We start from the raw sequence: 112,437 nt of genomic DNA, 5'->3' as shown, positions 1-112,437 counted from the left end.
AAATCCTTTCTTCCTCTTCCCTCCTTTCATCCCTTCTTCCTTCTTTTCCCTTTCCTTTCCTCCCTCCTTCCTTTCATCCTTTCTTCCCTCCAATTAGGGTAAGGACTTCCTGGAAGGAAGAGTGAGGAGAGTGAGCTGGAGGTTCACAGATGACAGGGTGATCTAGAAAAGGTGGAGTAAATTTTGAAGGAGTTGGTGAACAAACATTTATTAGCTGCCTGATAGATTAAGTAGGTACCTACTATGTGCTAAGGGCTGGGGATATAAAGAAATGCACAAGACAGTCCCTGATCTCAAGCAGCTCAGTCTAAAGAAGATTACAATATGCCAACAACTATGTACAAACAAGATATAGACAGGATAAATTGGAGAGAATCAACAGAGAGAAGGCACTAATGTTAAGGAGGATGGGGGAAGGCTTCCTATAGAAGATGAGATGGTAACTTGAAGAAAGCTGGGGAAGTCAGAAGGTGGAGATGAGGAAGGAGAGATTTCCAGGCATGGGGGATAGATAGTCAATGAAAAGGTCAAGAGTCCAGAGACCCAGTATCTAATATAAAGAACAGCAGTGTCATTAGATAGGAGAATCAATGAAGGGGAGAAAGGTAGAAAGGAGCCAGGTACAAAGGATTTTGTACACCAAACAGAAAAGCACTTTTATATATGATCTTGAAGGTGATGAGGAGACACCAGAATTTACTGAATAGGGAGGAGGTGACTGACATGGTCAGATCTATATCTTATGAAGATCAATTAGCTGAGTAGAGTATGGATCGGAGTGGGGAAGAGATGGGGCAGGAAAGCCCACTGGGGTCTACTAAGATAGTCCAGGCATGAGATGATGAGAGTCCTCATCAGAACAGTCGTAGTGTCAGAGGAAAGACAAGGGGCATATTTGAGATACTTATCAAAAGTAGAAATGGATTATTTAGTAGTGATGGAAGAAGAGAAAGGGTCTGAAAGTATCAGTGGGGACTAAGCAGGAGACAGACTCCTTCTTCTGGTCCTGTGTGCTAGGAGGGTCTGAGAGATGCAGCAATGAGCCTTGGAGAGCATACCAACACATGAGGGATTTTCAGGAGAGAACTAGGTTTCAGTGAGCCACCCCAGGTGATGGAAAAGATATGAAAGGAAAAGATTGTAAGATACAAAGGTAATTGAGAAGAGTTCTAGATGGCACGATGGAGTCTTTGAGCACTCTACTATATTCCAATGGGAACAATTTTCCAAATCCTCAGCTTTTTCATCTGTCAGAAGGGGATAATAAAATCCTGCTCCTCAATGACCTTACTTCTGATCATTTAGAGTTGATGGTCTCTAGCTGCCTGAAGGCAATGATCTCTAAAGTGGAAAGGGGGATGTGGGGTAGGGTGTGAGGCTAGGTCTACCCACCCCTCCAAGGGAAGCTGGTCCTGAATCTACTAGGTCAACCAATCAGAAGATGGGAAAATAGGTAGCATCTCACCCTCTCAGTGGTCATCAGTCATGAAGAACCTGTATGCAGGTCAAGAAGCAACAGTTAGAACTGAGCATGGAACAACTGACTGATTTGAGATCAGAAAAGGAATATGATAAGAATGTACAGTGTCACCTTATTTATTTAACTTATATGCAGAGTACATTATATAAAATGCCAGCCTGGAGGACTTAAAAGCTAGAATTAAGGTTGACAGGATTTGGAATGTCAACAATCTCAGATACGCATATGATACCACTCTAAAGACAGAAAGTAAAGTAAGAAATCTCTTGATGAAAGTGTAAAATCTGGCTTGAAGCTTAATTCCAAAAAAACCTAAGATCTTGACAGCTGGTCCCATCACTTCCTGGCAGATAAAAGAGAGAAGAAATGGAAGCAGGATCAGATTTTATATTCTTGGGACCCAAAATCACTGCAGATGACGATTACATCCATGAAATTTAAAAAATTAAATTAAAAAAATTAAAATTACATCTATGATATTTAAAAAAAATAACCCACATGTTCCTTGGAAGGACAACTATGGTAAATCTAGACAGCATAGTACAAAGTAGAGACATCACCTTGCCAACAAAGGTCCATATAATCAAAGCCATGGTTTTTCCAGTAGTATTGTATGATAGTGAGAGTTGTACTACGAGGAAAGCTCAATCGATAGTCTTGAATTGTGGTGCTAGAGAAGCCTTTTGAGAGTCTCTTGGACTGCAAAGAGATCAAATCAGTCAATAATTAAGGAAACTAATTCAGACTATTCACTGAAAGGTCAAATACTGAAGGTTAAATACTTTGGTTCCATAATAAGGAGACAGAGTTAATTGGTAAAGATCCTGATGTTGGGAATGATTGAAGACAACAGGAAAAATGGGACAGCAGAGGATGAGATGGATAGAGTCATGGAAATAAAGAACATGAATTTAGAAGGACCTGGTGTGCTATGGCCCATGGGATCACAAAGAGTCAGACATGACTGAACAGCATTGTCTCCTTAATATCATATGCAAATATAAAACCTTCTGTTTACCACGTAAAAGATCTTCATCACCGGGCCCCTGCCTAACTTTTCAGTCTTTTTACATCTTGTTCCCCCACAGGTACTCTCCAATCCAATGATGCTGGCTTTCTCTGACACCCAACACTCCAAATCTCAGCTCCCAGCATTTTCACTGGCTGTCCCCCATATCTGGCTCTCCTTTCTCCTCTCTGCCAACTGCCTTTTCTGGCTTTTTATAATCTCAGCTTTTTTTGTGTCAGCATAGCACCTGGCATACCTTAGCGCACCTAGCACACACAACAAACACCTAATGTTTATCAATCTCCGCCAAAGTCCTTCCTTCTACTAGAAATCTTTCCTCTATTCTCCTTAATCTTAGTGCCTTCCCTCTGAAACGATCTTGGATGTATCCCCATGTTGGCCATGTTGGCATCTTGTCTCAGCAATTAGATTGTGAGCTCCTACAGAGCAAGGATCGTCTTTTGCCTTTCTATCTGCAGCTCTTAGCAGGGTAGAGTTAAGGCTCCAGCTAGGTGGGAAAGAAAATAAGCATTTATATACTAAGCACTTTACAAATATGCCATTTGATCCGTACAATAACCCTGCAAGGTAGGTGCTTTATTATCCTAATTTCACAGTAGAGGAAATTGAGATCAGCAAATAAGTGACTTGCCCAGGGTCACACTGCCAGTTAGTATTGGAGGTCTCATTTGAACTCAGGTCTGGGTGATTCCAAAACCAGTACACTGTCTCCTGCAGATAAAGCACTGGGCCTCCTGTCAGTTCAAATCCTTCTTCAGACACTTTAACTGATTGACTCAGGCAAGGCACTTCACCAGGCTGCTAGGTGCTGCTACAGTGGATAGAATTCTAGATCTGGAGTCAGGAAGACTCATCCTCCTGGGTTCAAATCCGGCCTCAGACAGTTACTAGCTGTGTGACCCTGGACAAGTCACTTAACTCTGTTTGCCTCAGTTTCCTCATCTATAAAATGAGCTGAAAAAGGAAATGGCAAACCACTCCAGTATCTTTGCCAAGAAAACTCCAATGGGGTCATAAAGAGTTGAGCACAAATGAAACTACTGAACAGCAGGGCACTTTGCCACTCTCTATCTCAGTTTCCTCCCCAGTAAATTGAAGATAATAATAGCACCTACCTCCCAAGATTGTTGTGAGGATCAGATGGGATATTTGTAAAGCCCTTTTTGCGAACCTTCAAGTATGCTATACATGCTAGTTTCTAGCTATAAAATTAATCAATACTTCCTGGAACATATCAAGCACTTAATAAGTATTGATTGACTCGGTTAGTATAAAATGTAGAAAGAAGCTCAAGTACATATAGTGGTAGTTTGTGCTCAAAAATTTTTATGGATGAAGGTACATGGTCAGAAAATGTTGGAGATCGCTTCCTAAAGGAAACTAATGCGTCATCATTATTTGTGTAGATAGCCTTTCCCAGTTACTAGATTATAGGCTTCTTAAGAACTGTGACTACAGCTCTTCTTTACTTATTCAACAGATAGTCATTGTCTACTGGGTTCAAAGTGCAGGGAAAGCTCCTGTATTTAGGTAAAACTGGAGACACTCAGATAATTAATTCACACAATTGTGCTCAGTTGTGTCCTACCCTTTGTGACTCTGTTTGGGGTTTTCTTTGCAAAGACACTGAAGTGGTTTTCCATTTCCTTCTCATTTTACAGATGAGAAAACTGAGGCAAGCAGGGTTAAATGACTCACCCAGAGTCACACAGCTAGTAAGTATCTGAACCTGGATTTGATCTCAAGTCTTTCTGACTCCAGGTCAGGGGTTCTATCTATTATGTTGCCTAGTGGCTCCTGTAATTGAATTAGAGAGATACAAAAATGAAGTAGGATTGGGGTCAAGGGCCAAATTGCTTTCTACATATTTTCTATTTCACTTTCAGCAAGGATGTGGTTTCCCCCTCCCAACACGCAAAGGGGATATAAGCTTGAGCACAGGCACTGCTATATCTCTCCCTTTCTATCCCTAGCCTCCAGCACCATGCCGAGCACAGAAGAGACCATTACTAAACATTTGTTGAATGAATGAATGAATGGATGGATGGATGGATGGATGGATGGATGGATGGATAAATCTCCTAGCTCCATACCTAATACTTAGTAGGATCTTGATAAATAAATCGTAAGCTTCTTGAGAGCAGGTATTGTTTCGTTGTTGTCTTTGCAACCTAGCACTGTGTCCAATACATACAGGAAGGAAAGGAAGGAAGGAAGGAAGGAAGAGAAGGAAGGAAGGGAATAAGGTAGGAAGAAAGAAAAAAAAAAGGAAGGAAGAAGGGAGGGAGGGAGGAAGGAAGGAAGGAGTAGAAGGCTGGGGAGAGAAAGGGAAAGGAAGGAAGAAGCAAAGATGCTCAGGGATTGTGTGATATTTGTAGGTTCATTACTTATTCAGTACTTGAGTCATTAACATTGGAACTCAGAGAAAACTGCTGATTGAGGTTTCCCAGGACTTGGTCCATTGAGTTACACCAGTAGCAATTTACAGGGTTTTGACCAAGTAGAGAGCCATTCATCAGGAGTTTTAATATCAAAGGGGCCTCAGTGGAGAAAATAAAGGCCAATTCTCATTAATGGCGTAGCCCCGATAAAGTAATTTTGGTGTCCAGAGGCATAATTTACGGTTTTGTTCATCTGGGGACCAAAAGGTACCTTAGCTTTGGTGCTGCCTCTATTGTGGGCTCCATAGAAGGAGAGCCCAAACTTTATTGTCCCTCCTTTGGGAGAAGGGAGTAAGGCTCAGTGATCGGATCAATTAGGCCTCTGTTAAATCCTGTCTGACTCTTCAGAGCTCCTGTTCTAAGGTTTCCTCTCCATTTGTGATGTTCTTCCCAGGCACCAGACTAAGCCCAGCTCAGCATTGAATGGGGAGTGACTCAGCATGGGAGACAGCCAGGGCAAGAGAAATAAGAATGTTGTGCCGGAAACAGCCAACAGACTAGACTAAACTCTAAAGTCTAGAACAGAAAGTGTGTGAAAGGAATGATGGAGGACCAGAAAGGAAGGGCTTTAAATACTAAGCTGAAGTTATATTTTATCCTAGATTTTGAAAGTGAATGACTTTGTTGGAGAGGGTAAAAGCAGGGGGATAAGTAAATCCAGGGCAGAGACTTAGTATGTCAGTGCAAAGAAGGAGGTGGAAGTGAATGGAGAGAGGTTGGAGACAGACATGATAAAGATTTGGCAGCTGACTGGATGTAGGGGTGAGGGAGAAGGTAGAATCAAAGGTAATTGAGGCTTTGAAACTCAGTGCCTAGAAAGATCATGATACCTTCAATAGGAAGAGAGAAGCCTGGAAGATGGGTGACTTTGGTGGGAATTGTAATTTCAGACATGTTGAATTTGAATAACAACCCCTCTTAATTCTAGTGTCTTCCCTCAGTTAACTATTTCTTTTTGATCTTGTATATGTCTTATTTTGCATATATTTGTTTGCATGTAGTCTCCCACTTTAGATTGTAAGGTCCCTGAGGACAGGGATGGTCTTTTGCCTCTTTTTGTATCCCATCCCTGCTTAGGAAAGTACCTGGCTCTTGCAGGCATTGATTGATTCAATGATTGACTGACTATATTAATAGACAATGGCAATTTGGTGTAGTAGATGGGACAAGGGACTTGGAATTGGGAAGACATGAGTTCAAGTCCCACCTCAGATGCTAGCAAGTTGTGTGATGCTGGGCAATTCTCTCAGCCTCAGTTACTTCATTTGTAAAAATGGAATAATAATAGCTTAATGAGGCAGCCTCGGGTAGTGTATTTGGAGTCCAGATGACCTGGTTTCAAATCTCTTCCCAGAGACTATTTGTGTGACCCTAGGCAAGTCTCTTAACATTTATTTTGCCTTGATTTCCTTGTTTGCAAAACAATAGGCTTGGCTCAAATTTCTTCTTTCATTTCTTAATTCATGATTCTTTCTCATAAAGATTGAATACATATGAAATATCTTTCTTAGTAACCTTTTTTTGCATGTTAAATATAGCGATCTTTTCCATTCTTCTGACCTCTTTTCCTTTGAGATATCTTGGAAATAGACCATGAGTTTCCTTTAAAATGACATCATCTCCAGCACAAATTTATTTAGTGTGCATTTGGTCCATTATGGTTACTTTTCCCAATTTCATTTTAAGGGCTATTTCTACTTCCTCAGAGAACACCTGGGATCCCAAAGTGTTGAGGTGTGAACATGACATTTTCAGGGTCATCCATGATAAAGACAGATTACTGGAATATTTGTTCTGTTTCATATCAATTTGTTGTCTATGGCCAATGTCACACAGTTAGTAATGAACACAGGTGCCTATTACTATCTGCCTTCCCTGTAATTATCTTCCCAGTCCCTAAGCTCCCAGACTAGGTGTTATCCTTGACTTTCCTACACCTCTCTCTCCGCGCCCCCCCCCCCCCCGATATTTTGCCTTTGTAACATCTCTTTCATGCAAGTCCTTCTCTCCTCTGATATTGTACCCTGTGGTGGAGGCCTCATCACCTCATGCCTGGAATATTTCAGTCGCTGCTGGGGAGTCTGCCTGCCTCAAGTCTCCCCTTACTCCAATTCCTTCTCTGTTTTCTATTTAGTTACTTTTCAGTTTTGTTTGACTCTTCTTGACCCCCTTTGGGGTTTTCTTGGCAGAGATACTGGAGTAGTTTGCCATTTCCTCCAGCTCATTTTACAGATGAGGAAACTGAGGCAAACAGCGTTCAGTGACTTGCCCAGGGTCACACAAGTGTCTGAGGTCAGATTTGAACTGAGGAAGATGTTTTCCTGACTGCAGCGCTCTATCCACTGTGCCACCTGGTGCCCAGTGTACCACCTCTTCAGCTGCTAAATCAATCTTCCTAAAAGGCAAGTCTGACGGTTTTACCCCACCCACCCTCCCAGTAAACTCCAGTGTCTCCCTATCACCTCCAGAATCAAATATAAATTCCTCTTTCTGTTTGGTGTCATTTGGGATTCCTTTATAAGCTGCTCTTTTCTGCTCCCCCTTTCCAGCCTTCTGACACCTTCCTCCCCTCCACATACTCTTTGACTAGTGACAAGAGTCTCCTGGCTGTTCCATGAACAGGACACTCCATCTCCGGGCTCTGTCCCTTCTCTCTGGCCATTGTTGGTGCCTGGAATGCTCTCCCTTCTCATCTCTCCCTCCTGGCTTCACTAGTTTCCTTCTTATCCCAACTAAAACCCCATCTTCTGAAAGAAGCTTCTCCTGAATCCCTCTGAATTCTAGTGGGTTGATAGGACTGTGGTCAGGATGATGAAAGATCTTAAATTCCTGTTATATGAGGAGAAGCTGAAGAAGGCAAGGGTGTTCAGTCTAAAGAAAGACTTAAAGGGGCCCCAATAGCTGCCTTCAGGTAGTTTAAGGGTTATCACCTGACTTGTCCTGCTTTATCCCAGGGGGCAGAGTGTGGTGCAGTGGAGGTCCTACTAGTATGACATCTAGGTGGTGCAGTGCAGAGAGTGCTAGACTTGAGTCAGGAAGATCTGAATTCAAATCCTATCTCAGACAATTCACTAACTTTGGGCACTAACTGTTTCCTCATCTGTAAATGCCTCCCGGGGCCGTGAGGATCGAATGAGATAACACGTGTAAAGTGCTTTGCCAACCTCAAAGCGCTAAATGAATGCTAGCTATTATTACTGTAAAATATGGACCCATTTCCAAAATTCACTGGGAACCTCCTTCCCAGTGAACATCTTTGTATTGTGGCTCATCTGGTCTTTCTCTAGTCTCTTGCTGCCCTCTTGTGGTCTCTCTTGAGTTCAACCAAGGAGGACCCTGTTTCTCCCTTTTCTGAAGCGAGCCACGCAGAGGAAATGAATCAGTTACAAAATATCCAGGTTGGTAGGACCCAGCTATGGCCAGAGAGAAAGCTCCAGAGGCCACCTGGTCCAGTCTTCCCTGAGCAGGATGGCCCTTTGTAGCATCCATGGCTCTTAGCTTCCGTACAAGGATCTCCAGCACGCTTGATTAGGCAAACTGACTCTTTTGGATTCCTTACGGTTAGCAGATTTTTCTGCCACTTTTAAACAAAATTTGCCTTTTTGCCACACTAATCATCATTCCTCAGGGCCCAAGAGAACGGGTCCATTTGTTCTTCCACTGACAACACTTAAAAATTAGACCGCTCTTCTTGTTGTTCAGTCACCTCCAACTCTTGGTGATCCCCCCATTTGGGGTTTTCTTGGTAAAGATGCTGGAGTGGTTTGCCATTTCCTTCTCCAGCTCATTTTACCGAGTTAAAGTTATTGATTTGAAAACTACAAGAATAAAAAATTTAAAGTAAAGTGTATAACACACAGTTGGTGCTTAATAAATGCTTGTTGATGACTTGAAAAAAGAAAGATCATTCAGAGTGGACCAAGGAAAAGCTTCTGGGGCAAAATATGGGTCAAGCCAAATTAGGGACAGTTGGTCACCCTCTCTATGAGAAAAAGAACAAGCATATATTGGACACCTACCGTGTGCCAGGCACAAATTTTATCTCATTTGATTCTCACAACAACCTTGGGAGGGATTATTATCTCCATTTTACAGTTGAGAAAACTGAGGGTGACAAAGGTGAATCAGAGTCACATAGCTAGTAAGTGTCTGAGGGTAGTTTTTACTCAGGCCTTCTTGACTCCAGGACCAGTGCTGTATCCATTGTGCCTCTTAGCTGCCTGTCAGCACACCCCCTGTATTCTGGGATACTCCTTCCTCATGGTGCGGTAGACAAAGAAGCCAAGTACTCAGTCCCAATCCCCATCTGGTATCGGGAAACTCCTCACCAGCTCCCACACCCTTCTGCAGAAACCAAGCACTGGAGGACTCGACACTTTCACATCTGGAACTCCAGCCCTAGAGGTGCTCATTTAGTGATTCTCATTCTCTCACTTCACTTTGGCCAAAGACCCCCCTAGGTACCATCTCCCCACTCCTCATAACCAACTAGCACCAAAGTGCTGTAAAGACTTCCCTCCATCCTACCTCCCTGACCCAACCCTTTCTACTTCTGGAATTATGTAGTCAATGCTTTCTTGACTCCCAGGAAGAGTGTATTAGTGTCTTATGGTCGGACCTATCAGGTAACAGGAAATAACTTCTCAGTATCTCTTCCAATTTGGATGAAAGCTGAGGACTTGAGGACTGGGACAGTCTACCATTTGCATTTGTATCCCCAGTATTTAGCATAGTGCTTGGCAGGGTTGCAAGCACTTAAGAAATGCGGTTTCATTCATTCATTTGCATTTATTAAGAGCCTATCTATGACAGATGCCAGGCTACGATCTGAACTAAGCAACACGAAGTCTGTAGTGCAAATCTCCTATTGTAGCTACCAGTCCTTCAGTGGTAACCAGGGTAATAAGAATGCAGACATTAAGAAAGCAACAGAGGTGCAGCTTGGTCCCACAGTGGATAGACTACAGGCTCTGGAGTCGAGGACTTGAGTTCAAATGTAGTCTCAGGTATTTACTAGCTGTGTGACCCTGGGCAAGTCACTTAACCTCAAAGAAAGCAACAGGAAAGGGGGAAAAGGTCTATAATGTTGCCAGGTGCTATACCAACGAAGGACTTTACCAATATTATCTCATTTGAGCACCTGAGTTGAGCTCCCAGACTGTGCCTTCCCACTGTAATTTCCCACTTTTTCTATCTATAGCATGGTTGCACTTAGCTCTTTGCATGTTGTCTCCCCCACTGGACTGTGAGCTCCTTGAGATAAGGAGACTAGGCTTTTATCTTTCCTTATCTCCCCAGTGCTCAGCACCGCCCATGAAACTAGTAAGCACTTAACAAAATTTTATTGTTTTCTACAGGCAGGTGGTGAAGTGAATAGAGCAACCAGTCTGGATTCTCTCCCTAGATCTAAGTTCAAATCCATCCTCAGACATTTACTAGCTGTATGACTGTGGTCAAGTCACTTAACCTCTGCTTGCCTCAATTTCCTCATCTGTAAAATGGGAATAATAATAGCACTTACTTCCTGGGGTGGTTGTGAAGATCAAAAGTGCGTAGCACAGTGCCTAGCACGTACCAACCCTTATATGTTATTATCACTACCCTTATTACCTATGTCAACAGGAGCAAGTCACTGAACTATTTTCAGTCTGTTTTCTCATCCTAACAGTGCTTCCCCCGCTACAGGCCACCAGAAACACTTCCAGGAGAGGGGAGAAGGACGTACCTCATCACTACCACAACTGCTGACCAACTGCCCCCAACAGGCCAACGAACCCAGCAGCACCCCGAGACCTGGTCCTGAGTCCAGCCAGCCCAGCTCTCACAGCTATCACCCAGGGAAGGCAATTTCAAGCAGAAAAAGAGCCACGTATCCCACGTGGCTGCCACACTCTACCTGAAGCAGCCCCTTGACCACCATCTCCCCTCAGGTTCTGATGACGGCAGCCCAGGACCCTAAACTCAAGAGGGAAAACATCAAACAACGACATTAGAGAGGGGGCACTGTCACCCGCACCCCAAAACCTGACATTCCTCCATCCAACTTGCTGTTGAAATCTTCCTCCATGTTGTGTCTCCAATGAGAATGGGAGCGCCTTCAGAGCCGGGACTGTCTTACTGCAGTCTGAACCCCAGTGTTTACTCAATGCTTCCTCATTCATTCACTCATTCATTCACTCATCCATGTGTAAAATGAGAGGTTGAGCTAAATGCCTTCTCAGGTCCTTTCTCATAGTCAACATGTGATCTATATAAAAGAACCCAGAGCACAGAAGGCTTTTCAGCTGGGACCCTCTTAAGCCCTGCCAGAGAAGGCTTCCTTCTACATTTCAAGCATCTTTACTGTTCTCTGATCAGTTGGTCCTTTACTGCCGCTGAAACATCAAATCTCTCTCTCTATAAAAAAACAGTCAACTAGCATTTATTAAACACCTACTACGTGCTGGGCACTGTGCTAAGTGTGAGGGATACAAAGAATGACAAAAGACAATCCCCTGCTCTCAAGAAACTGGGAGCCGGGGAGGAGAAGGACAACATGCAAACACATTCAAAGGAGAGAGAGACAGAATAAATTGGAAATTACCCACAGAGGGAAGATGTTCAAATAAAGAGGAATGGGGAAGGGCTTCCTGTGGACTTTTAGATGAGACTTGAAGGAAGCCAAGAGGTTCCAGGCACAGCCGGAAAGCCAGACCACACAAACCTCACACTTTACCTGTTCACTGGGTCCTTGGAACAACAAATCTGTTATTTCAGGGAGCTAAGTGGCTCAGTGGATAAAGCACTGGCGCTGGAGTCAGGAGGACCGGTGTGCAAATCTGGTCTCACACAATAGCTGTGTGACCCTGGCCAAGTCATTTAACCCCATTCACCTCAAAAGAAAGAAATGGTACTTCTGTTTTCACTCTCCCTTTGTGGCTAAGTTTTACCTAGTTTTTAGTGAATTTGAATCCTCAGTCTCTGAATTAGTTGTCAGCAAACCAGATAATTTTTGTTGTTTGGTAGTTTTAGAGTCACGTCTGACTCTTTGTGACCCTATTTGGGGTTTTCTTGGCAGAGATACTGGAGTGGTTTGCCATTTCCTTCTCTAGCTCATTTTAAAGATGATTAAACTGAGATAAACAGAGTTAAGTGACTTGCCCAAGGTCACACAGCTAGTAAGTGTCTGAGGCCAGATTTGAGCTCAGTAAGATGAGTTTTCCTAACAGCAGGCCGTGTCTCTATGCACTATGGAGCCCCCTCACTTCCCTCAAATCTGACCACAGTTGAGATTTAGAAACTTTCTTAGGGAGTTGGGGGCTGGGAAGATAAGAAAATGACAAAATATGGTATAAACACCACAGAGATGTCAACTTTACAAAGCTTTTGCCATGTTGGACCCCATCTGGAAGGTTTTTTGTCCTGTGTCCAATAGCCATAGCTGGAACTAGGATGGGGCAATTGGGGCTTTGTGGTGTGTGTGTGTGTGTGTGTGTGTGTGTGTGTGTGTGTGTGTGTGTGTGTGTGTAATGGGTGGGGGAGTTGGGAGTTCACTAACACAAATAGTACATGATGTGAGCTGGCCCCCTTCCCAGAGTCATCAGCTCTAGCCCTCTCTGTCCCCTTTCCTTTCCACTGTACCTTTAGAAACTCTTCACTACTGGTTGCAAACTCCCCTTTCCTCTCACATTCCTTCCATCTTCTAGTGCTCACTGAAGCACAGCTGTCTCTTGAAGAAACCATGCCTCTTGGCACCCTCTTTAAGGCTAACTGCTCCTTCCTCAATGCCATCCCACCCCTCACATTTACATAGAGGCAGCTAGGCTGCACAGTGGATAGAGTGCTGGGCCTGGAGTCAGGAAGATCTGGGTTCAAATCTGAATTCAGATACTAATTAACTGTGTGAAGTCTGTCTGCCTCAGTTTCCTCATTAGTAAAATGTGGATAATCATAGCACTTACCTCCCAGGGTTGTTGTGAGGATGAAATAAGATATTTGTAAAAAGGGTGTTGTTTCTGCTTGTTCATTCTTCCCTCTCCAAGAGAACCAGTGACATCAAAAGTACTTTGTAAACCTTAAAACACTTCACAAATGCTAGCTGTTAGTACTGTTGTTAAAGCACTTTGAAAACCTTAAAGTGCCAAATAATGCTAGTTATTATTCTTAAACTGCTTTATAAACTTTAAAATGCTATGTAAATACTAGCTATTATTATTAAATCACTTTGTAAGTCTTAAACTACTCTAAATGTTACTTATTATTAAAGAAACATGCAAAACTATAGGTTGACTTTGAGATCATGATACAAGCAAGATGGAGAATTACGTCATTTTTCTCTACTCCTCATGACCTATAAGATCTCTCCAAAAGAATAAAATGCACAAGAAATAAAGCAATTTCAGCTGTCTCCACCATCTAAGATGGGTCAGAGGCCAAAAGCAGCCTGTGGCCCTGTTTTTGTATCAACCTCAAGCTAAGAAGAGTTTTTTATATTTTTGAAGAGTTGAAAAATAATCACAAGAATACTGTTTCATGATGTGAAAATTACATAAGATTCAAATTTCTGTGTCTGTAAATAAAGTTTTATCAAGATACAGTTTCACTCAGCTCAGTAGTTTACATACGGCTGCTTTTGTGCTACAAGGGCAGAGTTGAGTCTTGGAGAAAGAAACTACATGGGATGTCCTCATGGCTCTCACCATGCATTGTTAGGCACTGCAAATCACAGTGACAGTTAAAACTCAACAGCGTTTTTCATACATATCATGTCAAAAGAAAGTAACAAAAAGAAGGAAAAATGACAAGTCTTTGAGCTCAGGATCAAAATTGAAATTTTTTTCTGAACCAGAAGAACTGGTCTCAATCTCTAGTCTCAAACACTGAATAGCTTTGGAAATTGGTTTTTGCTATAGATTTGATAATGTTTCTTAAAGAATTCAATCTAAAATTACAAGACAATGTGGCATACACCCACACACATATAATTTGACAGTAACTAATGTTTTTTGAATCACAAGTCACGTCAAGCTGCTTCATACCCCTCCCATGCTATCAAAAGTTAAGGAAGAGAGATTTTCATTTTGCAGTGGATATATTTTCTGAGTTCAAACTACAGTTCCAGCAGTATTTTTTGGATTTCAGTGTAAGTACAAAAGAAATTTCCATATTTCAAATCCATTTACCTATGCAACTGAGGAGCTTGCACCTAACTTTCAAATGGAAGTGATTAAGCTACAGTGTAATGATATGTTCAAAGGCAAATACCAAGAGAAGAATATGATAGAGTACCCTAACATCATAACCCCACTTTTACCTCTTGGCCAGCAAAGCCTAAAATACTTACCGAATGATTCTTTACAACAAGTTTGCCACTCCGTAGTCTGTGCTAGCCAGAAACCAGCAGCGTGGGAGGGGCAGCCAGTTATTTTGCTGCTGGCAGATACATAAAATAAGGGTGTGAAAGTGAAACAGAAATGGAAAGCCAGTAGTCTTATCTCCTTCACCTTTTTGTTCTTTAACCTTGATTCGTTTTTGTGCCACTCATGGGTGCATCAAAGGAGTTTCAGCCCTACATGGCACCTTTGGGATTTTGCTGGAATTTTGAGGTTACATAATAATAATCAGGGATTTAACAGGAATGAAAAAGAATTGTTTAATCTTAAACTATATAGTTCTTTAGGCACAAGAAGGAAAGTAGTTAGACAACAGACTGAATTATATTCCAATGCACTAGCCATAGCTAGGCATAGCTGGTTCTCTAGATAAGTGCAGCGGCTCAAAGTCCTTGACCACACACACACACACACACACACACACACACACACACACACACACACACACACACACACACACACACACACACACACACACACACACACTTCATTCTCTCATCATGGAGAGGCTTATTAGCCTCTACATTCCAGCACGCGGGAGCAGAGAACAACAGATGACCCTGAAGAGGTTTTAAGACCAGAAAATGCTAGCCAAGGGCAATTTAGTGACCACAAGGCCAAGAGAACTTGGAAAGATTTCAAAACCTAAGAAAAGAGGTCAAGTAAATTTGCAGTCCTAAAGTAGTTACTAGCTATTGATTTATTTTTTGTCTTTAATATGGGAGAGGGGCAGAAGACAGCAAGGAGAAATGTCAGAGAAAAGCAGAGGACAGCTTCACGCATCTTCCCTGGAGTTTAGATGGAAGATATTGCCATGACAGCTTCCTGGGGCTCAATATTAGGTCAATGTTCTAAGCCATGGTGGATTCCAAGGAAGTCATATAGGGATTCAAACCCCAAGAAAGTGTATTCCTTTCTTTTGCATATAAGAGACAGAGGGGTATGAAATGGGTGAGGGATAGTCTCATTTGGAAGCCAAGGACTACTTTCTATCATACAACAAACATTTCATTCAACAAACATTGTATTGAGATGCATGTAATAAAAAAAGATTTGTTTTTTTTTTTTTAAAAGAAGATGAACCGGTGATAGGTATTATAGACAATTACCAGTAAGTATCATACTTGTGATTTCTTTGATGCCTCATTGGTGAGAGAGGAAAATATTGATATAGTGGACACACAGAGTATTGGAAGGGATTCAAGGACCCATACACAATTGGGAAGAAGGGAATCCATGGGCTAGAAAGTGAAGGGGCTCAAGCGATATTTCTCCTAGGCTTTGTGGACCCTTGTTCCTCTCCCAGATGAGATTTGGGCTAAGATTCACTTAGCCCAAGATGTTTTGTTAACAGTTGGCTGCAATGAATAGTTAACTGTTAGGCACTAGAATTTTCAGTACCTCTTAATGTGTTTGATGAGTTTCTCTTTCCTTTATAAAATTAATCAATAAGCATTTATTAAATGGCTACTATGTACCAGGCATTGTGCTAAGCACTAGAGGTACAAATATGAAAAAGTCTGCCCTCAAGGAGTTTACAATCTAATGGGGAAGACAACACACACAAAAGGGAGCTGAAAGGCAAAGGAGGGTGAGGAAGAGAAGGCACCCACGTCATGATGGAGAAATCCAGAAGAAAGCAGACGGGTGTGAAATAAGGTGAGGGCTAGTCTGAGCTGACATTTTTCAGTCATGTCCAACTCTCCATGATCCCATTTGGGGTTTTCTTGGCAAAGATACTAGAGTGGTTTTTCATTTCCTTCTCCAGCTCATTTTTACAGATGAGGAAACTGAGGCAGACAGAAATTAAGTGACTTGCCCAGGGTCACAAAGTTAGTAAGTCTCTGAGACCAGACTGGAATTCAGGTCCATGATCTATCCATTATGTCACCCAGCCGCAGGGAATACAAAGATTCCTAAGAAAAGGTACCTGCTCTCAAGAAGTCTACAATCCCAAAAGAAAGATGAGGGAGGTGCAGGAGTAATAATAAAACAGACTAGAATGATATACACATAAGCTCAGTTCTTGAGCTATGCAAAAACCAAGAGAAGATCTCCAATTTCCCAACAGTTCTTATAGGAAAGGATCTTCAAGTATCCTAAAACGCAGGGTATATAATGTGCATTTCATTCATTCACCAAATGACTGAGTCCACTAAAAATTTCCTCTTGTCTAATCTCAACTGAGCCAAGGACCCTATTCCTTTACTTTAGTGAAATAACTCCTCATATTGTATGTTTTAAAATCCCATTGACATCAGTGCCCATTCTCTCCTCCTGATGCTTAATCACTTGAAGTTGATACAATCTCAAAAGATAATGAGTTTCCTGGTGATGACGTTTCCTGGGGGCATAGATATGGAGAAGTCCAAGTCAAGGAGTATTGCTGGTTGGAAATGAAGAGCTGGCTGGTCTGAGTCCTTTCTTTAAATGGCAGCTTTGGAGGAATTCTTTGCTCTGTCCTCCTTCCCTCCAACAAGAAGGCTGAGGTTATTGAGGGTACCCATGTCCATGGTCAGCCTCGCCATGAAGAAGCCCCCCGCATACTGAATGGACCCCATCTACCCCCTAGCAAACTTAGGAGCATGGACAAGACACATGGATAAACAGGCATGAATGCTCTGTGCTCTGAAGAAACAGGAAATACCCATATCACCAGCCATGTTCCCATCATGTGAAATTATGTGGCTTATGTTTTGCACTGGAATTACACTAGCCTCTAGGAGCTGTTTGGTATCTCGTTCAGCAATACTGAATAGATAGTAGCAGACATGGTACCAAACACTCACATTTGGAAATGAACTGTGTTTAGGCTGTCTTCAATCAAACAACCATAACCAAGAGAAGAAATTAGGAGGGATGGGAAAGGCTTCCTGGAGAAGGTGGGACATTAGCTGGAATCTGAAGGAAAACAGTGACTGCAGGAGGCAGGTGAGGAGCGAGAGTATTCTAGGCCTGGGGGACACAGACAAGAGTCAGAGGATGAAGGGCTCTTGTATGAGTAACAGCAAGTAGTCAGCATCACTAGATCAAAGGGTACAGGGGCAGGAGGAGGAGACGGCAAAGGTTCGAAAGGGCTTTAGATGCCAAACAGGGGTTTTATATTTGATTTGATCCTGGAGGTGACAGCGAGCCACTGGAGTTTACTGACTATGCAGGGGACATGGTCCAACCTGTGCTTTAGGAAAATGACTTCAGCAGCTGAGCAGAGGACGGACTGCAGTGGGGACAGGCTTGTGGCAGGCTGTGCGAGTAGTCTAAGGAACAGGGCCCTCTCTATTACAGAGAAGTAGCCGCATCGGAGGACAGGGACAGGGAGTGGTATTCAAGAGAAGTCACAGAGGTAAAACTGGCAGGAGATCATATATGGGGGTAGGGACAGATAGTGAGAAGTCAAGGATGATGCTGAGTTCACTGGCCTGGGGGACTGGGAGGATGGTCTTGCCTTCAACAATAACAGGGCAGTTTAGAGAGAAAGATAATGAGTTCATTTTTGGACATACTGAGTTTAAGAAGTCTCCTGGACGTCCCGTTTGAGATGTCTAATAGATAATGTTGGAAATGTGAGACTGGAGGTGAGCAGAGAAGCTAGGGCTGAGCAAGTAGATCTGAAAATCACCAGCATAGAGAGAAATGATGACTGAATCCATGGCAGCTGAGATCACCAAGTGAAGTCACATGGAGGAAGAAGGATTTGTATCTGACTGCACTGGGCTTAGGCACTCAACCAATAAAGATATTTGGTGCTGGTGCTGATGCCTTCTGACAACCTTACATAGAGAGGAAAAGAAAGGAAGGTGAGGTTCTCTTGAAGCTGTGGAATCTCTTTCTAAATGTGCCTCTGGGCCCTAGAACCAGGGCTTCCTGAAGGCACAGGGGTGATCAGCTCTTTCGTTCCCTCCTGGAATTTTTCACAAAGTAAAAGACAAGGCATAAATAAAAAAGTTTTATTAAATCATTTAGACTTGAAAGAAGTCACAATAGTTTAACACACTTTTATGTGTGTTCTGTACACCACCAACCCAAATGGATTGATTCAGCATTTTTATAAATAAAAATGAACATATTTACAGTGAAAAATAAAACCGTATTAGGCAGATAAGTTAGATAATTAAGCAGTAGTCTACAATCAGGTTTCAAAAAGTACCAGTCTACAAGATTATGTTTAGACATATGATTTCATTAGGTTGGAAATCTTTCATAATTCTAAGAATTAGCTGTAATATATGTTCATTTCTTACTAAGATTTTTTTGCCTCCAAAAAAACCCTAGTGCCTATGGCCAATTTACATCAAAAGCTTCATTTCCCTCTACTGGAGTGCAAATATAAAACGCATTTAACCTTTGCTTAGGACCATCTAAGATATGGAACTATAATACCACAGATACCCCTAGAAAACTAGCTTTGGACAGAGGTTTCTCTACCATTGTGCTACCTGCCCTGTAAATGATGCAGATTGCTAACTGACCCAACCAGGACAAAAAGGGAGTCTGCTTTTGGGAAGCCCATTTCAAAATCACCATCATGTCCTCAAAGAGTAAAATTTCTACAACAATAGAATCATGGCATGTGGAGACCTTTCTCTGTGCTATAAAAATATCGCAATCCTATATACATTTAGGAATCCCTTTCCCTTCCCTGGGGGTGGGCTTTAAAGAGATCCCAGCGCGTGAAAGAACAAAGGACGTCAGAAGTAGGAAGAGTGGCCAGCCAGGGCGGGGGGACTCCCAGGGAGAAGTTCAGGGACTGCCTGAAGAACAAACATTGATCGACATTCTCATGCCTTGCCTAAGAAGGCCATTGAAATCTGCCTTACCCAAAACAGACCAAATTTAAAAGACCCAAGAACATGATTCTCAAGTGTAAGAAATAGATAGGATGTAGCTCTTGGGGCTGGAGGGGGTTGGAGGGGCCAGGCTGGCCCAGGAGGGCCATGGCCAGCAGGGCTGACAGGACACCACTACTTGCTCGGCTGCCTTGAATGCTTCATTCCTGATGAGCTTAGGGAGCGGGACCTCTGCCTGAGCACAGTTTTTCCTGGGAGCTCCAAGTCTTCAAATAAAGGGTTTTCAATGATGTCTGTGGCCTCAGGTCGCTCAGTCGGAGATGGAGAAAGCATGTGTTGAACCATCGTGTACTGAAACATTAAGGAAATAAAATTTAGAATAAAAGAATTAAGGTGAGCTCAGGAAGCAAGGTTTCATATAAGTCAACAGCGTTTGGCTTTCTGACAATGAATGCCTAATTACTGAACCAGGTACTCTCAAATGCATAAAGATTTTCACAATCTGCTGGAGAACTTGGGCTGTTGTATCAAGTCTGACTCTAGCTTTGTCTTTGGCTGGGATACTTCTATTTTCCCTGGCATATGATTTTTACCATTATTTTGTCCTCCCCCAATAATATTCCATCTCCCAATTCTGGGCCTTGGCACAAGGTGTCCCTTTATGCCTAGAATTTGCTTCCTTCGCATCTTGGCCTCTCAGAATCCCTCACATCCTTCAAGCTTCATTCAAGCTCATTCAGCTCCCACAGGCCTCTCCTGACACCGCCGTGTTTTCAGTCCCTCTCCTCTGTATCCATATTGCTTTCCCGCAATGGAATGGAAGCTGCAGGGTGGGCAGTCAATGGATTCCCAGGGCTTCCCTGAGGACCTGCCTGGCACACTGACCTTGCCAGCCCTTCTTTCCTATTCTACACTACCATTTACTGTGCTACTCCCTGCTATGCATGTCCTCAATGATAAAGAAAGCTTTTTATAAATACAAGTGAATAAAAATTCTTATTAACAATTTGAACCTAAGAACTGTGTGAAGTGGGCAGTGCACCATTGCCTCCAATTTAGATGACCCTAAGAGGTTAACCAACTGGTCTGCCCAGAATCCCACCGATAAAGGGTGGAGACAGAACTGAAACAAAACTCAAGTTTTCAGACTTTCACCTTCAAGAAATCTGTGACTTTTGTCAATGTGGGTAATCCCCTTTGTCATCATGTGCCCAAGGAAATGGTTTTGTAAGTTAACCATGGCCACTCCAATCAAATAGTGGTGAGTCTCTCCAAAGTAAGCCAGGCTAACCCAGGAATGACAGACACAATCTGAATTCAGGCATCTACCACTGGCATAATCTTTGTAAGTCCACAAAGAAGGAAAGGTAAACTTTCCTCTTGGGTGGAGGCTCAGAGTCTAAGGTTTCCCACTCTATCAAGCTATTTGTTTCAAATCCTCAAAATTCACCAAGAAACATGAATGCAGAGCATCGTCCTAACACTTAAAAGAGAACAATCCATTCCATTGTTCCTTCAGGGACTCATTTTGACTTCTCTTCCTGCTAGAAATATAAAGGAATAGTTGTGTTCAAAAGCACTGCCCCTCTCTTACTGGATGTAGTGTGGCATTAAAAAAATAATAATAAATAGGTTTTAATGAAGTTATCTCAACTGAATGTCCAAATTCCTGGGTATACATTGAATTGTCTTAATTAATTCTCTATGTCAGGACCAGATCAGCTGGCCAGGGGTAAAACGGGGAGTGTTTGTGTGTCTCTCTCTCCTCCCGCCCTCATCTCTTCCCCACCCCAGACACTGATGGCATTTAAAAGAGAAAGAAGGTGCAGAAAGTCCAAGGAACAGAAAGTGCAGAATGAACCAGGACAATTTTAAAAGGGAAAAGAGTCTGAAAGGAGTGATACCAGACAAAGGGAAAGACAGACTTCCTGACACAATCAAGAGAGCAATCTTTCCAGACAAAGATGGCTGTGCCACCTGGAAGCAGAGAGTGAGGCGGGGGGGGGCTTAGAAGGAACTGCACTCCACTGGAGTGCCAAATGTCAGCTCATCCACGGCCTACCCAGGTAACCTTGGGCTTTTCCCTTCACACCTTAACTAATAACAGCTAACAATAATAGCTAATATTCATATTGCACCTACTATGTGGCAGGCACTGTGCTTTATAAATATTATCTCATTTAATCCTCATGATAACCCTGGATGAAGGCTGTGAAGAATTCTTCAAAGATACACAAACCTGAAAGGCAGGTGCTGTTCTGATCCCTGTTTTACAGGTGGGGAAACTGAGGCTCAGACAGATTTAAGTGCCTTGCCCCAGTTAAGAACCCAGCTAGTAAGTGACCAAGGCTGGATCTGAACTCAGGTCTTCCTGACTCTAGACTTAGCTCTCTATTCACTGTGCCAGGTTTCTTTGTCCTCAATAGAAGAAGTTTGAATGAGATGATTTTAAAGGATCTTTACAGCTCCACAACCCATCATTCATAGTCAGGTAGTCCACACACACTTTTATGAAGGACTGACTGCATGCCATGCACTGTGTTAAGAGCTACAGAGACAAAGAAAGGCAAAAACCCAGTCTCTGCCTCAGGCAGCTCACATTCTAATGGAAGAGACAACATGCAAACAGATGTGGTGAAAATGGAAAGTTATCTCAGAGAAAGACAGGGAAAGGCCTCTTGTAGAGGATGGGATTGGAGGTGGGTCTTGAAAGCAGGAAGGAGAGGTGAGGAGGGCTCTGGCCAGGTATCAGGGATCAGCCACATCAAGAAGACAAAACATAAGCAAAAGAGTAAAGTATAAGAACACTGGATGGAAAGGGAATGACTTGGTCAGACTTATGTTTCAGGAACATTCGCTCTGGCATCTGAGAGACCAAACAACAGGATACTGCAATAGACCGGAGGTGAGGTGGTGACAACCTGTACCAGGCCTGTAGGCATATGTATGGAGAGAAGGGCATCCAAAGGAGATGCTGTAAAAGTAGAGATGAAAAGGCTAGACAGCAGCATATGACGGCGAAGTGAGTGCACACAAGGAGCTGTGGGTGACATCAGGGTTGCCAGTCTGGGGACCAGGACGAAGGTGGGACCCTCCACAATGACAGAGATGGCAGGAGAAATACTAATGGTGTCAATGATGTCATCAGTAACAATAATAATGGGATGATAATGATGGTGGGACAAGATAAGGAGTTTTGTTCTGGATGTGGTGAGTGTAAGATGTCTATGGCGAGAAGTCCAAAAGGCAGTCAGTGCTCAGGAGAGAGGTTGGGGGGGATACATAGAGATGAAAACTGAACCCAAGGGAGCTGATGAGGTACCAAGCAAGAAGAGAAAAGTGGGTCCAGGACAGAGCCTTAGGGACATCTGCAGTTAGTGGCCACGATCTGGATGAAGAATCAGAAAAACCAACTGAGAAAGAGCATTTGGAAAGGCAGAAAGAGAGTCAGGAGAGAACAACACCACGAAAACCTAGAGGAAAGAAAATCTGGAAGGTGACTGACAGGCTCGAGAGGTCAAGAAGGGTCAGGGCTCTGAAAAGGACTTAAGATTTGCCCATTCAGAAATCACTGGTGACTTTGGAGAAAATATTTTGAGCCTGAAGATGAGGCTGCTGCAGCCACGTTTGCAGAGAGCTGAGGATCAGAGAGAGGAAAGGACGTGGGAGCACAGATTGTGGATGGCTTTCTTAAGGAGTTTATCTAACAGGGGGATGAGATATAGGACAAGAGCAAGCAGTGATGAAGTATCAAGGGAAGCTTCTTTAAAGACAGGGGAAACATCGGCATTTACATAGACAACAGGAAAGGAGCCAATGCACAGGAAGGGGCTGAAGATTAGAGCAGAGAGAGGACTGTAGAGGGGGTGATCTGTTGGAGAAGACATGATGGGAGGCGATCACTTGTGCATCTAGAGAGGTGTGCCCTGGCAAGGGGAAGAGTCATGTCTCCATAAGACACAGAGGTAAAGGAGAAGGGGGTGGAAGATGTCTGAGGAATGTGAGGATGAAGAGGGAAGCATTAGGAGCTCTAAGAGAATGGCCTCAATTTTTTCACAGAAAAAAAGAGGCAATAAATAGAGATAAAAATACTTTACTTAAAACTTCTATTATTTAATGCAAGGATGGACTAGATTCTCTGTGTGTGTATATAATAGGAGGGCAAAAGGAGAATAAAGAAACAGAACTGGTACATAATCACTAAAGCTAGATTGTTCACACACTCTATGTACTTGAGATTTTTAAGCTTATAAATGGTCCATCTATGTATGATAAGATAAATTTGCAGCAAGTAGTCTATTTGCAGATGGGCCTGCCCATTGCATGGAAAACTATTAGCTTACAGCTTACAGCTCACACAGTGAAGTGAATTAACTGCTAGCTCCACAACTCCTGTCAAGCTGCAGGAACTTAGGCATGTCTGTTCCCCATTTTGCTAATTACTCCAGTAGAGAGAATAATACTCAGACTGTCTACCAGACCAGGATGTTGTAGATTTTAGATGGTGTCAGGAAGACAAAGATGAGGGAAGAAAGATGCCTTCCTGAAGGATAAACCCAGAGCATCTCAAGAAGGCAGCAGGGGAAAGAAAAGGGACTGGAGGCTGCGGTGGGAAAGGCAGCTTTGGCATCGATCTGGTCTAATGTCAGTCCTTATGAAGGGAGGCAAGGGAGAAGCAGCTGGAAAGGATGAAGGAAATGGAGACAACAGGCCTAGAACTCAAGGAGAAAAGGACAGGGTGGGCAGGGACCACCAGGTAAGCTGAAGAAAGGAAAAGAAAAACTGAAAAAAAAAAAAAAAGCTTAAGTAAATTCACACAAATGTGGGCAAACGTAAATAGTGGAATGATTCAAATGTAATCTGTAAATTCTCTCTCCTCTAGGTTTTCGTGATGCTTTTCTCTCCTGGCTCTCTTCCTGCCTTTCCAAATGTTCTTTCTCAGGTGTTGTTGCTTTTTCTGGTTTTTCATCCAGATCATGGCCACTGACTGCAGATGTAACATTTACAGATGTAAAAAGTGGAATGGTACAAAAAGCTAAAGGCAAACAGCTTCAGAGCTCTGGGGGGAAAGAACTGGACAAAGAGGGAAAAAGGAAGACCGAGCACTTTCATACAAGTATTTATTTCATTACTTTTGAACTCAATACATTTTAAAACCCTTCATTATGAAATCTGACAAGAAACTAAAATATGATTGAGTGGAGAACTCTTTAGTGGGATACTGGAGAATTATTAATAGTGTGATATGCAAACATCTTTTTCTCACTAAAAAAGCACAGCCTGTAAGGCTAAAACATGCAAGTGCTATAAGAAGTTAAGCATGTGTCCTACAAGTATTTATGATCACAGTCTCAGAAAGAGCAGAGCAGGTAGTTTAATGTTACATGTGGGAGGCAAGATGGCACCACGGGAGAATCCCTGCCTTGGGCATCAAGAGAGCTGGGCTCTCACCCCATGGCTGCCGGTGCTTACTCAGTAACCTGGGGCAAGTCACTTCAGTTTTTGAGCCTTAATTTGCTTATCTACAAAATGAGAGGGAGAGACTGGAATCTAGTTCCCTACCCCTGGACTAGATGATCTCAAGAGGCCCTTTCCAGCTGTACCATCCGGGACTTCTAAAGAACAAGGGGGATGAGTGAGTACAAACATACTTACTTCTTGAGGATATTTCTGAGCAAACAGTGGTGGAAATTTGAGATTCCTCACGTCACTTAATGTCTGAAAAAGAAAAAAAAGGGCTGAGTATCTTCTCATTTTGAAGACAAAACTTTTTTTGATAGATAGAATGACCATGAGGAAAGGTGTGAAAGGAAATCAAAGGAAAAGTTGACATCTCTGCCAAAACCATTTGTCGAGCTTCGATGCAGAGTTCCAATATACGCTGCATCAAGAGATCAAACTCAGGCAAATAATGCAAATGTAATTAGATCCCAGTGGTGCAGGAAAAGCCTGTGACACATGGCACTGACTCTGGGAGAGCACAAGAGATGAAAGGGCTTTTGCCAAAGAGTCCATCATTCATGGATTTATTCAGAAGAGGCATATTACCTCCCCCCAGGGGAGAAACATTCCTGAGCTGTCTACTCACTAAACGCCATGTCAATGTTATATTACATACTTAATAGGCAACTGTCATCTTTGGTTGTGAGGGCCTGGAACATGGAGGAGCTGTATGCATATCTATTCCTCTCTCCACCTTCCCTGATGAGGAAAACTAGTTTTCAGAAGCCACCAGCATGGTACAGTGGGATTTAGAATCGAAGGCCCTGGGTTCGAGTGCAGGCTCTGATAGGGGGCCAGTGATTTCATGTTTGGCTTTGGACTAGATGGTCTCTACAGTCCCTTCCTCTTCTGAGCCCTATGTCCTAGTGGACTGGACAGGCCTTTAGATATCATCCATTTTAAAGGATAGGCCAGAATGCCGAGTCACCTAAGCCATGACTACACTGTGGAGAAACCTAAATTGTTGACACAAAAGAAGAAAGACACTCCAATGAACTGGGAGAGTCTCCGTGTGGGCCCCTAGATGAGGGAGGGGCGTGCCCACACCCAAGGATAGTGAAGGCCCAGAGAAAAGCCTGGGTCTGGACTGGAGAAAGTGAAGGGCATTTCAGAAATGCGCTGAATTTAAAAAAGAATAAAAATTAGAGCCTAGATTTAACAAGTAAGGCTTTTTGTCAACGTATCTTCAAACTCACTGTTTTAAATTCAATGAAAGCAGTTTGTACAAACTAGATTTGTTGTTTTTAAGCACTGGAATCAGGCCTTTCTTGGCCTATGGGTCCCGCTTGCCAGCATGCATTTAAGTGTTTCTAGAGATGGCTAAACAAACCGTGGCATGAGGACACAATGGAATATTCGTACAGAAGTCAGAGAAACATGTGAAGGCTTTTATGAACTTGTGCAGACGGAAGTAAACAGAATCAAAAAAATGATGCCGACGACCACAACAACATAAACAATAAAACAAAACTCAGCACCGAGGCTGTGAGGCCCTATCTTGGCCCTGGAGCAGGAAACACACTCCCTCCTCTCATGGGAGAGCTAGGGGACCTGGGGCTGCAGGCACTGGCGGATGGGGGAGGGCACTCGAAGGCTGCTTTGCTCACCTGGTTCTTCTGTTTTTTATAAAGGAAGGCTCCTAAAGGAGAGGGGAGCTACTGAGGGAAGGGGGAGGAGCAGTGCCATGTGACATAAACAACAGGATGGAAAAACAAAAGGCATTAATATAAACTTATAAAAACATGTATCCAGGGGAGACCAGAAGAATAACTGAGAGTCACATGGGAACAAAAGACTTTGCAGGTGAAGAATGACAGTGCAGTGGCCCATGGCAGTCAGGATCCGAAGGGGCTTTTTTCTGCTGGAGGTGAGGCTCTGAGCACATTCTGCTGTCAGAGAAATCTGATCTCACTAAGGCCAACATGCCAGAGCCAGATGAAAGCGGAACTGGGGTGCTGCCCGGCCAAATCAAGGTCTGATGATGATCGGGGGGATGTGGTCTCTTTAAGTGAAGGCGGTGAAGACAGGTAGGAAAGGAGATGAAAGAGGAAGGAGATCAAACTCATGACACCAAATTACTTAGGCAGTGAATGAAGCCATTGTAGCCAGGATTATAAGTGAGAGGAGGCTCAGAAGGCTGCCTGAGGTGAGATGTCTTCATTTTCAACCACCATTCATCTCAAAATGCAGCAGAAATATTCCAAGAAATTTAGAAAGAGATGTGCCTCCCGCCTCCTGATTGGGTAGTAAAGGCACAAGAGGGGCTCACTGGTGAGGAGGCCTATGCGGGGGAGAGACTACCTTGGCGACCAGCAAGTGATCCCCAGCTCCACCGAGGCGATGGTCACCAGGGACATCTTCACTTCCTGCCCAAGCTCTCTGGGAACACTTAGAAGGGGGTGACAACACAAAGACTAAGGGTCATGGCTAGTTGTGACAGAATCACTGCTAGGAGTGAATTAATTTTGTTTTGAAAACATGACTTTTGTTTTAGGCCTTGGGGCTGAATCCTTTAGAGCCACTTATTGCCACTTGGTTTTGCAGCCCTTTCCTTTCTGAATCCAGTTCTCTTCCCTCCCCCCACACCTTCCCCTCTCCAGAAAACCATCCCTTGGAACAAAGAATGAGGAAAAAAGCAGTTCAGCCAAACTAACAGAGACCTCCATGCAGGCTGACCAGTGCCCACCATGCTCCATACTCAGGAAAGAAAGGCACACATCATTTTTCTCATGTGTAGCCCCTGCTCAGGAGCCTTCTCTAGTTGGGGCATGAAGCCCCATGTCCTCCTGCTGCCCTTGAGGATGCAACCATATCTGGCTGCCTGCTTGCTTGCTCCCATGCACACTCTACTTCAGCTGCTCTCTCCCTGTATCCCTCTCCCAGGCCTCTTGTTTCTGTTACATGGCATCATTAACTAAGGCAAACTCTTGGGGAGCTCACAGGGTGATCCTGCAGTAACTGGGACTTGATACACTCCCTGTTCTGTCAAAGGGTCATTGAAGCTCCTAGAAGACTCACCCTCGCTCCAGTCAATAACATGGGGGTCACCTCTGAAGTACAGAAGGCTTTGGGGGCAGCTAGGTGGTGCAGTGGATAGAGCACCAGTGCAGGAGTCAGGAGGACCTGAGTTCAAATCTCACCTCAGACACCTGACACTCACTAGCTGTGTGACCTTGGGTAAGTCACTTAACCCCAACTGCCTCATCCTGGGTCATCTCCAGTCATCCTGATGAATATCTGGTCACTGGATTCAGATGGCTCTGGAGGAGAAGTGAGGCTGGTGACCTGCACTGCCCTCCCTCACTCCAAACAAAGTCAAGTGCAAGTCATGTCATCATTTCTCTGGTGGCAAGGTCTTCTTCGGCAATGAAGGACTAACACACTATAGAAGGCTTCATTGTCCTGGTAGCCCCAGAGCCTGCACTGTTCCTGGCACTTAGCAGGGACTCAATCAAGCTCTGAAGAATGAATGTCATAACCTGCTCTTCTAACTCTCCGAATCCATCCTTCAACTCCTGACCTCCTCATCGCACTTAGAGTCCTTATTCTTTCTCACATGTGTTCCTTTCCCTTCCTTAACTAAATGACAAATTTCTTAAAGGGTAAGACAAAGGTTTCTATTTCTGTCTCCCTCAGCCATTTTAGTGCACGCACAGTATGTATTCAGCAAATTGGTAAGTTATAGGAAGAATAAGCAAAATAATAATCCAACTAGTCATAATTTAGAGGCAAAAGATTTAACTGAAATTGAACACAATTTGTGTAAATAATTCTAACGACGACCATTACAACTCTCCCAGGGTAAATCTCATCCTTCACATGACTGCCCTCCTTTATGTCATGTTTCATTTCTAAAGTCGATTACCTTGTTACTTTAAGTCTTTCCTTTAACTTTATCCTTCTATCTTTGATCATTATTTTCATTTCAGTCTTTTTAAAAGAAATACTCACCTTGACCCTCTCCATCTGAGTGCTGAATGGGTAGAGCAGTTCAAACAGGATCAGGCCCAAAGAAAAGATGTCCACTTTATGGGAATAAGTATTCCCATAAATCTGAAATTCAACATGAGATGGGAATTAGTGAAATAAACAGTATCAATGAGGAAATCGGTGAATAAAAAGGCATCAAATAACATTGTGGCATATCTAGTTACCTCTTGGCAGCAAGGACAGTTCATTAAGAATATAAGAATCCTGTCAATCATGTGGCTAGAAGCTAAAAACCCTCCAAGTACGTTCTCCCCCGGTCATGCAGCCTCTCAGAAGCTCAGAACGGGGAGGAGCCTCAGGAACTTTCCAATCTGCTTTATAACCTGCCAGAAAGGTAGCTCAGTGATTGTAAGCAAGTGTTTCCTAACATCAAGCCCAAATTTGTCTCTTAGCAACTTCTAAATTCCCCTAGTTCTTTCAACCAATCCTCATTTGGCATGACCTTAAGGCTCTTCACCATCCAATATACTTTCTCCTGCAACCTCTTAAGCTCATCAATGCCTTTCCTCAAATGTGGAGCCCAAAACTAAACACAGACCTCCAGGCACGGTCCAGCTAGGGCTTAACATATTGAGATGGTCCCCTCCTCCCTCAGTCCTGGACTCACTTTTCCTCAATGCAGCCTAAAATAACAGTAGCTTTGGTGGTTGTCAAATTTCATTGTCGTTTCACAGTCAACTTGGAGTTCATCAAAACCATTAGATCTTTTTAATCAATGGCTGTCAAGCCACATACCTCCTTTTACTCAGGCAGATAATTCCTGAACCCTTACTGCAATTTCATTAGGCTTGACCTAATGCTTCAGCTCTTTATCATGAGGACACTCAACTATCCAGGGCCTCTTTGTGCCACCTTCAAATCCAACAAGCATGACACTCATTCCAAGTCACTGGTAAAAATGTTAAAGAGCCCATACAGGGAGGAGCACAGATCCCAGGGCTGTCCCACTGAAGACTGTCTTCCAAGCTATTACTGCCTGGTTAAAACACTACCCTGAGGCAGCTAGGTGGCACCATAGTGCACAGAATTTGGGGCTGACAATCAGAACAACACATCTTCCCGAGTTTAGATCTAGCCTCAGAAACTTCGTGTTTCTGTGTGGCCCTGAGCAAGTCACTTAACCTGTTTGCCTCAGTTTCCTCATCTGTAACATAAACTGGAGAAGGATATGGCACTTTAGTATCTCTGCCAAGAAAACCCCAAATGGGGTCATGAAGAGTCAGACACAACTGAAATGATCAAACACAACAACAGGGTATGATGAGGTTTTGTTTTTGTCTTTGTTTTCAAAGGATGGCAGGGATGTGGGTATGTAAGTACCAAAGCAGGAAGTAGGTGACAGAAGGAGGCTTGAGGATAGTGCCACCATTCTGAAGGTTCCCACGGTGCATTTCTTACACCAGCAGCCACAGTTTTTTAGCACAAGGTCGTGGAAATGGGCCCCTTGCTTCTTTGTGACCCCCAAACCTCTTTTCTAGAGTGACATATGACAATTCTAGTTGTCCCCCCTCCCCTCTCTTCTCTCTCTTGATCCTTTCCTTCTAAATGACTAAAGCTGTTGGATGCCTTTTCCAGTTCCATTGGGTTTCTTCCTTGAGAAATTCGGTGGGCCTTAAGAGGCATCTGAGGATGATGTGTGTGAGATTCATTGCTTTGTGGATATATGCAAAAATGACCCACATATGAGGTTGTGTGGAATGATGGCAAGCATCAGTCTCAGAGTCAAGAAGTCTCTCTCGTGGGTCTCTTCTTACGTGTCTGACGATGTTCTGAGACCCATCCGAAACGGTCTTCCCTTTGTTCCCCCCTCCAAGTCTTTGCTCAGCTGTCCTGTGGCTAACATGCATCCTTTCCTCACCTTCATACCTCACAGAACTGCTCCATTTCTTCAAAACAGAGCTCTAGAAGCACCTTGGAGAGAAAGCCTTCCTCATCTGCAGTGCTAATGGCCCCTCTCTCAGACTCCTCTATCTGGTTTGATTCTGTATGTACTTTGAATGCATCTGTCTTACCCATTGGAATGTAAATTCTTTGGAAGTCAGGACTTTTCATTCTTTGTACTCATATAGCCAGTACCCAGCTCAGTGCCTGGCACACAGTAGATGCTTAATAAATTCTAGTTGACTGACTGTTGAGTGAAGGTCTCTGTTCAAGGGCTGTCTCTGACAAAGGGTGGCTGTGTGAGTCTGGGTGAGGTGCAGCCTCTCAGGGCTCTGGCCACGCCTCTGAGACTATATATGATGCAAGACAGTGGCCAACCTGCATTGATGAATGGACTTTCCTCACCTGGGAAGTTTCCCATACCAGTGAAATCATCGGGCTGGTCAAAAATGTCAAATAACTCCCTGACATAATGTAGCTAAAATAAGGGCATGAGAGAAAAGAAAAAGAGAAGTCATTTAGCATCCCACAGGAGGAGACTCTGGGCTTTACTTCCTGGCACCCAGAATTATAGCTAGGGACAGAGAAGAGGACTGCCCCTGGCATTACAATACTATCCCCTTGAGTAATGGGAGTTATGAACTTCTTGTAGCCATTTCATAGCCCAGTGTCACTCATAACAAGAAGCCTTGTTTCAAAGAAAAAAGTGCATAAAAATGAGTCTTTTGCTCTTCTTGTGGCCTAGGTCAGGTAATTCCTCGAGGGCCATATTACATCGGATCAACAGACCTTGCCCAGATCAGTTTCCAGGCTGCCACTAACACAAGACAGAGCTGCTGGAAAGAAGTGCAGCTGTCCCTGCCCAGTCCACACGGCCCAGGTCTTTGCCTTCTGGACCTAGTCCAAGCATCTCTGTCTTTTACTTTAACTCTGAGGGGTTTTCTTTGACCAAGTTCTCACTTTTAAGTGGGGCACACAGTGTGTAAGGCTCTTACACACACGTTTATAAGCAGATAGCAGGAGTTCATGACTTTACAGAGTGGATATGCAGTAGCTAGCGACTGTTAGGTTTCCCTCTCAATCTTTAATATGCTGCTCTTTCCAGTTACACTACATTACGGTTGTTGTTCTCAAAGGAAAAACATCTTACCTGCTCTGGGCTCATGTAAAGTTTGGTGCCTACTTGTCCAGTATGCCTGGCATAATCGGGCATTGGGGTCAGAACCGTTTGTTCCTCCTCATCCTGGTCCATGGCAGTCACCAGCCCAAAGTCGCCAACCTTTACCACATCATCCATTGTAAAGAAGATATTAGAAGGCTGAGAAAACAGCAGATGAGGGAGTGAGGAGAGAGGGAAATAATGGAAAATTAACATCCAGAAAGATTACTGGAAAGAAGAGAGAACTTGATCCAAGGCACAGCTCACTCTCAACCATGGTGGTTTTGAAGGTGGCCTGCCCATAAAAAGATAACATTCAATGATGCTCAATTAATCTCATACTTCAAAACACCTGTGAATAGATGTGGAGTCCTTCTACCTTGTGTATTCCTACTGAGGGAAAGCATGATCCCTTAACCTCATTCGTAGACAGTCTCCTTGAGTTTGCTGTGGCCAGAAAATTGATCACCTAGAGGCCAACCTTCCAATGATACTATCTGAACTTAGCTATGCTGCCCTTTGAACCATGTGTACTATTCTGCTCCTTCCTGCCTTTTCTCTCTCACTTTCTCTGTAAATACATAAGTTAAAATAGCAACAAAATCTATCTTGAGAAGTCCCTGAAGTATTCAGAAAGGAAATCAATCAGTTTATGATGGCGCTTGAGCAGCTTCCCAGTATCCAAACACCCCAATCAATAACGGTCCTTTTGCAGATCTATTCCCAAGCAGAGAATGACAAAATCCACGTAACTTACCATTACTTCAAGTTTCCCCTTCCCCAACCTGGGCACCAAAGCAGCTAACAAGCAGCAAGACTGAGGCTACAAGGTCATCATTTCTCTTACCACTACTGTTCTGCCGCAGAAGTGTTCTTAACTTGGCCAAAAGGCAAGCACAAAGAACACCAACTAGAATGGCCAGAGTCAGGGTGCGAGAGACCCCTTGTTCCGACTGTATAGCTGGGGACTGTTTTTCTATCCCTAGTGCCTAGCAGAGTCCCTGGCACATAGTAGGCTCTATTATTGAACTCAATATATCAGAACGCAGAGTTTTCTCAACTAAAGATACAAGGACTCTGCTGCGCTTTCTTTTCTCAAACCCTAGAAACTCTTTCATAAAGGAATGAAAATGGACTCCAAGAAACACAAAGGTCCCTTTCCACAGATTCACTTCCAGGAAGGATAGGCTGATTTCTAGAAAACAAACACAATGGGAAAGATCTCATTCACTCTTTTCGTGGAATTCTGCAATATGTCAGTAAGAAGGCAACATCTCAAACATGATACTATTGAGGGGATCAATCAATGCATTCAGGTCACCTTCATTTTGCCTAACTAGAGTCAGGTGCAAGTCTCCCTGAATAATAGTAAAACAGAACAGTAATGCTATTATTTGATGAAACTTCCCTTACTACCTTCCCTGATTATGGAAAATGCATTTATAGCAGCAACTCGCTCTTTCTACCCAAGCAATAAGCAGTTATTTGTGTAGCCAGAGAGTTACTATTCTCGGAAGTGGAAGATGTCTTTCTCTCCTCCCTTGGTCTTTTCCCTTCCAACCCAACAAATCCATTGGGTGGCCCCTGACCTTCAGTGCTAGGCAGTGACTCCTGATTACTATTGGCCTATCACCACAACCTCTACCCAAACAGCTACCTAACTGCCCCTGCCAAATTCTTAAACTGTCCAGAGAGATCCAGCTTTGACCAAAAAAAAAATATATATATATGTTAAGGATTCATCCCAAGATAAAAAGTAAAAATTCTTGGCTTCAGTTATCTCATCTATAAAATGAAGGAAGTGGAATTATTGTCTCAGCTTCCTTGCAGCTCTTAAATTCCATGACTCATACAGCTAAGGAATGTCAAAGCCAACCACAGGTATGTCTTAGTTTTCTACATGCAATTAGAATGGCTAGATCACCTGTTCCTTAAACTTGATTATCATTATTGTTGTTGTAGGTGGACAATGCATCTAATTACACATGTAATTTTATGATTTTTTTTCAGAACTTCTTAAGCATATGGAACATAATGACTAAGTAGGCAAGTCCTCAGCATTGCCCAGGTTATCTCCAGGCTAAGTAACTGGAGCAGGGTCATACAGTTAGTGTCAGAGGTAGGTGTCCTGACTGCCACCCTAACTCCATCCACAAGCTATGCCATAAGAGAAGTTAAATAAATGTATGCTGAAGGGAATTCCTTTAAAAAGGAAAGGATGACCCATTTTTCTGATGCTGAGGCTGCCTCCCTAACTACTATCCCATGCTGCCTCTTGAGAAATGAGGTTTAGTTCTTCATGGGGGAATGCCAAAAAGCATCATGAGAAATGGGAAGCAGCAAAAGCCGAGAACCAGTGGTCAGTCGCTAATTCTAGCCCATACACTGATCTCTGCCCATGGAACAAAAATCTGTAAGATTAGAAAACAAGCTAAAAATTCAAGCAAGTTAGAACTTACAAAAATGGTTTTAAGAAGTTTAAATTTAAAAAATGTTATTTTGATAACTGACCAGACATGCCTATCAAACACAGCCATGGATCATGTGGAACAAAGCAGTTTAGAGAGAGTAAAACGTGTCAGGGAACCCTGGCATTATCAAGGATTTCGTAGGTGTGTGAGAAATACATGCTGAATTAAAATACAGACACTCACACAGAAGAGAGTGCCACTTCTGACACTCTCCAGCTATGTGGTCATGGACAAGTCATGCAACCTCCCTGATCCTCATTTTCCCCATCTGTGAAATGGAGACGTCATGGGCAGGGAGAGGTTGTGAGGGCCTAATGACATGATGCAGCTTAAGCACTCTGTAAACCTAAAATGCTACGTACACATCTGTAACTATTCTTACAACTAGTAATAATGAAATTACAATTTCATTATAATAAAGAAGAAGTAATAATTCTTACAACTAGTAATGATGAAAAGAGCAGGCCCATTAAGGCAGCGGGTCCTGTGCTCTCATCATTAACGGTGCCTAAGACTGAAGCACATGATTAAATCAGGTTTAACTGGAGGGTAACTTAATCTTTCTGAAAAGGAAGCATAAAGTCATCAGAAAGTTCTGCAGGGCTCTCTTCTTCGGCCACTGCTACAGACAATTATAAATAAAGAAACGGATTCCATGTCCACATCCTTCCTTCCTGACCTGGCAGCAGAGGTGCTAATGATCAGCGCCAAGTACAAAGGTCATAGCAAGCATCTGAGGACAGGGAAGAATTTACTCATCAGATGGGCTGGTCAACATTCTTAGCCCTGAGAAAAAGCAATGTCTTTTGGAAAGGATCCAAAATCGCATGAAATTTCTCATGCAATTCCACAAGATAGCATATCTATCTGGAGTAGAATCACAGCCCTTTGGAGATAGATAGTGACATTCTTCATCATCCTGCCCCTCACAAATGGATGGAGGTTCCCCCCAGGCTTCTTGTTTCTGGGGCCAAACTTTCTGGAAATGACCCAAGAAGAGGAAGGCCTCAAACCCACCTGGCAGACACCCTGAGGAATACACACCTTGAGGTCTCTATGCATAAGTCCTTTACTGTGCAGAAACTCCACAGCCTCTGCTATCTGCAGGAAGATGTGCAGACACACGGCCCTCTCTCTCTCCTCCAGGGCACACCTTCGGTTCATCCAATCCTTGAGATTCTCCTTCCTGCAAAGCTGCATCTGAATATAAAGATACACCTTGGGGGAGCTTGGCTGGAATTTTTCCGCAGTGTTTTTAGTGAGGTCCAAACTTAAGGTTGTTGGTCTTGGAGGAGAGATGGACAAAGGGCTTCCAGAAGGAAATTTCCAGTCGGACTGTTGGAGCCCAGAGAGTTTGCGTGCACACTGGCTGCCATTGTGTAAGGCCACAGGTCTGAGGTCCTTACTGGGGGTATTGTCGCAGCCAGAGTCTTCAAACACGATGGAAGAGGAGGTCCTCTCCCTGGACCTTCGGTAGGGAAGACCTTTGGAAGGACAGAGTTCAAAGGAATGGCCATCTTCATTCCCATCCATAGTGTCATCTTCGACACCACAGTCTGTGAGGCAGCTGTCCTGCAGGTTCCCCACTGGGTCTCCTGAGCCACTCACATCCCCATTGCTAGTAACAGAAAACTCCAGGGGAGAGAAATGACTCTCAGAACTCTCCTGGCCGTAAGAAACCTCTACAGAGAATGACCTCCTCCTCTGAGGGGAAGGTGCAATGATTTCAATATGTTCCTTTGTGGAGAATGGATCCATTCTGCGTATTTTAACTGATGGTGCATCCATCGGACTCGGAGAGCTGAGAGGCCAGTCAGTGCTGTAAGATAATAAAGGCAGGAGAGATTGTTCTGTGGTTAAGGTTCCTTTTATTTTCACCCTTTGTATAATGCATTAGTGATTCACTATGCACAGAGTATCCTGACAACCAGTCATATATTAAACCATTTGATACTAACAGAAAAGATTTTTAAATGAAAGGCAGTGGCATAAAATAGTGAGTTTCATATTGCTAATCCATTTGGACAAGTCAACTTAAAAGGTTGTTCTTTGTCTACGCTCTCAAAAGGAACCATCAGGAGCTGTCATGCCACAGGAGGAAGGTTATTTTTTTTTTTTAAGCTGAAAACCATCTTGGGGAACCTCATGTCTGGGTCCAAGGGCCAAGCTCAGCAATTATCTGTCCACTTTAGATTGTGCCAGAACAGTGTCACATCTTCTGTAACAATATAGCCAAAAAAAGCCCTGAACTGGTCCATTGCTGGCTTTTCTGTCTTCCCTCTCCATTTTGTTAAATGTGTATTTAGCCACTTGCCAGCCTAATTCTCAAAGCCTCTGAAATGTTTCAAATGGTAATGGAGGGAGCAGGGAGGAGATATACATATTTCAGCAGGCCTATACTCTTTCTATGGGGCTACTTCCAAAGAAAGCACGCAAAACTAAAACCAGTAGAGCAGTGCTCTAAGAGAGTGGGGAATTTATCCTCATCCCACTGAGAAGGGGCTGGCGGACATAATCTGAAGTTAGGCCACCCTTCTTATTCCAGAAATTTCCCTCCCTTACAATTCATATTTGTTTTGTTGACCTTATCCCAGATTTTTTCTTTTGCATTATTCACTATAGCTCTACTACCATGATCCCTTCCTGAGGCTAGTGGACTCCCTTTTCACTCAAGCATGGAAAGAATGAATCCATATTAAAGCCAGCAGTAAATCCATTAAAGCATATTTTGTACAAATAAAATTGGCCAATTCATTTGATCACATGTTAGAGGAGGGCAGAGCTAATTCCTTGTTAAGATTTCATTTATTTAAGATGCCTGCTAGGTTGCAGTTTTAAAATGTGCAGTCCAAAAGTGTCTAAGACAGGAGACTTTTAAAGCACTGTTAATTTCCAAAAAGAAAGCATACAAAAAAAGATAATATGTGAACAAAGGGAATTAAAGCAGTCCACAGAATGCTTTATACTTGAGAAACAGCATTTGCAAGCTTCTCATTGAGCTAAATTTCAGAGACACATTTTCTAAGGAAAAGAATTGTTCTCAAAAGTAAATAAAAAAACAAACATGTGTGTATATATGTGCCTGTATGTATGTATGTGTACACACACACACACACACACACACACACAGAGGTGGGGGCCTATAGGCACAAAATATGGAGTAAATTTCTAGACAGGATCAATACACTAGTTAGATTTGTTGCACTGCATTGTCTTTTTCTTTATTTTTCATTCTGTGTCACAAGGAGTGGCTCACTAGGTAATGGAGGGGTATAGGATATATTCAGGAAATAAAGGTGATCTAAAAACAACAAATATCAATGTTTTTTTTTTTTGTTAATTACAAAAAGATTTGGCTGACAAGTGGCCAGCAAAAGTTAAGAAACCTGATCACTAAGAGCAAAGGGCTATTCTTTCAATTTTTAAAATTTTCCCCTAAGACACAGAAAGCCTTCAAACAAAGTAAAAGCCTTCCAAGAAAAGAACATGAGCACGGAAGTCACCTTTCATCTTTCAGCCAAAGCTCGTCCATCTTCTCCTGCCATTTTTCTGGTGGTGCTTCCAACCAAGCATTGAAATATCTCACAATTCCTGGATGTTCAAGCTTGGCTAACGCCTTCACTTCTCGCATCACCTTCTCCCGGGCCAATTCCCTGTCATTAAAGATGTAAAGCACTGGATTGTTCATTCTGACAAATTCACAATAAACAAAAAAGATTTTCTAAATTACCACCCTGCCTTAGTTTCCAATTAGAAAGACAATAATTCACGCAGGGGTATAAAATTAAGTAATCCTAGCTTCTTTGTTTCATACTGCAAGTCTTTTTTTTTTTTTCCATACTGCAAGTCTTAAGAAAAAAAGACAGGTTCTTTCTTTCACAGGGGCCCATGTCAGGTGTCAGGGAAACAATTCCTCAATCAAAACAGTTGGGTTTTTTTTAACAGTTATTTATTCATTCAGCAAATCAATATCTGCCAAGAACTTACTTGAGGTCAATCACTAGGCTAGGTTTTTAGAATAATTCTTTACAAATTTTAAATTCTTGCTTAATCCCCTTAATCAATCAACCAATTTTTATTAAGTACCTGTTGTTGGTCAGTTGTGTCCAAATCTTCTTGACCCTGTGAACCTCTGAACATGGGGCTTTGCAAAGATACTAGAGTGGTTTGCCATTTCCTTCTCCAATGGCAAATAGAGGTTACGTGACTTGCCCAAGGCCACACAGCTAAGAAGTTTATATGTATACATGTATGTGTATAACTATGTGCCATATAAAGGCTATATATAAAAACATATCACATATACAGAATAAATAAAAGTTAATACACATACAAAGCAGTCAAATACAAAGTAGTCTAGGAGGGAGGGAACTAGCAGTTGGTGGGAATATTTCAAGCAGATAATGGTTAAAAAGCTCATTCCATCTGTTTCCGCTGCCCTACCTGGTTTGAACTCATAGAACAAGATGCCCCACCCAGGATGAGCTCATCACTTCTAAAGTCACTACTGCGCTGCTAACTCTAGCCCTGACTGGCATGGCCTCCCTCAGCCTCCTCTTCCCTTCAACTGGGGCTGGAGGGAGAGTCCCAACTCCTCCCAAAGCCTTCTTTTGTCATCTGCTGCCCTGCCTGGTGTCAGCTCCCCAGAACAAGACACACTCTGGCATCCCGTCCCTCTGCTTTCCTGCCTCCTTTTCCAGGTTGTCTTCCCCATTAGATTGTAAGCTCATTGAGGGCAGGCACCATCTTTTTTTTTTTAACTGTGCTTAGCACAGTGTGTGGCACTAGTAGGTGTTTCATGTTTGTTGGTTTGGATGATACTTGAGGTGCATTTTAAAGGAACAGAGGAGCTCTAGGAGTTACAGTTAAGGAAGCCATGCATGTTAGGCACAGGGGAAGTCAATGAAAAGGAAAGGAGATAAGAGATGTGGTGTGGTGAGCCCTAAAGACCAGAAAGAAAGCTGGTGGAGCTGGATCACAGAGTGCAGAGCGGGATAATGTCCAGTGAAGCTGGAAAGGGGAGTGGGGTCAGGCTCTGTAGGCCTTTAAAGGTTACACAGAAGAATATACACTTTATTCTAAAGGTAACAAGAAGCCACTGGAGTTGACAGAGTGGGAAAGTCACACGGTCACAGCTACACTTGAGGAAAACAACTTTGGAGGCAGTGTAGAGGAGAGACTGCACCCCTGAACCACTCAGGACACAATAACCCAAGTGAAGAGTGATGAGGATCTGAGCTAAGGTGGAAGCTGTGTGAGTAGGAAGAAGGGCTTGGATGGTTGAGAAACTGTGGAGGTAGAAAGGGCAAGACTGGGGAACTGAGTGGATATGCAGGATGAGTGAGAGAGAGGATGAGAGACTAATGTTAAATTATGGACCAGAGACACTGGAAGGATGATGGTGCTTTTGACAGAAATAGAGAAGTCTGGAATAAAATGATGAGTTCAGTTTTAGACACGCTGAGTTTAAAACGTCTTGGTGATATCAAACTCAATATGCTAAATAGGCAATATGGAGATAAATCTCAAGGGACAGACTGGGGCATGACATGGAGATCTGGTTTTCGAAAGGACAGAGCATTCAGGGTGTGGAGGAGAGCAAATACAAAGGCATGGAGGTAGGAGCTGAAGCAGTGTGTATGAAAAACAGCAAAAAGGCCAATAGGCAGAACTGTAGAGGCTGGAAGAGAGGTTATGTGTACAAACTCTGGCAGGGCAGGCAGTGCCAAGCTCCACATGCCAAATGGAGGAGATTATATTTAGTTCTGTAGGTAACAGGAGTTTGCTGGGTAGGGGAAGGACATGGTCAGACCCTTGCTTTAGGAAAATCACATAGGCAATTATATGGAAAATGGACTGGGTTGGAGCAGAGACTTGAGTCAAGTAGATCAATGAGAAGGCTGATACGGGAGAGGTCCAGAGATAAGGAGGAACTGAAGTAGGATGGTGGTTGTGTGTGTGTGATTGAGTGAGATGGGGATTGAGACAAAGAGATGCTGTGGAGGTAGAAAAAGCAAGATCTGGTCACTGACTGGATGGATGGGGCAAGTGAGGGGTAGGAGCTGAAAGTGACACTAAGGGTATAAAGCTGGGTTAGCAGAAGGACGGAGGTGGCCTTGGAAGTGAGGATATTTTGAAGAACAACCATGTTGAGTTAGAGATCTCTGGGAGTCACCAAGCCTGAAATGTCTAAAAGGCAGCTGGTAATGTGGGACTGAGGGAGAGAATTGGGCTGTATAAATAGATGTAGGAATCATCTGCATAGAGATGATAATTAAACCCACGGGAGATGGTGAGAAAGCACAAAGAGAAAAGAGAAGAGGCTGAGGATGGAACCCTGGGGGCCAAACCCAGTTAACAGAAAGGACACGGATGAAGACATAGCAAAGCAGGCTGAGAAGGAACAGTGTGACAAGGAGAGAATGCTAAGACATAATCCAGGGAGGGGGCATATCCAGAGAGGTGAGTATCAGAGTGACCCAGAAGGATGACAATGCAGCAAATGTTGGTTTCTTGGTGGCAATTTCTTCTAATACTGGTTTCTGGATAATAATGCCCATTTTCTACATATCTTTCCAGTACTTGGCTTATTTTTCTTTCTGGTTTTTTTTTTTTAATTTTTTAATTTCTTTGTTTTCGAAGTACTTGGCTTATTAAAAGAGTTCAATAAATAACTAATGACAGCAGATTACTAGCCTCAAATAAGAACGCTTGGTTGTCTTCCCGGAAGTCTGACAGTACCTCAGGAAGGTTTTATCACAAAGAATGAGCTGCATACTTCAGTATAAAGTCAATATCCGTTACCTGTTGGGGAGCCGAATTCTTTTGATGGCATAATTACAATCATCAACTTTGTTTCTAGCTTCAAAGACCACTCCAAACCCTCCTCGCCCCATACACTGGATTGGTTCGAAATCTGTTAGGTATCTGAAAAGGAAATTTTAACAACATGTTCTAAATAGCAGAAATTCAGGAACAAAGAGTTCAAGTCTACATCCTCAGGGAACAACCCCCAAGAGCCTAAAAGCTGAAGGGATCTCATCATGCCCGCCACTCCATGTGATCCTTCCTACTTCCCAATCATGTTTCTCTTATCCACACAGACATACACAGCTATCATTTTGGTATACTTAATTCACTCAAACCTCACACATGAAAGACAAAGCTAGACTAGTTATCTTTCTTTACCTCCAATACTTCAAGAATCAGTAATTTCACTGTAAATTCACTGATCCACCAATGCAGATCGCAACCTCTCTAGAATGGAGACAGTCCTAGAGAGCTGCTGTGGCTGGCAGCGATAAGCTCTCCACCTTGAAGTTGTTCCCGGAACAAGTGTGGTTCATCACTGAGTTCAAACTTTGAGGTTTCTGGGGTCCCTGCCACAAGCCTGCCCTCTGCTGGCTCATCCTTTAGAAACCTAGGGTCACCTCCATGTGATGATGAAGAGGATCAAGGATTGTCATCATGACTAAGTTTTACATTCCCTAGTTGCCTTCCATATTAAAAACTTTAAATCAACTTTGGTCAGGAAGATTGTTGCTATTAAGCACAAAAGAGATTCATCTCACAGATGAGGAAACAAAATGTTAAGTTACTTGACCAAGGATCCACAGACAGAGAGTGATCTGTGTGATGAAGCACTATATACATATATAAAAATGATGAAACGTGACATCAACGTGGGCCGCCATTACTATCTGAATTTCAAAGCTACAAAAACACACATCCTAGTTGTCCAATGCCCTTCATTGTCTCTCTGCAAAGCAAATGCTTTTCTATCTTCTTTGGGAATCTAAAAACAAGCTTCTACTTCACTGGGAATAATCTCCCCTTCTAGTAATGTCCAGTAATCTTCATCTGTGCCCTTCCGTCCCATCAGCCACTCAACTACACTCTTGTGCTGCCTACTCTCACTGCTGCTTTACACCAGATAAGTTTGTCAGGAGAGTTGTCTCCTTCTTTGTCTTGGTACATAGACCCAAACTGGATTTCATTCCATTATATCAGAATTATTTTTAGCTGATGAGTTTTCTAATTACCAGTCCTTCTCAACACTGCCAAATGGGATTATTGCATATGGTGGGAGAGCACTGGACAACATGTCCTCTGAAGTCTCCTCCAAGTCTCAGGATTCTCTCATCTACAACCTTTACACGACAACTCAACTAGTTAATTCAGTTGACTAGAGCTTGGTCTTGATGAAGATAAATAATAGATTCAACCTCCTATGAGCATATAGAGCAAACATCATTTGCATCCCTCAATATAACTAGTTAAACTCAAAATGTGAGTCCCTGGCCACAAAGGGACAGATGAAAGAGATGTGTGCCTCCGTACAAATCCATCCCTATCCCTGAAAAAACAACATTCAGTCATTGTCTTGCTAATGGAGGTCGCAATATGAAAGACAGCCCACCATGCAGACATTGTTCACCTTTTAAAAACAGATAATTATCACCTTTTACTTAAAGGGATTATAACTGTTACAAAGGCCCACATGCTGCAAACCAGCCTATTCCCAACCCACTAACGAACATTCAGTTATTCCAGAGTTGCTCATTCAGACCCCTCGTTTCCCTAGCCTTTTATTTGATGACTGCTTGACTGAGGGTCTATTTCAGAATCACATCTTCACCAAAGACCAGATGCAAGAAAAGTTTACCAATGAGCTCAACTGTTCTCAAATCTAAAGGCCTTTTCTCAGTGACTGAGTCATGATGCTCCTGGATCTTTCTCTGCATGACTTTTGGCTCTGCTGATCACTCTGGGCTCACCTGTTAATTGTCTGCCTCAGTCTCTTTTACTGGATCATCTTCTGTCTCCTGCCCCTTAGTGCAGTGCTCCCCAGTGCTCTCTCCTAGGCCTTCTCTGCCATCAGCTCTCATGGTGCCATCATCACCTCTACACAGATGACTTTCAACTGTATACATCCAGTCTCAGACTGGATTATCCTGAGTTTCAGACCTGTGTCACTCCTTATCTGCTATACATCATCACCTATATTTCCCATAGGCATGACAAACTCCTCACCTCCAAAAAGAAGCTCACTATCTCTTGCCCAGATCCCTTCCCTCCTCCACACTTCCTATTTCTCTTGAAAACATCACCATCATTCCAGTCGATACAGGTTCCCAATCTCAGACTTAGCCACAGAATCACAGAAACAGAGTTGGAAGGAACATCAGCGGTCTCTTCTAGTCCAACCCATACACAAAAGGACCATTATAATATACCTGACAAGCAGTCATCCAACCTCTGCCTGTAGATCTCCAAAGGGCTCTCCCTTTTGAAAACCTGTAAGAACTATTCATTTTTCTGGATGTTGCGTGCAGGAAATAAGTGAGAAAATGAGAGGACTTTGACAGATGGAAATTGAACACTTAAAGGGGGGGAAGAAAACTACATCCGGGCTCAGAGCACCTTAGAAAGCGAGTATGCAGTCAAACCCTTTCATTTCTCACACAGAGAACCTGAGGGATGGACAGGTAGGAAGTAGTAGAGTTTGAGCCTGAAGTTGGGCTTCCTGATGCAACAGTCAGGGTTGTCTCCACTATCCAGGTTGTCCCCTAATGAAGGAAAAAGAATAAATATCTTTATAGAAAAAGGTGAAGTTACATTCAGAGGAAGGAGCTGTTACCTCCAATGGTGGCCTGTTCCACTCTGGGAGAGCTCTACCTGTCAGGAAGCTTTTCTTGATGTCCAGCCTCAAATGGCCTCTTTTCAACTTCTGGGGTCAAAGAGAACAAGTTCGATTCCCCCTTCCATAGGAGAGCCTTGGAAATACTTGAGCACAGCTATCATCCCCTCCCCCAAAGCCTTCTCTTCCCTATGCTATCTTCCTGCTTCACTGAATCAAAGCCCTTCACCACGCTGATCGCCCTCCTTTGGGTACAGATGTCCTGGTCCAGAACCAAATACATGATTCCAGGTGAGGTCCAATAAGGGCAGAATACAGTAGGACTCTCACCTCTCTATTCCCAGCAATGAAGGCCCTTCTTAATGTAGTCATGGGTTGTATTAGGTATTAAGACTGCTGATTCATACTGTAGTCCACCAAAACCCCCACATCACACTCATCCAGACCTCTATCAGCTCCTGCCTCAACTACTACTACATCCTCCAAACTCTTTTCCCACTTCCAGCCTCTCCATCTCCATTTCCAGTCAGCTGCCAACATAATCTTCCTAAAACACAAGCTACCCTCTGCTCCAGTACTCTCAGGGGCTCCCTATCTCGAGAATAAAGTAGAAACTACAAAGTCTTTTGCAGCTATGCTCCAATCTGCCTTTCCAGACTTGGAATGTGTAGGGACCGTGTGTCTCATTTTAGATGTTAATTGTAACTTCCATCCCTCAGAACTGTCTACCAGAAATATGAAGGTGGCAGGACTTCCAGCTTCTGTGTATCCTTCTCTATTCCAAATGCTAAGAAGCAATGAGATGATGAAGGGATGGGCAAAGAGAGCAGTTCACTGTCTGACTGGGTGGCACCCAGCAACCAAGCTGGCTTTTTCTGAGAATTCCAATTATCCATGTTTTCACTACCTCCTTTAACTTCCCCAAATCAAAGGTTGAATGACAAACCCAGGAGCCACAGAGTCAGTGCACCTTCCTCTGAATGTAACTTCCCCACCTTCTGTAAAGGTGTTTACTCTGTTTCCTTTGTTAGGGGACAAGCTGGGTAGTAGAAAGAACCCCGGCTATTGCATCAGGGGGGCCCAGGGTCAGGCCCAAACTCTGCTACTTCCTACCTGTGCATCCCTCAGGTCCTCTGTGTGAGAAATGAAAGAGTTCAACTGCATACTCACTCTCTAAGGTGCTATGACACTGGATGCAGTTTTCTCCCCCCACCTGTCTACTGTGCCAAGTGTTCAATTCCCATCTGTCAAAGTCTTCTCATTTTCTCATGTCTTATTTCCTATATGCAACATGCAGAAAAATAAATAGTACTTAAAAGATTAAGCAGCATGGGAGGATAAACATTATATTCCAAACAACAAGTTAAAGCTGCTCAATAATCTTCTAGCAAAAGCAGATAACAAATTTAAGTATTTGATAATGAAGCACAGAAGTTAACAAGTTATGCTAGGTTTCATTATCATTTCTACTCAGATATAATGGACACTCATCATATAGGAAAAACATGTATCTTTAAGATTATGATGCTGGTCTCTTACCTTGATATATATCCAGAGGACTTGGAGTCAGCCCAGCTGCCGTCACTACCCTCACCACTTATGGAGTCATATTTACTATCAGTCTGACACTGAGTTTCAGATTCTTTCCTTTGCTGATATCGATGAGAAAAAAAGAGAGTTGCCCCATTAGCATTTCTATACAGTACTTAATAATCAACAATAAAAAGAAATACCATCCAAAAAAACTATGAAATACATGAGAGTCAACCTACTAAGACATACATAAGACTTATATAGCTACAAAATACTCCTCACAAAAATAAAGGTAAGCAAATAACTTGGAGAGAGATTCACTACTCATTAGAGGGCCAGGTCAATACAATAAAAATGTTAATTACATAGGGCCAGATGTAGCACATCTAGTGTCACTAATGCTCAAAAAATCATTCTGTGCTGTCAATGAAGAGAAATGCTTCCAACGACATAAAAACCAAGTAAGTACCGGCTCTGGTTTTCGTTGTCTTTAGCATAAGATCTAAAATTCTATGACATTAAAGTGAATATGAAAAGGAGGGGTAAAGGAAATCTGTATAGGTTTCCTGTTTCTAAAAACCTTTCAAATTAATCTCATTAAAATTACTTACTCTATGAGGAGTTGGGTGGAACAGTCGGCGCACAATAAAAGTTGTCGCTATGATGCAAAACAGAATGGTCGCAACGATTTCTTTCCACCAGTGCAGAAGGAGGACAGGGTCCTTTTTTCGGGTATTTTTGTTGTAATTGATATTGTCAAAAAATCTCACAGTGATCTGTGTGCTTCGTTTGCTCCTCTCCCTCTTGTAGTATGGCAAATAATAGCCATTATCTTTCCAAAAGAAGTTCATACAAAAAGATTAACTGAAATATCACCTTCAATAAGTTAGGGATAAAAAAGATGAAATGAGCTAATCTTATCTTTTTGTCTGAGTCTGCCTTCAAGCAACTCATCTACAACTGAGTATTTCATTGAAGTGAAAGATCTAGCTACTCAGCCCTGTACCTTCTCAGCAGGTCTAAATAAACAAAAACTGTCCAGTTCATTCCCTATTTGGTTCATTTAAGATTTTGCCAAAGATGGGCCTCCCCTGAAGTTTCCCTCATTGATAAGTAACTTGCACATTATTCTATCATGAAATCCCAGAGCATCAACACATCAACACATAATATCCTACAATAATTAACACAGAACACTTTCCTTTTTAGTGAAGAAAAGCAACTATTTTCATGCCCTAGCAGCTCACTATCTTTCTAACTTCTCACCAGGCTATAATCTCTAACAGAAAATCAAGCCCATGTTCTTCCTGTGGGCCACTGCTAGGCTCCCTTTTACTGCGTGTCTTCCAACACCCAGACAAGCATAAGAAAGACCCATTGTCAGGGACTTCTGGAGGGGGACAGACTAGCTCTGATGATCTCTCCACCCCTGTGACTCTGATGTTCCTTAACCTGAGGCAGCTCACTGGAGAACACAGAGACAGACTCCAATACATGCTGAACACACAACTTCTCATGCCTCAGGGGGCCTCAGAAACTAGATCTTACTGATATTTGTTGATCTACATCAGCAGTTGTTTTCTACCCAGAAGCTCCCTAGATCAATAAAATGATAAATCCCAACCAAAAACTAATGCTAAATATGCCCAAACTATGCTCAAGGAAAAATAATCCCCTCCTCTCACTGTTCTACCTCCAAAACTTCTTTGCATTCTCCTTTATCTGCCTTATAGTAATACCATATGACAATTAGACAATTATCTACCAATTCTCATTTTTTTCTGTTATTTAAAGATCATGGAGGAGAACTCAATGTCTTCATACCAAGGACATTCACACTTACCATATGGATACTGTAAAATGGAAAGTGCCCCATTACTATATTCTTCGTGAGAAAACTTGTCATTACTAAGACATTTGTCAAATTCATCAGAGCCCACCAAGACAGGAGTCCTAGAAGGAGAATCTACAAGAGGGGAAAGTCTCAATCATATGTGATGACATGAATGAAAACTCCCTTACAGTTAAGTATTCTAAATAGGTTCTTGCTGGGGAGATGCAGTTTTTGTCTGGAATATTTCATAATTATTAATGGTGAAGAGACTTTTAAGTAGCATGTTAAAGCATATTTTATGAACCAGTATCATGCAGAGAAGGTCTTAAATTTATAAAATGCCTAAGCAGCCAGAGCAAAGATGCTAATGACTAGGACTTCTGAGAGTCTCAAAACTATACAACAGGGTAAATGTTTTATTACTTACGAATTAAAGGCTTCCATTTGATTGTGGGCAAAGGAATAATTGCGTTCTCATTACTGACAGATTCCAAAGCCTTTGGGTTCGTAGGGAACTTTTCTGAAATCCGGACAGAAGACTGCAGGTACAATTGACCTCTGTACATGCCTAAAGGGTAAATCAGAGGACACTGATCCCACAGACAACGTGTAAGAGGGCGATTTTTTAAATTCTTCTCCCATGAACGACATGCCAGAATCCGCTTTTCAAAAAGAAACAATGTAGGACAGAAAGAACTCACGTTTGGCTAATATGTTATTCTGATAAAACAAGAAAATACTACTTCTTGTGGACCTTGACTGGTGATCAGAACTCAGCCTAAAACATAAACAAATTTGTACTCCCCTCCTCTGGGCACTGAGATATATATCATAGGTCTCAGCTACAAATGTTTAACCAAAAGATAAATATGCAAGCTGCTTCTGGATTTCCTAAGCCACAGTTTACTGCAGGTTCCCTCCTGAACATGTCTGTGGGCGTAACCAGTTACTTGTGCACATGCTACGTCCCCTCAGGAGGGCAAGCATCATTTGGTTTTTTCTCTGTAACCTGCCAGCGAGCACCCTGCACAGAGGAAGGGCTTCAAAAATGTTTGCCAAACTGAATTTAATCTCACTAGAAGAGAAATTACACCACATAACAAACACTAAGGAATTTGTTCTTTTTCCCCTACCTTGTTCTAATCTGAACAAAATGTTATACATACTTCCTAAGTAAGGCTCCCTCCAAATGCTGGCCAGTCAAAGGAACTGACCCATATTTCAAATTACAAATTCATGTAAGAGAGAGGGAGAATGATGGGTCATGCATAAGACGAGCAGAGAAAAAACATCTGAAACACCACTGTGCCTGTTGTGATACAGATGAAATCAAATGAAAAGGAAAGCTATGTCACAACTCAGGGGCCCCATTAGCCAGTGGACCCAGTGTGGTTACAATATTTCTTCCAGGGTTGTTTTGCAGCAGGCAAGCAGAAGGGGACACTCTATCTTTAAGCACTGCCCCTCCTTTTTTTGAGACTGCTGGGAGAAGAAGTTTAGAAAATAATTTTCATGAATCTTTTTCAAATGATAATTACTGAAATTGTGAGAAGCACCATATTAAAAGCTCAGGTTCTGCACTGGCCATAAGAACACTAGCATTCATCAGATTCATGGCGGAATAAATGGTTAGAAAACATGAAGGTGGATTCTACATTTACTAAGCTTCTTTGGTATAAGTCCCCACACTAGATGCAAACAAAACTTAGACAAGACAGTCCCTTCCCATCATTCCCCCTCCCTCTCACAAGGGGATAGGGAGATATGATAAGTAGCCATATCAGAACAAGAGTTGGAATACTAAATGAAAGCAGAGTTTAGACTGAACAACCTGAGATTTGGAGGTTAACTAGGACTACAAAAACTACAACTTCCACTCAGTCTTCCTCTACAAATGTCTGAAGTCCAAAGGAAGTAAGGAAAGCCCATGTCTTCAGGGCCACAATCCCTACAATAAAGGGCATACTCCCCCCTTACCTAAATAGACACTGTTCTCGGTAGCTCCTCGGGCAGCTTCCACAATGTCCTCTTCATCTTCAAAAATGTCACTTTCAGATGAATAACTTGTATCATCAAACAGACTAATTGGAATGACTTTGCCATCTTTAACCAGCCAGGCCGAAGCAATCGGAGTGCAAAACTGAACAAAGAGAAGGTCAGAGCTGGACTTTACCATCCAAGTGGCCTTCTGTGTACCTAATTTATACAACTATACCTAGTATGACTTACAAGAATTCTGGTGCCCGAAGGAACCCCCCTCCCCCAAAGGATGACGGTTCTTCACCTCACCAGAATAAAAGCCCTGCAAATATGACAACCCCTCAGCAATTTTAAGTCTGCCTCTTGAATACCTGATACTCCCATTCCAAATGTCCGCCTTTCTTGCTAAAGGCTAGAACCTTCCAGTCGGTGACGGAGACCTTTATCACAGTGTCCTGAAGGGCAGCTTCCTGTTCCTCCACATCCGAAATGATTTTAGACTCTCCTTTTTTAACACTGGATTTAAAATTACTTTCAATAAATCCAGCTCTAGTTTCCATCTCTGGAACATAGCGCAGTTCAAAGTGGCCAACACTGAAATTCCACCTTAAATTTACAAAGGCACATTTTAGAAATTACATTTGAATAACACAACTAAGCACACCACTCTTCTAGCTTAAAGAAACACATAACAAAGCTTTAGGTTTTGACAAAACAAATCGCACCAATTTTTTTCTCAGTACTTGAACATATTGTTGTGCTGACTTATGTCACTAGAGGGCGCATGAGAGCTTTTAAAAAATCGTTGTATTTCGAAGTTGACTCACTCCTACATTTTGAGCAGGTTTCAGACACTGAGGTTCTTTCCACCCAAATATTATAACTCGGATTCAGAATGGCTTTATAAAAGCAGAACACAGTAAAATAATTGTATGGGTGACCCTACATGGAACCAAGCCACTTGAAATCTGCCATCTCTCTTTTAAAACTCAAGTTCTGCACATGTGTGTAAACCTGTGTAAGTCACTGACTCCTCCAGGCTTTAGATTCTTCACCTGTAAAATGGGTTGGACCAGATGACCTCTAAGGGCCCCATATAGGTTTCAAACCTATATGTCTATGACTCAGACTTTGAGTTTCTGAACCTACCTATCCCAATATGACCAATAACACTGGCTCTTGCAAGATATTGTTTTAATTTTTCAATATTTAAAAAGCCACTGAAAGCCATCTATTTATGTGATATTCCAGGAGTAGAAAAAATCATTTAAATACTGCCAAGGTATTCTCTGTCACGCAGCTATAAAATAGCTGGGTTTGGAAATGAGTCATCCAACTACATGGCTCCTAGTAAAGACTACATTTAGAGGATGGATCTTAAGACATAACAACTTCCTGCTGGTGAAGCCTTGGTTGAACTATGTGTCAAAGTGTACGTTAAGTTCCATGCTGATGCAGCACTCATTACACACTAGATGGACTAAATTCCATCAGGAAGAGGAGTCCTGATGTCAGGTTGTCAGTGGCTATCCAAAATCACTACCACTCATGGTCTGGCCTAAAGGAAAAAGAAGAAACATTCATCATCACCTTGAAAAGGGACTACTTTCAGTGAAGAGAGCAAAATTCTGCATCAGAACAAACAGGTGAGATCTAAAAGCCTGGCTTATTTTGAAATGAGGGAAACAATGATCTGATAATCTCATCATTCTGCAGGCAAATTTAAAGGTGCTTCATGTAAGCACAAGGCAGAATTAAAAATTAGGACATCTAATGAGAAAACATCTCATTCTTGTGCATGACATAAAAATGAACAAGGAGCCAGGTAAACCTGAGTTCCAGTCCTAACTCTGATATACCCTGGCTGTGTGACCCTGGGCAGATCCCTTAACCTTTCAGTGTCCCAGGTAACCCTCTCTAAGAAAATATGTGATGCAGAAGGTGCGAACTGTCATGGGTAGAGTAAGTCTCTCATTTGGAAGTCTGCTAGATCTATTCCCTATCCCCATACATTGTAATATATGATATGAACAATTTCCTATGTGCAAAAAAACTACATCAACAAAAGAAATAACACTAAAACAAGACACACAAAATTATACTTCAAGACCCAAAGGGGCAGTTACCTGGTGAAGAGAAATGAGAATAGTCCAATGGGTAGAACAAACTGAGCAGAAAGTATTGTTAACCAAGTTGTCTTTGTTCAATGGGGCTATCATGAAAAAGATCACACTGTCTATGGAACACCTTGACAAATATAGTCTAGACAAAGTACAACCTACACGAGTCCTTTCATTTGAGAACACTCGGGTAGCCTTGGGATGTCATTAAGGTGCACACTTGTCTCCGAGGATACAGATCACAACCTCTCCAAGCCTCCTCATCCTCTGTGCTCCTGCAAATCCTCAACAAAGCAACCTACTCTAGTTCTGACACTGTACAAGAGCCAATGCTGCATGTGGGTTGTCTGATGGACATGCCCTGACCTTGAAGATGACCGGTTCGCCTCCTTCTTCCATTATACATACTTCTATGATGGTATCTTTTATGACCCTGTTTTTCACTAGTAAAATGCTATACTGACTCACTCCCACTATGCTTCCCTTCATAACTCTTTCAGTGATTTGCAACTGTCATCCTTTGTCAACTGTGACACTCTATGTTTTGCAAACACAGAGCATCCCTGGAAGAATATGGATGCTAAAAAGATGAACCTTTGCTTTGGAGAGAGGCTTAAGGTAATAAAAGCATGGCACAATTCCCCAAATGGAATCCAATCCACTCTTCTCCTCCTATCCATTCTGGGGCCAGTTCACTGTCCATCTATAGTGACTATCCAAGGTTTATTGGACACATTCTCACCTTTAAAGACTGTCCTTACAATTGCACATCATAGACAGAACAAGAGAGACTCTTTATTTACTTGGTTTTTCCCTGAGTTCAAACTCTTTAGTTATTGTGGATCTCATCTAAGAGGCTCTGCAATGTCCTGGGGCTAGATGCAGTCAACACAATTTCTTCTACAAAAAGGAGAATCTGGAGGACTTCATCATCTATAGGGAAATTTCTTCCATTTGCACTCAGGGCCGGACAGCCTTCAATGATGTGATTCGTCAGTTAGTATGATGAAGGATCTCTCTAGTTTAAGTCAGACAAGGACTTGGAAGTGAAAGGGCATTTAGCCCAAAGAAGTAAAAGCATGAGGGGTACATGACAGATCTCTTCAAATATGTGAAGGGCTATCATATGAAAGAAGGATCAGATTTTTTCTGTTTGGCAGAAAGTAGGACCAGGAAAAGGAAGATTTAGGCTTGATAAAAAATACACAATAAAAAACAAATTCTTAATAATTAGAGTTACAAACTGGTCAATAGCCCGGCATTTAGAGTGTCTTAGGCCAGGGGATACAAAGTCAAAAATGAAATTCTTTGCCCTTAAGGAAGAGAATATTTACAAAAATAAGTAGCTAACAAATAAATACAAGTGAAATGGGAATGCATGCCCTGCGTGGCAAAATGGCTCCTTGTTGAACACTGTATTGTAGAAGGAAATCTGAGTCCGGTATGAAGCGCCTTCTCTAGTCTGTGACCTGTACCTCTACCTGTGGCTTTCTTGCACAGGACAGCCTATCACAAGTAGACTACACAGGCACAGACTTCAAGAACTGAGATAATGAGACATGAGAGTAGGGCTCTACGGCTTGCCGTACTTTTAGTATATGACAAGGGATGATGTAAAGACTCCAAAACTTTTAGGTTACTGTTACCCGAGGGGAATATAAAACAAATAAAAAACATTTAGTATGCCATTTTCTCATCTACACAAAATTTATATGAGAACAACTCTATTCATGTACTGAAGGCATCTTTGAGGGGGGCATGAGGAGAGAAAAAGCAGGCCTTCCATCTACACTGCACAACAGAATCTGTCTTTACCAACGCACAATCGATCAAAAATGTAGAGTACAAGACCCCACTGGGCTTATCTTTTAACTCCAGAAAAGCATTTCAGTTGGCAGAGCAAAACACTGCCTTTTAAATAATCTCCCTTAAGAATGTGTCTCCCATGCATATGTCAAAGTTATACAAGATTCCTGGAAAGATGCAACAACAGCAATAACTTTGGTGACCTTCAGGACAGAAAGATCAAGTGGGCTATGAACAAGCCAAAGACGCAGCCAGGGTCATGATGGGGGATGCCCCGTGTAGAGACCAAGTGAAGAGGGATTCCACAGTGAGATCAGAGCGAGGTCCTCCACATGCTCTTCTTTGCACATGATATGGTGCCAATTGCTATCAAGCCCTGGACACCGCAGAACCTCCTGGATGAGATTCATGATCACTCCAGAGTTCAGCCTAATCATTCACAGCAAAAAAAAAACCAAGTGGAAGAAAAGTATCTATTGTCCATGTTATGACATACAAAAGGACAGTCAGCCTACAAAGTCCATTCATCAACCTTTACATCTTAGACAGGCTGCAAGAGACAATGAGTTAAGCCCAGAACTGAACAGAAAGTGGTCTGGATTGCCTTTGGGAAAGTACAAAGTTCATTTTGAGGATCACAGGCTTCTCCCAGAAACACAGGGTCATATTTGTAATCCCTCTGCTGAATGAATTCAAGTTATAGAACTGCTTGAGCAACAGAACTGAGCCCTGTTCCAAGCAAAATGGAGAGGTGTATAGTGGGGTTAAGCAAGTGATAACATATTACAAAGAATTATAGAAAAGTGGCATAAAAGATGGCACCCAACCAATATATGATCTACAAGGTGGAGCAAGTCCCAACCAATGGATGGCCTCCACTTTCCTCAATATCCTTACAAGGGCAAAAGGGCTTAAAGATGGCCCCTCACACATTAAAGGGAAAACAGGCCAGAATGGGCAGGCATGGGTGGTTGTGATCTGTGTCACCAGAAGCCATATCCACATTACCGAGATGAGACAGTCCTTAGGCCGCTCTCTATTAGCACTTGGCAAGGCAAACCTCTAAAAAGAAACGTATGACTCCTGGCCTTACACAAACTTCTGAAAACTAACAAAGCGCTTCCTAAGAATACGCACTTCTCATGGCCGCTCCGAGGTCCAACAGCCCTGACTGTTTTCTGTGTTCGATGCAGAAGGAGAATGTCTTCTTGTTCCAACTCCTCGTCATCCCATCGGCGACAGCCCATGGCTGAACAAATATACTTCACCTAAAAAGTAATGAGCAATGAAAACAGCAAGGCACATACCCGATATCCAAAGGGTACAAATAACAAGAGAACAGAGAAAGCAATATTGGAATGGGAAAAAACCCAAAGCAATAATAAGTGCAACAACTCAGACAGTACTTGAAGGTTTGCAAAAGCACGTTACCGATACGATTTGGTTTAATCCTTACAACCATCGTGTGAGACAGGGGTTATTATTATCACCCTCCTTTTAGAAATGAGGACACTGAGACTCAGAGATGAAGTGGCTTCCCCAAAATCACAGTGAGTCAGTGTCTGAGGTAGAATGTGAACTCAGGTCTTCTTGGATGCCAGTTCAGCTTTCGATTCCCTCTATGTGGCCTTCTCAACAGCTGTTTTACAACATGCTTTCAGACCGATTATTTCATCTGGCCCTCACTGTGCCTCCATTCTCATCCTTCTTTCACAAAAACAGGTCTTTGGTAAGTTAGGGGATATTTCCACACAAGTAAGAAATAAGTCTCCAGAGTGTTGATATAACAAAAGTGTTCGGTGGTGTTGTCAGACACCTTTTGTAACAGCTTAAAAATGTCACCAAATTTTTGCAAAGAAGGAATCTCAGCAGGTACTAAATGAAGACCATCAAAAAAAATAACCCTGCCATGGTATCAATTTATGTAGTAGCACCAAGAATCACAAAGCTGAGGATTCTTAGATTTGGAAGGGTCCATAGAAATCATCTAGTTGCAACCCACAGTTTAAGAAGGGCTGAAGGAGTTGTGAGTGGAAAAAGTTTAAGAAGCCTTGACTAGTCTACTTTGCTCCCTCATTACAAGAGGAAAATTCAGACTTGAGAAAGGTCAGGTGACTTCAGCGGGGTCAGACAAGGAGCGGAGCTCAGGAAGGAAGGGAAGTCAGAACCTTCTGACTCCCAGGGTGGAGATGTTCATGAGGTGACATCATGTCACCTTAACAATCTCACAAGTATATTGGTTGGGAGAGGGGGAGGGCACAGGAAGGAGATACTTTGGCCCTCTCACAAATTCAAAAATAAAATATATGTGAAAACGTCCTTAGATATGGATTCTTTGGTGTGTAATTATCCTAAGTCTATCCATATCATATTGTGATTTACAGACCACAAAGGTAAAGAATTAAGGAGGAGAAGGAGAGTTTTAGGTGATTTAAATCTGTCCAATCAATTGTTACTGCCACAGAGGTTCTAATTTACACTTTCAGCTCTAGGTCACTGTTCTTGGTCTGAAGGATAATCAATTACTTTTGTTAAGTTTCATTTGTTAGGATAAATGAGAACTCACATAATAAAAGCACACATAACAGCACTCTCAGTTCTTCAAAAGAAGAACGTAGAACAACAGACCTTGAGTATCACTTCCTGGACATTCTTCAGCACCATCTATTTTTCCCTATCCCCAAACAGAGATCCCATCTATTCGCTCACCTTTCCACTGTGGGCACTGAGCCCATATGTGGTGAGAGACTTTCCTCCAACCAAAACAACATCATCTCCAAACTTATATGAAGACTCAAGCAGAGACTCCACTGTGAAAGGAACTGCTTCCATGCTTTCCCGTTCTCGGTCCCACTGGAAAAGGTCTCCATCCAGGGAAGGAATGATCATCTTATTGCCAAATACCTAAAATAGTAACACTACTTTTCAAAAGTCAGGAAGTTGAAACCAAGATCATTAGCTGAGGATTTTGACAAAACAAACTATGGGCACGGACATTAGGAAAATTAAATAGAAGCTATATATGCATTTTATTCTATAACTATCATTATGGTAGGCAATTATGGGATTGATCCAAGGATCGGGCTACTCTTGAATATAGGTCATGACCTTAAAATGAGATCCTTTGAAAGGAAAAAAACGTATATGCATATGCTAAAAAGTCACTTAGGCTTTATAAAAACATGATTTGGGGAAAAAACATACATCCTATCTTCAGACCAATATGGTAAGTGTCACCCTCCTCCTCCCTCCAAAAAAAAAAAACCACAAAAACCACTCAAAGATTAAAATTAATAACCTGAGTGATATTTATTTATTTAACAAACAACATAATACAAAGCTAGCATATGTAAGTGCTTATTAAACAAGGTAGGATTACAGATTGGATTGCAATGTTGATGCAATTTCTCCTAAAAAAGATCCAACAGAAAACAAAATTTAGTCACAAATGTTAGTCTACGCCAGAATGTATTAATACTGTTTCTTAGAAACTACTTTCAAGTTCATAATAAAGTTGAGGGGGAGAGCTATTTCCTTTTTTTTTTTTAAATACTTAAAGGAAAGCTAGGTATTCTCTTTTTCGCCTGTTCAGCTGACAGCGTATGACTCCGTACGCTCCCACACTGAGGCGCCATACAGTCAGAAGCACTGATACAGTCTAAGATTCTGACTTCTTTTTCCTTTCTTCGTAATTACAAACGGACGCCAATAAATTCAACAGAAAAAATGACTGTTTCTCTCACTTCAGAAACAGAAAGCATCGCGCCCACAAACAAAACATTATTAATAGGTGGAGAGAACTGTGAACCTGGAGTTTCTTTACACTTGACCTTTTTGGTGAAACAGGAACTTTACAGCTGTATTTATTTTTGAAGCATTAAGCTTATCAGGTTTCACATGATCAAAAGAGAACCTTCTGTAGGAAACAGGATGGTTTCTGAAGCAGCTTTCTGTCAGCAGCAAGGCCAGATAAGGGGCAGTCATCTTATTTAGAGGCAGCTTGGTTCAAAGGCCCAGGCACTAGACTTGCAGCTCCAAGGCCAGGGTTTCCCCTCTGCATTTATGAACTGTGATAATTTAGGCAAGTCACAAAACATCTGGGGGACCTTAATTTCCTAATCTATAAAAGAGTGATAATTTCATCTACCTCCGGGATCAAATGTGGTAACTGTGGGAAAGGTCCTTGTAACCCTTAAGTGCTATATAAATGTCCATAATTATGCTACACTGATAGAAGATTTCAGCTTGGAGATGAGGGCCCTGAGAGCAAATCCTGTACTCCTTTCATCAGAGAGAGAATATCAGACAATTGCTAGGACAGTTGGACAAGATTCAATAAACATTTATTAAATGCTTCCTGGAAAGCAGAAAAGCAAAGCGGACAGAGAGCTGGCCTTGAAGATAAGAAAGCCTGGGGTCACAGTCCAGCTTGGCTACTCACTGGCTCCTCCCTTAGGTCTTCAAGGGACTCAAAGACTCAAGTTACAAAGAAGGTAGCCAACACATGTTAGGTAACAAAGTCAGGATTGGTCCTGACAGACAGATTGGAAGATGCTGATCAAAGCTACTAAGATGAAATAAAATGAAAATAAGCATAAAGTCCTTTTACCTGGGTGAAAGGAAATCAACTTCACAACTATAAGAGGAGAATTGCAAGTCTAGACAGCTTGTGTTTGATTAGGAAGGATCATGGCCTTTTAGTGGACTATCAGTTCAACAGGAGTCAACTGGCTGACAAATTGCAGAATCAGAGAAGCTGGTGGTTAGGAGACCTCAGCTGTGATCTAATCCAACTCATACAGTAAAGGAATTCCTACTAAGACACACCAGACAAACAGCCATGCGTATCCTAGAAGAGGAGATCTCTTACGGTGCACTTTTGAGGAGCAGCCAATAAAAAGTTAACACAGTCTCACGTTGCATTAAGAGATGCCTAGTGTCCAGGACATAAGAGATCGACATCTTGTTGGACTCTCCCTTCGGGGTGGTATTCTTGATTTTTAAAATAATTTTTTAGGGTTTTAAAAAATCATTTATTATTTTATTTTTATCACATTTATTTATTTACCATTTTTTTTCTGGTCCTTAATTTGATTGTCATCAGTTGTCCTGTCTTTAAAATTAGTCATTGTGGTTTCATGTGACCTTTCAAAATTGTGCTTTGTGACTCTTCCGGAGGGAACCTGAATAGAAAGTTGGGCCTTGAGACAGAAAGACCCAAGTTCAAATCCTGTCTCAACCACCTGCTTATGGGGTGATCCTGGGCAAGTTACATAATCTGTCTGCCTCAGTTTCCTCAAGTGTAAAATGGAGATAGTAATAGCACCTACCTCTCAGGGCTGTTCTGAGGATCAAAAGAGATAACACTTGTAAAACGCTTAGCACATGGTGCCTGTCACAGTAGGCACTACAGAAACGCTGGCGGCTATTGGTATTCTTATTATTATTGACAGCTAAGAGGCACAGTGGCCAAAGTGGTCTGGAGTCAGGGAACCAGTGTCAGCCACTTCCCAGCTGTGTGACCTTGGGCAAGTCACTTAACCTTCTTTGCTTCAGTTTCTTCATCTGTAAAATGAGCTAGAGAAGGAAATGGCAAATCGCTCCAGTATCTTTGTCAAAAAAAAAAACCAAAAACCCAAATGGGGTCACAAAGAGTCACTGAACAATAACAATAAATTATCGTTGTTATGATTATGTTCAATTTGAAGGAATAAATCAGAGAAAGATCATCAGCGAGCTGGAAAGCGGCCAGATGAAGACCGTATGACTAAGTGACTGATGAGGGGCCTTGACACCTTGCCCCAGAAAGATCAGCTCGGTGTACTGGGACTCGGTGTACTCGGTGTAACATGGAGAAGAGTTCAGTGATGGCATCACAGCTATCATCAGATACTGGAAGGGCTCATGTGGGAGAGGGATATGTGTCTGGTCCCAGAAGGGAGAACCAGGAATAACGGGTGAAAGAGACAGAGAGGCAAGAGCTTGATGCCACTCAGAACTTCTTAACAATTCTATTCCCTCATGAGTGGGAAGCCCACCCCCTCCCACCCCTGCACTAGAAGCCTTTGGATGAAGGCTGGATGACCATTGCACCATGATGTACAGGGGAATTTATGTGCAGGTTGGACTGGAGGGTCTCTGAGATGCTGTGGTTTCGGTTTTAGATACAATGAGTTTGAGGTGACAAGACACCCAGCTAGGGATATGTAACCAAGCAGTGAGTGTGCAATGAAAACAAGCTTAGGAGATTGCTGTGTTCTCTTCTGAACACTGATATGTTTCTAAACACAGGGAGCCTAACCTAATTGATTTTGGATTTATATTACAGGAAGGGGATCAGTGGCACTATGAAAGCAGAAAAGGCAACTAAGAAAAAGAAAAGTGTAGAGAAGAGAGGGCAAGGACAGAAACTCAGCTTGCCATACTGATGGACCAGGAGAAGAAAGAGAAGCCAGTGAAGAAAGCAGGAAAAGAAAGAGGGGAGAGGCAGGATTTGGTGATAAGGTAACTAGGGACCTTTGAAATGACAAAGTGGTTAAACAGATTTCTAGAGGTTGAGAGGAGAAAAAGAAGAGGAGGAAGAGGAGGGAGGGGAGAGAGGGAGGAGGAAAAAGAAAGTCTCTGAAGCCTCGGCTTATGAGGCAGATGCTGTGAACATGACTGCTCCCACAGCACAGACGAAAAACCAAAGCTCAGAGATGAAAAAGACTTGCTCAAAGTCTCATAGCAAGCACCAGACTAAGGAGCAGAAGTCAGATCTCCTCCAATTCCAAAACCAGCATTTTTTCCATGAAACCACAGGGTCTTCCCAGAAACTTGGCAACAAAGAAGAAGACTCAGGTCAACTGGAGAAGGAAGCAGGGTCAAGGTTCCTGCCTGAGTTTGTGCAAAGTCTTATCAGAGAAGAAAGATCATCTTCACATCTCCTTTGGAATAAGAAAGAAAAGTCCATTTTGAGAACTATAACATCACCGAGGTACATAACTGGATTTTCTAATCTAAGAACCTCAAGATGCAGTAAAAAGATTTATGATAATTAGCACTGTTTGGCTCCTGACTCAGACATTTATTAGCTCCATGAGTCTAATTAAATGTCAACTTGAGCCTCAGTTTACTCATCTATAAAACAGGAATAACACATTACCTACTTCATAGGACTGGTGTGAATTAAACTCAGTGATGTGTATTATAACAACTCACTTCATATATTACCTTCAAGGTTAAAAGGAACTCCACTCACAATAACACTGAAATAGGTGGAGCAAATATTATGTCCATTTTCTAGGTTTACCAGCTCGGACGCAGGCTGGTGTAAGCCAGAAGTCAAACCCAAGACTCCTAGCACACCTTTACTAGCACACCTCACTCTGAAACCATAAAGTACTACTAAGTACAAGTTATTGTAGCAGAAAGTTTTCCTCTTTCATGCTCCTTCCCTTTAAAACTGTTTTTGTTTTCTCCAGTGAAAATCTTTCTAAAATGGATCACACCTTTTCTTCATAACTCTGAATCATCATTAAAAACAAAGAATTCTAAAACTTGAGCTAGAAAGAACCCAGACATCATCTACTCCAGCTTCCTTATTTTTAAAGTGAGGAAACAGTCCCCAGGCCACTCAGGTAGTCAGAGGCAGGATTTGAACCTGGGTCTCCTGATTCCAAAGTCAGAGCTCTTTCAGCAGTACCACATCAAGCAGTCACACTGTGCTTTGCCACTACCTTTGTTACAAGGAATAATGGGCTAGACTATTACACTTTTTTAATTCTAGCTTCTGTTTTCTATAGTTTCTCACTTCTTCCCTTCCTATTAGACTACCAGCTGCCATCTCTTACTGCCCCTGCCTCTAACAAAACCCTTCCTAATTCACTGTAGGATCAATCCATCAGCAAGCATTTATTAAGAGTCTGTGTGACATGGTCCATGAATAAAATGGAATATCACTGTGCTGTCTGAAACAATGGGTGTGATGAACCCGGAGAAGCATGGAAAGAGATCTGAGTGAACGGATACTGAGTGAAGTCAGCAGAGCCAAGAACACAAGATACACAGCAACTACAACAATGTAAATGGAAAGGACAATTATACACCAGAAGATCACAAGTAAACATAGCAAAAAACATCAAGCTCAAGTAGCACTCAAAGGAAGAAAGATGAAGGGACACCCCCATACCCCCTTTGTGGAGGGTGGAGGATGGAGATCCACAGACATGTGGCACATGACATAGACTTTCTCAATGTGTCAATTAGTTGTGCTGACTTTTTTTTCTTCTCTAAAACATCTTCTTGATCCCATGGGAAGGCTCTCTGGGAGGGGGAGGGGAGGGAGCCTGTGTGCCCCCACTGTGCTAGTCTCCATTGTACAAACACAAAAGTGAGACAGCCCTTGCCCTCCAGGAGCTTACCTCCTACAGAGAGGAATTAACAAGTTTACAGAGAAGTAAATACAAAACAATCCACACAAAATAGGTGGAAGGAGGTTTGGGGATGGGGAGCTAAGAGCTGTGGTCATCAGGAAGGGCACTGCACCTTGACCGGAAGGCAGGGGCTTCACAAGCCAGAGGTGAGGAGAGGGAGCCTTCCACTGGAGGGTGGGGGGATGAGACGTGCAATGTTGCAGAGGGGATTAGCATATAGAACAGCTGGCGAGAGCACAGAGGGCATAATGATGAATGATGTGCAGTCAGATGGGAAAGAAAGGCAGCAAGCAGATTATGAAGGACTATAAATTCCAGGAGTATGTTTATCTTATCTCAGAAACTGCAACAACTTCTCAAACAGGGAAGGGATATGGCCATAGCTGCACTTCAAGGAGATGGATTTGGCAGGGATATGGAAGAAGACCCTTAGCCAGCTATTGCAATAGTATAGGTGAGAAGTCAGGCCTGAAGTAGGGTGGCAGCTGTGGTGAGAATGGAAAGCAGGGGCCAGCTGCAAGAGATGTGAAGGAGGTGGAACACTACTCCAATGCTTAGCACAGTGCCTGGCACATGGTAGGTCCTTAATAAATGTTTACTGACTGACAAATGCCCAAATCTAAGAGAAGAGAGATAAGAAGAATCCAGGAGGACTCTTAGGCTGTAAACTTGGGTCCCTGGGAAGGATAGTGCTCCCTTTGACAGAAAGAGGGAAGGGAAATCAGATTCCCCACTTGCTGTAACTAACTGGATCAAGGAAGTAGACTGAATGAAGGCCTGTCCTAGGAATAATGTGAACAAGCTTCATCACTTCTGTTTGGAATGTGCTGAGGCCTTTTCTGGGTACTTCAATGGTCTGTTAAGGACCTAATATGTTCCTAATCAAGCCAGGGCCAAACCTCAGTGTTACCTTTGGTCTCCTTGAGGACAGGAATATTCCCATTAACCCTTCTGCAGCTGCCCAACACCTACCCCATCAAATTCAAACTCTTGAGCCTGACATTCAAGGCCTGCCACTAGAAGCCCCTAAGTGAACCTTGTGGTTTATCTCCCACTTTTCCCTTACATTCACCCTATACTCCAACCAAACTGGACTCTTCTTAATTTCCTTAACATGTCTTATACTTTCATGCCTTTCCTCAGGCTATACCCAGTGTGATTTAGTTATATATATATATATTTTTTGCTCATTGAAAGGGCCATTCCCTGACTACTTCTTAAAGAGGCCTATTCACTCAATGAGTGTTACCTCCCTCTAAATGAGTACCTGAAAAGGCTAAGGTCTCCCACTGGATCCTGGGCCATCTCCAGTCATCCTGATGAATATCTGGTCACTGGATCCAAATGGCTCAGGAGGAGAAAGTGAGGTTGGTGACCTTGCACAGCCCTCCCTCACTCAAAACAAAATCAAGTGCAAGTCATGTCATTATTTCTCTGATGTCATGGTCTTCTTCAGCAAAGAAGGATGAACACAACAACAACTCTCTGCCTAGACTATCTCCCTCTCACCCCCCGCCCCCAACTACTCTACCTGTCAAAATCCTACCCACCCTTTAAGACTTACCTCAAATGGCACCTTTTCTATGAAAATCTTCCCTGAAGTAATCTCTCCCTGCTCTGTAGTCCTATAGCACTTACAGTTAATACAACTCATTTAACACTAGAAGTCAGCCTCTAAGTACGAACGGGTGGGATAGTGCATCGATAGCCAGACTCCTAGGAGTATCAGAATTGGAATCTTGCCTTAGACACTTGAGCTGTGTCTGTGTCCTAGGATCTTGTGAAGAGCTTTGCAAACCTCAGAGTGTTCTATGCTGGCTCTCAATACTGTTATTGTTATTATTTGTGTACTTACACTTACACACACACACACACACCCCTCTAAGTAGCTAAACCCAGAAAACATCATTAAGTACAATACTTCTGTCTGTTCTGAGGACTTTAAGATCTTCGACTGTCCCCATTTCCTCTCCTTTGCTTTTTAGTAATATTCAAAGGCCATCAGCCACTCCCCTCCTCTGATTTTTACTAAAGCTTACATCACTACTTTACTTTTCACATTCTTTTCTTATGTCCATTTTCTCATTAAAGACCACAGGAAAAAAAAAAGACCACAGGTAATATATGAGGAGCTTTCACATACTTCCTCTCCTATAGACATTTTGGAGAGCATCCAACTTTTTGGAGAGTATCCATTTTTGGACACTTAATGAGATCAGCCCACAGCCTACTGGATGCACAGTCTACTGTAATGTGTGATTTGATCAGTTAGATCACTTATATTGCTCTCATGTTACAATACATATATTGTCATGAAACAATAATTTACATGTTAACAGTGCTTTACAGTTTATAAAGAGTTTTTCCATCCATTATTTCACTGGTCTTCCCAATGGCCCTGTAAAGTGGAAAGAGAAGGAATTATCATCCCTATATTTTACAGCTAAGAAAGAATGAGAGGGATAACATGATCTGCCCAAACTCACAAAGCAAATACTTGAATGTCCCCTGACTTATATGTAACCTCTTATTTTTATATCCATGTCTACATATTTTTACACCAAAATACTGAATATCATTTGTGACCAGAATTCAATGATGGGTATTTAAATTACCCTCTGAGTCATATATAATTCTTTAACATGGAAGAAGAAAAATGAATATTATCAAACAAGAAAGGAAATGAAAAAGGGTAGAGAAGCTGGGGAAAAATCCACTTTTTCTCAGTTCTAAAACTTCCAAGTTACTCCTAAATAAGTAATATATTTAGACTACTTTGGTTCCTGAGCAAGACCATGTTCAACAGGAGTGGATTCAGTGAGACCAGACTACCAGGTAGAAAGATAAGGTAAGAGTAATAACTCCCTCAGTCAAGCCACAATGCTAAGTTTCCCTTTGATCTGACTATGTTCTAAAATTAAAGAGAAGTTTCACTGATCCTCTGCTCTACAGGACTGTCAGGGGTAGACCTAAACATGTTCAAACCAGAGGGAAAGGTAAAATACAAAAGGTTCTGAAAATATTGATCTCACTGATACATGAAAAAATTTTAAGATTTCCTCAAAATTGTCCTTTTAGAGAAGTGACAGCTATTTACTAGTATAGATAACTCAGAATACGCCCAAGGAGAGACTGCATTTCCAATTCATCCTATGTAAGATTATGCAATGATTTACTTCTGGATTTTAAAGTCCCTCTTTTGATCTGCTTTTCTTTTATTAGGTGCTTATGATCAGGTAGCCACGTCTGCTAACATTTGCCACCACTTATATAATGTAAAGAATGAGTTTTCTTTCCAACTCCAGCTGTGAACCCAGATGGTGCTTTTCCTGGAAAGCTACAGGAAACAGCACCAGTGTGTACTTCAGGTAGGGAGATGACATCATCCCCTCACAAAGGCATTACCTCACCTCCGAAGCCAAGGAATGAGTCACCCAGAGAGGCAGCTGAAATCTCTTGGTAGAGAAAATGTGGGTTACAGAGATGCATTTCATACATTCCACTGATCTGTCAGATGGTAAGTAGCTATTTGTTCCAATTCACTGCTCAGCAATACGTCCCCTAATTGTTGAGTGATTTGCTTTTCCCATCAGTCATATTTTAAAATGTTAATGTCTGTTTTTTGTCCAAAAAAAGGAGAATGCATTTTCACTCCTTTTTTTTCTTTTTATAAAAATTAAAATTTGCCACATTGGTCAGAAACACAGATGCAAACACCCAATCAGAAAAATCTCTATCTGTATTGTCACCAAGCAGCTAAGCGAAGTGTTTCATCCTCTATTTCTGAGCAAACCAAAAGGCATAATGAAGATAAATGGACCACGTTACTAGGGATATTCAGCATCTTCACTCTGGTTTCAGCAAAGGGGAGCGAGGGCTGGAGTCAGAGTTCCAAATGAAGGTGCAAATGGAGAGAGGAATGGCAAGGGAAGACACAAAGAAAACTGGTAACAGTTACTGTGTCAGAAGACAGACAAACATGACTAAATATAAGTAGAAACTTACTTTACCTGAATGAAAACATGGATCCCCCCACCACCACCCCCCACACACACTTGCCCCGTGTTCAGTATGAAAATAGGCATTCTCAAATACTGGCTGCCTTTTAGCTCTTACAAGAATCTGAACGGCAACACTTTGCAAACCCAGTGATCAGCACATGGTTACCTAATTGTCCTTAATTGTCCCAAAGAGTCTTCAACCTCCAAGTAACTACAGGTTTACCTGGCATGGAAATAAAATGAAAAGAGATAAGAGGGTTATCTGACTTCCAGTACTTTCTGGCACTCGCTGCACTTTCCCTCATTCCCCTTGGCTCACTCCTTGAAGCAGGAAAGTTGGAAGGCTCCTGCTCCCCATTACTGCTTCCAGGTTGTCCCCTACCTTCCTTACCCAGGAACCTCTTTTCCTTTGGGGTTCATGTAATTCACATCTACCACCCAATCAAACTCCTGGTAGTTATTGTCTATAGAATTCCTTCCCTAATGAGTTAGGTACTTGGCACACAATTTTTCTCTCCCGCATAATGCCTGCCCTCATACTAAGGGATTTCAACATACATAGTGACTCTCCCAAAAATTCCCTAAGCACTCAGTTCCCCACCCTACTTCTCTACCCTGCTTCAGCCACACAGGAAGACTGTCATATCCTTGATCTGGTATTACCCACAAACAACCCACCTTGATGTTCAAGAATTCTGAAATCCCCTTATCTGATCATAATATTCCATTTCCACCTCTCCCTCTGCCTTCTTTTGCCAAATCCTACTTTTCATCCACAGTGATCTTCAGTCCCTTGTGCCCCCTCAGTTCTCTCCCAGGCCATGTCTGCTGCACTGGCCTCTCTCTCCTCTTCTCCCCATCTTGACCTCTTGGTGAACCAGTTCCAATTCTACACTGTCCTTCTCTCCTGAATCCTTAGCCCCTTTATCATATCATCAGTAACACTCAACCAAACCTCAGCCTATCACTCTTTGCCTTCACTCCTACACACGTGCTGCTGAACAAAGGTGGAAAAAAAATTGCTCATCTGTTTCTGACTGAGTTCACTACAAATTTATGTAATCCAACCTCAACTGGGCCCTCGCTGCTGGTGGACAATCCTACCGTATACTTCCTTATCAACTCACTCTCCCACTCTCTACAGCAGCTCTTCCAAATCTTTTCATCCCTCTCGAACTTCCCATGGCTCCCCCTCCATCCAGCCCACTCTGTCAGGTGAGAATGTTGACTCATATTTTATAGAAAGAAATAAGGTCCTAGCCATGAGCTCCCTCTTCTCTCCTCTTCCCCACACCCTCCTCCTTCACCCCTATCACATGATGAAATGGCCTTACTCCCTACCAAGGCTCAACCTACTACCTGTTTAAGTGATCCTATTCCAGCCTGTCTCCTCCAACAGACTCCCCTCTGCATTATCCCCACTCTATCTCTTATCTTCCAACTCTCTTGGTCTACTGGTTCATTTCCTACTGCCTAAAAACATGCCCATGTCTTCCCTATCCAAAAAAAAATTCTCACTTGGTTTAAAACTTATGGAAGTAATTGTTGAAAACTGAAAACAAATAAATTATCAAAAAAAATTTTAAAACCCTCACTTGATCCTTCCATCCCTGCTAACTGTATCCCTATAAGTCTTCTGCCCTTTGAAGATAAACTCCTGCAGAAGGTAACTACAATAGTTACCTCCACTTTCTTCCTCTCACTCTCTTGTCTATGCTACTGATTCTCAAATCTATCTATCCTACCACTTCCCACCTCCTAAATTCAAGAAAATTATCTTTCTTTCCTATATACAATAATAGCCCCAGCAACTAGCAAAGTGCCTGGCACACAGTAGGTGCTTAATAAAGGCTTGTTGACTCATCTTGAATTAAAAAAAAAAAATAACCCTTGGAGAAAAAAACTCCTTTAATAGGCAATCATTTTTTAAAATAACCAAAAAGAACCTCAAAAATCATGTCAAACACAATGGTTTATGTCTACAGCTATAATAATGACATTCACAGACAATGTACATTTACTGATGGTAGAAAGGGCCAAGGGGAGAGAAAACTGCCAAGTCCACCCTCCCATTCCCTATTCAGATAAGAGTTTACAATATGCATCATGCATCAGGAGCCCTACTCCCCATCAACCTTTGTGGTAGGGACCCCCTTTTGCAGTCTGGGGAAACCTCTGAACTCCTCAGAATCAGATTTGAGGCCTACATTCAGAACTGAAAGAGGCTTAAACTTCATTTAGGTATTATTGGAAAAAAAAAAAAAGAAACTTTTTTATTCAGTTCAAGTAAAGAGACCTGATGAACTCTATCCATGGAAATTAAGAACCCCTAGCATAGTGGAAAGAGGTCAGGATTTGAAGATATAGGACCTGCGTTCAAATCCCAGCTTTGTCTTTTACCACCTGAATGACTTGGGCAAATCACTTTACTTTCCTCTCAGATGCATCATAGGTAAAAATGAAAGGCCTGATCTACACAGCCTCACAGCATCTAAATCTTCTGAATTCCAAGAGAGATGATACTGCCAGAAAAGTTCTCATGAAGTAGAGCACAAGTCCCTGATACTCTGATCAGAAAACATGGCAGACCAATCAGAGAGGTCATGTCAGAGAAAGGTGCACAGATATGGAAAGTTACTGATCCTTTTTTGGTTTTATTTATTTATTTATTTTGGCCCTGGTATGACTGCTTTGGTATACGGACCTCCCAACAAGGAAACTTCCTCTACCGAGGTTGACTGGCAACCTGGTTGTCTTCTAGGTGCTCAGAGAACCAAGAGATCACTCACTCAGGGCTACAGCACCAGCATCTCTAGAGGATGATCATGATCTTTCTCTTCTGAATTCTGAGACTGGCTCTTTCCAGTAGGCCACACTGCCTCTCACATCAGTTGGAAACCCTTGCTCTATAGTCAGCAGTATCTCAGATAGTACAAGGCATTAGAAGTCACCCTTCCTTCCCAGAAGGTCCTAACTCAAGAAATCCCAGACAGACATGGAGTGGAGCCAGTATCTCAAACAAAATGCTTCTTTGTTCTGTGCTCAGCCCCCAAACCAGAAAATTTTCTCTATTAAAAGACCAGAAGCAAGGGTGACTCATTAATTAGCCCATAAGCCTGCATTGACATGGATGTGAATATTATGCATTTTAAACAATTATCTCCACCTTCTCCAAGGTTAATAAGCAGCAGATACGGTGACTAACAAATTTTGCATCGAAGTCCTTTCCTTGAAGGCCAGTCAAACCCATTTCTTATTTGGCAGTGCACACACTTGAACATTCAGTTCTCAGCACCTTATTCAGCTATAAGCCAAAACTTTTCCCAGGGGGCTAACAAAAACAAAATTAAATCAAAGCCGTATTTCATTTCAATAATTAGTAAAAAAGGCAATTACTTACATAATTATCCAAATGTAGCCCCACTACATGATTGACAGTCATTTTTCAAGACAGAGAAATTGCAATGGTTATGGTGATAGCCAAGTACAGACTAGTAAACTTAATTTCTTTTGATTCAAATAAACACACGACCAAATACAATTCAGTTTGATTTTTAAAGCCAACTATTTAACATACCAAATTAATAGAGCAATAAAATATATTCTGTATTTGTGGAATGTCACAAAAAAAATTTTTTTTGAGACTTACTGAATTTCAATCTACAAGTACAGAAATCTAATAGCTAATAGCTAACACTGATACAGCTCCTTCTCTGTGCCTGGCACTATGCTAAGCACTCTACAAATATTATCTCATTTGATCCTTACAACAACCTTCAGAGGGAGATGCTATAATTATACCCATTTTATAGTTGAGGAAACTGAGGTAGCCAGAGTTGAAGTGACTTGGCCAGGGTCACAAAGCTACGAAGTGTCTGGGGCCAGATCTGAACTCAGGTCTTCCTGACTCCAGGCCCAGTGCTCTCCATATCATCTGAGCCACCAGCTGCTTCAATTTTGCCCAATTTGCAAATTCTTGAGTTTGAAGTATTTTCATCCTGGGCACAATGTATCACTTCATAGGACCACAGACCTAAAGCCAAAAGAGACTTCAGAAGCATCCAAACCAATCTCATTTTATACAGATGAGTCTGAGAAAGGTGAAGAGACGTGTCCACCTGACACCCAGGCAGTAGCATCAGGGGCAGGATTTGAACTCAGTTCCTTTGACTCCAGAGCCAGTGCTTTTTACCACTGGATTATGCAATTCCCCAAGATTTTACCAAATAATTTACTGTGTTTGAATAGAAAGCATCAGCAAACAACTGAATCAATTTTTCTAACATAAATTATTAATCAACCATCTATAGAGAAAAAGTAAGTTTAGTGATTAAGGTAGGAGGAGTTAAAATAACTTTCCATGGTTCATGGAAAGAAAATGCAGGCTTCAAGAGTATTCATGAGCCCTGGTAATTTAAGTACATTATTATTTGCTGGGAAGCCTGGCTTTGTGGCTGGAGAGCTGACCTCCAGATTAGGAGGACCTGAGTTCATATCCCATCTCTGACTCAGACTAGCCATGTGACCCTGTGCAGGTATCTTCCCCTCTCAGTATCCCAGGAAATTCTCTCAGACTCAAAGATACAGAAAAGGCTCTAATGGGCATTAGCAGAGGGAGGGCCTCCCTGGGAGCTCCCTACACAGATGAACTCAACACATTAGATCAGCATCGATCAATTCATCAATTAATAACCATTAAGTATGTAAGCAAAGTCTTTTAAAAGGCTCTTTGAAAACCAACAGGAGAAGGAAGCGCACCAGAATCTCATGGTTTCTGCCCTCATCAGTCAGAAACAAACTCATGCCTCATGGGGTTTAAACATTGCTGAACTAAATCAAAGTCCCCAAACAAACACTACCTATGAAATCATAATTAAAAGGGATGGGGTTGTTCCTTTTGTAAACAGACAATTAGAAAAAAAAAACCCTCTGCATTTTAACATAAGGACAATATATGACAAGTTTTCAGTTAGGGGACAACTGAAGAGGCTCTTCTTCAACAAGTGCACCAAAGATGAACAGATGGGGTATTTCCACTTGGGATTTTCTCTTCTGTAATAACTTTTTCTTGATGTCTTGTTTTTTTTATAATATCAGTTATCTCTGGCATCCTTCCCTTTCCCCCTCCCTTAGAGCCATTCCATATAACAGAGTATTTAAAAAATTCAGCACAACTGACTGATTCATGGAGAAAGTCTTAAAAGCTGAGCCATGTGTGACACCTGTGGAGGGTGGGCTGGGGGAGTACTCTCATATCACTTCACTGAGTCATGTTTGATCTACTACATCATTTTGTTACATTCACTTTTGAGTCTGTGTATGTCGTTGCTCTTTTGATTACATTGTTATAGTCACTATATATTGTTTTCTTGGTGCTGCTGATTTCACCTGCACCAGTTCACATAGATCTTTCCATGCTTCTCTGGATTCATCACACCCCTCACTTCTGACAGCACAATGATATTCTGTTACATTCATCCACCACAATTTGTTTAGCCAATCCTCAATCAACTGGCATTTACTTTGTTTCCAATTCTTTGCTATCACAAAAAGGGCTGCTACAAATATCTTGGTATCTTTGAGGATTATCTTCTTATCAATAAGCCCAGTAATGAATTGTCTGGTTCAAAGAGTATGAGCAGTTTAGTTACTTTACCTGCATAATTCCAAACTGTTTTCCAAAATGGTTGTGTCATTTCACAGCTCTACCAACAATGAATTAGTGTCTGTCATTCTACAATTCCTCCAACATTGATTAATGCCATTTTGTCATCTTTGATAAGGTGTGGGGTATACGGTAAAACCTCAAAGATGTTTTGATTTAAATTTCTCTTACTGTTAGTGATTTGGAGCATCGTTTCATGTGGTTGTGAATACTTCGCAATTCTTCTTATGAGAACTGTTTGTACATATCCTTTGACCACTACTGGTATTTACAATATTATTTTAATGCTTACACAATCTAAGAAACCATATGTGTTATATTCCCTTTGTTTTAGAACAATGGAGTAAAACTTTGCAAACAAAAACTAATATTTTACATGGATGAATTTTTAGGACAGTCTATGAACACTTTGTCAAGGTTGAAACTGCTTATTAATTAGCAGAGGAGATAAAATGAGACTATACATCAAGTGGTTTTTTTCCAGAATTCTTTTAATGTTCATAAATCCTAGCTACCACCTCATCAGGTGTACGTGGCATAGACATCTATTTCACTATATTTCCTTCTTTTTAAAAGTTTTGTTGACGTTTTTGTTTTTTAAACCAGTCAATTCCTGATACAACCCACTGCCTCTGGAACCACACCAGACCACAAGAGGCTGATGGCCTTAGAGTCACCAGAACCTAAGTTTGAATCTCACCTCTGACATCACAAGTGGCATGATTCTGGGAAAGTCCCTTAACCTCTCTGAGCCTCAGTTTCCTAATGTGTAGAATGGTGAGAGCAACAACTACTTCAAATTAAATAATAAATGCACAACATTCAGCAAAGCTTAAATGCTACATAAATGTCAGTCACCACTGACAAGGAAAGAAGCATGTTAGATCATCTGCATTACATTTCATCTGAATTAAGCCGCACTAGTGCAACTAAGTGGCACAGTGAATCGAGTGCAGGGCCTGGAGTCAGGAAGACTCATCTTCTCGATTTCAAATCTAGCCTCAGATACTTACTAGCTGTGTGACCCTGGGCAAGTCACTTAACCCTGTTTGCCTCAGTGGAGCTGGAGCTGGAGAAGGAAATGGAAAACCACTCCAGTATCTTTGCCAAGAAAACCCCAAATGAGATCACAAAGAATTTGACATGAATGAAACAACTGCATAACAATAAATAAATCTGGGGCAGGAGGAAAAGTTAGGCAAATAGAAACTATTTTGCCAAATAATATTATCTTCCTACAGCATACAATTCAACTCCAAACACCATGTAACAGAACATAATATATGTTCTATAACAGATAATAGAACTGTCAATTTCTCTTATTCTCAGAGAAAAATGTTTTTCATTAATAATCAAGCACTGTTTACAGCAAAATAATGAGCACAGGTTTTTCTTTCCACTTTGTGGCTGCAATAGTCTTTGAGAGCTGAAAAGTTCATCATTAGCTTGGGTTAGTTGGGATGACGAAATCAGGGTAAACACACCACTGCACCTAGAACACTTCTGCAGCAAGACTGAAAGAGGGAACTTCTCAACATGCCTTGTTCAGATGTTTGATTGACCTACTGTCAAAAAACCATCACTACTAAAAAATATTTTATTTTGGAAGGTTTTGGGAATATTGTTTGGTTTTTCCCATTTAACAGTATTTTATTTTTTCCAATTACATGTAAAGACAGTTTCCAACATTCACTTTTATAAGATTTTGAGTTCCACATTTTTTTCTCCTTTCTGGCATGTCATCTGATACAGGCTATACATGGACAATCATATTAAACATATTTCCACATTAGTCATGTTGTGAAAGAACATAAGGGGAAGAACGTAAGAACGTAAGGGGAAAACCACAAAAAAGGAAAAAAGTGAAAATAGTCGGCTTCCATCTGCATTCAGACTCCAAAGTTCTTTCTCTGGATGTGGAGAGCATTTTTCATCATGAGTCTTTGGGAATTGTCTTAGATCACTGCATTGCTGAGAAGAGCCAAGTCTATCAAAGTTGGTCATGGCACAATGTTGCTGTTACTATGTACAATGTTTTTCTGGTTCTGTTCATTTCACTCAGCATCAGTTCATGTAGGTCTTTCCAGGTTTTCCTCTACTAAAATGTTCAAAACAACCTTATTTCTTGTTATTAAGTCCTCTCATTCTTTGATCAAAAAGCACACATGTGATTCTAACCACATTCAGTCCCACCTAATAAAGCTTTTGCCTCTCTAGATGTTCTTTAGCCTTCTTATCCAGGCCCTTTGTTAAGTTACTACATGAAAGCCCTGAGGCAGGTTGTTAGAAAGTCATTAAGTCTCCATTATTTACCTTATGAGTTCACAATTTGACAGAAAGCATGTGACGTGTATATATTTCAATTCAGCAAATACTTATGAGTGTCTATTAGGTGCAAGATACATAAACATGAAATAACAAAATCACCATGATGTAGAACAGATAAAAGGCACAAGAAGGGTAGAAACAGGGTGCTATGAAAGGTCTAAGGAAACAACAATAATTTCCAACTGCACATGACCAGGGTAGACTTCATGGAGGGTTTGGCATTTAAGTAGGGCCTTAAAGAATGGGTAGGAGTTTAAGGAGAAATTAGAGAAAGAAGGAGGGAAAGGATAGTTCAAGTATAGGGAAGAAAGCGAGAAAAAATTTGGCAGTGGAAAAGCAATAGACAAACATAAGGGACAAGTAGTTGAGTTTGGCTGGAGCAAAGTGCACGTGGAGAGGGATTATTAGGTAATAAGGCTGGAAATCCAGGGTGGTCTTTGAATGCCTGAATAATAGGGAGATATGCCACAAATGACTGTCTACCACTAGAAGTCCATAAACCCTAGAAATCAGTAGGGATGGCAATGTATTGGCAGGACTCATGACTCAGATTTAGGAGAGATGTTAAGGTTTTACAAAATACTTTCCTCACAACAAGGCCCTGAAATTAGTTGTGCAATTATCACTACCACCATTTAAAGACTTAGAGAATCTTAGAGAGACTAAATGGCCAGCGCATTGTCATATGTCTGGTAATACTCCAAGCCAAGACAGAAACTCAGGTCCTCCTGATTTCAGGTCTAGTGCTCTTTCACACTGCCTAATATTCAGCGATGATTTTACTGAGGTTGATGAACTGAGTTAGGAGGTGACTCCTTGCAATCCAATGCAAGAAGGCAAAATTCCTTCTGAGCTTTCAAAGTTCTAGCAGGCCAGACCAGGAATAGCCAACAAGTCTTATCATTCATGAAAAATAAATAAGGAAAAATGGTGAAAAGCTACCCTCACCACACAATCTCCATCAATGTATTCAAAGAGTATATTTATGATCATGCCAGTCTTATAAATGTTAATTAAGAGTATTAAATGTCAAGAGTTAAGTGGTAACGGACAAGCTGCTTTTCTCTGTGACCCCTCCAGCTGAAAATGAGGTAGAGATTTCCAGGGATCTCAGAAATTAAAAGGGAATACAAGAAATAACAGCTAGTGAAAAAAGAAATTGCTTCCATAAAAGTCAAAGACAATATGATCACTTTTTTGAGGTAACTGGTCCAGGAATACCACCTACACAGCCCTCTGGGTAGCAAATGGGGGGATAAAAATGGGAACAGCTTTATCTTGGAATGGTCAAAGGTATCACAGAGTAAAGAACTCAAAAGAGAATAAAAACTTCTTGGATAACAGGGTAAGGATATGGACCAGGAACAAAGTAAACCCAGATCAACGGATCTCTGTGCAAACAAAAGAAGCTGTCATTAAATACAACTCCTGTGTTGGACTATAAATTCATTGTAAAGTGCTTTGTAACCCTTAAAGTACAATATAAACACGAGCTATCATTATTGTTGTTGAACCCTCACAAGTCCTCATGGCTCTAACATTAGTTGTACTGAACTCAACAAGCACAGATCCTAGATCCTCCATTTTGTCCAGCCAGTACCTGGCCAAGAACCTGTTCTCTCCCCTAAGATACATCTCAGCATCCCCAGTCAGAGCTCCTTTCCTGAGCCTCTTTTGAAAACCTGCACATAGTTTGCTTCTGACAATCTTTTATGACTGTGAAGAATAGGACAGGTAGGCTGCCATCTCAAGGTCATAGACAGGGACCCAGATTCCTCTGGGATGGGAGTGGGGGCAATAAAGACAGGGAACCTACCATGTTATTACAGGCAACCTATTATTTTCAGAATTTTCATTTTTACTTCTTGAAGGACAGAATATGAAAATCTAAATTATCTAAAATGTTACCTCAGGGCCATTCTCCACCTGGACAAGAGTTTGAACTAGTCCATGGTAGAGAGGGGGCCTCTTGATACATAAACTGGTATCTGGGGACCTCTCCTACATGCATAAAACTCCCAAGTTCTATGCAATCTCTGTACGTGAGAGTAGAATGGTAAATCCAAAACAGCTTAGATAAACCAGGGAAGGTGAGACAAAGGAAGATGGGAAAGATGCAATTCCACTGTAATAAAAATAGTTAATAGAGGTACATTTGGAAGTGAGCCACTGAACATGCAGCTTCTCCTATTTCAATAGACACATACACAGGTAGGTTGGTGACACGGGGCATGTGGGGTCCACTTTGAGTTCATGCAAACAAACAGCTCAGCTTCCTTTTCTAGTGCATTCTTGGTTTGCAAACACAAACATGCTTTGCATCACTCTACAGCATTACCTCAGGTGGACAGCAGCTTACAGTCTTCTAGCAGGGGCAAAGTCCTATGTTTGCTGATCATCTCTTAAGTCTCGCTTAAAAGAAAACCAAACACAATCCCAGGAAATCCAAACACAATCAGGTTTAGTTGTAATTACTTTGCATGTAGCATCTGAAAATCTTAATGCACTTTACCACCAAAATGCGTGGCAGCTTGAAGTTAACATAGAAAAAGCATACCCAACATGAGCTTGGTCTCCAGGAAATCTGGTATGGCTTCCTACCCACCACTACATGTTAATATACAAGCAAGAAATATATTTGGGAGTAGATTTTGTACAACATCTCCCCAGGGGATAAAAAAAATCTGGTTGGGTTTCCTGGAAAAACTAAGCAAAATCATGTCCTATATCCTGTTCTGTAGGGCTGTATGAGGATGATAGCTTTCCAAAGAATGGGAATAATCCTTGGCCAAGATTGGTGTCCAGAAGACAAAGGTTCAAGTCCTGAGTGAAACATGTACTAGCTGTGTGACTCAGAGTTGTGTACAAACTCCAACTGGTACCACCTCCAGCAGCTCTCTAAACCTATAAATTACAGATGAGGTTTGCTGGATTGCTGAAGAAATTTTCACACACAAAGAGTTCCCTATACTGATATATTCACAGGTCCAGCCAAAGTCTCTTCTCCCACTCTTCCCCATCCCCCAAATTACAAGTACACAGAGCTTTGTATTTGCAGATGATCATCACACTTTAATTTTTTACCAATCAAGAAACTTTGAAAACTTGGGAGTAAAATCACAGATGGGAAAACTAAAATTAGCTCTAACTTAGGGGGTACAAATTGTTACAAGAAGATCAATAGGAGCCCTCCCTTTGGGAGTGGGGGGGAAATCATAAGGATAAGTGCTACTACTTGCTCATCTTCACTCACTGCTTCAGGGTAGACTTTCTGTATGTGCAACAACATGGGTTAGGAGAGTGACCCATATAAGCAAAGAAAAGTAGCCCCAGAGACATTAAAAGACTTATTCAAGAAGAAGGGGGCTAAAATTTAATACTTCTGAATCTTAATTTGCTCTTCTGAAACAGTATTGTAAAAAATAAAGAGAGGTTTGTGAGAAAACATAGAGAACTGTCAATAGGGCTGTAAAACATGGATTTCCAACCAATTAAACTCATGAGTTTGTTGTTCTAATATAGGTGTGGTTCTTAGAAGCCCTGAGATAATACTCATAAACTGCATATACACCTCAAAAAAGAAAAAACTAGATCAAAATTTAATAGAAAAAAAAGTCTCACCTCTGGTTTGCTGAGGCTGGATGACACCAGGGAGCCAGAGCCTACATCTAAATCCCACTGTTTTCTACCGTGATTGTCAGGATCCAATGCAGCGATTCGTCCATCCAACGTACTGATAATCACCAATGATCTATAATTTTAAAAACAGTCACCAGTCAAAATTTAAAGAACTACTAAGCAAACATTGAATAAACGAAAATACTCTCAATTCTAGAAAGCCCATTCTGAGATAGAAGGCAAGAGGGAGGGAGGGAGAAGAGGGAAGAACACTGATATGGTCACTCTAGCAGGCCTAACATTAAGACAAGAACCTATGGCCCCGAATGATCAGAACAGCCACTCCTAGTCTAGGATCAAGATGGGTCGAGAAATCAAGAAAGGCATTCATGGCCTCAGATCAAGACAGATGTTCATGGGTTAGAATCAAGACAGATACTTATGGGCTAGAATCAAGGCAGGCGCCTATGGCCTAAAATTAGGATAAGGACTTAGGTCCTAGAATTAAGGTAGGCATTTATGAAAAGGAGAGGTAAATCTTTTTTTTCTTTCACTTTTTCTAATTAGTTTGCAACAACTTATCTTCTTTTCATTTGTTGCAAAAATTGCAAATTCAACCATTAATACAAAAAATGATCTGGCAAATATTCTATTCATATCCTTTTCTAAAATACAATAATCTTAATAAGTTCTACAAATCCATGCTTTCCAAAAATCTTATAGGTTATGATTCTTTTTAAAAATTTATTTTGAAATGGAACCCCGAATAAAGTGGGCATTTCCATATACACAGAACAGAAAAGAAGATGGAATGTAAAACTACAGATCTCTATTATGCAGTTTTCTATCTAAGTATATAATAAATTCAACATATAGCTTCAAAATTGTCCTTTTCTGTGAGAAGCTAATTTTCTAATTAAGAGATTAATTTCCCTACAAAACATCTTTTAATTTAATTTCTGAAAAATATTAACTTCATCAATAATAGGTAAACAAATCATAGAACTCAGGAGGACCCAAGAGAACAGCAACAACAAAAATCCCTCCACATTCTCAGTACACTGTACTAAGAACACAGGGAGTAAATTTATATTTGGATATTTTAAAAAGATCTTCATATCTCCAACTTTAAAAACTGACCTTTTCCACTTCAGAAACAGGAAGCCAATTTAGTCTCAACTAACAATATTAACCCTCTGAATTAACCGAAAGGGAAGTTTTGTATCATCAACTCAGTTTATTTCACTGAGTACATTAAATATCCATTATATTCCCAGCAGGTCACTTATTGGAGCAGAATACATGTGGCAAACTGAAACGCTTAACTGGAATTTACTGGAATTATGGCATTATTCCAACTATTCAAAGGGTTTTCACAGTGAAAAAGAGGTAAGATTCTGTCACTCAAAAAGTTTACCAGTTTCAACAGGGGATAAGATAGACTATCACCCTCACATATAAACATATCAATTCTCTTTATGAGCATAGGTATATGTTTTAATGAAGTTTTGGGGTTTAATATCTCAAGTCAAGAACAGCAATTCTGTTACCAACTTCCATTGAACACCTGCTCTGGGTGTGGCTGGATAAAAAATTAGAGCATGAGTTTTCAATTAAGTCATTTTATTTTTAAGTCTCTTTTTAAAGAAACATTAATGGGTAGGTATAACTGGGTATCTTTTTAAAGAAATCTATTTTTATCTTTCCCTACTGAATTTAACTAAGATTTCCATAGGTTCAAGTAGAGTAAAAAAGAGTAAACAAGGCTCCTAAAGCAAAATCACTATGATAAAAAATCCTAGCCTTTGACTAATAACTTTCATTTAACCCAATCTTCGACTTTCTGCTTATAAGTTATTGGGGAAACACTCCCATTTGACTTTCCACATTCCCTGCTTTCTTCCTTATCCTTATGAAAAGCAAAGAGAAGAAATCCACAGAGTAAAATTTGACTGGTCTAACAGTTGTTTGTTTTTTTTTTCCTAATCTAGCCAGCTTCACATTCCAAGGGTTTTTGAAAAACCTCAAAAAGTTGGTGGTGTTACTTTCTCTTTAGAAATGATTAAGAGCTACTTCTCAAATGCTCTGTATTCTCTTACTTCTAACTAATGAATGTAATTCTAATTAACTGCAAAAAATAAAACAACGTGTTTATTACGTTTTTAAAAAGTTAATTCTGTATTTGGAAAAGGAAAAGAAAAAGCATCTCATGTATCACTTAAAACCCCTAAGAAATTAAGTTCTCAACCATAATCTATTTCTACAAAGTTGCCAGATTAATTTTTCCCACTAACAAAATGAGGAAGTATGACATAGACCCATCACCCCACATGCCCTGGCCAGTAGCCCAGCCTTTGTTAATACCCAGCAGCTGGAACCCAAATACCAGCCTGATTTTTTTTTTGGATAGGCACTACTAGTCAACTGCTTCATCCAAACAAGATGCTCAGAATTCTCATTCATTTTAAGGAGAGGTATATCTGGAGAACCAGGATGAATTAGCTATAAGACACACTACTGGAAAGTTTCATGAACTAGCTACTCGGATAGCACTAACCTTAACCTGTGCGAGTGAACTTCTACCAAATACAATAAATGACACAAGCACTAAATGCCTTACGTGTCTTCCTTAGATTCTTCTAGGGAACTCCGTCTGATTATTTCCTTTAGCCTATTAACTCTACCATACATCAGGCCTCTGGGTACTTGAAATAATCCCAGTAGATTAAAAATTCCATTAAGGCAGAGGCTTTTCATTTTTCATCTTTGTAGTCTCTGAACAGAGCAGAATGTCTTATACAACGTCTGTTAAACAAAATTACCTTATTTTTAATATAACTGGTGAATGAAATTAATGACAGAAAAGTATTTTTATGAGCTCTTCTCAGTCATGGTCTCTGGTCAAGCAACGGATTCTATAACAAAAAGCTACATGTAATATCATCACAGGTCCAAATGGAACTAACAGGTGTTATGGGCAGCCAGCAGCATCGGCCAGAGTGAGTTGAACTAAGGGGTATGAAAAATGCCTATTGTTCAGACACGTAGTAGAAAGACCAGTCCACCAATCCACACATCAGTTTTTATTCTTTGTTACAAGAGCTAGCACTCTGGGAGGAGAAGAAAGGGAAGAATACATCAGGAAATGAAGATGATATAGAAACAAAAGTGTAAATAAAAATTTATTTTTAAAAATTCAATTCCAAGAATTGGAAATTGAGGGGATGCCAATCAAGTGAGGGGAATGACTGAACAAGTTGTGGTATATGAATGTAATGGAATACTATTGTGCTATAAGAAATGATGAGCAGGCAGATTCAGAAAAATCTTGGAAAGACTTACATAAACTGATACAAAGTGAAATGAGGAGGACGTTGTACACAGTATCAGCAATACTGTTTGCTGATCAACTATGATTGACTTAGCTGATCCAAGACATGTCCAAAAGACTCGTGATGGAAAATGCTATCCACATCTAGAAAAAGAACTGATGGAGCCTGAATGCAGATTGAAGCATACTATTTTCACTTCATTTTTTTCATGGTTTTATCCTTTTGCAAACTGTTTCTTCTTTCATAAAATGACTAATATGGAAATGTTTTACACAATTGCACATATATAACCTATATCCAATTGCTTACTGTCTTAAAGAGGGCAGAGGGAAGGGAGGGAGAAAATTTGGAACTCAAAATTTTATAAAAAATACATGTTAAAAATTTGTCTTTACATATAATAATTGGAAAAAATAAAATACCATTAAAATTTTTAAAAATGTTTAAAAATTCAATTCCATAGTTTAACTAATGTTCAAATAAGAGCAAGGCAATACCTGATGACATGAGATTGGAAATGCATTTAATTCAACAAGCATTCACTAAACATCTATTACCTACTGGTACCATGCTAGATTCTGTTCATCCTTTGTTTTCAAGAAGACCAAAGACATCATGGGGTAATGTCTTGCCTTGTCCATGAACTGGATTTAAGTGACACGGAGTTCCACAAGGTCATCTGCCTCATTCTGTCTTCTGGAGTCACTGAAGTCCAATGGCAAGACAAAAGTCAAGACAACTGGCAATGGCCTGGGACCCAGTGGATGACCTTGGGTCTTCCATGTTTGGCCAAGCTCTTGGAACCTACTTGGATGTTGGAACAAATTGTTCTCATATGCCCACTGCACTGGGAGACATCTTCACATGCTTAGGGTAGACATCCCCAAACACACATAAAGGTTTGAGGCCTATCAATTACCCTCAACTTGGTTTATCTGGCTTTACCAGGGAGTGGTCACTGCACATGCTGTAGCTTCTTGGAGCCACAGGTGAGAGTTGGGTGGCAGATGGACACCAAAGGTGAATGAGTACCTCTGAAAAGGACTCCTTGGCCCTTCCACTAGTCCTCCCTGAACACCACAACCAGGTTAGATGAGAGGGATACATGTGACACAGACACTGCCCTCAAAGAGTATAATGTAATAAAAAGAAAATAAATATGATTTAGGAGAAAGAATGAAAGCAGTGAAAGCCCTGTAGGTTATATAGAAACCTCAGGCCTCTATAACATAAGTACTTTCTAAAAAAAAAAATAGAAAATTAAAGGATGGTTAGGAACTGGGCACAGCAGCAGCAGCCTCCAAAATAACACTACAAGGAATAGTAAATCTTTTCCCATCTGGTAAGATTTACTATGGGGAAAGATTTACTATGGGGAAAGATTTACTATGGACATGAATCAAAGTTCTTATCCGTAACTCAGTTTTCTGTACCCAGTCAGACCACTGATTTGTCAGAGCTAAAATCTAAATTATAACAAACAAGAAAGAATACAAATGAGAAAAAGATGAGGTATTTAAGAAGATTTAACCTTGAATTAAACCAGCTTGACGTTTAAAAAGAGGAAATGGACAACAGAAATGACAGTGACACTGACTATAATTTCAACCAGAAGTTAGGCCCACATAAATGAATTATTATAAGAACTCAGAAAGCACCTTAGCAAATATTCATCTTATTTGCCAAAGATAACAACAGTTTGGAAAATAAATCCATCTGTAAAATCTTACAAAGAAGAATGATGAACAATTATAAGCAGTATCATTTCATGAAGCAGTGATAGATAAGACCAATCAATGAAAGTTTGTTAAAATAGCCAAGTAGGAAAAGTCATCCCAAGGTCATTTAAGGATGAAAAGACAAAGAAAACCACATAGAAGAAAAATGGAAAAGATTTGCAAAAACTATTACAACAAACTTTATCTTACCTTACCCCTAAAATCACAGCTCCTGGAGTCCTTATAGAAGAAGAAGAAATAGCACCAAATTTAGAGAACAAGGATGGAAAATTATAATAGCCAGAGTTAACAAAGTGGTTTAAGGTTTTCACAACATTTTACAAATGTTATCTCATTTGATCCTCATAATGCATTGCTATTATATCCCTAGTACAAATGGGGGAACTGAGGCAGAAATTCAGAAGTGTCTCAAGCTAGATTTGAACTCAGGTCTTTCTGACTCCAACTCTAGCATTCTATTGATTCATTTAGCTGTCTCAGGAAGAAGCAGCAGAATTGGAGAAGATAATAGAAAGAAGACCAGTGAAAGCATTGAGGGACCTTTGCAAGGTATCGAAACTAGGGGAATGCACCAAAGATGTAGAAAAAAACTCAGCTCTTAATGACATATTTTTAAAAAGAATAAACAAGAAAACAGGTACCACTGACTGACTTATCTGCCTATTTTCCTATCTATACAAAATCTTTATGAGGATCATCTACACATGAATGGAGGGCATCCTTGGTGAGGACACGTAAGGAGCAGGCAGACTTACCCAAGCACAGTAAGAAATGATTCAGAGAAACAGGAAACTGACCTTCCTAAAGTGCAAGTCCAAACATGTCACTCCCCTTCCTGGACCCTACCATTCAACAATGATTACTTGTTAGTCCCTATTACCTCCAGGATCAAACATGAAATCCTGTTTGGTTTCCAAAGCCCTTTACAACCTGGCTCCTTTCCACCGTTCTTACACCTTATTCCACTCCACACACTGGCAGTCTGGTGACAATGGCCCTCCTACTGTTTCTTGGACAAGACACTTCATCCATCCATTAACTGATATTTTCACCCAGAACTACCTCCAGCCTCTCTCTAGCTCCTCTTTTCCTCAGCTTCCTTCAAATCTCAGCTAAGGTCCTCCTTCTGCAAAAAGTCTTTCCCAATCCTCCTTGGTTCCTTCCCTCTGAGATGACCTCCAATTTATCTTGCTTATACACAGTTCTATTTGCATGTTATCTCTCCTCAACAGACTGTGATTTCCTTGGGAGCAAGGACTGGTTTTAGGTGTAATTGTTGTTGTCCTGCCTTTCTTTGTATACCAGGGCTTAGAGCCTGGCATACCACAGGTGCTTAATAAATGCTTATTGAGTGACATGGGGAAATAGGTACAGATTGATGGCTACTGAAATAAACAGAATCAAGAGAATATACACAACTGCTACATTATAAATGAAAAGATCATTTAAAGTAAGCTGACCTCTCAGAAATGGAAAAAACCATGAAAATCCCAGAGATCGTGAAAAACAGATCTATCTCCTCCCTCTCAGCACAGGGTGTGTTCGAGTCCTTTTTTTTTCTTTGTCGTAAGGGAGGGTGGGGAAATGACGAGCATAAACGCAAGCACCAAAAACACAAGCATCAAAAACTGTCAGGAGCTACGTGCTTTCATTCCATAGGACTCTGCCCCTGGAGTTCAAAGGCAAGTATGCTGTGAGGGCTGCAGTAGATGTGGGAGATAGGGATGGCTTGGGCATGTACAGGGGGAAAGAGCAGGGCCACCAAAGAACCAAGGTGAGGTGAGGTGGGGTGGGCCACACCAAAGGGACAACAAATTCACCTGCTTATGTCACTGCATTTGGTACGGAACTCAACAAAATAAACTGGCTGCCCTACGTAGCACAATGTTATGGGAAACACATTTTAATAGCTTATGATAAAAGTAAAAAAAAAAAAATCAAAGAAATCATATCCACTATTCCATAGAAACTTTAAAGGAATAATAATTTTTTTTCAAAAGATAAATTCATAACCAAGATGAGAGAGAGGAGGTCAAGGACAAATTGCTCCAGATATCATCTCTCTGCAAATTCCTAGGTTACAAGTACAAAAAGCAACATCCCAATTCAGAATCCTTTAAACATTGATACAAAAATGGAAAATAATATAAACAGGAAAGTGCCCAGGTACTTTCTGCCAAGAACTATACTCATTTTCCCCGCCCAAAGCAATCAGGATTAAAGTGACTCACCTGGGGTCACACAGCTAATAAGTGCCAAGGTGTTTTAGGCTGAATTTAAACTCAGCTTCCCCTGAACGAAGGGCCGATAATCCATCCACTGCGCCCCCTAGCTGCCCTGTAAAGAACTATACTCATGTTCAACAGGAACAAAAGAGGAAAATGTGATAGCAAATTGTTAAGAACAAGCATCCACCAAAGGTGGAAAGTGAACAAAATAACCTGAAAGTCATGGAAAGCATCAGACATCTTCCATGAATAGTTTTTCATATTCTGAAGTTTCTAAAATGTGGGCAAAAGGGTTATTTTTAAGACACTTATTAAGAAAACCCGAACAATGGTGGGGAGGTATGCCAGCATCATCAGCGCTAACATTCTATACAGCCCTTGCAGCGTGCCAGATCCTGTACTAAGCGCTTCACGGTTATGACCTCATTTGGGACTCACAACCCAGAGAGCTAGATGCTATTATTATCCTCACTTTACAGATGAGCAAACTGAGGCAAACAGTCGAAGTGACTTGCCCTGAGTCACATAGCTAGTAGTGTAAGGCCTAATTTGAACTCAGGTCTTCTTGACTCCAGGCCTGCTGCTCTCCCCACTGCACCACTTAGCTGCCCAATAAATTTAAATCCCTGTCACAGCTCTGCCTGCCAGTCCTTTACAAATGTGTTTCCTCACCTAGAATGCACTGAATTTTACTTGAATGAGTTTGCCAAAATAAGTCGCCAAAGCTAGAGTGACACAACAGATAATTCTTTGGTTTTGGAATTGTTATACTCTCCCTTCCAGAATTCTCCACTTGAAGGTACCAATCCCATTGCAGAAACCCCAGACAGTGTTGTTGTTCAGTCATGTCTGACTCTCCATGACCCCATCTGGGATTTTCTTGGCAGAGATGCTGGAGTGGTTTACCATTCCTTTCTCCAGATCATTTTACAGATGAGGAAACTGAGGCAAACAGGGTGAAGTGATTTGCCCAGGGTCACACTGCTAGTAAGGTGACAGGCTGGATTTGAATTCATGTCTAACTGACTCCAGGCCTAGTCCTCTATCCACTGCATCTTCTAGCTGCCCAGCAAAACTCTTGATTTAAGTTGTAATTGAATCAAAAAAGGACAATTGGAAGCTCCAGGGACTGGCTTTTGTCTTGCTTAGCATCAGCCTGTCACATAATAGGTGCTTAACAAACATTTATTGACTGACTCCTGAAGTGAATTAGATGTTAAAGACCTAATACATTTTTCAAGTAAAACTTAATAGTTGCTTTAAATGTCATATGATTTAACTGGTGATGTTTGACCTTATAGTCTTGGCTTTAGCTCTGTTTTGATTTGGGGCATGGCTAGTCTTGTGATGGCATTTGCTCAAATAAAGGAGGTATAATTTAGAGAGCAATATTTATTTAGTAGGTGAGGACTCAGAAGTAAAGGAATACAAAAAGTACGTTACTATCTTTCAGGAATGGTCTGCACCTGAGGAGGGATTGAAGTTGTTCAGTCATTTTGGTCATGTCTGACTCTTTGTCAGACCATTTGGGGTTTTTTCTTGGCAAAGATACTGGAGGAACTTGCCATTTCCTTCTCCAGCTCATTTTACAGATGAGGCAGAGTTAAGTGACTTGCCCAGGGTCACACAGCTAGCAAGTGATTGAGGCTGGATCTGGACTTGGAAAGGTGAGTCTTCCTGACTCCAGACCTGGCACTCTATTCACTGGGTCACCTAGCTTCCCCAAGTTCAGCTAAAATGAGGAGAAAATATTACCCTTCTCTACCTCTGATGGGCTTTGAGTTTGGCTTCATTCAAGCTGAAAAGAAAACTAAATGAAAAATAAATACTTACTAGAACAACGGTATTTCATTTTTTGCCCTTAAAGCAAATCATACACAAAATGAATCATATGAACTGGATCACAGAAAGAAGACTTGCCCTGAATTCCTGGTCCAGGTCCCATCTCTGAGGTTAACCCTCTATGTGTCCATGGGCAGGCAAGTCACTTCACCATCCTCAACCAGAAAATGAAGGCGTTGGATTGGATGGGCTCTGTTCTAACCCAGACCTAGCTCAGGCCACTCCAGTGACTCAGCCTCAGGATTAGAACATCATGAGATTCTCATGGACCATCAAAGTTAAAACTATAAATTTGCTTAAATATCTAAAAGATTAAAAAAGGATACAATCCCTTTCAGCTGCAGATCTAGGATCCTGGTTAATTTAGTTCTGAGTCTTTTTAATAAAGGTAATAAGTTTAATACGTTTCAGTAGCAGAAATTGTATTTCTTCAATTCTCCCCTCTGACTGTGCACTGCACTATCACAAAGTGACAGCATAAGAGAAAAAAATAGGCATTTAACTCATTAACAATAAACCAAACCCTAAAATCACAGCATTAACCTAATGTGGCCAATTGTCCATTTATGACAATATGGCTGAGGAAAACTATTTCACCCACCACTGTGTTTTCAAAGAACTAATGATTATAAGGCAGGGTATTCTAATAGAGAGAGTGACTTCTATATTCAGATATCATATTAACATTCATTCAACTATCCAATCAGCAAGCATTTATTAAGCACCTTCTATGTTGAAGGCAGTAGGGATACTAAGGGAGAACTAAACAGTCTCTGCCCCCAAGGAGCTTACATTTTACTAGTGAAAAGTAACACTGCACACAAATAATACAAAACAGATACAAAGCAGCAACACTGTACACAAATAATACAAAACAGATACAAAGCAGCAACACTGTACACAAATAATACAAAACAGATACAAAGCAGCAACACTGTACACAAATAATACAAAACAGATACAAAGTAAATGCATAGTCATTTCAAGGGAGATCAAGAAAGGCCTCTTTATAAAAAATGGGACTTGATCTTAACCTTAAAGAGAGCTAGGGTTGAGGAGACAGAGGCAAGAGGGGAGCGAATTGCAGGCTGATGACCAGCCTGTGCCAAGGTGTGGAGTGGGAGACAGGCAGTCTAGTATCGAGAAGAAAAGCAGTGAGTATGAGGTGGAGGCTAACCAGGAAAGGCTTCAAGAGAGAGAATTTTATTTTATCCTCCAGACAACAGGGAACCCAAAGCTACTTTTTTGGGGGGAAGGGAGAGAATGATCATACTCTCACTTTTAAAATACCTATTTGACTGCTAGTGGAGGGTGGTTTGGAGGCCACAGAAGAGAATGGAAGCAGAGAGAGCAATTAAATGGCTATTAATGGTCTAAGCAAGGATCATCAAGAGCTGGACCTAGGGTGGTTGTATTATGAATGGAAAGAAGGGGAGAGATGAAAGTGATCTGAAATAGAACAAAAGACCATTGGCAACATATTGATACTGAGGTTGAGGAAGAGTGACAAATACAAGATGACTCAGTGAGAATCTGGGTGTCAAGCAGGATGGTGGTGCTCTTAACAGAACAGTGGCATTAAGGAAAGTGATGTGTCTGGGGGAAAGATGGAATTCCATTTTGGACATGCTGAGTCTGAGATGCCTCCAGGACATCCAATTTGAAATGTCCAATAGGCAGGTGATGAGGCAGGTCTAAAGTTATGGGAAAATATATGTGCTAGATATATAGAACTGAGAGTCACCGACATAGAAATGATCATTAGACCCTTGGCAGCTGAAGAGGCCACCAAGAGAAGAATAGTAGAACAAGAAGAGTAGGAAAAAAATAGTAGAAAAAGGACCCTAGAAAAAGCAATCGGAGACATCCATGGACGAAGACTGAGAAGTAGGAAAGAGTAGTGTCATAAAAAAACAGGGAGAAATACAAATTGGGGGGGGGGGGTAGTTAGTGGTATTAAATATCACAGAAAGATCAAGAAGGATGAGAACTAAAACAAAGTCATCAAATTAAGCAATTAAGAGCCCATAGGTTGTAACATCAGGTAGAGCAGTTGGAGTTAAGGGATGGAGTTGGAAGGCAGACTGGAATGAGTTGAAAAGTGAGTTCATAAAAGGAGAGGAAAATCACATTAAGTTTGAGGAAACTGAGTCAGGAAAATACTGCAAATCAAGAAAAAGAACCTAACTCCTAGGCCCAGACTCCCTGTAAAACTTCTAGTCAGTCACAAGTAAGCCATACAAACAAAATCCACTGCAGTGATCTTCATATGGTTTTTTTGGCCAAAAACTACTTTGGCCATTTGATAAAATTATATAGATCATCCTGTTTCTGTGGGCTCCTTGCCCTTTTATCCCACTCTATACTCTGATATCTCACTTTCCCAGAGACTCTCAAATGTTTTATTTGCACAGGCCCCCCCCCCCCACCAGAATTGTTAACTCCATCTCATTCCTAGAAAAATAAATCTTCCAGTTCCTACTTCTCACCTTCAGTCCCTGACATTTTAGTGACCTATTCTCCCCTTGAAGATCCCAACACCACAGCAGAGACTCCAGGTGCCACTATGCAAAACACCAACTTAAGTAGTAATCAACTACTTAAGAGCCCTCAGCTCCACCACTAACTTCCTTGTCTCTTAAATTTCTCGCAGGGCACATTAGCAGAGGGTTGTTGAAATCAATGAATTTCTCCTAACCTTTTGAATACTGGACTACAAGTCAGGAAATCTGGGTTCTAATACAGGGTCATCTAACTTCGAGTTCCTCCTTCTGCAGAATATTTGGGTTTGGATTCCTTGCCTGACCCCTGCTAACTGTGGGACTAGTCATTTCCTAAGCCTCCTCATCCATAGATGGGGAGTCTAAGCCTTACCCCAACTCCCTCCCTCTCAGGCTGGCTTTGCCTGCCTTAAAGCTCTATGTCAATAAGAATTATCATTCTGTCCTGCAAATTACTAAACAGGTATGCTCACCTTTAGACCTACTGCTCCATACACATCCTACTGTACAAAAACCACAGCACCAAGATTCCCCTCCCTCTCCAGGGCTCAGTTTGATTTTTTTTCCATACAAAACCTTTCCATAAAGTGATTCCCACCCACAGGCTTCTTACACTTTCATCCCATCCTCTCCACACCTTTACATAAAGCTTTGCAGTTGAACAAAACCTTCAAAAGACTAGTCTGCCACAACAAACTCAAAATCGGACTGATTTTTCAGTCAAAATTGAAAAAGTGAAAATAACCAAAGCCCATGTGAAACCCATCGTTTCTGCTTTGTTGCACAGATTTGCTATTTGCTTTTCAGTATGTGTTGTTTCCTCCAACAAGAGGTAGACTCTGAGGAAGCAGGCATAGCTTGTTTTTTTATCCTTTAAGTCCTCATCACCTTAATAAAGGTGCTGGAAAAAATGCTTTGTTGATTGACTAAAAAAAAAAAATGGGAGGGACATAAGAGTTGAAAGCCCCTCCTACTTTAAATCCTATGTTCTTAAATTGTCTTTTAGGAGGAAAAGCGCATCTCAGAAAATAAACTTTCAAAAACAATTGAATTCTGTGACCAAAACTTAAGGTACAGTAATAACCATTTTGAAACAAATAAAACATTGAAAATTTTATTAAAGAAAATGTTTGCAATCAACAACTAGTCATTATCATGATGATTTCAGAATAGTAAAAGAAAATACATAAAATAGTTTTAGTACCTGTTTACTTATCTATAGGTTTATAAATATTTCTCCTCAGCTACTGGTTATGAATGCTTGGTTAACTCAAGTCTGTTTCCTTAACTCCTCCTCCCTGATACAAACAGGATATGGGCTGTTACAGTGGAACTGACATTTTCCAGTTTTGATGTGTTTTTTTAATGTATTACAAAAATAAAAGGTTGTCTGCACTCTCTACAACAATAACAAGAAAGTGACATCAAACTAAGATGCTTTTATTGTACTTTTTTCTGATTTGTTTTGACTGAATTCTTTTGAAATTGATTTTTAAATAACCTTTTCTACACATCTGATTCATGGAAGAGTTGCAAAAGAATGATAGCTAATACCTTTCCAAGAAGGTCTAACTGAAGTTAATACTGAGGTTTGCTTCAGTACAGTATTAGGAAACAATTTCACCAACGATGGTCTACTTTAAACTGGTCTTCATGTAAAAATCTATTAAACAATTACACAATTTTAGTTCTTATCCAGTTTATCTAAAGAAGCATAAAAATAGTGTAGGGTTACTAGAGGCAGTCAGTCACTAAGCATTTAAGTACCTACAGCAGGCCAGGGATATAGAGAGAACAAAAGACAATCCTTGCCCTTGAGGAACTCACAATCTAATGGGGGAGACAAATAAATAATACACACAAACCACATGTAGGATAAAAAGGAAATAACTATTAGAAAGAAGAGAAGTCAATTAAGAGGAACTGAGATATTAATAAAATTGAAGAAATTAATAAATTAATAATTAATGGTATTAGGAATATTTTATATTATTATATAAAATTTTATTATAAATATGTATGTTGTTTATAAATCATTAAAAATTGAAAAAATTAATACAATTAAAGAAGGTGATATTGCAATAACTTGGAAACAACTACATTGTTAAATTCTTCTTAGTCTTGATTCTGATTTAGAGCATTAGGGTTGGTTTAATCCATTCAACATTTTTCCAGTCAATCTTATTTGTTAAATTGGACAGCATTTCTTACTGGGCTGCTGGGAAGATTGGTTGTCTGCAAAATACTCTGAAATAATCATCACTGGCATGTTACATTTAGAGCAGGCTTTCATTTATTTGATCTTTACAACAACTCTGTGAAATAGAGAGGATATTATCTTCGTTTGAATTTAAGGAACTGAAGCTGTTTTCATTTCTCTGACTTAAACAGCTGGTTATGGTTAGTAAACAAGGATTAGTCATCTACTTAGTCCAGAGTTCATCCCAATTTTCTATCGAAAGTACTGACTGACAGATGCAATTCAGGATGAAATTAACTGACTCAATTGAAAGCAGAATACTGAGGGGTTATAAGATGACTAACACTCTAGAGTAGTGCTCTGTATTATTAAGAAGTAGGAGGCTAATCAACTCAGACAACAGTTAGGGATCCCCGATCCAGAACCACCTTACAAAGTTTACAGTGGAGAGCTGGGGGGTGGGAGGAAAAGAGGTCAGCCAACATTCAAAGAAAATTTTGTAGCATATTTTTAAAAAGTTCCTGCTGAAAAATATCAATACAGATGCAATAGCAAACAGCATCTTTGTGGTCAGATATCTAAATAGTGTTGTTGTTTTTTAAAAGGTAATTTTGCCAAGAAAAGAAGAAAACAATGAATGAAAGAAGGTGAGATCTATTTTCTCTAGCTATGAAACTCTCTTCTCTAAGCATTTCAAACAATGACTGAAAATGCTCAACTATCTCCACCTGACTCTCCAAGAAGCAATCTCACTCCAGTTCCTGAGGTCTTGTAGGCACCATGGGAAGCGATTATTAAATGTGTTCAAGAAAATAACTGCATGTGGCACAGATTGGCATCACCCCAAAACTCTGCCTACCCATAACTTCCAGGGAAGCTTTGTTCCTCCAACATCCCCTCTCTCACCCACTTCCCATTTTTCCTGATCAGAGCTTAGACTTTCATTTGGCTAGGAAAGATACCACGTCCTTAATACAGAGTGGTCTCTAAAGTTACTTTTCAGTTCCAAAATATTTTGCTTCTATGAAATCGAAAGTGAGGTAAAGGCAAGCATAGTGAATCGCTCAACAGCCCCACAGCCCAAACAAACTGCAGTCCCGAGGACGAATCCCACATGCAGTCCTGGGGTTGGGGGAGGGGAGACCGCGACAGTAAAAGAAACTGACCACCGCCGATCTTTGTGTCTAGAGTGTCCTGGCAGGGGATTGCCCTAGGGTTTCCTCCCACTGCCTTCTATTCAAAAGTACAGTTTCCTCGGCAATCATCAAGCACCCACAAGTCTCCAATCTAATTTTGATATTTTTTTTCCTGAACCTGCCAGTCCCCCACCAAGCTACTGTAGGGAAGTTTCCACGTGTATGGAATGAAAGAGTATTTCCAAATCGGTTTCCTCTAATGTTTTGTTATGCCTTTGCAGATGTGGATGGATAGAGGCAAGTCTATACATGTATGCTGCAGGGGAAATAGCAGCAGTCAGGAGAACCCTGGAGTAGCTGTGTGATACTGGACCATCCGCTAACCTTCTCTGGGGCCCACTATTCTTCCTAGATAAAAATAAGAAAATTGGATGAAACGATCTCTAAGCCCCATTCCCAGATAAGCATTTTAGGGCTCTTCTGCCCTGAGTTATTAACACTCTCTCCTTTGTGTTATCTGTGCACACTCAGCACTTCCCAGGAGAATGCAGAGGTAGGGATTGTTTCCTTTCTGTCCTTCTGTCTTCCAGTGCCTCTGCACGTGGTAGACGCTTAATACAAAATTGCTTGCTCAATTGTTGAACTGACCTAGGACCTCTCGGAGCCTATCTCCTCCTCTACCAAGTGGGGATGGATCACACAACATCCCCCCCAACGCTGCCGGAGCAAAAAAGCTGTGACAACTTCCAAGTGCTCCCATTCCCAACACCATTTCTGTTCCCGCCTGCTATCTGAAGGTGGGAAATCAAAGACAGCTGGTTCTAGAAGGCCTGGGTTCAAATCTCGGCTCTACCGCTTTGATCTTGGGCAAGTCGTTTGGCTTTTCTGGGTCTCATTTAACCCTTCGATGGTCTCTTAAAGTCTCTATCCCAGCAATAAATTGGGATGGGCTTGATAGAGAGGAAGAGAGCGGAGTCAGAGGATGCTAGTGTAGAGATGGAAGCGAACTCGGGGGCCTCAAGTCCAGCCCGTTTTGTTGAGGAGAAAACTAAGCTCGGAGAGGTTAAGGTCACACCGAGACAGCATTTGGACTCGGGTCGTCTGAGCCCGGAGCCCGTGCTTTTGCCCCCACGGCAGCGCCCTGAGTTCAAATCTCTGCTTGAGAGGTCAGCGGGCCCCCCTTGGTCTCAGTTTCCCTTTTGTGTACAATAGGGGGGAAGGGAGAAGGTCTGGACCCACGCACCTGCTGCTTTGCCGCAGCTCCTGCTCGTCCTCCAAGTCGGGCTCTCGCGGCTCCTGCTCGCCCGCGGCCGCCGGAAGCGCCTCGGCGTCCTCCACCGTTACCTCGGCGGCGGCCAGCGAGGGCACCGCGGCGGCGGCCGAAGTAGGGGCGGCCGAGGCGCCGAGGCCGAAGGCTGTCCCATCCTGCTCCGCCGCCGGCCCCGGGGACTCGGCGCTGCGCTCCGGGTCCGGGGCTGCGGCCACCGCGGAGGGGCCCAGGGCGGCCGCCGTCCCCGCCGCGAGTCCGAGCAGCAGCAGAGCCAGAGAGAGCGGGCCCCGGCGCGTCGCGCGCTCCATCAGCCGCGCCCCGCCCGCGCGGACATGGAGACCCCGCCGCCGTAACGAAGCTCTTCCCGCTCCTCCAGACAAGCCCCAGGCCGGGCGCAGAAGCACACGGCGGCCGCGCCGACACCCAGACTGCTTTGACAGTCAGCTCTGTTCCCCGGGCCACGTCTAAGGCCCGCCTCCTCTGCCGCCTCCTGCCGCAGAGGCCGCTCATTGGGTAGCCTCCTCGCCCATCTTGGCCCTCCCCGGGAATAGAGCCCATTTATTGGCTCGAATAGCTGTCACTCAGTGTCCTGGGGCAGAGTCTTGGGGGGAGGGCGTGCTTTCTCTGGTTGTCAACACGGAGCTTGCCAATCAAATCGTACTTGGAGCTCCCGGAGCCCTTCGCTCTTCCGGGTGTGACGGACCAATGGAAGACTCATCTCCCCACATTTTTCCTATTTGATTGGCGGTACCTTTAGAACTCGCGAAAATTGGTCTGCACAGGATTGGTCAGAAGCTAAATGATCCCTCCCCCTCAGGCTGGGAATTTGCAAGAATACAGAAAGATGATTGGCTGAAACTAACGCCACTCTGAGGGACGGAGGTTCTCTCCCTCTGAATGGCTGGAAGCATCACTTCATACGTGGCTGATTTTGACTGTAAAGGGGTGGGGCAGTGACCATGACATAACCTGGCAGTTCCCAGGTTAAAGGCAAAGTGGAAGGCGGAGTCCAAGGTGGGGGCGGAGCCAACCTTAAAGGAGTAGCAGCTCTAAAAAAATCTTAAGTTCCTATTATCCCAAGTACTTTATAGTCACTCCTCCAAGAAGGAGCCCATCTCCACAAAGCTGAGCAGCCCAGTGACTTTGTAACAGGAAAAGCACCTAGGAGGATCCCAACTTTGACAATGGCTGTGTGACCTTGGGTAATTCACTGAAGCTCTCTGAATCTACTCCATTGACTGTTAAATGGGTATAACTGACTCCCAGGGTGGTTGTAGAGAAAATGCTTTGTAACCCTTAAAGTGACATAGAAATACAAATTATTATTGCCATTCATTCATTTTCTGTACATCCAAGTTCTGCCACCATCTAATTACATTATCATCTAATCCACATCTCCCCATCTTCTCCACGAGAACTTTTATATAGCACCTACTATGTGCTGGGCACTTTTATCACATTTGATCCTCACAATAACCCTGGAAGGAGGTGCAATTATTATTCCCATTTTTCAGTTGAGGAAAGTAAGGCAAATGGAAATGAAATGAAAAATATTTGCTAAAATTTCAACAAAGTGTATAGTTAACAAGTCTGTCAGAAAAGGACACAAGGTTAGCTTGACATGACCCATTCTTTGATGAAGCCATGCTGGTTCTTGGTCATTCCCTTTTTAGATGTTCACCAATCATCTTTTTAATGAGTCTTAAGTCTAAAGTCGGAAGACGAGTTCAAATATGTCCTCACCCACTGTGTGACCCTGGGCAAGTCACTTAATCTCTTGTCTGTCTGTTTCTACACCTACATCCCAGCTGTTGTGAGGAACAAATGAGATGATATTAGTAAAGTTCTTAGTACAGTGCTTGGAACATAATAGGTGCTTAATAAATGCTTGTTCCCCCAATTCAATTAAATAAATGTTGATTAAGTGCTTTCTGTGTGCAGAGCATTGTGGGGGATAGAAATGGGAATAATTCACTGTTGTTGCTTCTGAGGAGACAAATCAAAGAACCATATAACTTGAGAGTTGGAAAGACCCCAATGGCCCCTCCACCCACACTTCAAAAAAATCTCTTACTATATCAAATCGTGGTCTCATCCAGACTCTTCAATAGTGGGGACGTCCACCACCATCCCTCTGTGGCAGCTCTTTTCCCTTCTGGCCAGCTGTGACCAAGTCTAAATTCACCTCTTTGCCATTTCTACTCTACGTTCCTAGAGCTGCCCTCTGAAGCCACAGAGTCTAATACCTCCTCCATCTAATATCCCCAAGGAGTCTTGAAGACAGCTGTCATGTTCTTCCACTCCAAGTCTGTTCTTCGCCTAGCTTCCCAACCCTTCCCTGCTTTCCTGTTTCATTATGGTACTCTGACTCTCATCCCTTTGAAATCTTGACATGATACTTAATCTTTTCATCTTTCCATTGTCTCCTTCTAGTCCTTTTCCCCCTTGTCCTATCATTGCTCATCCTTTTCCCAACTGAAACCCTGGGTTACCCCCACTATATGCCTTCTCTGCTGAAAACCACTGGACAAGGTCACACAGCTGTGCTTGCTGGGTCCCCTCTGCATTTGTCCTGACTGTTTCATTACAATCTTTTCACTTTTTTCTAATTGACTCCCTATCATATTCTCTACCACAGCTGTTCCAAACCTTCTCTTCTCAAACCAATTACACCAGACCTTTACACCTTCCTTCTCCCCTCATGAACCTGTCTGAGAAAACTGAGACTGTTGGGAATTCCCTTTTGTCCCTATTTGTCCCTCAAATCCCCTCAGCATCGTCTTCCTCTAGTCTCAGAGGAAGACATGGGCTTTTTCCTTGCCAAGACCAAACCTTCTCCCTGTGCTCTTGCTTCATTGCCTTCTAGAAGCTTGTTACTTCTATTGTCCCCTCTAACATGAATAAATACGACTAATGTTTATCTAGCGGTTACTATGTGCTAAGTACTTTACAATTTTTATTTCATTTGATTCTCACAACAGTGATGTGTTGACTCCATCCCATTGTTTCTCTCTGGGTATATCCCAAGCTCTATCTGGGGCTCTCACCACTCTCACTTTGGGTTCAATTCTTATCTCTATATAAGTGACACAGAGAGAGAGGGAGAGTGAGAAAACTCTTTCTTGAGCTCCAGTCCCATACTACCATCTCCCTGGACAACATCTCCTGCCATATGGCTCATCATCAACTCAAAGTCAACGTCCCCAAACCAGGATTCACAATTTTCTTCCCAAAGTCCACTCCTTTTTCTTTAACCTCCCTGTTTCTGCCAGTGGCATCACCATTCTTCCAGTTGCCCAGATTCAACTCTCAGTCTCCCTCAGCCCTGATACCCAATCAGTAGTTAAATCCTGTTTATTGTACTTCCACAACATCTCTGCCATAGGACCCTTCTCCTCTCACATCACACCCGCCATAGTTCAGAGCCTCATCATCTTTCACCTAGACTTGAAGTGTCCAACATACCATCTCACAACACTCCCATGTAGCCCAACCAGAGTAAAATATCATTGGGAAATATTTAACAAAATAAATAAAAATACAATAAAACATAAATAATGTTAATTTGTGATTTTCTAAGTCAATATGCTGCTCACAGGTATTCTTCTACACCTCTTTTCTTTTTGAGTTTGACATCACTGGCCTAGACTATTACAACAGCCTCCTAATTGGTCTCTCTGCCTTTAATCTCTCCCCTTCCCATCCATTCTCCAAAAGTCTTGGCAAATTGGCCTTCCTAGAGCATGGTTCTGACCACATCACTCCCCAGGTGTCAGTCTATCTTTCAAGCTGACTTCATATCACTCCCACTCATGTGCTCTATTGTCCTAGCTAATTGGGCCCACCAGCTATTCGCTGGACTGGGCATTCCATCTCTGGCACCATACTTTTGTATGGGCTATTACCCAGCCCTACAGTGTTCTCCCTAGAGTTCTTCAGAAGATAGCTCATGTTAGTGTTCTCCAGCATCAGGTTTTCCCAAATTACTATCCATTTAGCTAGCCAACCATACAGCTATCTATCCATCCATCTATCTCTATGTCCACACACATATGTATGCACATATAAACACACAATACATACAGGCACACATGTGTATGTATTTGCACATACATGTACAGGTATGTATACATACACATGTGTATATTTATGTTATGTTTGCATTTCCTTATCCTTCTACATGTTGTTTCCATCTAGTAAAAGATGAATTTTTTTGATGGTAGGACTTGTTTGATTTTCTTAAGCATTTACTCTGTCTTAGGAATAGTGTTGTGGAGATGACAAGATAAATATAAGAATGAGTTACTGTCCTCTCTTCTCCTGACCCATGGAATTACAAAAATTTTGGGGTATGAGAAACTGACTTTGCAAGTAATTAAAAGGAAGAGATGACACAAAAGGTTTCTGGGCTGAAGGAAAGCATCAAAGCCGCCATTTACAAGGGCAAGGACCTCTCTTACCTGTTTATCTTTGGAAGGTTCCATCTATTGACCTAGTTGTTGCATCTTTCATTGACTTGACAACTCATACCAACCACTAACTTGATGCTTGAGAAACTCTTGATGGTAAGCTGCAAAGCTGAGCTGTTGAATCATTAATGTGAAAGAGCAGAACTCTCCCAAAGATGGAATGAGAGGAATTTAACTCCATCCACCAAACCCTGGAGGCAGAGGGAAATAGATGCACATCAGCAAGGGGTATTAGGCTAGCCCCAGCTAACACCCTGACAACACCAACTTCATCTGTACAATGAGAACAGTAATATATACACATACATACACATATATATACATACATATATACACATGTATACATACATGCATATATACACATATATACATACACACATATATATAATATATGTATATGTGTGTGTATGTATATATATATATATATATGGTTAGTGCGTGCTAGGTGGGGATTATCCCAGCTCCCATTCTCACTGGCAGGCTGGCTCCCCACAGTGTGACTATTCCCTTTCCTAGAGGTTGTTGTAATGCGAGGGGGCCGTTCTAATACAATTGTACAATTCTATACAGTTCTGTACAGTTCTATTCAGTTCTAATTCTATATAGTTCACAAGCTTCCATTGATGTACTTCCCAACATGATTAGGGGTTAATTATCAATTATTCATCCAGACTTAATTAGTTTTTAGAAATGAGTTTACAGTACAGTAAGAACAACTGATACCAAACTTCCCCCCAAAATCAGTGATGTTCTCCTACCAAGACGTGGAGAAGCCAGGGGAAAGTGGGTTCAAGTTCAGAGAGCATGTGTGATAAGAAGTAAGTCACAGCTCTTTGAAGTCCGTTTGCTGGAATGCTTGAAATATTTCCCCTTCCTGGTCTCTTTGTAGAGCCTTGAATCACTGTCCCATCTGTCCTTGACTCTGGATACAGATACTGCCAGACCAGCAGCTGTTTGGGGGACAGGAGATGTTGCTAGGAAAAAAAGCAAGGAAGATGGGAAATCTAAAATCCTTCAGACCTTTCGAAACTTACAGGATCTTCCTCTAAGTGGGGAAGAAACAGAGACTGAGACTGAGACCTAGGACCTACTCTGTCCCCAGTCAATTGATTTTTTTTTTTTTTGCAAGGCAATTGGGATTAAGTGACTTGACCAGGATCACACAATTAGCAAGTGTCAACATCAGGATTTGAATTCAAGTCCTCCTTGCTACCAGATCAGTGCTATATCCACTACACCACCTAGTTGCCCCTCAACTCCTTTACAAAGTTTACCTGAAATACTCTGAACTCTATGCTAACTCCAACTTCTTGGGACCAAATTGACTTGAACATCTATAATGCCCCACCCCCCCCAAGGTGTGACAAGATTCCTTGGTTTCCTCCAATCTAAATTCACTACAGTTGATCAAAGACTCTTTCCACAATGAGTCTAAAGCTATGACTGATTGATTCAACACAGATGTGTTCTCACCTAGGCAAAGCAGCAGCCCCAGCATCTTGGGACTTATTTTAAGTACAATGGGATGATTTGATGGATTTCTTTCAGTAAGCCCCATCCTTCCATCTATCTGTCAGGGCTACTATGAGAAAAGAAGTTTGTAACCATTAAAGCACTATAGAAATTTGAGTTATTATTATGATTACCTTTCAGAGACAATTATAGGCTGCTTTGAGTGTCTTACCTACTTTCTGGATCTCAGTTATAGAATCACAGACATAAAGTTAGAAGGGACATCAGAGATCATGACTTAGACTAGGCATAGGGAACCTGCAGCTTCCAGACCTTGTGTGGCCCTCTAGGTTCTCAGGTGTGGCCTTTTGACCGAATCCAAACTTCACAGAACAAATCTTATTAAGGGTATTTGTTCTGTGAAGTTTGGATTCGGTCAAAGGGCCAAACTCAAGACCACAGATTTCCCACCCCTAATGGATTCACTCCTTCATCCTGAAAAGAGGAGAAATTGAAGTGAATTTGTCCAAGGTTATGTAATAAGGAGCCCCAAACAGCACTGGATTTGGAATCAGAATTATTGGGTTCTCTCATTCACTATCATTTAGTATTTGTGAGGGGGCAGCTAAGTGGTACAGTGGATAGAGCACCAATGCAGGAGTCAGGAGGACCTGAGTTCAGATCTCACCTCAGACACTTGACACTCACTAGCTGTGTGACCTTGGGCAAGTCACTTAACCCTAATTGCCTCATCCTGAGTCATCTCCAGTCATCCTGAGGAATATCTGGTCACTGGATTCAGATGGCTCTGGAGGAGAAGTGAGGCTGGTGACCTGCACAGCCCTCCCTCATTCAAAACAAAGTCAAGTGCAAGTCATGTCATCATTTCTCTGATAGCATGGTCTTCTTTAGCAACAAAGGGCGAACACACAGTATTTGTGTGACTTTGGACAAGTGTTTTAAGCTTTCTGTCTCCCTCCTAGGGGGTTAGCTTTCCAATTTTAAATCTACTATCCTGTGATATTGTAATCCTCTGAGTTTGAATTCCTTCTCAGAAGACTGTCTATAAATGCATAAAATATATGATTGCAAAGGAAGTTAATTATATTTTTAAAAATTATCACTCTATTTAAAAAGTGTATGAACACCAGATTAAATGTTTAAAGGAAGACTGAGGGTCAATAAAATTAAAAAACCACAGGCAAGTTACTGGTTCATTCCCTGATGCTCCCAATTACTCACAAATCTCCCCATCCTTCAGAAAACTTTCACTTAAATGTACCATCCCCTTCCAGGTATTGTCCCTGATCTCACACCTTTGTTGCGGCCAAACTGGCTACAACTGGAGTCTCCTCCAAACATTGTGGTCATTCCTCATTTCCTATTTCCCAACATTTGCCATCTGAGTAGGTTCAGACACCTCTACCTGCTCACAGACAAGGATAATGTTTTACATACCTGCTACTTGCCTGAACATTTCTCGGCAAGGTTACAGACATCTATCAACTGCTGAATCCGAGTCATTTCAGCTCTCCTGCTACTTACTCTCTCTGCAGGTTGGGACACCATCTCCAGCTCTCTTTTTCTGGATACTCTGTCTGCTTCTATGTCACTTCACCTGTCTGACTTCTGACCCTTCTTTTGAAGGTTATTATACATCGCTTATCCTGCTAAAAGTAGAGATCGTTTTAATTTTTTGTATACCCTCTGCATCTAGCATAGGTCCTTGAACATGGTAGGTGCTTAAATAAAGACTTGCAGAGCTGCATTGTAAAGCTAACCTATCCCTTCTGTCCATGGTGCTCAGCTCTGGGGTCACAAAGAAAGGCCTGCCTTCAAGGAACTTACATTCTAATGAGAAGACAACACATAAATAGCAAGATAAGTATAGAATATACCCAGGGCAAAGGGAAGGTCACCTCAAAAGCAAAGGTGCTAACAGCTGGAGATGGAGGAGGAATGGAGACCTCCTTTGAAAGGATCTGAGTTGATCTGTGGAAGAAGTCAGAAAACTAGGAGGCAGGAACAGCTAGGACAAAGCCATGGGGATGGTAGATGGAATATCCAGTCCAAGGAACAGCTACCGGTCTAGCTCGATGGCTTTAGTGTGTCCACAGGAGTAAAGTGTAAGAAGTGTGGAGAGCTAAGAAGGGGTTAGGTTATGAAGACATTTAATTATACCATTAGAGAACAAGGCTTAGGCCAGTTTGGAAAAGAGAGGAATCTTGGTTTTCAACACAGTACCTCCAACATAAATGCCAGTTGGCTTGACTAGTTGACTCTGTCCCTCTTTCTGCAGGGATGTGTTCAAAATACTCCAGTAAATCTAAGCAGTGAAAGGTCATCTTGGTCCCAGCCCTTATTCTCCTTCCCCAAGGAACCACAGTGTTGGGTTGTTATTTTGTGATGGGTGGAGCTGCCAGGCACTCTAACTCACTGCCAGCTAGCCAAGGCTTCCTTCCCAAACAGACTGAAGCATTCGGGCTTTGGAAGCCAGAGAACATGAGCCCATCCTCCACTAACACTGATGATCTGATGAAAAAGCGCCTGGGGGAGTGGCTCCCATCCAAGAAGGGCAAACAGTGGCCAGCTCCCCGACACAAGATTGCTCAATCTATTCCTTGATGGGGGAAGCAATTTTCCTCATGGCTCAGAAGTTCAAGAAGCAGGACCCATCATTCCTCTTTTGTGATCTTTTCTAAGAATCCTAGTAAAAGCAAGTGTGTGTGTGTGTGTGTGTGTGTGTGTGTGTGTATGCATGTACACACACACATATACCTACGCATATACATGTATATGTGTATACATACATGCATACATGTATACATCTATCATTCTTCCTCCCCAATTACATAACACTTTAAGGTTTGCAATATCTTACATATCTTATCCCAACAGCAATGTTGTTGTTCAGGTATGTTCAACTTTTTGTGACTTTACTTGGGATGTTCTTGGGAAAGATTTTGCAGCAGGTTGTCACTGCCTTCTCCAGCTCATTTTACAGATGAGGAAAGTGAGGCAAACAAGGTTAAATGACTTGCCCAGGGTCGCACCACTAGTAAGTTTCTGAAGCCAATTAGGAGCTCAGGTCTCCAAGTCTGGTAAATACAGTCTCAATAAGTGGTCACATTCTTTGCTTCTCTTAAACAAATTCCCTGACTTGTGAGCTCTGGGTTGGAAAAGGGCACAAAAAGCTGATTTCTTTCACCTGAAGACCAAGGCTGACATGCCAAGGACAGACATGTGGGCAGCAGGTTGGTTAGAGGTGGGGTGGGGCCCCTAAGGATTCTGGTAAAGCTGGCTAAAGTCCAGCAGATGACATATTCAGGGAGGAGGCTGGGAGCTGAAGGACTCTTGCCCTCCACTTAACTCCCCCTTTCTTTTTACCATCTGGAGTTAGAGGGCATCTTGCTGTATGCCAACCTTGATCATGACCCAGAAAACCCTAGATGAAGTAAAAGAACTTTCTTTCCATTGTTTTGCCCTCCCTGCCCCGACTTGGCCCCAACTTCCCACTTCCCCCAGGATTTATTGAAAAAGGCAAAAATTTGAATATGTGAGCAGCCTGTCCTGACTTTCTCAGAAGCAGCACAAATAAGTAAATGGCCCTGGGACCTACCACTTAGGCAAGTCTCTTATTTCTGGGCCTCAGTTCTCTTAGGAGTAAAATGGCAGAATTGGATTATGTAATCAGACTCTAAGGTGTCTTCTAAATCTGACAGGCTATGATTCTGATTTCAGACAGAAAGCCTGCTCCTGGGTTTCAGAAACGTGGTAATCCAGGGAGAGATTTCTGGGATTCAAACAGCCCTTTAATCCTGAGTCAGCTCTAGTCAAGATCAGGCCCTCCCACATGGCGACTGGTTTTTTTCCACGTAGGACTATGGAGATAACTTAGATTTTTTTTTTTTTTTGCACCTTTTTTTGGGAAGAGAGGGTGTAGGTAAAAGAGGTGGTAAAGAAAAAGGAAGTAGTGACTGTTCCTAGGCAAAACACTGCTGATCAGCCCAGGAAGTAAAGGCAAGTGTCGTCAATCTTAGGTTATTCTAACTGCAGCCCTGACCACAAGGTTTCTCTTCTGATATTAAGAGAAACTCATGGGAGTCATTCACTGTATTTTCAAAGAAGCCCTTCGAAAAGGGATTTGCTATATTTTGGGCTTTTAAAATGCATAAGTTGGCAAAAATATGTACATAAAGAGAAAGGCTTGAAATATGTGCCCTGGATTAAAGTCAACAGTCACACTAAAGTGTCACCAAGTCACCAATGCAACCCTGGGGCAAGTCATTTAGCTCCAATCTGTGCTTCAGTTTGTACATCTGAAATATTAATTAATTGGATTCAGTGGGTTCTAAGATCCCTTCCAGGTATAAATCTAAGATTTTAGGGGGAATCTTTTTTCATATACTTAATTTACTCAACCTCAATTTCCTTATCTGTTAAATGGGGATAATAACAATACTTACCTCACAGGGTGGTCGAAAGGATCAAATGAGTTAACATTCGGAAAGCATTCTACACACCTTAATCAAAGTCCTGTTGTGGCATAGTGTTGGGCTTTGAGTTAAGGAGACCTGAGTTCAATACCATCCCAGACACTTAGTAAATATTTTCTCTCAGCCTCAGTTCCATCATCTGTAAAACAGGTAGGTGGCACAGTGGATAGAGCACCAGGTTTGAAGTCAGAAAGACCCGAGTTCATATCCTACCTCAGACATTTACTAGCTGTGTGACCGTGAATTAGTCACTTAATCCTATATGCATCAGCTTCCTCATCTGTAAAATGAGCTGCTGGAGGAAATGGCAAACCACTCCAGTATCTTGGCCAAGAAAATTCCAAATGGGGTCATGGAGAATCAAACATGACTGAAATGACTCAACAACAGAATGACATAATAATACCTGCTCCCCAAACAGGGTTATTATGAGCATCCGATGAGATAATTTATGTAAAGTGTTTGCAAACTTTTAAGTTTGCAGTGTTGGCTATTATTTTTATTACTATTTAATTGAAATTAAATGGAATGTCTTCCTGCTTTGGGCAAAATAATGAGACTGGACCTGAATTCTGTGAGTGCACCTATATCTATGTCTATATCTATATCTATCTATCTATCTATCTATCTATCTATCTATCTATCTATCATCTATCTATCTACCTATCTATATGATTCATATTTTTTCATTCAGGTGCCTAATAATAAACACTAACTGGTCACCCTCCACAGGAGTTAGTCAATGGATCAGATCCTAGAACTAGAGCTTAAAGGTACTTTGGGGTCATTTTGGCCAACCCTCTCATTTTATGGATGAGGCTCATTTATTGTCTCATCCAAGGCATTATGGCAGGTAACCATCAGAGGTGGAACTGGAGCACATATCCTTGGACTTCAGAGCTCGTGTTCTTTCTATTGGTCCACACTGCTTCCCTAATTCATAGAGCAGGGCTGAGCAGGGAAATGACAACAGCCAGAGCCACCCTTCAAGGCTACAGGGCCATCTCCAGTTGTCCTGATATAATTCTGGCCACTGGACCCAGATGGCTCCTGAGGAGAAAGTGAGGCTAGTGACTTTGCACAGCCCTCTTCACTTAAATCCAATTCACTTGCATGTCATGGTATCACTTTCCTGATGTCATGGTCCTCTTCAAGAACAAAAGACAGACAAGGGCAACAAACAACAAGGCTACAAAAAAACCTTTAGATAGTGGTCTGAATGAAATTTGACAGATTCCCAAGGATGGAGGTGATGGTCAGCTCTGCCTCCCAGCATGCCTCCCTAATGACTTCTGAAGACCTCTTCAGAATCCAGTTCCTACCTGATTTCACACAAAGGATGACCTTGGTGAGGTGGAACATAGCCTTGCTTCCAAGGAGAGATGACCAATGCAAGGATGGTAGACCATATGGTCACTTCCAGGAATGGGCTGCCTGCCTGGCCATGAACCCACACTCTTGATGACTTTAAAGTCTAATTCAACTCAATCCAACAAATATTTATTGCCTCCTAGGTAGAGTGTAAGAGGCAGAATGATGTAGTCCCTAGAGAACTGGCCCAGGAAGTTCTGGGTTTAAGTTTTTCTGTCACATACTGGCTATGTGACTTTGGGCAAGCCACGTAATTTCTCAGTGTCTCTCTAAAGCTATACAGTAGTAAAAGCAGAACATTTAAGAGATGGTTGGTGAATACCTAGAAAGGGAAGCAGTGATTGCCAAATGTCAACACAGCAGTAGCTAATCTGAGAGTTCCCTATACCAATAATATTATAGGTTCCATCGTAAAAGGCGCAACCTAGATACTAGCGATACAAAGACAAAATAAAGACCAGACCCTGACCTCAAGCAGCTTGCATTCTGCTAAAGGATAAAGAGACACATCGTTAGTTTGGAGAAAAGAATTTTAGTCTAAGTTTCCTAGAGGCAGGTAACCTCGGGTAAAAATTTGGCATTGATGGAAAAGTTAAGGTTTTAATGGTAAATTTGATTTTATGATTGTTATTTAATCAGGAACTAGAACATGTATAGAAAGGCATGTAAGCGACTTAAGACTTACCTCAAAAGATAGTCCTTAGCCAATGTGAAACTACAGTCATATCTGAAACCTGGTTATTGGAACTTGCTATTTCAAGATTCTATGGGACTATTAACTGACTGTTCTTCTGAGTCTAACTCTAGGTATGGATAGCAAGAAAGGCAGTCTGAGCCTCCAATCCATGATGCCAGTAAGCCTGTGAGATGCTGCTATGAACTGCAAAAAGTGATCTCCTGGGAAGGACGGAAGAGCAGCTATTCAGCCTGGGCTGAGGTGGGATTCTCCTGACTCAATTTCCCCACTGACACCTGGCAGACTTTAAGCCTGACTGAATGCAAGTTGACAATCTACTCCTGCCTGGAATTGACATGAAGTAAGGGAGATATTGTTTCCCTGCAATGTCCCTACTCTTAGTGGCAATTTCCTATAGTCAAAAGTTTTGTAAGCTTAATACCAGATCTATTTAATTATAGATTGTTGATAGGAGAACATCTGAGGTTAAGTCTAAAATTAAGCTATTAGGCTTAGGACTTTAGACCAGCAACAATAAGTTAGGGTCCTTTAATTCTTGTAAGAGAGTGGAGACGATTGGTCAAGGGCTTGTGAAGTTAGCCTATATAGTTATTATTTGTGTCTCAGTTGGTTAATGTTAAAAAAACATTCATTTGTGGTCTATATTGAAAATGGTTTAAAAGAAGTATCACCTGACCAAAAGTTGGAATTGCTTTATGTGATATGAACTGTGTGAAAAATGAAAAATTTAAAAAAAATAAAGAGAAATAAGGAAATATAATATTAATTAAAGCAGGAAGGAACACTAAAATCAGGAAATCAGAAAAATTTTCCAGTTGGAGGTCGCCTCCAAGATGAGTCTTGAAGGAATTGAAACTAAGTGAGCCAGTGTTTCTCTGTTATGACATTGTGGTGATAATCCCCTTCTCTGACACACATGTAGAATTTGTAAAAAATCTTTTGTGTGGAAATACCCATCTTTCTCCCTCTATTTCTATCTTGTCATTTTCCTAAGTTGTCAATCATCACTCGAGCTCCTCCAGAAGCTTCTGGGCTCACACAGACTGTGTCTGATCCTGAGTTAGGGTTGGATGGGGAGGCCTATTTCAAGAGTCATTCTCTTTTTTGGCTCATTGTATCCTGATCAAATTTTACAGATAAATTTCACACCTAAGTTTCCATGAATGTGGGTCCTAGGGTCTATAGCTTCCATATGGGTAGTCCAGGAGAAAATATAAACCTTTACTTCATCCTATAGAAAATACATATGGTATAGAGGATTCATAGGCACCTATAAACTGATATTACAAAGGTACTTACAATGGTTCCTCTTGGAAGGAATTGAATTTGGAGTTGTCGTTGGGACAAACTTTTGACATCTGGATGGATCACAAAGCCCTCCCAAATAGTCCTATACTGTCCCTCCAAGACTCACAGTGTCCCCTGAAGTTTAGTCTCTCCCTAGAAGGTGTGTTATACATATATACCCATCTTATTTGCTGTTTGTCAATTTCAGAATAAAAATAAATTTTTAAAAATATTTTTTAAATCTCTTGGCATTAAAATCTCTAGACTTTTAAAAACATCTAGGCATGCTAATTAATTTATTGTTGGTGGAGCTGCAAAATAATGCAACCATCTTGGAAAACAATTTGGAAATGTGCAAATAAAATGGCTAAAATGCCTATCTTCTTTCATCAAAATATTCCACTGCTAGGGATATATACCCCAAGGAAGTAATTGATACAAGGAATGATCTCATATATGCCAGATTATTTACTGTGGCACTTTTTGTGATAGCTCATAGCTCGACAAAGTAAATGATCATTGATTGAGGAATGACTAAACAAATGTTGGTACATAAATTAAATGGAATGTTCTATAAGTGATGAATACAGGAAACATGACAAGACCTACATGAATTGATGCAAAGTGAAGTAAGCAGAGCTTAGAAAAACAATAAACTCAGTGACTACAACAATTCATAAAACAATCAGAAATGGATGTTTTGAAATTGCAAAGAACAAACATGGCCCCAAAGAAAAGTTAACCCATTCATGTAGGGGGGAGGGGGACAATAGGGGAGTCTAGAAGTATAGGACATTTTATATTTTGTCAAAGTTTTTCATTGTGTTGGTGAGTTTTGCTGGCTTTTTCTTTTTTTCCCCTCTTTGTCTTTAAAAAAAATTCCTTGTTACATGGGATAACTGCAGAATGAGATGTAGGAAGAAATTTAGATGATGTTAAAAGATATCAATAAAAAAATGCATTTTTTAAAGTCTCCCTTCTCTGGGATCATATTCCCTCCAGAATTAAATTCAGCTCTATTTTTACTATGAGTTGTCCAAATTTAGAAAAGTATAAATGGTCAGCATTAAACAAACAAACAAAGAAAAGAGCCTGAGAGTGACTGGGAGTAGCATGAGCAGTTAGGGGGCCCTAGTTCATATTGGGTCTCTGGCACTGACTTTGTGAGGACCTTGGATAAGTCACTTAACCTCTGTGGGCTTCAGTTTCCACATCTATAAAGGAAGAAGTTAAACTAGGAGCTTCACTTCCAGCTTTGTTTATGATCCAAGGGTGCTGGCTCAGACCATGTGGAAAAAGAAAGACTTAAAAGAGAAAAGAAGTTTGATTCACACAGTGCTCCTGGTGGAAGCCAGAGGAGCTCCTAATTAGAGAGACAGCAGAAGAGCCCGTGAACTGAACTTACTGTTCTGTTGTGTTTAATTCAACTCCATAGGAATTGGTTGTTCATTCCCTATGAGACAGTAGAAAAGTAGAACAGAAGAAAAATATTATAAGTAGGAAAAAAGTAGGAAAAACTTTGGATCAGAAGTCAAGAAGACCTGGGGTCTAATCCCTTCTGGGCCACTCCTTTCCTGTATGAGCTAAGCGAATAATTCATCCTTTCTGGGTGTCCATCTCCTCCTTTATAAAACAAGGAGTTGAATTAGGCAAGCTCTGAGGATCTAAGGACAGCTAGGTGACACAGGGAATAGAGCTTAGCCTGGAGTCAGGAAGACCTCACTTCAAATCTGTCCTCAGATACTTACTGAGTGACCTTGAGAAAGTCACTTAACCTCTGTTTGCCTTAATTTCCTCATCTGTAACATGATCTGGAGAAGGAAATAGCAAACCACTCTGGTACTTTTGCCAAGAAAACAAAAAAGTTGGACATGAGTGAACAACAACTGTAATAATCTAATGCTCTATGGACAAGATGATATTCTTGAGTTTCTAACAGAAGATAGTCCTGTTTACTTAGTAGCCATGGAAAAAATAAAGAAAAAGCTGTAGGAAGGACTGGGTGTGAAACAGGGATGATCTACCAAGAAGAAATCTCAAAAGGACTGTTGGACCAAAAGGTTAGAGGTCAAGAAGTGAACTGGCCAAACTGGGAGTGTGCCACTCAGGCTTGTTAACAGTCTGATTCATGAATTAAAGCTACATGAAGCTAGTTTAAATAATGACTGATCTCTTTTTAAAATGTTGCTTTTTTCACTAACTTGCTCATCTTTAGTTTTTTAAGTTAATTTATTTATTTTTAGTTTTCAACATTCACTTCCATAAGCTTTAAATTTTCTCCCTTTCCCTCCTCTCCACCCTCCCCCAGACAACGTGCAATCTGATATAGACTCTATGTATACATTCCTATTAAACACATTTTCACATTAGTCATGTTGTATAGAAGAATTAGAATGAATGGGAGGAACCATGAAAATGAAAAAAAAAACAAAAAATTAAAAACAGTATGTTTTGATCTGTATTCAAATTCCATAGTTCTTTCTCTGGATGTGGCTAGCATCTTGTTCATCCATTTCCCAGTTGATGCACATCCCCTCAATGTCCAGTTCTTGGCCACCACAAAGAGAGCAATACTAAATATTTTTGGACATGTGGGTCCTTTTCCTATTTTTATGATCTCTTTGGGATACTACCCTAGAAGTGGTATTGCTGGGTCAAAGGGTATGCAAAAATGTAGATATTTTTAATAAACACATTTGATACACACATATAAGCATAGATTTGAGCTGAAGGGGCCTTGAGAGGTCACTCAGTCCAACTTCATCATTTTATAGATGAGGAAACTGAGAGAGGGAAGGGACAAAGGTAAGATTTGAACCCATGTCCTCTGATCCCAGATCCAGGACTCTTTCTACTCTACCTACTAGGTTTTTCTTTTATAGCCTCAGGAATAAACCCAATATTTTGCCTGCAGATGAATAATCTCTGGGGTTAAGTCATCAAAATCCATGCTACAGCCTCTCCTTCCTCTTGGTAATCTTCCAAAGCCATATCAAGGTCTTGGTGATAAAGAGAGATTCTCTTCAGCCCAAACTGGTCAACTTTTTTCTCCTATTGATCCCCATGGCACCTTCAACAACAAAATCTCACAAGGCTTTGCTGTTCCCTAGGCTAAGATCTTCTGGTTTCCTCTGGAGAGCCTCACAGCTAGATTCAACCAGTTAATCAACAATATATTATATCTTTCAAGGACTCTTGAGGACACTCTTGCTGAGTGAACTAACAATTCTTTAGAGAATAGCTGAGTAGGGTTACTATTTTCTAAGAAATAAAGGAGAAGAGGGCAGAGGAGCAAGAGAGCTACCTGTGCAAATGAGCTCAAATTCTGCCTCATCTGGGTAACCCTGGGCAAATCATCTAACCTTTCTCAGCCTCAGTTTCCTTCTCTGTAAAATGGGGCTGATATAGCAGCAGCTGCCCCACAGGGTTGTTGTGAGAATCAAATGAGATAACATGTACAGCATTTTGCAAACCTAAAAGTGCTACATAAATGCAAATTATCATCATCATCATTCAAATGACAAATCTACTTTAGAAGCCAACCTTTCTGTCCTTCACCACATGACCAAAACTTGATCAATCTCATATACTCCCCTTACTTTCTACTCTGCCCGGGCAATGTGAAGGTCTTTTCTGGAACTCAAAGGGGCTTCACAGAAGAATTAGCTAGTCATTGGTGAAAGCACTAAAGTCCTCTCATTTGGCATGTTCAGAGGCAGGGAGAGCAAGGGAAGAAAACTAGAGTATTTTGCCAATCCTCTCATAGGGATTAGGACTCTTACTGACAGTTCCTCACATTGACACCCTCACACTAGTACTGAGATTGGCACATACAAAATGAGACTTGGGCAGAGAGGGTAAGATAGAGACAGCCAGGGAAGTGACCAGGGCCCTTTGGCCATGATGGTCTTCTAGTCATGGGGAAGAAGATGGCATCCACAATGGCTCTGAGAGAGGCTTCTAGAACTTGGCACATGGTTATACTAAGGTCTCAAAGGGACTTCTGGGTACATCTTCAAGGAAGTTCCCTCCACAGTAGATTATGGAAATTCTGGGATCAGGGTCATTCAAGTATTTTATAGGGAGGGGAGGGGTCTTGGCTAGGCAGTCTGATTGGTTTTCCACACCTGCAGTTTCAGGCAGGGAGACACCAACCATCTGAAAAATCAGATATTTCCAGTCTAAAATAGAAGATTCTAGATATGAGTAGGGGGTGGTTCTAAAGAAAGGAAGTGGACAATAAGAACTGGCTTTTTAAGAGGTTTCTAAAATCTTTGGGAATCATACAAAACTTTGAGGCTGGGTATCCTTTAGTGATCTGGTTAACATCTGCTGAAGTATTGACACTATTTCAAAATCAAATCAAATCCACAAACACTTAACTGAAGTGAGATGTCAACCTAACATCCTCTCTGCTTGCTGCCAGCTTAAGGCTCGACCTGAGTCTTGGTTCAGTTTTCAAGAAGTCCTTAATGCCAAAGGTATGAGTCATTATCATGGGATATCTGTGTATCTTCCTTGTTCCTGTCAGATAATAAACATGCTAGATGATATTAACCACAAGGGCAATTGGCCACCGAGGAATGGACCCTCCAGTTTGGATTCTGTTTACTTTGGCTCTCCAGTGCTTGCATTACAAGATCCCTATTACTGATTTACAGGATTGTATGTTGGCAAAAATCATCAAGCTCATTATCCCACCCTTGACTTCCCAGTTTGTTCATTCTTTTCACTACCATCACTCAGAAGTCTCTTTGGTGAGCTACTGGGGCCTTGGAAGATACTGGAGAATGCCCTCTAATCTCTGGTGCTACAGTTGAACCTGTCTTCTTTCAATAATAATAATAGCTAGCATTTATACAACACTTTAAAGTTTGCAAAATACTTTACAAATGTTATCCTCATAGCAACCTGGGGAGGTTGGTGCTAATGTTATCTACATTTCATGGATAAGGAAACTGAGGGAATCAATCAGTCAATCAATAAATGTTTATTAAGTGCCTTGTTTGTCCTTTGTTCTTGAAAGAGGACTGTGACATCAGAGAGGTGGTGCCATGACATGCAAGTGAATTGAATTTAGGTGAGGCAGGGCTGTGCAAAGTCACCAGCCTCACTTTCTCCTCTGGAGCCACCTGGGTCCAGTGGCGAGATTTAGGTCAGGACAACTGGATACGTGCCTACTACATGACAGATACTGGAGATATGAAAAGAGGCAAAAAACAATACTTCCCCTAAAGGAGTTTACAATTTGATGGATGAGACAACATGCAAACAAATATCGGCAGAACAAACTCTATACAGGATAAATAGGAAATAATTAACAGAGGATGTGTGTTCGTCCTTCGTTGCTGAAGAAGACCATGCCA

General features: G+C 41.5%; 1 protein-coding gene across 2 annotated transcripts; it reads right to left on the bottom strand.

Moving 5' to 3' along the window:
- Nucleotides 1-18,255: 18,255 nt before the first annotated feature.
- On the bottom strand, nucleotides 18,256-93,797 carry EIF2AK3 (eukaryotic translation initiation factor 2 alpha kinase 3). Of its 2 annotated transcripts, XM_072636897.1 has the most exons (17): nucleotides 93,273-93,796; nucleotides 77,055-77,184; nucleotides 55,735-55,929; nucleotides 54,163-54,293; nucleotides 49,471-49,705; nucleotides 49,097-49,259; nucleotides 47,547-47,687; nucleotides 47,129-47,251; nucleotides 45,897-46,117; nucleotides 45,292-45,404; nucleotides 40,917-41,039; nucleotides 37,616-37,765; nucleotides 35,157-35,931; nucleotides 31,633-31,800; nucleotides 28,563-28,664; nucleotides 24,765-24,827; nucleotides 18,256-19,460 (listed from the first exon to the last, which is right to left on the bottom strand). In XM_072636897.1, the coding sequence occupies exons 1-17, from the start codon at nucleotides 93,605-93,607 to the stop codon at nucleotides 19,284-19,286; spliced, it is 3,345 nt and encodes a 1,114-aa protein (XP_072492998.1). In that variant the 5' UTR covers nucleotides 93,608-93,796; the 3' UTR covers nucleotides 18,256-19,283. The 2 variants fall into 2 exon arrangements, with proteins under 2 accessions (XP_072492998.1, XP_072492999.1); XM_072636898.1 differs by lacking the exon at nucleotides 47,129-47,251 and having other exon boundaries at nucleotides 93,273-93,797.
- Nucleotides 93,798-112,437: the final 18,640 nt, after the last annotated feature.

Source organism: Notamacropus eugenii, chromosome 1 (genome assembly GCF_028372415.1).
Source record: "Notamacropus eugenii isolate mMacEug1 chromosome 1, mMacEug1.pri_v2, whole genome shotgun sequence".
Lineage (NCBI taxonomy): Eukaryota > Metazoa > Chordata > Mammalia > Diprotodontia > Macropodidae > Notamacropus > Notamacropus eugenii.
The sequence above is the reverse complement of the archived record's forward strand: the minus strand, read 5'-3'. Positions and strand labels throughout refer to the sequence as shown.

What these genes read in the sequence shown, in the direction of transcription:
- EIF2AK3 (XM_072636897.1), bottom strand. Translation starts at nt 93,607, where the DNA reads ATGGAGCGCGCGACGCGCCGGGGCCCGCTCTCTCTGGCTCTGCTGCTG. An exon ending in CAAATGGAAGCCTTTAATTC is followed by an intron (nt 47,252 to 47,546) that starts GTAAGTAATAAA and finishes CCCCTCTTGTAG; the next exon opens with ATTCTCCTTCTAGGACTCCT. An exon ending in CTCAGATGGAGAGGGTCAAG is followed by an intron (nt 24,828 to 28,562) that starts GTGAGTATTTCT and finishes TTTCTTTTTCAG; the next exon opens with ACATTAAGTGACGTGAGGAA.